At 38.7% G+C, this 144,179-nt stretch overlaps 3 protein-coding genes and 1 long non-coding RNA gene across 12 annotated transcripts in view; 3 read left to right on the forward strand and 1 right to left on the reverse strand.

Moving 5' to 3' along the window:
- The first annotated feature begins 5,195 nt into the window (after positions 1 to 5,195).
- On the forward strand, positions 5,196 to 37,140 carry MAP3K7CL (MAP3K7 C-terminal like). Of its 2 annotated transcripts, XM_030477414.1 has the most exons (6): positions 5,196 to 5,564; positions 7,680 to 7,824; positions 8,342 to 8,450; positions 17,631 to 17,689; positions 27,628 to 27,743; positions 35,982 to 37,140. In XM_030477414.1, the coding sequence occupies exons 3-6, from the start codon at positions 8,381 to 8,383 to the stop codon at positions 36,160 to 36,162; spliced, it is 426 nt and encodes a 141-aa protein (XP_030333274.1). In that variant the 5' UTR covers positions 5,196 to 5,564; positions 7,680 to 7,824; positions 8,342 to 8,380; the 3' UTR covers positions 36,163 to 37,140. The 2 variants fall into 2 exon arrangements, with proteins under 2 accessions (XP_030333274.1, XP_030333275.1); XM_030477415.1 differs by lacking the exons at positions 5,196 to 5,564; positions 7,680 to 7,824 and adding an exon at positions 8,044 to 8,087.
- Positions 37,141 to 66,654: 29,514 nt separating this feature from the next.
- Positions 66,655 to 88,775, forward strand: BACH1 (BTB domain and CNC homolog 1). 3 transcript variants are annotated; one of them, XM_030477711.1, is made up of 5 exons: positions 66,655 to 69,123; positions 77,152 to 77,449; positions 81,006 to 82,394; positions 84,101 to 84,307; positions 87,936 to 88,775. In XM_030477711.1, exons 2-5 carry the CDS (start codon positions 77,210 to 77,212, stop codon positions 88,395 to 88,397), a joined length of 2,298 nt encoding a protein of 765 aa, XP_030333571.1. In that variant the 5' UTR covers positions 66,655 to 69,123; positions 77,152 to 77,209; the 3' UTR covers positions 88,398 to 88,775. The 3 variants fall into 3 exon arrangements, with proteins under 3 accessions (XP_030333571.1, XP_030333573.1, XP_030333572.1); XM_030477713.1 differs by lacking the exon at positions 66,655 to 69,123 and adding an exon at positions 70,199 to 70,274; XM_030477712.1 differs by lacking the exon at positions 66,655 to 69,123 and adding an exon at positions 72,927 to 72,945.
- LOC115604527 lies at positions 78,184 to 80,803 on the forward strand. Its single transcript, XR_003990305.1, has 2 exons — positions 78,184 to 78,999; positions 80,765 to 80,803. It is a non-coding gene; the product is annotated as an uncharacterized LOC115604527 (long non-coding RNA).
- Positions 88,776 to 134,876: 46,101 nt separating the features above from the next.
- Positions 134,877 to 144,179, reverse strand: part of GRIK1 (glutamate ionotropic receptor kainate type subunit 1) — a 172,379-nt gene continuing 163,076 nt past the window's right edge. For 2 of the 6 annotated variants that reach the window (XR_003990306.1, XM_030477715.1), the window contains one exon: positions 134,877 to 135,366. Coding sequence is in view for 5 of the 6 variants with exons in the window: in XM_030477715.1 (XP_030333575.1) it covers positions 135,211 to 135,366 (156 nt within the window). In the remaining variant the exon portion in view is untranslated. Of the gene's footprint in view, positions 135,367 to 136,987; positions 142,347 to 143,494; positions 143,661 to 144,179 lie in introns of those variants that run through there. The other 4 variants (XM_030477718.1, XM_030477719.1, XM_030477716.1 and 1 more) reach the window with 3 other exon arrangements.

Raw genomic sequence — 144,179 nt, forward strand, 5'->3', positions numbered from 1 at the left:
CCATTCTACAAAACAAGATAAATTCATGTACACACATCCTGTCATTGTGTGATAGTCATGTGCCTGATACATCTACCGCACTGCAGAACTGTCTGCTCTGCTCTTGCAAGTTGTAATATCAACCATACATTTTCTCTTCAGGGAAGGAGAGAAGATAAGTATCTAGAGGAGGTGTGAGAACTTCATGGACAATTATAGGCTGCATTTACTAATGAAAATTTTTTGCTAATAAGCACTCTAGCATTTATTGTTTCTAAACATCTTCTCTTTGTTTGCAGCTCGTACTATTAACTAAGGCAGTTTTGGTGCTGAAACAGCAGTGAGGTTTCAAGTATGAGCAGAATACCACCTGCTCTTGGGGATTTTGCCACATTCTTCTGGATGCTGATTTCTTCCTTAGAGCATCAAAGCTTCATGAAAGAGTGTGTTGACTTGAAAGTCTTGTGCATGTATCCATGAGAGCATGATATTCTCAGCCATCATCAACAAAATTATATAATACATTTATATAATAAATGTATTATAGTATCTTTTTCAGATACATTCTTAAGGTAAGATAAGCATTCTCTTAAGGAATAGCAAGTCTAGTTGAAAGGAAGTGATTACTTTCCTTTTATGAGAGAATTATCTTTCTGTCCTAGGACAGTTGGATGTATTTTAGTGGCACAATTGGTAAGCAAAATTGAAGCATTTGTGTTTAAGTATTTGCAAGAAACTGACGGTGTTTTTAGTTAGCGAGTGCTAGCTTTGAACATTAGGCTGCTGATCTCCCAGTGAATTGCTGTACACTGTCTATCCATATTGACCTTCAGTATTCCCTGTTGAGATGACCCACCATCATTCTTCCTGTAATTAGTTTCTAAAAGTTATTTCTATCTCTATGCTGATGTGAATGAAGCATGTAAGTTTGCACCTGTTGATTTCTGACAATAGTGAGGCTTTTCCAGTAATGTTTCTAACTTCAGCTTTCATCTTATTTTCCCTGCAAGAGACATGCAAGGATTGTTGGCAGCATCATATCTCAAAGGCTTCAGTTTTCTTCCTCTCAGCAGAATTAGCTTCCCACAATTTCTGTCTAGAGTTTGCTGCGGAAGTGATGGAGCTTTTCACCAGTTGGATTTTCAAGTGATTGAAGATGTAGTTATTTCCAGATGGTCTTAAGGCAGGTGTAAAAATTGTTGAGTCAACTCCTGTAAATCCACATTATCTTGATTGAGCTGATTTTTTAATTTCTCTGCAATGGTCTTCTTCATTAGATCTGTATGATCCTATGTAAGTGAATTCAGCTATTGCATATCAATTTGCCATTAATTATAAAGTTTCTTGTGCTATTTCTTAAGTCAGTGCTTAATGTATGTTTCATGCTGGTTTTAATGACTTAATTTAATCTGATAGGGTTTGGTCATTTATGAGTATAGAGCTTTGGGGAAAGTACATTATTTTACCTGTGTTAAAGTACTACATAGGCAAGGAGACTGCAGAAAGTATCTAAGAAGAGTAATGAAGTGCTGTGTTGGCTGCTCTGCTTGTCAGGACTTGGGAAGTCAGAGTGAGGTGCAACAAGAAAAAATAATTTATGTTTGAGCTATACCTTTCCATTATCCAAAAGACAAGAAAGAAATAATCTTCTTTGTTTCTGGATTTCTGGCTGGGAAAATTGTGATTTTATTACTTCATCTTGTTCTAATGTTCTGATCTCACCTAAGATAACTGCCGCTTTAGTAAAAAACATTTCTCTACCCAGTTTCATGCAGACTTGAGGTGGTTATCCTTATGGACTGCAAGAAGAGATCACGTCAACAAAGAAATTCCATTTTTGTGGCTGGTGTGAGGGCACTTTTTCAATTACCATGGCAGCCAAATGGAATATACCATCTAGCTTTCAATATTTGGCAAATTCTGAGCTATGCAGTCCAAGTGGTATTGGAAATTCTACAGGTAATGTGGAGTTAAAGGATGTGACTCACCAACGCTTATGCTTTCAAAATCAATTCTCTATAGCATGGAACAGCTTCACCCTGATCAGCCCCGATGTCAGTAAAGGGCACCAAATCCCTCCCCCAGTGTGATTTTTAACAAAATTTGGTGCAGAGATAAGTTCATCAGAAATAATAAAAAATGGGATTCTGTTTGTACTCAGAGGAATCTGTAAAATGAAGTTTTCGCTCTGTCTTGTTTTATACAAAGCATTTGAATTATTTTTTAATTTTTTTATTTTGTTTTTAAATTTCTTCTTGGAGCATCTTCAATATGATGGAATATTTAAAATGTTAAATAGTGGCTGGCAATCTGTGAAACACCATTTTAGCATGAATGAGGTCATATGCTACTAAAATACTGCTACTAGGAAACTGAGATGAATTGAAAGCAGCACAGCTAAAAAAGGGAGGGCAACAGGTGTTTTATTAGATAGCAGATATTGGCTTTTTTTACATCTGTAGAATAACTGATACTTCATCCTAAAAATTGTTACAAATTTGCAGGTTTCTACTACTGAATATCAGTAAGTTGCACTGTTCCTAATTTAGTGTATGTTCCTTTAAGGTGTTTTTGGTTAATAAAGCATGATACCCTCTTCTAGCATATCGCCAGTTTCATAATGTGGTACAGGATTGCAAGAATTGTGCTTGCGTACCAGGTGTTTAATGACTAAGAATATGCTGGAAAAGCGAACAGGGCAGGCTGTGCTCCTGCACAAAAAACCTGGAGTTATCAGCATTCTGGAATTACAGAGATGACTGTAAGGTGTATGTGCAGCCTGTTATAAAGAAGTAATTTTTGTGTTGTAATAAATGGGAGAGTAATTTTCTTAGATACACAGATCTTAGTCACCTACTTAGTGAATAAGAGCAGTGTGATTTATCTCTACCCAAATTTAAAATGCCTTTGACTATTAATTTGAGCAAGTCTCCGAAGTGAAGCATCCTGGATGTCAATTTTCCCACTGTTTAAAATTGAGATCTTCCCTAGTTTATTGCTATAATTTAGAGAACCTTTTAAAATGTGCTGTTGAAATCCACATTGTTGGGAGTTTTAGCACCATAGACCAAATAATAAATAGATGATAAAATGGTTTCAGTAAAATCATTCAACCTGATGCTTCAAATTTAATGTTCTGTGTACAGAATGCTATAATATTCTCACATTCTAAAAATATGCTACCTTCCATAAAGTAGTAGTTTCAGATGACTAATCATTGTGTAAAGCACAGAACCGATATTTAAATGCAAATCAGGGGCCTTTAGGTTTGTGCAGTTTTGGTATCTTAGCATGATTCACAGCTTTCAGAAGCTGCACACCCCTTAGGAGTGTGCGTATTAAGCAAAGTACAGGTGATTCCACTTTCTTTTGTAAAATGTGTATAATAATATAGATTTAACTAGAAACATTGACATTTTAAAAATATGCGTGCAATGGATACAAAATATAAAATGGTTTAAATTCAGTTTGCAAATGCACATACTATTTAAACTGAGTACAACTGAAGTGTCAGTCTGGAAACGTGGAGTGTCCGAGCCATCTGGAAAACACACCCCTGGACTATTCAGACATCATTTCTGCCCAAGACCCTTGCTGTCATGGCTATTGAAGATCTTGCATGTCTTAAGATTTTATGTAGAGAGCCTTTTCTAGGTTTTACTGTAATGGCATGTAATGAAGGCACTCATGTCACCTAAATACCATCTGTCCATACAAAGTAGAAGAGGGTCTTATGATCTGGGGGACACCCTGGCTCCATGGAAACTGAAGCAGAATATTTGTAGTGACTTTACTGGAGCCAGGATTTTCTGTATCTTCAAACAAATACTTTTGCAGTAATTGGACCTGGAGCTGGAGATCAGTATCAACTGCTGATGTTATTGCGCAGTACTGGTGATGCTATTGAGCTGTAGAACATTATTTGCCAGAATGGTTGTGATCAGAGACAAATCTCTCTTCCCTCTCCTTCCAAAGAAGACATACAGGAGGAGGAGGAATCCTCAATCTTTTCAGAAACACATCAAGAGAAGAGAAAATGGTCAGTGTAGTCAGAGTTGCAGTCCTACTTTTCACTAACTCTTTGGGTGAGAGCCCATAGTCTGCTCTGAAATCACACTGCAGTTAAAAAGATGGCCTTCCCAGTTACCTAACTAATGGTGTAGCTGCCCGGGTCACTGCTGGGGCAAAGGCACTGTGGGTAGAATATCTTCACAGTTTAGTCATTTCGAAGTATGAAAAGGTCTTTTGAGGCCACAAGGGCAACTGCTGGTTTCCTGAGATTTGCTCTGATTAGATCAATCCTGGGCTAGGGCCAGAAGGTGAGAGGGCGAGGAAGGATGAAAACTTGACTTCAGACCTTCACGTCTCTATTTGTCCTGCAACCTCTTTATCTTAGCTGAGCCAACAGAATCTAGCAATGTGCCTATACAGGAGATCTGGGTTAGATAAACCTCTATTTGGAGTTTAAAAATATAAAATATACCTTAAAAACACATTTTGAAATATAAAAGGAAGAGAACCCGTTTTCAAGCACACAACAATAAAAATAAAGATATTCTGCGTAATCATTCTGTAACCCTCCAGTTTTCTCCATTTGTTTGAATGACTGTGCTAACAGTCGATCAAAGAAGTCATGTAGGCAGTACATGTGTGTGACACAGCTACAGAAAATAAAAGTTTAAGCTGAAGATATTCATCTCTCTTGTGATACTGTAAGATTTATCTACTAATTGCTTTCCTGTGGTTTAAAAAATTGCAAAAGCCATCTGAAATCACACTAGGAAATCCTCTGAGTTCAGTCAAATCTCTGATTTAGCCAGCTTCAGCTATCACTGCCATCACCAGTGCATCTATAAATACATCTGCTTTCACAGTGTACACATTCTGAAATTTGCCCATTGCCTCCTCAGAAGTGCAGGGCTATCGTTACTATTAGACAAGCCTGGCTTGACCAAAGCCAACATGAACCCAGCATAACAGGCCAAGCCCATCCCTTGTTGTTAGCTTTGATAGTTGCTGCTATCATTTGATAGTTTGCTTGTAGCCTGTCCAAGTTGGCAGTGTCAGCCCAAGCTGATTGGAGCTGCAGACATTTTTGCTGACTGGAGTCATGCTATCTTTGCCAGTTTGCTGGAATAGACACAGACACTGATTGGGTCATGCTGAAAACATTCCTGTCCTATGAAGCAAGTCTGTTTGTATTTTAGGTTTGCCAGGACTAATGAATTAAAAATCTTGGGCTTGCCACAGTTTGCTGCTTAATAATGCCTGTGACAGAAGGATTTTTTCCTCCCTGAAGCGTGACAGCATCATAATCCCTCGTCACTGGCAAAGAGAGGAAGGAAAAGCAGAATTGTGGAGAAAAGCGGAAAAGGGTGATCTTTTGGGACAGCAAAGCCTATGGGAAGTGCAGGTAGCAGCATGTTGCCCTGACAGCTGTCTCAGCTTCTCAGACCTTGTCAGTTTGTTGCTATGCAGCAGGTGCAGCCTTTTCTTTTATTGAAGCTTTACTCCATAAAGGCAACGACAAGCCAAGGCAGTGGCTGGCCCTGGATTATACAAGTGCAGACACTCCGCTAAGTGAGGTAAGGCAACAGGTGTGAAAACTGAACTAAATTGATAGAGCTGTAACAGCGCTTAATCTGAGTTCTGCTGCAGGTTTTTCATGGAGAAACAGCAGCCAGTTCTATAGGCAATTGTTGTGAAGAAGAGAGCAGCTCATTAAATCTCACTAAATTCCAGGTTGCCCACTCACCCTCATCTCTGTCTACAGAGATACTGTTCTTCATGCACGGAGAAAGCAGGTGGGGAACTGGGGGCAGTTGGTCTGTTTCCTGTATCACTTTGTCTGCACACAGGCTGTTTCCATCCCTCTCTGTTCTCTGTGGCTGCTTTTTGTGACGAAGAGCTTGAGGACTCTGCACAAAAAGGAGAGAAGGGATAAATGCAGTATAAAAAAAATGGATAGCAGGATAACTGCTGCATATAAAGATGAGATTTCTCTTTCTGGATTGGAATAAAATGAAAACACTTTTTTGTGTTATGATAGAATTCACCCTTGCTTATTGAAGGGGTATTGATTTTGCCCTCACATATTAGGTGGTTAAAAGAGGTAATTTACAGACATCAGAGACCACAGAGCATGTGACTGGGATAAAAAACCAGATTTGCTCCTGGAAATAATTTTATGGCAAATTTAAAACCTCTAGCAGAATGCATCATTTTAATTTCTCAGGTTTTGATATGAAATGTTAAGTATACTCTTATGTGGAATGCCACTTGAGATAGCAAGCAGATGTCAGGGGACTGTGTACCAACAATACAGACTGATGAACAGCCTTGTTTCAAGGATGTGCTTATCACTTTAAATATCTTATTTTCTTCTTTTTTTTTTCTTTGTATTGGGAGGTATGGAAAGGGTTTTTTATTAGTAGTTCTGCTGTTTTTGAAGAACAATGAGATGTCTCAGATGTTTCTTATAAGGTGAGGGTCTGGGGGAAAAAAGAGATCAATCAGAGGGTAAAAATTATTAGTCTAATGCAATGTATTTCAAAAGAGAATATTTCAGTTGACTCGAAGGATCTTTTCCAGAGTCCAAAAGCATACACTATGGCAGCTTAGTTGACTTTTCTTTGTCTCTGCCCAATAGATATCAGTTCAATTTTTGTGTATCTTGACTATTAGTAATGGGGAATAAAGAATGATACCTGATACCCTTCATGTATTAGTAGAAGGAGACACTCTCAGCTCCAAGTAAGATTTATTCGAAGTAATCATTCTATATTATTTGCTGTTATTTTAAGAAAGGATTATGTACTTCAAATAATAATTTATTGTGTAGCATTGCTACAGAGTAACCATATCATTCTGCTAGCTAAATATTAAGACGGACAAAGCAAATAGAAAAGAAATGCTAAAATTAATGTGCCAAGTGCAAATTTGACACTCTTCCACTGATTGCAAGGCAGTGATGCCAGGGAAGCGTTTGATTTACTTGTGCATCACTAAGGAAGATTATAATCCTGAAATATTGTTCTGTTCTATTGACTTTCTGAGACTGCCAAATAAATAAATGTAAATTAGAATGAGTTATTGGGATTTCTGTGCAATACAATAGCTACTTTACTGAAAAACTGCAAGACTATTGGCTTAGGAAACTGGCTTTTGCTTTCACTAGCTAAATGCTGAGTTGTCTACTGGCACATGGTACAATTTTTAGTAAATTAATTGTATTTTCCTGAAGAATTTGGATTCTAATTGACTGAGGAGTTTTTATCTTTATTTGAAAGTGACTCTCATAACTGTCCATATAGTTAGTATGGATGCAATGCACTCTGGATAGCATAGTCTTCAGTCCTAAAATAATTTCTTTACAGGCAGATCTTTTGCATGAATGATGTCCCACTGATTTCATGTTCTCCACACATAGAGCTAATCAGAAGATTAATATCTGTGCATTTTAGCAGCTTTGTGCTAGATATACAAGGAGATTAAGTTTGCGTTTAGCTATTTAAGAGAGTTTAACCAAAACTGTTCATTCAAAAGGTTAAATATGTATAGTAGAGCTCTGAGTACAACGTTTGAGTGCTCAGAGATGCTTTAATTATACCATTACAGATCAGTAGTGGCTAATTATTTTGTTGCTCAACAATTCTTTAGTGCCCTGCTTGAAATGAACTAGCAGTTTTCTTAATGGACAGGGTTTCATCTCAGTAAAACTACTTTTTGGGATTGGTGGTCTCAGAAGAAAGACCGAGGACTGAATAAGGTCCCGATCCAGGAGTCAAACCCATGCAGACAGACCCCTACACCTGCACAGAGTTCCACTGAAGAATCACCACCAAGGTTTGGAGACCCAGTAACTTTCTGACTATTAAGTGTGTGACTATCAGGCACAGTTTGGCTGGGGGAGCATGGGTGGAAGGTAGGAGGATGGGTGCCTCCTCATTGACACCATGTGGAGTGGTGTGCACGTTTCCAATCACATGGCAGGCTTGGGGTCATGTTACTCTCAACTCCCCACCCCTTCTTCCTTCTTCACCTTCAGAACCAGGCAGCATTGCCACGAGTCAAGGCTTGCTGAAGGGGCAATGGCGGGGAGCAAGCAGGTGAGGAGAGGGGAAGCTTCCTTTGCCATTGTTCTTTGTAATTTGTAAATAGCAAAAGAAAGGTAGTCTCTGCACTGAATTTCACTTAAATCCTTTTTAAATGGAAAAGTGGAATGGCGCACCCTTGACTTTGATTCTAAACGTTGCTTAGCTAGAAAGAGAAAGGTAGCTATGAATGCATGAAAAGCATTAAAACTCATTTGTTGGCTGGTGTAACATGCTCTGTAATAAATATATTGTTTGTATTATTACAGCTGGAACAAACAAGTAAAAGCATTGACTCAAGTGCCCACATGATCACCACCGCCAGGGTACCTGCTGATAAGCCAGTACGAATTGCCTTCAGCCTGAATGAATCCCCAGGTACAGTTTAATTTATGGTGTAAACCACAACGAAACGATGACTTTAAAATTTTACATGTTCTTACCAGTGTTTACAATATCAAATAAAGTCCAGTGTTAGGGGTGGATTTTTTTCCTGCGTGATAGCATGTGATCAGTTTTCCTGTCTGATAAATTTTCATGTTTCCGTTAACAATTTCATTAGACTAAAACCATGAGCCTGACAGTTTGTATCTTAGCTTTCCTTCAGTAGTTTGAGGAATATAATTCAGATTGTAACTAACTATTGAATTTACCTGCATGTGCAGTATGTCTGATTTTAAGGAACTTTAAAACAAGAAAAGAAAAAGGACATTTTGTACTGAGGATGATGCTAGAGCAGGAAGAGACTTTCCCTTCAGCAGGGAGGTTGGAAAGTGCCGCATGTGCCCAGCTCGACGGAAGGTTTCAGGAAACAGATGCCCCACATGGCATGTGCCCTGAGAAAGCAGCAGAAATTTCATTGATGCTTATCCTGTCGGCTAGTGCTGATTGAGTATTAATTTCCCCAAACATACCCTGTAAATACATGGATCCTTTCATCTTTGGAATAGATGTATATTATTAGTTCGCACCTTTAAGTATTATGGAAGTCTAGAGAAGCTGTTGCCAAACAGTAAAAGTTAGAATGAAATAAAGTAAATCAGAAGCTGTGAAGCATCCCTAAAAAAGTTGGCTGTGGTGTTGCTAAAGGTGGATGCTTGGGGTGGATGCTTGGAGTCAGAGTTGAGATGTGTTTATGGCATGAAATATAAGGATTTTTGATAACCACAACTGAAACTCACTGCTGATGAGAGCTTTATGGGATGGTATGCATTGTAGGATGTGTAAGGCTGCTTCCTGAGCTTTGTGTGAATAGTCTCAGTTTAAATACAGTTCTCTCATTTTAAAAGTATTTTAGAATATGCATTGTCTTTCCTAGCTAGTTGTTGTGTTATATTAATTTGCAGCTACAAGCCTGAAACAGAATCTTATTCCCTAAGCAAGACAATCTAAAACCGAACATCTTCATATATTACTGCACATCAGTTTCATCTCAGGAGTACATGTGGCTATGTGCCCATTTTTATAAATTAAAATAATGTGGTAATTACATTTTATTATAGAAAGTAATAAGGAATCATTCCTGTCTCTCAAGGCATAGTAACATGGCAAATTTCTTACACGAATTATGGCAAAAATAGGTCTTGAAGAGAGATGTAAAAAAAAGGGAGTGCTCTTGCAAATTATGAAAAAAAGAATGCTTATGTGAGATACCGAAAACAAGTCAGGGAAAGCTGAGACCATGAGAAAATCAAAGAGGGCAGAGTGGTTTGTGACAAGAGACGGCAGTAGGAAATGACAAGGTTGTGAATAGCTTGGAAGAAGATGACATGAAAGGCAGGAAGCCTAGCTTCCTTAACATTGCATCATATTTTATTTTTTACTTTTCTATCCTGCTAATAATTCCAGCCTCTCTTTTAACATTTAGAGAATTAAACTCAGTTACAGAAAGGTAAACTTTTTCTTCTACATTTTGTTAACTTTTCCATAATTTTGAGTCCTTTTTTGTCTATATACAAGTGCTCCTGCAGTATGCAATCCAGAATCTCTGTGAGTACTGATAAAACTAAACAGCAACCAGTAAAGCGAGGGCCAGCTTCTCTGCATCACATCCCCTTGGGGTCTACAAGGAGGTCTAAGACAGCATAGTGTTTTACCATGTCACTCTTGCTCTTAGTGGTAAGCCTGAACTTGGTTATTACATTTGATATATTTAAAGGAGGCAAAGTAAAAAACTTTTACCAGCTTTGAAAATTTCCAGCAAACCATCGTTGAATCAAGAGAGTACAAATAAGTATTTAACACTTTATTTTTCAAGATGAGATACAAAAACATTTTACAGATAGACCTTTAAGTATTCCATACTTGGCTTTTGTTGTTGTTGTTCTTGTTCTTGTTGTTTGGGTTTTTTTTTTTCCTCCTTATTTTTTTATATTTGATTTTTTTTTCTCCTTGACAAGGATATTTGTTTTTAGTTCAAACAGGAGTTACCTGCTGCGTGATGGTAAATCATCAATTAAGGCTTGTGTACTGCTTGGGTTTATACAAAGTGTTCTTCACTGGGGCTAAGTGGTGAGGCAATCTGTCTGATTTAAGCTTTTCCTTAAATTCTACCTCACTTGAAAGTGACAGATTTCACCAAGAAAGGCTTGCATTCTCCTTCCGGGGGCTGTACAACTGCTTACTAGGAGGAACTGGCAGCATAACTAGATATAAAAAGGGGAAATGGAATGTTTCTTCTGGGTGGTGATTATCTCACTGGCTAGGATTGTAACCAAGCACTGGGTGTGAGGAGCAGCGAAAGGAGAAACTGCTCTCAACTCATGAGAAGAGATTAATTTGTGTTAACTGACCTACGAGACTGGAGCTAGCTTATCCTGAATGTGCAAGAAATAATTGTGTTATATTATTTGCCAGCCAACACCTGATGACCGAAATCCTGGCCAACTTTGAGCAGTATTTTTAATGTGAAAGTAGGCTAACCAGTTCCTTAAAAGTCTCAGGAGCAGCCCATGAGTGGGTGCTATGTAAGAAGTTTTATTGTGTATCTCTTATTCATGTATATATAGATTTCTATGTTTGGCTCTTTTACTCAGGTTCACTGAACTGGCTTCAAACATAGGTTTCTCAAGGCGTGTCTGTACACTGTATTGCACCAGTATAACTTAAGGTACCATTCTAATTTAATGAATTTGTAACCTATTATTTCAGCCTATCTTATATCACTTGGAAACTAATGGTGTTCCAAAATTTAAATGTGTTCCCAAATTGAAAGTTCACTGCAGTTGATCAACATCAATTTAATTAAACAAATGAATTTCAAGGTGTCCTAATTTATATCACTGACTTATTTACTGAACATATTAATATACAATGATTATAAAAGGAACTTTATTAAATTTAGAGAAGTGGGTTTGTTTTGTGTAATAGTTCTAAAGGAAGGTTTATAGGTAAACATCTCTTCACTTTCCCTCCTAGAATAAAAGCTTGACTCTAGATGAAAAGTTCTGCTAGTGACATGCGGTGATAAATTTGATATTATTAGTAATAATAATAGTAAGCTAGGTTTGATATTATTAGTAATATCTTTTGTTTGAAATTAATCTACCTCTGATAGCACTCTCCAGAAAAATCACTGATAACAAAGACAAAGCATACATCTTCTAATGAAACTGCAGACAGTGGAAAATGTAATATTTTTGCAAGCATAGCAAATGACTTATTTTACTCCTCTTTATGCCTTTGTTATCCTAGTGACCATAAAGAATTTTTTGCTTTTACAGTTGATCATGCAAGATTGTTTTGCAATAGTTGCTTCTTCAATAGCAACCTTCAAATCCCTCCTTCATCCTCACTTTGGTTGTAATGACAACAGAGACTTTCCAGCAGATAAGATATTGGCTGAAAACCAGTGGGGATTGCTAAAATATATGGCTAAAATGTAAGAAGCTAATTTTCTAAAATTACACCCAGCCTATAAGTAAATGGCTTGATCTTTGAGAAATTAGAGAGGAACTCAGGTGAGAGACCCTGAAAGGGATAGTGGCTGTGCGTTCATCAGAGGATGCTTTAGGTTTAGATGAAGGTATATGTAGTAAGAGGGTTTTGCTCTTATCTCTTCTGTTATGGGCCGTTTCTATTTTGGGAAGGTCCACAACTCTTATTACTGAGCAAGCCTTCATAGCCTATTCCTGGGTCAGGCAGTGACCATTCCCCACTATTTTACAAGTGAGGTAACTGTGAGGTTGTGTAAGGTCATGTCAGGCAGGGCTGTGAATAGAAGCCTGGGAGCTTCGTGCAGCAGTGCCAAGTCGCAGTCACTTAGCCACACAGCCTTCCAGGATGAATCTGATGAGTCTATGCTTGTCTGTCAGTAACCAGGCTGGAGCTTCTGGATCTCACTGTCCTCCTAGGGCCAAGACTGGACCCCAATACACAGTTTGCCAGTGTTGTCCCACTGTGATTTGTGGTACTTGCAGTTAGTTTGGGCACTTTTGCTGTGTAAGAGCTGATCCACTTACAGGATAACAGCCTACTTATGTTACTAATTTAATTCTTTAATTTAGGAGGAAGAGATCTGAATACACTTACCCACGCATGTAGGAGAAAAAAATAGTACCTGATTGTATAATTAAAGACAGGATCATAACTCAGTTACTCAAGGAAGCAGAGCTGTCATTGGCATTTCCTAAATTTTGAGTGCTTGATTTAGCAACCTTAATATGCTTTCAACACATTTAAATTTTTATGTTCTATTTCTGTCTTTGTGAAGATCCTTGAGAAATGTAATTTGCAGATTTATACTGCAGGTAAATCAGATGTTGTTCTTAAAGTATTCATTAACTATTGCCTGTAGCCCACAGCTCAGCTAAATGGAGCAGCTATACAGGAAGAGACTGGGGTGTTACGCTTAATTGTACCAGACATTGTGTCAGCCAGCAAAGTGTGAGGGATTTTGCTCATTCGTCTATGTGATGAAGGTCTGGGCTATTGGAATCTCCAGAGGCCAGAACATGATTGAATAAGTGTAGCTTTCCAGAAAGTGTGATTCATTCTCAAATGTACAACATTAGCATATATCAGGGGACTGAATGCATCAGGACATCCCTGAGAAGTAGTAAGCCTTTTCAATGAAGACAATCAGTCTTAATACAGTTCAACCCTCTAAATCAGATGGCTTGTGTGAATCTCTGTGCCACACATTAGAAACCCACCTCTCTTTTGTATTAATAGGTACTATCAGCAGAGAGACAAGACCTCACCTGGGCAGTAGATTGCTGCTCAGAGAACACACCCAATGACCCACACAGCTCCATCCCCAGATAGAGAGGAGGCAATGAAAAGAGACAAAAGGAAGGAGTCACTTGGATGGGCAGAAGAGCCTTGTTAAGAAGTTGTGGTAGGAAAGGAATGGGCTAGTGTTGGTTGCGAAGGTGGGTAACATTGTTTTTTAGAGAGGAGGCTCAGGGAAGACCTTATCACTCTCTACAACTACCTGAAAGGAGATTGTAGCGAGAGGGGTGTCAGTCTTTTCTCCAAAGTAACAAGTGATAGGTCAAGAGGAAATGGCCTCAAGCTGTGCCAAGGGCAGGTTTAGATTGGATATTAGAAAATATGTGTTCACCAAAAGGGTTGTCAAACATTGGAAACAGCTGCCCAGGGAAGTGGTTGAGTCACCATCCCTGGAGCCATTTAAAAGATTTGTAGATGAGGAGCTTAGAGACATGGTTTAGTGGTGGACTTGGCAGTGCTGGGTTAATGGTTGGGCTTGATGATCTTAAAGGTCTTTTCCAACCTAAACCATTCTATGAATCTATGACAGTGAAAATTGAGCAGCTTAACCTTGCTGCCCTTACACAAAGCTACCCGTCATGGCATTTAAGCATGAAGGAGAGTTGGCTGGGCAGTATGCTTAGGGAGCTTGTTCTTTTGTTGTGGTGTTAGTTTGTTAGTTTTTATGCAGGAGCTGGCTCTGACATAGAAGGGTACTTTGTCTCAGCCCAGCTGACGGAAAACAAAACAAGGAAGTAATTTCCCCGGAGACCCTCCCTCAGATGCTCTCTGTTATAATGACAGATTTCAGCAACAAGCAAAGCAGATGATGAACCTGATGAAACAAACATAAAAGTCAAACTATCCCACACATATGAACCAAGTCTTTGATTAAAAAACTGTATGTGCAGAGCATCTTGTAATTGGGGTAAAGGTAATCTTTACCTTTTACCTCTATATATAAAAGTGCACTTTTATATATAGACCTTCAAAATTAGTTTCAGGATCTATGGGAAATCAGGAAGTGCTACTCATTTAGAAATTATGTAACAGATAACTTTAACTTAGGTGGCTGTAATGACGTCCCTAATCTGACTCTTTCACATCATAGGTTAGTGCTCTTAAGTTTGCTGGGATGGCCATAACATTCATGTGTACATTCTTCCTCCTTTTTTGTTTTCTTTTGACCAGAATCTTGATTCATTTTCAGGTGCAGCAAATTGTAGTCTCTGATTTTATTTTATTTTTATTTTTAAACAAAATATGTTTTCAACAACTAGCTTGAATCCTTTTTCCTTATGAGTGACAGGGAAGGGAGCAGTAAAATAGTGACCCCAGCAATGTGATGCTTTTTGTATCTGGTGAAGAATCAGCCTAGTTATTTTCAGGGTTTTGTGGTACAGAGAAGCCGCTAACTTTATTATAAAAGGAGTCTTTGATTATGTCAGTGATTCCTTATAACGATCGAAGCATTCATTAAATACTGAGGAGAAAAAGAGCGATTTCTGAATTCTGTTGTCTAGTTAAGGAGATGTAGAATAGAAAAGAACAAATACAGACAGATAAGGAGATAATTATGAGAGTGTTTTGATGTTTAGAATATTTTCTTTGGCATTTCAGAAATTTTCAGTGTTTCTGATTTTCGAAGTCATAGATTTTTAAGACTAGCAGCCAATGTGATTTTGTCTGATCTCCAGCATAACACCTGGCATTCAAGCTTGTAAGGGAAATAGTGACTTTTAGAAGAAAATGCAAGACTTTGTTTCTTTTCTCTTGACTTTCTGAAAATATCCTCAGTAAAGTTTTAGGAGGTGAATGACAGCTGTAATTTGCTTTCCTCTTGTGTGATATATAAACATGTTTAGGTTTTACCAAGTGATTTTTGCTGTTATTGTTGTGGTTGTTACTTTGACAACAGTGAAATACAGACTGACCTGATGAAGTAATTCATTTCACTGAAAGCTTTTCTTTTTGTGGAAAGCAAGATTGCAGTTAGCTGTGAGGATTTCTGTTAATTTTTGTAAACTGAATATTTCAGCTGAAAATTTCAGAGTAGCCTAAGAGAATAGGGAACTCAGAAAAATTTCAAACCACTGAAGTCCTCGACTTTTCTTGATGATGTTCTGCACATCAGACAATGATTTAAACAAGTCTTAAACTAGCATAACTAAAAAAAACCCTAGCAGCTGTTCAATGGATGCTAGGGCAGGCCTGTTATAAAATGTACTATGGTATGCCATAATGGTTAGGATACCAATACGTTCTATTTTTAGTACCATTGACTCAGTCACTTGAGTTCAAAAAATAAGCAGGGAACATCTGTTTATTGAAAGGATTTCCTCTAGTAATTTCTCTCTCCATCCCATCCTTTTAAAAGTATTTCCAAACACTTTTTTTACTGGTTCTTTTCTGAAGATAATCCAATATATTTTCTATATTCTGACACTGTATTAATTTTGTTTTCTTATTAATATCCAATGCAGTGGAAAAGTAATGTTTGGCTGATATTTCCTTCAATTCTTGGAGTTGTTTTTGCTTTGTTTTTCTTATGTTAAAAATTTTTGAGGTCCCTCCTTAAAGCTACTGTACCAAAGATTGTACTTCTGGAATTGTCAAAACAAATAGCAGATTAGCTGCTGTCCACAACTCTGGTCCAATATCTCTGTCAGAATATTTAACAGCTATTCAGCCAAATATTTGTAAAGCAGCTGTACCCCTGGTCAGACTGAGCCCTATTCCATCCTTCTTTTTAGCCTTGCCATATGATTCATCTTTCTTCTTTTAGAATATTAGTCTATTTTTAAATTTTGTACAAGAAAGCAACAGCAAATTAAAGGTAAACACTTACATATCAGTGTGTTACAATTCTATACAATTAAAGCAATTAGAGTATTTTCCAGAATGGACATGTTTGCAACATGGCATAAAAAAGGAAGTGTGTGGGGGTGGAAATGGCTTTTTGATAATACTAGCAAAACATCTATCCCATGAAAATATAGAAATTCACTTTGTTTCCTGAGGAAATTAAAGAGCTTTTGCTTTTTCCGTCTGTATCACTGTAGGTTTTTTTCTTCTCTGGGCATTCCCCCATGTTTATTCTTCATAGGATAAGGTGAATTATTTTACTTTTTCTCCCTAACCTGCTTTGCTGCATGACCACTGAGGGCGGGATAAAGGGAAAACAAATATTTGACAAATAATTAAATCCTCATCTGTATTCTCTAAGAATATTCAGAATCCTGCTTTGATACACGGTCATCTTGTTGTATGATGCGTAAGTCTGCCAGCACAGAGCAGGTTGCAGGATCTGACCTATGTTAGCAATTTTCGACCTATGTTAGCAATTTTCTCCTATGAAAGCCATCCTTATTTAATTCTGACACATTACAAATAACTGTAGTAAGCTTGCTAATAGTAACCTTCTCTTGACCTCCCGTAACCTGTAGTAGGATGCATAAACAGTCATCACAATCCAGAGCAAAACTGATAGTGTGAAAGTCACTGAGAAAGAAATATTGCAGTGGCTAGCTGTGACGCCACTGAGTATGATTCATATTTCTGATCTCAGTCCAGCTACTAGTGGGCAGGTGTCCACTTCACAACACTGACGTAACCGGCACAGTCTGTCCCACCTTTGCTGGCAGCCTGTACTAAAAATAAAGAAATAAATAAAAACACAGTTTGGCCTGTTGTCATGAATCAACTAACTGTAGCTCATAAGGATTGTTACCTACAGGTTAAAGACATTCCTTTGCAGTATGGAGAAATTTGTGGTGCCTTCCCCATTGTGATCACGTCTGTGTAGGTAACAGTCTTCTAGTTCCAGGGTTGCCAGGCTGGTTTGTGTGTTCTGTGGTTGCCTTTGGGTGGTGGGAGAAAAGTTTTCTGTTATTGTTGGGTTAGCCCTGGTAAGTCATTGTGATGGGGAAGATCTCTTTCCCTTCATTCAAGTAATGAACACTTTGGTAATAAGAATGCTGTCCCTAGAAGATTCTTTACTTTGCAGTGTAATAGAAAGCTCAGGAAGAAAGACTGTTTGTTTAGATTTTCTTATGAAGTTATCACATGTTCTACTGTGTTAACTGGCTTTGTTTGGTTTCTTAATCATGGCAATACAAAATAGGCTTTTGTCTTTCCATCATCTAAACATTTATTTATTGCCAACCCACCAGTACTTTCAAGAAGTCTATTGAGGTCTCTCAAGTGTAGAAAGATAAGCAGATGATGAGGTGTTTGCAGGATCACAATATTATTGTGAATACATGCAAAGTAGAACAGCATTAAACAGATCATTTGAAATGCCCTTTTCAGCAGACATTGACTTTTAACATCATGTTTACCTTTTAGATGATGCTTCCTCTGAAAACTTCCCTTTGACATTTCCAGAACTAGATCAGCAGCTGCAGGTAAACCTTTTCACCTACAGTTCTACTTCACATTCACTATATTTGTTATGATAAAAAGCTTCTGGTTGCTACAGTAGAGTGAAAGTGGTGCTTCTCTAATCTATTAATATTTAATAAGACTGTATATTTCCACAGAAGAAAACATTGTCTTTTCAAGATCTGCAGAAAAATTTATATAACATTTTTAATCCAATTGTAGGGAGATGACTATTTTAACCATCTCACCTGCCTTTTAAATTTTTTGTACAATTCCTGTGCAAAACACAACAGGCACTGCAGTACTGCAATGAAGAGAGTTCTTGTGGTTTTGATGGGAGAAGGAATGAGCCAGGTATTATATTCTCATGCCTACAGGCTGTGCTAAGATTGGTATGATCAGCTTTCTCTGAAGCATTCCAAGAGAGTGCAAAGGTGTATTTTATAGTGCAATCTTATCTCTAATCTTGGGTGACTAAAGCCAGTCATCAGGATTGGTAGGAACCTCCTCAAAGTTACTCTAGTTCATGTTGCATAGCCAGCAACCCTAACAGTTACCCTAGCAAGTGTCTGCAGACAGCACGGGATAAAAGTAGTGAATATTTTTGTGACCAGTCCGATTTGTCAGTGTAGCACAATGGGGCCTGGGTACACAGGAAAATCACATGGCAGTTGACGGCAACTCCATGGTTCACTAGGCACAGAGCCAGTTCTGTATCCAGGGATTATTTCCCTTTCCTCTGTGGCGGTTCTGGAGTGCTTGTTGGCTTTTGTAAACTACTTCAGATCATCTGTTTCCCAGGAGCATTTAGACTTCCTCTAATATTTCAATGTGAACACAGTTGTTTCCTGAGTGTAAATTGAGAAAGGCATTAGCAGACCATGTTGTCCAATAATGTCATCCTTCCTGTCCCCATCAACTTGTGAGACAACATTGGAGGGCTGGTGATTTAAAGGACTGACTTCTCTCCTGTTGCTCTCATCGAAAGGACGACTGAGGAAAAGATGGAGGCTGACAGAGACTCTTCTTGCTCTAACCCTCTAATGCTGAGAATAGTGGCAAGTTCCTTAGGTGTAACTAGGAAAGATTAAAGGAATAAATTCAAACCTAAGATCTGGGCTGAAAGGAACAAGGTAGTATGTTGGCCTTTTAATTCCACTGATCTTTCAGTGCAGCAAAGATGATTGATACTCTTTTTCCCTCAGAAGAATTAAATTTGAGAAAAGCAATATGTTTTGTGCCTGAATTACTGAATTGAGAGAACCTGCATTCTGTTTCCAACTCTGTCAGTGACACATTGTGTGATCCTAGAGGTGTTGCTTCATGCCTCTACTCATCTCTGAAATGAAGTTAATACTTTTTAGCTTTTTTGTTAAAGAGCATTGAGATCAGTGGGTGAAGAGCGCTCTGGAAGAGCAAAGTATCATTTCATTACTGCTATTGGTACATAAAACCAAGATTACTAGTGTTAGATGTAGGTACTTTACAGGCCAAGTGATGATTTTTTTTATTAGGACTTTTACGACCCATTTCGGCAACATATAATGTACTCTAAATGTGTAATTTCATGATAGACTGAAATTGCTCCTCTGGAAGCATTCAGGTCTGCTGGATAAATAATAGCCATTCTGTCAAAGTTTTTTAAGCATGCACTAGGGCAGTTCCACTAAGTATGCTCTCTTGGTCTGTTAAATACCTGACTTTTTTTCAAGAGAACCTTCCTTTATTCTCATGATCTCAGTATGGTATCAAATTCAATCAATCAAAGGCTTTGACTCAGGTAATGTTCTTTTTATTATCCTTCAGAAACTTTTTTTGGTAATACTGAGGTAGTTGAAAGGATAACTTATGAGAACTATCTGGCTGACCCAACCACTCAAAAGTATAAAATTAGTGGTAGTGCTTCATCTTTTAGCTTTTCAAGCTTATGTGCTTATTTAAGTTTAGATGCCTTTATGTTCAACCAGAGGCAGTTAAGTCAACACAGGGTTCTGAGCTGATGCAGATGTAACAGTGCATTTAGCTAGCAATGAAAACTTGAATTTTCTTGCTTTTGTCAATCTGGATCACAGCTTAAATTTTTCATGATTTAATGTAATTACATTATGTTTATACTGTTTTAAAATTTCAAACAAGCAATAACTGTAAACAAAGTTATAATTTTCCTAGTTACATTTTCTTTTTTTTTTTTTTTTAATTGTTATAATCCAAACTGCTAAGTGTGTGTCAGCCCTGTATAGCATATGGTTGCAATTTATGTAAACATAACCACACCAGTTTTGAAACAGGTACCTCCTGTATTACAGAAGCAAACTACAACATGGGCTTACCTTGTCATTCCACCCATGTCTTTCTCTGTCCCAAAGTTAGCTAGTACAAGGCAGCATACATGGAGTGTCATCTAAATGAACCCTTTAATCAATTGTGGCATAGCAGCCTGGAATGCTTGAATTTGTAAGAATGCTGGTACATATTTTCATAATAAAATCATGACATCTAGAGTCACAAGATTTTCATCACTGTGCCATAAATGTAGTCAAAAGCATTTGTATTTTATTTAAAGAAACAAACTGTAAATGCACGGTAGGTAGATATAATAATAGACATAAAAAGAAAAAAATATAAATTCCAGTTTTCAAACATAAAAACGAAATTTTTGAAACCTGATTTAAAAACAAAACAAAAACTAAAAGACCTATCTTCAGGTTGGGTTTTGAAAGCAGCTTGAAAGCTATGTGCATTCACTGAGTGACTTGGAAAATCAGAGCCTTAGAATTTTGTGCATGCAGGCAGCAGACCACAGCCTGAGTACCAAGCAATTTGCACCTCTGTTTTAGGCTTCAAGCCCTTGTCCTCCTATGTTAGGCCTTGGCAGACAACTTGGTTGTTTGAGCAGAATTATCTAGTGTTCCCACTTTTCCTACCACGATCCTACCATACCTACTCCCTGGGCACTGGTATCCAATGGCAGGGCAAAGTTCAGTGAAGCCTCTCCCTGACAGGGTAGTAAACCCTGCTGTCCAAGCACCAGTGCCAACTTTACAGAGGCAGAGGTAGGATTGGCCAGAGAAAAGGTATTTCTAGGAGGCTAACTGCAAATAGCTAATTCTCTGTAAGGGCTCTTACTAAAGGACAATCCTGGTTGAAAGTTACAGCTTTTTACTGAAGCATAAAAATGATCAGTCTAGTGTCCTGATCTACTAGCTAGGTTCAGACCAAAATGTTGTCTTCTCCAACTACCTTTTTAAATGTTACATTTTTCTACTACTCTGAGAGAAAAGTTCCAAGAAGCAATTTGTAAGAAAGTAATCTCAATTCTCTAACTCAAAAAATTTGCTTTTGGTGTGTTTGTTGGGGTTTTTTTGTTTGTTTTGGTTTTTTGTTTTTGTGTTATTTTGATTTTTTTTACTTAAAACAAAAATTAATGTATGGTCAACCAGACAGCTTAAGGTATTTGAGGGAAAAGGCTGGTTCTTTTGCAGCTTTATTATGAAGAAAAACCCCATGAAGTTGTTCATTATATGCTACCAGGGAAGTAATGGTCATATTAATAAACTTCTTGCTTTCAGTTCCTTTTGTTTGCAGTATTGGAAATTATTCTCTTCCCACTGACAAGCAACACTTTGAATGAGAGTAAAGCACTTGCATATTTGGGCTTCAGTGTCATTTCTCCCCATCCTTTTTTGAGCAGTGTGGTGGGTAGTGCAGGGAAGGTAGGCTTGCTACGTTTGTCAGTTTGTTATTGGGAAACCTTAACCTTTGCCTTGTGCAAAAGTTGGACTGGGCATTGGGAGGCGATTCCTGCATTAGCTGCGTAGTGGGTGGTGGCCCCTGTGACAGACACTCTACTACGGGTTATCTGCTATATTTAGACACCTACATCAGCATCTAAGGCCTCATTGTTTAGGTCACTGAATATAGAGGAAGGTATCTAGTGTTAAGCACCCGCATTACTATGCCCTGTGTGCCGTACTATTCCAGCATTTCCTTTGAATTGCTCAGTTCATATCCACCAAAGTCTTTATTCCAGCTGGGAGTTTGATCCTGAAGAGGGAAGAACACAAGTCACATATGGATGCACAGGGTGTTCTGTAATTCTTTATCATTTCTTCTTATGGAATCAAGAGATTGAGAGAGGCATTTATGTCATGTTTTGTGTTATGAATCTGTTGAGATCAATGGGGTTAGATGGCTGTAAAATTGCTGCAACAGAGGAAAGGCTCCAACCATTTATAATATCAGTTTGTTAAACCAAGGGGTAGTTTTTAATGCTTTAGTGGGAAATATCTACATGAAAGAAGCAAGGAAAAGATTATGAAAGGGCCAATTTGTTGTGTGTGATACAAGCATTTAGCAGAACCCTTGTTTACTCTAAAACTTTAATAATGGAACTGTTGCTTCTGCTGAATGCTAAGATTCTTTCTAGACGCATACAAATTATTTTAGAAAGTTTAAAAGTATATTGTGTTTTTAAAGAGTATGCTGTATTTTTTAAATATGTATTAAATTACAAGAGAATTCCCAGAGTCCTGTGGTGCTCTATAATTAGATTTGATTTCCTATGAACTTGATAAGTATCCTGTAATGCTGCAGTGATAACTGTGATCTTAAATTAGATTATGTAAGACATGAATGTTTACAAAGTAAGAGCATCACACTAAGGTTAGAAAAGAATGGAAAATGTCTCAGAAAAGTAGAGCAAAACTCTCAGTTTCTCTCATCCAGTTGACTTTCATTATTTGGAGGAAAGAGAACTGCTTACTTTCATGATAAAACTAGACTAGACTAGATATATCCTAGACTAGATACCTAAAACTGGTTAAAGAGCACAACAAAAAGTAGCTGCAATATGCAGCTATCACTTTGGCTTGGAATAATGTGGTTTCTTTCATCATGGAAAAGTATATGAGGCCATATAATGAACATAGGCCGCACGCAAAATATTGGCACTGAACTTTCTGGTTTTTCAGAATAGTCTAACTGAAAATTACCAAAACTACACAAAGTGAAACCAGTGCTAAAGACTGCCTTTGAAATGAGTCCACATGCTCCGCTGTCAAAACTGCGTGTTACACCTTTTTCTTTAAACTTCAACCTTTTCAGGAGAAAGTTTTGATTTTTTTTCCCCCACAGTACAACCAAAATGTAAATGCAAACAAATGAGGGTGAATTAAAAAAATAAACCATTTCAGAGTTTTAAAACACTTCAGTGACACTATCAACTATACAACCTCTGTGGACATGTAATGCTGATATTCATATGGCAAGGCAAAACACACTTTGTCATGGGAGTGCTGAAGCAAAAAAATTGGTGAAAACTCCTTTTCTGTCCCCCAACAAAAATTTAATTAGACCAGCTCCTTCAGCCTTTCTTAAGAAACAGGCAGAACTGCTTAGCCTCTTTCTATTTCTTCATAAACTTCCTTTGCATATCATCTTCCCACATCTTTCATACCTGGATTCCAAACAAAAATCTAAATAAACAGCGCACATGTATTGTAAAGATGTACGTAGATACGTGCAGTTACAAATAGCCTATAACAGGATCTCTTAGTGTTTACTTGCTGGATTCTGTAGAATGTTTGTTAATGTCATAGTGAGTTATTCAACAAAATACAAGGAAAAATCAGACCTTGTTGAAAATTCAGCATAGTAGGATAGACCACTAGTGTGACTGAGAGCTGTAGCTTTTTTACTAACTTTGTGAACAAAATCAGAGATGCTGTGTGCACATATTTTGCCAGCACAGGAAAATGAAGGTGGATGACAGTGAAGCCTGAAATAAGCAGGATTAAAAGTAGCAACTGTTGCCATTAAATATAACTTTCTTCGGCAGGGGTGTTTTTTGCTTATGTAGCAGGTATGCTTTTATATATACTAATTTATGGATGGACAAGATACTTCATGAAGTAACAAGCTTGGGCTGTCTTAAGGAGAAATTAAAGCATGGCTATTGGTTTCTGAGTGAAAAAAATATATACTGCAAATTGAACTTTATTAAGGATTGTTGTAATTAGTCTCCTGGATAAACTAGTGAACTCAAAAAAAAAAAAGTATACAGACTTCATGGATGAAAAATGCTTTCTGCTGTGAATTCCAGTTCTTCTCTGCCACAGGAATGCCAACAGGGTAGCATCTGCAACACTTCCCATGGTCTGGCCACAGGCATTCAAAGAAGTCATTCCAGGTGGAATAGAAGTTGCTGGAGCAGCTCCAGAGAAAGTCAATGAAGCTGGTGAAGGGTCTGGAGCGCAAGTCTTATGAGGAACAGCTGAGAACTGAGGTTGTTTAGTCTGGAGAAGAGAAGGCTGAGGGGGGACCTTATCGCTCTCTACAACTACCTGAAAGGAGATTGTAGTGAGGTGGGGGTTGGTCTCTTCTCCCAAGTAACAAGTGATAGGACAACAGGAAATGGCCTCAAGCTGCGCCAGGGGAGGTTTAGATTGGATATTAGGAAAAATTTCTTCACCAAGAGGGTGCTCAGGCATTGGAACAGGCTGCCTAGGGAAGTGGTGGAATCACCGTTGCTGGAAGCGTTCAAAAACCATGTAAATGAGGCCCCTAGTAACATGGTTGGTGGTGAGCCTGGCAGTCCTGGGGTAACAGTTGGACTTGGTGATCTTAAAGATCTTTTCCAACCTAGTTGATTCTATGATTCTATGAATGGGGAGCAGAGAAAGACTGTTTGTATAAGCTAAGGAAAATAGAAATTTCATCTAGGGTGCTGAGAGGAATGCAGCTTTGCCAAAGACATAGATCTTGGAAAGTATATGAGAACTCTTTGTAAGCACATCTCAGGGGTAAAACAGGTAGGACAAAGAACCACCATTTGAATGAAAGATAGATATTCCTGGCACAATGAAAGACTATACAAACCTATCTTGAGGAAACCCACACTGGAAATGACAAAATTGCTTCTAACCCTTGGTGAGGCTCTGGGCCAGTCTTACACCTGGGCAGGGGACTTCAGGTTTTCTGAGACAGAACTGGACAAGCCTGAGAATTGCAAGATTTGCTTCTGATAACAGGGGACTGGACTTTCTGTTTTTGCAGGCTCCTCCCATTCCCCTTTAGATGATATGGGCTAGTCCAGTAATTGTTATTCTGTTGTTGTTTTCTTTTCTGTGGAAATATGTTAACACTCTCAATGTCTGCTGGCTAGTTGGAGTTACCCCCTTTGGAACAAGCAAGTTTTGCCTCTGTTTCTGCATTTGTTCTTCAGGAGTTTGTCCTGCCATCTTCTGAAAATGCTTCTCTTGGTGGGAACAGATGTATCATTAATTCTTTGCACTCTTGTTTATGTTGAAAAAGTAGTCTGTTAGACATGGGTAAAATAATTTATCTGTGCTCTTGTGTTTGCTTGAATTTTCTGGTGAGCAGCAAAGAACTGGCCAGACTTCTATCTCTCCGTTTTTTCTTGCAATTGGAGTAGAGGTATTTGGTAAATAATGAATGTATAAGCCTGTTTCATGTCCTACTGGTCAGAAATTACTCACAGACCCTGTAGGTACTATCTCCAAAATTTTTCTTAGAAATTTCAAATTGAAAAATAGCAAACCAAATTGCCCAGTAATACAGAAACATAATCATATTCACATTTTGAAGTAAAAATACGCTCAAAATTTAAAAAAAGTTCTTGATACAGAGAATTTTATGAACAAAATATTAGTAAACTGATTGTATCTTTTCTTGTCAGTTTATTTTGAGTGATAAAATATCAATGTAAGAAAAAATGACACTGAAGAGGAAACAATGATAGGAAAGGGTTTGAAAGTCAGCAACTGGTCTAAGTGGGAATTAGATACTAAGTCTCAGCATGACTAGATAATTTTTAGCTCTCTATATATATCATTTGAGTGGGAAGCTGAAATATAGAAATTGAACGCTGCTTGAATTTTTGAACTGGTTTAAACCAGCTAGATTTGCGGAAACTAAGTTGGAAGCAAAAGCAAGATTTTTTTTTTTTTTCTTTTGAAGTATCACCATTTGGGGACTTTCCCCAGGGTTACTGTTCAAAATTGTTTTATTGTGACGCATTTGTTGTTTGCTGATCTCTGGTAGATACCAGAGATGCTACTTTGGCTCACCCTTGCATTCTTGGATTAGAGCACTGAGACTTCTATATTCTGTCTTGTTAAATTTATGCTTATTATTTGGGTGGCTATGTGAACGGTGCTATTGCTCATCCACACTGAAATGCAATTAAAAGCCCTTTCCTAAGGTCCAGATGCATCAAGTAATGAACTGCCCTTTCCCTGGGTTCTCAAATTTTCCAAGCTCAGAGGGAATGAAACAATATGCTGTGAAACAATTCTGCCACAGCATTTTTACATCTCAAACATGGAAAATGAATATTTCTGTTAAAGTTTTGGTGAGGAACCACATGCTATCTGCAAGTGCTTGCGAGGTCCATGCATTAGTTATATCTGTGCATTAGGGTACATCTGAAGCTAATTTACCCTGCCTCCTGGTTAAAAATAGTTTTAATCTTTGTCTCTGAATATGTTTAGTAAAATTGGAATTTCCAGTTTAGCTAAAAAAATGTTTACAAAATCATAAATATGAAAAGTCTGAAGACTTGTGCTTTCCCTAACAATGTCATTGAAGGAATATTACACTACAGAGAAGAGTCAAAGAGGGACAAGAAGAAATAAAAAATAATCTACTTTTATTGCGAAAGGCAATTGGATATTATTTAACTGGACAGTAAAGGAACTATTTTAAGTGCTTCCTTTTGCTTCAGACAGGTGGCTCAAGCATGCTATTTGGAGTTCATTTACAGTCAATTGATTCATGGCTAATAACTTAAAAATACTACACTTCCTGAAAGTGTTATAGCCAAAATGTGACAGTGAAGCCTGAAGCCTGAATTAAGTTCCTTTTTAAAGAACCAAAAGCACTGACATTTCACCAAACCATATTTTTAAGATCTTGGATGAAAATTATGAGAAGTCCCAGGACAGAGTGGGTTTATTTGGTATATTTATTACTCCAGTGTGCATCGGAAAAAAAAAAAATTAAAATCTTGCTGCAATAATGTTGGTATTTAGGTCAGGAGGTGCAGTGCTTTTGTCTTTGCTGTGTCTTTTTTTGTCTGTTTGGTTTTCGTTTTTTGGTTGGTTCTTTTTTTTTTTAGTTGATGTCATCCTTCTACACTGAATCTCACCTGCACTTCTCATGGAAATTTAAAACACTTCACAGATATAACTGATTTAACTCTCATGACATTTCTGCTAACTAAATATATCCCCTTCTTCTACAGGAATTAAAGATGCAGAGAAACTCAGTATGTTCTTCAGCAAACTACTTACAGCTTGAGGCATTACTGGGATAGAACCCATCATGAAATCTTGGCTGCACTGGAGTCAGCAGTGTAACTCCTGCTGAGTCCAGCAGAATCAGCCCCAGTCTCCCAGTTCACAGTCCTGTCCCATTTAGTAATATACTGGAGTAAGCATTGCATCTATGGAAAAAAAGAGTGTCAATAGCTTTCTATGTCTTTTCTTGCCATCTTGCAGAATTGGAGAACAAGAGCTTGTTTGCACTCAAATTACCCTTCTACTCAGTGCTGCAGTTTCTGCAGTGAAAACACACATTTTTTTTATGAGTCTGATCAGTGCATCAACTTTAGCATTCTTATATCACTGTAGCTGAAAAAGTAAGGGAGAAATCTTTCTTTGAACAACCTTTTGGGATACTTTGCAAAGTTGACAAGGGAAGTTCTGAAAATCCTTACAAGGTTTGAAGGTTTATATGCATATTTTTATTCAGGGAAGTGTTTTTTTCCCCTCTATGAAAGGCAATCACTAGGAATATTTGTCTGTATCCTGCAGTTGGAGGGGGGGGAATTCTCTAAATATTCTCACAGGAATTAAGACAAATATTGGATCTTTCAAAGTGTATGATTTTTCCTAAAATTTCATTCAAAAGCTCTATTTTTTTTCTTCTTCTGTTCTTAAAGCCACTGCCTCCTTGTCATGATTCTAAAGAATCTATGCAGGTGTACAAACAGCACTGCAAAATAGCAGAAGAGTACCATGAGGTCAAGAAAGAAATTGCTCTGCTGGAAGAAAGAAAGTGAGTAACTTTCCAAAAGTATTTACTGTTGTATATTCTCTTTGTAAAATCCTGTTTTAAACATGGAGGTTTCATGTGATATTTTCTGACCTTACACCTCTGCCTGAGAGTCGCCGTACAGCACAACAGTTAGGCCGTTGTTCCATAGAATCAACTGAGGCCACTAAGGACACAGAGCTATCATAGTTCTGGGCCCTCAGTTATACAGATGTCCCTTGAAACCTCCATTGACAGCCTACAAGTCACATAACAACCTAGTTCAGCTGGTGTGAGCCCTCTTTTTAGTTTTAGGGAAATTTTCTTCAATTTAGCTTTACACATTTTAATGAAGAATAGTTAAGTGGAGAGTGCTTGACAATATTAGTAAACATTTTTATGTTTACTAACAGGTGCATCGTCTCTGTGTACATTAAAATTTTAGGTGTTCATATCCGAAATGCAGAAGCTGGAGACTTTTTATCTTGTCTATGGCCTATACTTATACCCCTGTCATCTTTGCATGACTGTTAAATGGCAAAATGCACTCTGTGACTTTCAGTCTCTTTCCACAAGAAACCTGAAAAATAAATTTAGAGAGAGGAAAGAAGATGAGTAGTGAAAGTTTTTAATAGACTACAAACCCCAAGTAATAACAGTTATTGCTAAGTAAACTTTCTCTTTCAAATGCTTTTTTATTTTCACATTCACAGTGAAGGTGACTCAAGAAGTGTTGCCTTTCTCAGTGTTGCCTCAGTGCAGATCTCAGGCTTCTTGTGAAAATGAAGACCACATCATCATTCTTTCAAATGCTGCTTGAACAGAAACATTTGTAATACAGCAACAGGGGTCAAAAGAACTCTGTTGCAGAGTGGGCTTTTGGACCACTGTATCTGTTTCATAGCAATCTTTGCACAATGCAGTACAGCCAAGTTTGCATCTGTGGGAGTATTGAGCTGCAGAAGCAAGCTGATGGGAGGGAAACTCATGAAATCCTGTAATCTATCAAGTAAGATAGCCAAAGATGACCTTGAATCCAAACTATGAAGGGTAAGAAAGTGAGACTTGTCTTTATCAGGGTCGATGGCTACAGGCACAACATAGTTGGTTGCCTAGTGTGTCAGAACTAGTTGAGGTTTCCCTCTACAAATCCCCTTCCACTGTAGGACCTGCATGATGCTCAGTTGTTGATAAACTGGCACAAAAGTTAGAAAAGAAGGAAAAATAACCACAAGAGATTACACTACATTGTCCCAGTATTTGCATTTGATTCATTATTAATTAAACTTGGCCAATCAGAAGTAATTGGTGTTTTTAAAAAGACGTAGAGAAGATAATTTAAATAATTTTACAATGATTTGTCAAATTTGGTTGTCTAATATCAGCAGTGTACATGTGAATTTAGCAACCACATGAATTCAGTGGAAACCATGTGTATTTGTCTTCTCCGAAAATCCAAATGGAATATAAAATATTAAATGGCATTAAAGTGCTTAACTTTTGATGTATAAACACAAAAGGTGGCCTTAGAGCATTTGGTTTTTAAAATCTACTAAACAGAAATGCATTGTTATTACTGACACATCCCTGAGCCAGTTATGCACATTTATGAAGTAAGCTTGGAGTCCTTGAAAACTAGACTCACATATATATTTTTGCATTTAAAAGAATTAAAAAAAAAAAAATAAAGGCTATTTGAATGCATTTTTGTTTATCTATGGAGTCTGTGTTACTTGCTGAATTAGAAATATTTTGCTCGTTGGGAATGGCAGACACATGCTCAAAATTGTTTACCTGAGCTCAAAATTACCCTAATCAACCTCTGAGCCCAGAAGTCAGCAGTGCTTATCCTGAATGAACTTAGGGGCTTCAGGCTGGCATTTTCCTTCATTCCACCAGTGGATATCAAAAGCAGAACAATGTGAGGGAGCTTCCACCACTGCTACCTTTGCGGAACCTGTTCCGTGGATACAGGATTTCGTGCCCCAGTAAACATTTGTTAAACAAGGTTGGCTGAATAAGGCAGCAAATTAGAATTTATTTTAAAAAAATTATATTATTGTGATTCTTATGTGCCGTCTAATTAGATATCTCTGGCCTAGATGTTCACATGCTGTGTAGCTGTGAAATGCCTAAACATGACCAATAACTATGCAGCACCTTTCAGCACCTTCCAAATCTCTTAATTTGAAGAAGTGGTCCTTCAGGCATCGGGAAGCTTTTTTCCTCCAGATGTAAACTATTTATGACTCCTCCCTCCAGGTAGATTCTCCATGTTGTAGTATTTTGAAGGAGGTATCTTGAAGGTCTCATGATATTGCATTTCCCCTTTGGGATGTCTTTTCTTTCTGTAGCAGTCTGTTTTTATGAAACCTTCCAGAAAGTAACTGGGACCTCTTCACTGCATGAAGTTTAGCTGAAGTGGGAAGGTGGATTAAAAAGTTATTGGGGCACATGCACCTTTACACACATGTAGGTATACACAACCTGAACACATCGGCCTGGATTTTTATATAAAACTAGATAGAAAGGAGGTATAAGTGGAGGTGAAGGAGTAAGCAAGAAGTAGAAGAGGGTTTTGGTCTAGTGATCACTGATTTACATCTAAAAATGTTCTCAACAGTTACAGTTTGAAAGTTAAAGGAAGTTTATGGGGTATCTTATACTGAATGAAGTGGAGAAGAATGGATGTCGTGTTGTGTGTTGACTATTATATTCTCATAATCAAAGGATGCTTTGATGCTTTTTCTAAAAAGTCTGATGAGATGCTTTTAGCCTCAAATGCAGTCATAATCAGATTGAAAAGATGAAGTTTGCAGCTTTCTGAAATTTGCTCCTGTTGGCAGGTGTCTTTATCTTCTACATTTGAATTTGAATGTATGTAAGTTAAGATTCATAATTGCCTAATACACCTGCTATCTATTCTCTGTTTCTTTTAAATATTATTTTGATACAATGGACAAAGATAGTGGTTCATCCCTTGTAGTGGGAACACACTTTGTGCACTGTTCTTCAGTATACATTCTTACCAAAAAGGCCACCAGCAGTGCTGTTGGATGGCACCCCTGCCAGCGCTCTGAACTTCCTCTCCAGAGATCAACTCACCTGTGGAATTAAAATGTCAAGTCCCAGCAGGCAGTGACTGCATCTGGAGTGCCTACTGATACTACATTGTGCACACAGAATACTGAAGGCAAGGATTGTCAGGAGAAGAGCAGAAAATGGATTGAGCAAATATTTTTGATTTGTTAGCTAGGGTGAAGAAATAATGTTAAGTTAACATGACATAAATGTCCATACAGGAACTGGAGCTTTTTAGTAAAACAAAAAATGGAATTCTATTAATTGCATTTAGAACAATTTTTATTCCAACCTCCAAAGTTCAGTGGAACCTTTTATCAGGAAATAATACATGCAGGTATATTTCTAAAGGAGGCACCTTTAAGAAATAGAAAGTTGAGTAACATTGTTTACTCTTTTGCAACTTTTCAAAGGCTTTTAATTCTGCTTAGCTTGACTTGGCTCTCACTGTAGTGTGAGGATCAAGTATTAGCTGAAGTATAGAAAGGCAGTGATGTGAAATGACAAGCATTGCTTTTCATCAAGCCAAGAACAGAGCTTATTTGCCCCTTTCTTTTGCACGTAATATAGATGGCCAGAGAATGTACTAGGCTGGGAGTGGGAGAGAAGACAACAACTATTTCATAGGAAAATGGGAAATTTGAAAGAGAAAGGGTGGTTGCAGGTTCAAAAAAGAGAAAATCAAAGGACAAAGCAAATAAGGGGAAAGAAGTTACTCAGGAAAAAGGCAAGCAAAGGAAGCAAGAATTGAAAGAATTTAAAAGAACACTGGGTACTTTTTTTTTTTTTTTTGCTAATACAAATAATTGTAGCTTTGTTTGCTGTCTTCCCTCAAACTCTTCCCATTTATGCCAGAAATATGTAGTTCAAGGGACAAAATCACTCTGGTATGGAAGACATGATCAAAAAGAAAGAAAAGGGTGTGGAAGAGAGAACACCACATTTAGGTCATAGAATGTAATTTAATTTATGTTCCAGAAACACACATGTATTTCCATAACAGATGTTTTTGGGTATCTAAGTTTGGGTGAAAGGGATGGGATGGCTGGTTATTTTGAGCACTTGTTATATTGCTATTACTAGATAATGACCCTGGATTATGTAGTTAAATATTAGAGTTGCCATGGTTGCTAGCTATATCTTATATTCTTAGCACTGGCTGGTTTGCTCTTTTTCCTCCCCCAGACAATTCTAATATAACTCTCCAGAAAATATCATTTGATCACCACCTGGTTTAGGATCACTCCTTTTCTTTGCCATGGATATGATTTCTTTTCCTTCTTTTACATACGTTACAGTGGACATGCGGTGGAGATGTCTGCTTAATTTTGTGGCATCCTTCCATATGCTTTAGCATGCTCTCATGACCATAGGACTGATTCTAAGGTCTCAAGTCCAGATGGTTTCTCCAGGTACACTGTTTCTGGAGGGTCTTTTGGAACACTATTGAGATGAGTAGTCTTCAGACTTTCAGGTACTGCAAAAAGATTGGTATAAACCAGAACAGCAATTTTTTTATCTTAATGATTTTCCCATTCTAGACCTGATTTTTCATCATCTTGCCAAGTAGTGGAAATTACAACTTTATTTATAGAAAGAGAAACCTCAACTCACCCTAGTGCAGTGATGAATACTTCAGGACCTTTTATGTGCTGGCATCTGAGACGTGTTTTCATCTACATTAGAATAGGCTGTCTCATTGTTTTAAAAATTGATTAGTAGAATTTGAACACACAAGAGCAGTCTTCTTAGACAGCAGTTACCTTACAGGGTGTCATGATTCCTCCTGATGTGAAAGCCCTGTCAAATGTGGGAAGAGTAAATGATCTTATGGCCACCAGAACACACAGACGCTTGTTAGCTGGGAAGAAATGTGTAGTGCCAGAGATGCATGGTCCTGAATATGTAGTTCAAATGGAAGAAAGACAAGTGTGCCTCTTTGCACTGTGGTAGCAGTTTTCCTGGATCAGTCCATGTCCAAATACGCTTGTCTTCAGATGATAGATTTATCTGCTTCGTCTGCCACTTTTCTTGATGTTTATTCATTGTGAATAGTTGTGTAAGGGAACTCTGTTCTCTGCATGGTCAGTCATTAAGGCCAGGACAAGAGAAATGATTTCCCAAAGACCATGCTGGGTTTTAATTCTGCTCTGGTATGGCTTGTGGTTTATTGGTTTATGATGCAAATCACACTTGTCTTCCCTTCCCACGCAAACCACTCCCTGAGAAAGAACACTTAAACTGCACATTACAGATTGTCCCGAAGCTTCGAGTACCTCAGCACCATTTTAGAAAATACCTTATGAATGTTGTTAATATTTAAACTCACGATAACCATTAACAGGAAACATAGATTACACAGTGCTAGATCTATTTATTAAGCATCCATAACAAAGACTAGATGGTGCAAGAGCTTAGTATGGTGTTCTTTAACCTCTGGAAGCTAAGTTCAAATTCTGGATTAGATCAGAAGCAAATGTTAGTTACTGTCTTCATCCTTTTGTGAGCTTCGTAAACCATACCATTCATAACATTTAGCAATTCCTTGGTACTCTAATTTTAGATCTCTGTGGCAGGCTGACAGTATTTGCCTGAAACATCACCCTACCCTGTAAACAGGTGTTGATCCTGATGGGAAGGGAATAAGTAGGTTCTGCTGACTCAGAAGTGGGCAATTTTACTCCCTCAGTGCAAGGAAACTGTTTTCTGTGAGGGAAGTCCTAGACTGTGGACTACAGCAATGGGTATATTTTGATCTTAATGCGTTTACATTTTAATACAAAAGCTAAATCCCAGGGGAAAAAATGTTACCTGTGCTGCTTGAGTATTACTAGAGAGCAGTACAAAAGCCATGCCTACACATAGCCTCATCATATCAAATCAGGACTGACAATCATTAATAGAGCTGTCTGTGTTTGCATGTCTGTGCCACTCCTGGCTCAAGTCCAAATAGAGTAGTTAGTACCTTTCTTTTACTTCTTTACTAAAAGTCCCTGTGGAAAAGGTTTACCTGCTTTTAAGATGCTGATTACTTATTCATATTTTTACTGCATCTCCCTTTAAGAACCTCGTAAATGTAAGAAAATGAAGAGTGATTCTGAATTAATTTGTTTGGACACTTGTGAGTCAACAGTCTGTAATTTGGAAGAGCTTAATTTAATCCTTCAGTCCAGCATTGCACCAGTAGAGTAATTCCAAAGAAATATTGCTAAGCTCTCTTTTGCTCCCAAGTGGCAGAAATCTTCTAGAGGAAGCCCTAAGAGACTGAAGTGATTAAAGATGCTGGGCTTGTAAAATATTATTGTCCCTAAATGCATTTCTCACTCTCTAAAGCATACACGCAATTAGTCCTTTGTGGCCTATAGTCCCATTAATAGGAGCTGCCTAGCAAGATAAGTTCATTTTAGCCGATTTGAAAAATTGGTTGATCTTGCATGGCCCAAGTGAAGAGGAATGAATCTGTTAATGGCTTGCTGCTTTTAAAAGTTTTACAGCTAATGTACCAAATGTTAATAGAATTCTGCTGAACAAAAATATGCTCTTGATATTTTCTCTTAAGAGCCTGGTGAAAGGAAAGAGAAGAGGTTTTGCTGCAGCATAGCTGCTATGCAGTAAATCAGTGGTATAAAACAAAGGCAACATACTTAGCTACAGGAGGGTTTCTACACACTGCAGCTTTTGGATGACTTAAAATTGCTATAATGGCTACTAACTTTTTCTTTCTTTTTTCTTTTTTTTTTTTTTAATTTTTTTTATGTTTTTTTAATGGGAGACACAGTTGGGAGAAATGAGTATGCCCAGGCTCTCTGCTAACTTGACTCCTTGAACTGCAATAACTTTGTAAACAGTCAGCTAAAGTATGGGAAAACTGTGCAATCACTTAAAGCTGTAGTAAAGACAGAGGAAGATCAAATTGAGAAGATCAAACCGATTCTAAAAGGCCAAATAGAAATGTTTTTCAAAACCTGGGTGCTTATAGTTTTGCAATTGTAACTGGTAGTTTTGCAGCTGTAAGTAATGTAAGTGATCAGCAAATACTAAAATGTTACCACTTCAGGAATACTCTGACCTGTAGTGATAGAATTGCTAATCTGTAGGAATTTCCTGTCTTAAATTACCGATCTAGCCTGATAAGAGGGCTCCTTTAAAGACTGTGGCAAAAGCTATCCACTTTGAAGGCATTACATCTTCCCACTGATGATCTATAAGTATTGTTTTGACATGACTGACACATAAAGTCAGAGGGCTATGAACAGTTAAAGATTAACTAATCTCTGAGATAGAATGATCAAAAGAACTGAGAACCTTTTAGGAGAGACTTCCTGTAGCAAGGGTGAATAAATGATTTGACTTTCAGGGGAAAGAAAGCAGAGGCCAGGCTAGCCTGCTGGGTAACTAAGTGGAGAGAGATTAGATACCCTGTGAGTTACTCATGCCTTCAGTGTGTTTTGTTTTAAGACCTCTTTTATCTTAACTTGTGCTGAGGTAATTTCAGTTGATACTATACAGGAGACTCCAGCTCCTGCCCAGCTCTTGGGAATACAGGGCACTGTGTGACTCCATCCAGAAAGCAACAGCTTGAATCCTGTGCCTGCTCTTAGAAAGACCAGGAGGGGTCAGGTTTGCAGCTCTACCACTCTTCCTGAGCAGCAGGGCTAAGGTCTGAGCATAAACACATTACAGAAACAATATATGTAGTTCAGATTCATGTGCCTACTATTTACTAGAGTAATTTTTCTTGTAGCAGAGAGCAGGAAACCAGGCATACTTCACAGAATTTACTGACAAATCTAACCAACAGAACAAAAAAACCTCCTTGCTTTCTTTCAATTATGTTTGGTATTGAGAGAAAAATTGCCTGTTATTCTTCAGGCAAAATATTAGCATGAGGTTTCCAAGAACTTGATTCTCCCCCCATGAACTGCATGTTCAACTCTTACTGAAGTTAGAGGTACTTGAAGGTCCTCAGCATCTAGCAGGTTTGGTCAGTGAAGAGCAAACCTGTCAGAGATTTTGGCAGCTTCATCTTTTAAAGAGAAAGGTAGGACTTTTAACAAACTAATTTTATAGGTCTTTGTTCACAGAAACTCAAATACCATGTTAACAATCTGTAGTCCAGCTTTAACCTAACACACGATGCCAAATATTTGCAAACTGACTTTTTTTTTTCTTAATCCTCAGAAAGGAGCTGATTGCCAGGCTGGAACAAGTAGAAAAAGAAAGCATGGATGCTGCTCAGCTGGCAAAGGAGTATGCAGAACTGACAGAGGAGAATCGAACACTGAAGCTGGCCCAGACACAGTGTGTAGAGCAACTGGAAAAGCTCAGAATACAGTACCAAAAAAGACAGGGTTCCTCATAACTCTCAACTAGCTTACGTGAGGCAGTTAATACAGGATTGGTCCTGTGCTGGAAAGAGATTTTAAAATAAAGGTCTGTTTAATATGTTATAATACTTTACTACAGATACAGAGTATGTAGAAGTCTATATTTGATTTAATGCTTGCCATCCAGTAGCTTAATATAATGGATATTTCATCCATTATATAATGGATATTTTATTTCAAGTAACATAATTGAAGTTAATCTATTCCAATTATATGTTCTAGTAGATCAGGTTTCTTTTCTAAACATATTTCTTCCAATTTAAGATGATATGGACACACTAGAAAATGATATAAATAGTCTCTGTGTTGGAAATTTGGACCATACTAAGGCATACAGCAGGGACAATGTTAATATATGGAATACATGTACGTTAATTTTAGTTTGGTGAAGATTTTTTCAATTATTTTCCTCATGCCTAAAGTGTTTGGAAGTTATATTAAAACAGGTCTCCTCACTGGTAAAAACTATACTTCATTATCCCATGTCAACTTTACATTGTTGTATAAAATGTGAGAAATTGCACATTAAAAATTGAAGTAATGTTATTATTTTTATCAAATGAGTGTACTGCCAGTAATAATTTGCAAGTAATGAAATTAAAAGGAAACTAATGAGGTCAAAAATTCTTTCCTTGAGCATGAAGATAGCTTGAGAGTATTTTTATTGTACTTTTGGGCATGCAAGAAATGAAAAATTAACATAAGAATACTACCATGATAGCTTCAAGTGAGAATATGTCAGTAAAAGTACTGTGAGGATGTTTTGTTCTTATTTCATAGACTGTTTTGAAACATAAATGGCTGTAAGTAGGGACAGGAGTTCTGTCATATAGAAATAACCTGGAAGTAAAACATTAGTTTTATTTGCTCTATTTATCCCTGTATTTTCCTAGATCAACTGAAAATTCTTTGTTATACTTCCATTTCTATTCATACAGTATTTTTTTCATTAAAAGTGGATATAGAAAAGCCATTTTATGTTCTGAATATTATTAAATCACCCTGTATTTTTAACTCTGCGTGACAGATGCAGTTTGTTACATCTTCATGAGGCTGGAATTGAACTTGATGTGTCATTAGTACTGAAATGTGTCTTAGTAATTGAAAACTATGAACTTAAGATTTCTGCCAGAACTTTAGCTTTGATTATTATCACTAATCTAGTATAAAAGTGGCATTTTATGTTAATCAGAACAATTCCTGGGATAGTCTTTGGACACCAAAATGTTCCCCAGTAATTCTGGCAGCAAAGGGGACAATAAGAAATATAAGCTGACATTTATTTCTCTGTGCTGACTACACACAGTTTTCCCTGCAGCACAGGCATGAGAACAGGCTCTACGTTACTAACAGCACCCGACATTGAAGTAGGAGAGTATGAGAAGCAGAGGGAGAGGATAGCCCTGTCTCCACTTCTCCTGAGCCAGTGGGGCAGGGGCATGTAGGTGCCCCTCATTGATTCTACCTTACCCTGGCCACTGCCGAGACATGAAGTGAAATCCTTAATCTGAGGCATATGCTTTCTGCTGGGATGCTCTGCAGGCACTGTACCACTGTATTTATTCCTCTTTCATTGGTCCAGTTTTCACTATATCTTGTGAAAGTTGAAGAGAAAAAATATGTAATGAATAAAATGCACTTGGGTTGTCAAGCCTGGGAATGCTGGAAAAGCCTTGTCTGAGTTTTGCACTGATGGGAAACACTCTGTACAGACTTCAGGGCTTTGCTTTGAGCACAGGTCACTGCAGAATTTAGGATGTGTTAGTTTTGTCTGTATTTATGTTTTTCGAACAAGAAGATTCTAATTTTCAAAACTAATTTGTCATTTTAGTTAGAGATTTTTTCATCTAGCTTTGAAAATGTCAGCCAGTCTGGTGATTTCAGTGAATTCATTGAAAACTGTGCAAATTACATGAAATTATTTCATTAACAGACTGGCTTTGGAGGGAGATGGATCAGACAGCAGAATGTTACTTACAAATAACTGTGTTCACTTTGAAATTTTCTATTTAAGTGCAGCCATTATGCTTTAGATGTGAGAATAATAACCAATCATACTCTCAGAGAAAAACATGAGGGTTTTCTTTCTTCACAGTCATGTGGAGAAGGAAAGCTGGGCCTTGTTTGTGACACGGGGCGATTTGAGAGTAGCCAGGGAATATGGTTTTCCTAACTGATAGATACTGACCAGTATGGAAGCCTTCAGGAAATGTTTTCATGGGTGTACAGACACCGACTTCATGGTGTTGTCCAGCTACCAGCCTGGATAAATATGGAACTCTTAAAACATCCCAAACTGATTGATTTGTATTTAATCTGGACTGTGGCTATTTGCATCAAATTTTCCCCCTACTTTTAGTTCTGGTGAAAGAAAAAATAACTGCTTTGTATCAATATATTTGCCTGCCAGCATGGATGCTCATGTGCCTGAGAATAGTGACTCATAGAAACTGCATCACAGTCCAAATGAGTAAAACTGATATAGAACTACCAAGGAAGAGAAAGTATCTCATGAAAACAAATTTTTAAAGAAAAAATAGCAGGGGAAATGGGATTCAAAGACAGGAGTGTAGACAAATGGAATTTTCCAAAAATACTCATAGGCAAGTGAAATCAAAATGCAGAAAACTCAATATAAGCTAGACAATGATTCAAGTGTTGCAAAGAATAAAAATGGCTATAACAGCCTTCTGAGAGGTAACTGCTATATCTATCATCCACCTCTTGATTTTTTTATCAAGAGCATAATAATGATAAACATTTCATATTCAATAAATCTCCAATTTTGACATGCTGAACTTTTCCTCTATATATTACTTCAAATTGTGTAGCTCTGCTGACTCAATAGCTGAAATTAAGTTTTTAAAGAAAACATTTGTCATATTTATGCTGTAATTTCCAAATAGACAATATGATGTATATCCTTCTGGTACCTAAGGAGAGATCTTAAATTGGTCTGCAAATAGGTCCATTGTAAGCATAGCATTGTAAAAAAGAGTTCTATACAACTATTTCAAAGATGTTTTTACACCATATTTCACCCAAGGACTTAGAAGGTGGTTTCAGCTTTTGAGTTCAGCCAGCAAAAGGTTCGATTTTATAACTTCTGACTCCAGCCTGTGACAACTGCAGTTGTATTCAGGAAAACAGCAGTGCAGTCTGAGGCTCTTCCTGGCAATTCACCAGTGGTCAGAAGGCAAGGAAAGACATGTGAAAGGCTCAGATGACAAAAGAAGTTGTGAAATGCATGCAGCTACATAGATAAAGTCTGATACACAGATAAAGTGTATTTCTTGCTATTATCCAGGTTATTCAGGTTAGCAAAAGTAAGCATACCACTATGATGACCAATGTGTTTGCTTCGGACCCCTTAAGAAAAGAGTGAAGTACAAGGGTTTGAAAAAACAAGACCTGTGTTTTCCATTTCCTATTATTACTAACTTCCTTCCATCGTAACAAATGCTGAACAAGCTCAATTTAAGTATTCCAGTTAGGACGGATATGACTCATGCAGTCTTGAAACAGCTAGAGACCAGTGCAATTTTACACTTGAAAAGCCTGGAAGATAAGGACCAGCAGGTTTGGGTTTGGCGGCTTTTTTTAATGTTTCCCTTTCCAGGATTAACTTTATACTGGCCGGTTTTGTGAGTTAATGATCTTTCAAAGTGTGCCACTTTCCCCCAGAGGCTTTATTGCCATCTAGGCTTAGTGAGCATTACACATTGTTCATAGCTGGTACAAATATGCAAGGGTACGACACAGAGGTGTTCTCCGCCTGCCTCTGGGCTGTGTGCTTGAGGAGCTTTGGCACGTGCTGCTCGAACTCCAGTCACAAACCACCTTGCAGAAATAAGCTGGTTGCAGTCTTAGTCATGGGGTCACTGTTTTTTCCTCCATAAAATTCTTTCCTTGTTCAATGCACAAGATGGAAGTGTCTAGACGAGCAGGGGAGACTGTTGTCTGGAGGAGCCTTGCCTCTTTTCTTGTGGAGGGTGCACGATGTGCAATGATCAAAGAGGGTTGCAGGGAAAGGAACTCAGGAAGTTTGGTCTAGGTAGGGATGTAGCAGGAGGGGCACTGGCTCTGGTGAGCAGGATTGCAGGGAGAGTTGACAAAACCTGAGGTCTGGCGTGACCGGACATTGTGACTGCATGACTGTACTATAGTGCACATTAAGGAGGGAGCAAAGGTAGCAAGGCAGACTTGGATGGGCAGCCTCAACCTTATCTTCTCCTCCACTGCGTCCCTTGGTTTTGCAATGTTAAACTGGGAATTACTGAGATGGTCCTTCAGATATGCACCAAAACTGTGCAGCTGACACTTTAAATTCAAAGAAGTTGGAGTTTTTTAATAAGAATGAAAAAAAATCTACCTTGCGTAAGACAGTGCCAGTCATCTCTGTGTTCTTCAGTTCTTCATGACAAGGAATGTAATGTGTTACTCATACCTGTATGAATGAAAGATGACCATCATTCACAAATTACTGTTAACCTCAACCCAGGCTTTCTAGACTGCAGTTTGGTGGTTTGCACTGTAGAAAGCACAAGATTTAGAGTATGAGTCACTCAGCTTTTCCACACACCAAGCATCAGTTCCCCCTTCCAAACCTCAGTTCCTTTAATCAACCCCAACCACAAGCCATGGATCTGTACCCCCTACTAAGTTACCAGCATCAGTCTAGAGCTCAGATCCGGTTGACTTGTGATCTCATGACGTGGTCTGATGATCACCATGTGCTTGAGATGGTTTCCAAATGTTACAGTCTCACAATGTGTTGTGATTGGGTGCTTGTGTATGGCAGCAAGGTACTCTGCCAACCTGCAGGTGCTGGCTATCAGATATGCTTGCTTTCTTTGAACTTGTTAGGAAAATATGAGAGCAGGTGGTCTGTGGATTTAGTTATTTGTCTGAATTTTATATTAAATTTTAATACAGAAATTAGGGAAATGAAATGAGGATCTGTGTGATGATGTAACAAATGTGTGGCCAGATGCCAGACTGTGCCTTGGGTGCTCAGAATGAGTAAAGTGATATGAGAACTGTAAGTGATGGAAAGGAAGTAGTTACAGCTGGGAAGAGGAACTGGTGAGTGAGCTGTGTGCCTTAACTCCTTACTTTCTTGTTTTTTATGGCTTGCACCAGTGGGATGTATAGGATGTTGTCTTTAACATTAAGAAGCTTTTGTTTGGATGTTTCCCAAAGCTTTTTGCAAGCCTAGCCTACACAAACACTTTATACTGGAATATTTACTTCATTTAGGTTATGTTTTTGTCTAATATGTCTAGTACCAACAGCTATACTGTGATAAAGATGTTCACAGCATTGCAAATGGTTCTTCTATAGAAAGAGGAATAACCGGTATTAGTATATGACTCTATTCTGTTAATTATAGAACCATAGAATATCTCTAGTTGGAAGGGACCCATAAGTATCATTGAGCCCAATACCATGCGAAGTGCTGTGTTTTCATCAAAGATAAATAAATTACAGCCTTGATAAATAGCCTATGTATAGTAAAAACTACACTGAAGGCAGGGCACGTTAGTACTGAAATAAATGCATCCCCACTAACGGGCTTTTGCTGCTTTCGCTGCACAATTAGACTTTGGTGCTTTTATTAACTAGATCCCCAGTTACCCACATGAAAGGATAGTGATGTGATGTTCTGTGATGAAAAAAACATCCACCTCTGTCTTGTGACTTTCTTATAAGTGTATGAAATATCTCCGCACACAGCCCAGATTGCCCTGTGCCTACAGACTTTCTCCACAGCCGTTTCATCTCAGTGCTCTCCCCAGCTTGTCCCCAGCCTGTCACATTCCTCTGTTGTGCTTGGATAGCTGAAATAAACCAACCATTCTGTATTTTTAAGAGTAGTTAGAAGCAAATGCATAATTTAAAAACATTGCCTGCCAAAAATCTTAATTGTCTTGCAGTCAGACCCTTTTGTATTCGTGTTCTGCAAGTATATCAGTATATATGTTTACTGATTAGATGTCTGCACAAGAAAAAATACAAGGCAAGTGTTAATATTCATGGAAGACCAAGGCACATTCAAACGTACTCCTATAAATACTGTTCTAAATATTAGGCTTATTCATGGACCTCACTCGCTGGTTTTTTGTTTAATCAGAAAAAAAGCCCACTACTTACATATGAAACACCACCTCCTTATGAAGTTACCTGCACCGAGAAGAATGTGAACACTTATTTTTGAAATATTTTCACAAAAGAGTGTTCTTTCAAGGAAAACCAAACCAAAACAAAAACATTACAGTTACAAGCTAATATTAATTACTTCCAGCTATGCGCTAACTGCTAAAAAAGTGCTTAAACCTATTTATAACTCTTTAAATAGTTCTCATTAGTTTACGCCAATAAAAGATACCCTTACATTTGACTGTATGAGCTCCCTCTGGTGGGCAATGTGACATCTACCACTAGTATTACGAAGCAAATGGAAATGCCTCAGTAAATGTTTTGGGTATACAATTATGTTTGTCCAAGTGGTTTACATTTATTTCAGTGTTTATAGCTACTAATTGTTTATATATCTAGATATAGGACAGCATACTAATTTCTTACCATCTGATCACATCTGAAACTACCAAAAGTGTGATATCCAATAATTTTAAGATAGTACAGATGCTTGCACAAACGCGTAGTTTTCAGCAACACACTGGGAAACAGCTAACAGGAGCACCCAAGTTAAACGAGTTCTGGCATCCTGGAGAAGCTGAAATAGTACATAATACTTAGAAATTATACAGTAATACCTTTATTTGTCCGAAGTACTTCTGTTGAGTTCAGATGAATTTATGTGTCTAGAAATTTCGCCTAAAGCGCTTTAGTTTTTCAAAGTACTAGAGAGTACTAACTGGTTGCAGACACTTTATGTAAAAAGCACTTACTTAATGGTACAAAAACTAAGAACCAAATATTCGTTAAATAACACAGTATAGAACAACTGACTGATGTACCTATTTTTTTTTTTGCGGGCAAGTTTTAATATGCCTTAAACCTCATACCGCCTGGCATTCATGAGTTATGCTTTTCTAAAAGAAAACCTAAGTGCTATCTTCCTATTTTTCTCTTTGTATTTAGGTTAAGTAATCTGAACATGGGAAGTGTTAGTCTTCAGAAGTGTCCTAATGGATGGGCAATGTTCCAGCCACAGTTCAAGTTTCAACAACCTAAAGCGGTTGTGCGGGAATATTAGGATTGTTTAACCAGCAATGAATTTGGTGGCTCTTGCGCACCCCACAGTTTATTTGAACAACCATGTTTTTGGAAAATTTGGGTTCTTAGAATGTTTTGGAAAGAAAAAGAGAAGAAAAAAGCATGCTGATAAGTTTGCTTTTCTACTGTAACTGTTTCAGAATTCCCCTTTGAGAGGTTTATGTTTTGTCACTTGGCTAAAACCTGGCAAGAGATGAAATTCTAGTTGCACTGTATTTAAAGGTGAGGACAAAACAAAACAGGAGGATTTTACCAAAGGCAGTGGGTGACATTTTTACTTGCAGTTTTTGATAGCTGTGTATGTCCTGAGTATGACTGTATGTGCAGTGTTTTCATGTGTTTATGATACTCTCCTAATCCTGTAATTTCTATTCAAGAGACTTCTAATTCACAGTTTGGCTGCCAGAGTGCTCTGATGTAAATCTACCACTGCATTACTGTCCAAAAAGGAATCATAGCTGAATTTTTGTCTTGAGAAAGTGGCATTTAAAAGTGCTTAACATTGCTTCTGAAATGAGGGTGTCCACATCTAAGCAAACAAGGCTCTCTCATAGGTAATCAGCAACGCCAAAAAGGCACCACATGGTAAACTGGATTTAGGCCCTGGTTCAAAACAGCACTTACCGTGGGGCACTGTGGCCACATCAAACAAATCTCTTGAACACATACCTAACTATAAGCGATGAGTAGTTCCCACTGATCCTCCAATAGACTGAACAATCTGACTGTTCACAATAGTAAAGTTTTATTCATGCACTGAAGTGTTTTGCTGGATTAAGGCCAGAGAGACAAGCACCTCAGCTTGAAACTTGACTGCTAAAAGTTCATTGGAATTTAATTATGTGCTTGGAGAGTTTAAACACTGTGCTGCATCGGGACCTTTCTGTTGAGCTGTCTGTCAATGAGCTAAACAGGTCCTCACAGCACCTGATATCAGGCAGGACCTTCATGCCGTTAGGTGCGTACAGAACTCGGGCATCTTGCTCAAGCACCTTGGGCTGGGTGTAGGTCCAGTTGCAGCTGCTGAACAAGCCAGATGCTGGCATAAGATGTCAAAAGTAATGAAGAAAACATTCTCTTTTGTCATTGCTGGTAAACACATTTATTCCCACCCGCACAACCGCAGCCATGCCAGCCCTTATGAAGTGGCTCTGTAGGGTCATTATATGGAACTATACAAGTTGAAAAAAAAAAGGTGAGCAAACACAGAAGAAATGTCAAATATTTGCAAAGCACTACAAAACACATCTAGAAATGGCTCTTAACTAGAAGAGTAACAGCATAATACTGTTAGAGAATTTTAGAAATACTCCTCTTTGGAAAAATTTACCAGAAATACTGGACTGGGATGAAAATACCATCAGATAGGTCCCATTCCTCCTTTCCTCTCCCTTCACGTACCCCTCCCTGTTCTTCCAGTAAGAGGAGATCTCAGCTGCTTGAAAGATGAGATAGAGAAATAAAGTGTTTCTCAGAGATGTAGTTGCAGCACCCTTTTCTTGGATAAACTCCCCTCTGCTTTTGATGTAGGAACTGGGCAGAGGAGGAGTGCTTGGGTTAAAAGTGTGTTCTCTACCCTCCACGTGAATGCCTGCTCAAATTTAGATGTGTAATAAGCACTTGAAATTTTCAGTTTGTATGTAGTAAGAAGAGACTTAAAGCTAAAGTATTTCCTAGCTGAACCTACTCTGTAACCCAAGAGCTTCAGTACATTGGAGGCAGTTCAGCACACAGATTGCTCGCCCCTGCAAATGCATTCTTCAGACAGGCATACATGACCACAGACAATTTTGCTTGTGACGTCATCTCGCAATTTGATACTCCCATGTAGTCAATACCCTTCCTTCGGTCATTGTAAACTGTGAGAAGGAAGATTTCATGTTCAAACACAAAATGATCCAACACTTGGACCCGGGAAAGAAGAATATTCTGCCTTTAAATTTGGATAGAATCCATTGCTACTTTTCTGATTTGCTTTATTATTACTAATCACTACTAATCAAAGTCAAAGCTTTCCCTTCTTTGTCTTTCTTTCTCCCTGCCTTTCCCTTTCCCTTTCTTTTTTATTTTCCTTTTTCTTTTCTTTTGTCCTTTTTTTTTTTTTTTTTTTAACTGGTCAGGAGTATTAAAATATAGACTTAAAAAAGATAAGGATCTTAGAGTGCCTTTATAAGATAGATAGTCAATGAGCTCAGACCTATCATGATATGTACAGCTGAACAAACAAGATGACTATTTCAGTATGAACTTAAGCATTTGGAGCTTTTTGTCTGATTACACACTTTCCTATTTCAAGAGTAGGAGTTACTTAATATCTGTCTGAAGCAAGCAGGGGATTTATGAAACACATAATCTTCAGCTAGTTTCAGCCTTACTGGAGCATTACTGAGGACTTTTATTTCAAAATAAATAAATAAATAAATATTAATAAATTTCTAAATACTGTTTTGGTTGCAAGAGTCCATGACAGTTAAAGGATAAGGTTAGAAGAAGAGGAGGAGTCCATAGTGGGCTTACATTGCTCACTATATAATTTAAGTCAAGTTTTCAAAGCAAAGTAGCGTTTGGGGAAGCAGCGTGCACTAGTCTTTCAGGGCTTCATTCTCAGGGACTGGGTAATAGGGCTTTCTGAATATCTTGGTTTTGAAAGAAATCAAACCTGACACATCACAGCAAGTAAGATTTTACTTTTGAAAATTTGGACTGTATGAAGATCTTCTCAGACATCTGACAGGGACTTGGACAACACAGACAGTGCCCCGTTCAAAAAAGATGTAAGCAATTCAGATTGTGTGTTATCTGGGGCTAATTCTATTCTGGGAACAGAGTCCATAGTAGGAATTAAGCATTTGTTCAGACTGTGCATGCCTCCTGTAGAGGTCTTTTACTTTTCCACTGACTGTATATGGACCTTGAGGTCCAGCCACCCACCATCTGGGTCTCCATGGGCTTCTTCCTTACTGCATCTTGCATCTGTATAAAGAAGCCATTCATTCACTTAAAACTTGGCTCTCTGCACTTAAGTATTAGCCTTCTGAGAATGCTGTTAAGACTGAGACTCCTGGTACTTTGAGTCATGCTATGCGGACATAAAAAGCACCTAAAATTCAGATTCTGGGTAGTGTCAACAACAAATTGTTCTGTCTTCACTTGAAAAACCCCTCTCAGAAACAAAACACATATCAACAAACTATTCTGCCAACCACACAAAGGTGGGTATGGCATAGGTACAAACTGCGCACACATGAAAGTGAACTTGAAATTCTTATGGGATGTCTGCTCAGCTACAGTCATTGCTCTCTTGAGTTTAAGGGTCTGGCATAAAGCCTACCTGTGTGCCATGCATAGTGCAGCATATACATGTGACTTCCTCTCCTTACGGAGCCACCTCCAACTTTTGCAGGTGAAAGTGGAGCAAAAGGGACTGCTCCACACCTTGCTCTGCTGATTCTGCCTATTGCCCTCCATGTGAGTGGCAAAAGGCAGAGAGGTCTTCAGAGGACAGAAAATGTGGCCATTTGTCACCAGGGCTCCAGAGGCACCGTCAGGTGGCGAAAAAGAAGCCAAGAAGACTTCAAACCTGCAGAGCAAATGCTCCCACAGCTTCATAGAGGTTCTAGAGCACTCGACAATGAGACAAGATAGATACAAAAGAAAATGAGATGAAAATATGATGGAAACATTCCTGTTAAAAAACAGTTTTAAAAGTTATCAAATATTACCGTGGTGCTGCAATGAAGATGCATGAGATGTACACATGCACAGTTGTCTGTACTATACAGACATCTATATTTGAGAAGAACTTGGTCTTTTTCAGAGTTTAGCCTGAAGCTTCTTCAAAATGGGACAAGATCATTTGGTACTTACGTAGCCTGTTAAAGGAAAACATAAAAGAAACCCAAACCAAAGAAGTGTCATCTCTGTACTGCTTCTGGTCTGAAGCCTGATAAAAGAAAATCTTGGAGACAGACAGCTGACTAGTGGTAGGACACTGCATTTTCATATGTTGAAAGAAGAAATTGCTTGGTGATCTGAGCTAAGAAATAGGAGAAATAAACATGTTTGCTCATCAGCACTCTTTGACCTTCAGAGGGTTTTGATGATGTCTCAGCTAAAGAATAGACTTTCTACTCTATCTGAGCAGAGTAACAAAGATCTGGAAAGAATATAGATATGCACTGTAAGCCTTATGACAGTGTACGTGGGTCTTTTGAGGCTTCCTTGGAAAACTGTTTTGGACTGTTCCCTTCATGTGCGGAGGATGCGGAGAAAAGCACATGGTGATTTCTTACCACCCTCCTCCCCAGAGTCGGTCTGTGGGACCTAAAAACCCAGGACAGATCTGCTGACTCACCCCCGCTGCTGCAGGAGCTCCTGGGGACTCCAAGCAGGAGCACAGTGGAGAGGAAAGGAGGACAGAGCCTGGGCTCCCTGGCACCCTTTGCCGTATCCCCATCTGCAGCCCACTTTGTGCATTCACTCTGAACAGCTGACAAGCTGATCTGGATTGCTATTTTTTTCAGTTGCTATTCCAGGTGATTCCTTCCTAGATCTTGTTACTAATTTTCTTTAAAGCTGGGCTACGCACTCTGTGAAGTCAGCTCCAATTTCATCCTTCCTCCTGCCTAATTGTTTCTGGAAAATCTATGTGCAGTATATACATGCATCATTGGTATGGTCCAACAGTCCATTTTCATAAAGTAGAAATGTTTGCTTTTTAATCCTGTTTATGAGTAGTTTCAGGACTGAACTTTCCTGTTCTGCTAGAACTTTCATTATTCATTTCCTTTTGGGAATTGAACCATTTCATTTAGTTTTTCACTAGAACTGCTCCAACCTGCTGTCAGATGGCTGCCTCTATAGAAAAATTACTTTAATACCCACACCAAAATTTTCTTAAAAAAATTGGAATTTATTGGTAGCAACATAATAACTGTCTTATTAACAGTCAATTAACTTTCTTGATGGCTTTTTCCCTGATTTCAAGAGTCCCTAGCAAAAAACTACTTGTTTTATAATTATTCTGCTTTCCAGCCTTGTACTGACCAGTTGATTTATTTTTCCTCAGAGCTCTTTTGAGATCCTTTTTTACCTTTTTGGAGTTGTTTTTAACCAACAGCAACAACTTTTCTTCCCAGTATGAGCTTTTTTCTTTTTCACCACCTGTAGGTAGGGAGAGGACTCTATCTCTACTATGTCTGCTTTGGCACTGATAGTCTGGAGGCACCTTTCGTACTTGGAACCCATTTTCCTAGAAGTTTGTTTCCTGCCTTTATCTGCTAATGCAAACATATTTTGTACTTCAATGGTTTCTATAAGCAGGGTGAGTTTATATTCAACAGACAACAATACAACTTTTCTCAGCACTTCAAATTTGTTTCCCAGAGGAGGTTTTGGTTAACTAATTCTACTTCATTCCATCAGTGGTTAAATTTTATGCTTTCACTGTAAGGATTTTCCGGGGCATTATCAACCTAAATACCACTTTTTTTCCATTTGGATGAAGCTTAATTTTTAATATATGTAACACATAATACTTGCTCAACTATGGTGGCCATCTAGCCAATAATCAAGTACATCTTGAATCTGTCTGGCAATATGGTGTATTTTGCTGTTTGAAACCTTGACAGCATCTGAACAAGCTCAGTTTAAGCCAAGCTAATTTTCACATATTTAATGGCCTGCTGTCTATTTTTATAACGCATCAATTACATGCTTAAAATAATGCACATGGATTAAAATAAAATCCTTGTGATGTGTTCAGGAGAGTAGCTGTTTGATCAACAGAAACAGGCTTATGTCTGAAGAGCTAATGAACAGAAGGAGATGAGAAGCACTAATGAAAACTGGCGATGGCATTTTTGTTATCTGTGACTTTCTAGTAATTTCTACCAAAATCATTCAAAAATGCTCAGAGGAAAGAAATGGAAAGCCTTGTCAGCTTTGAATAGAGTCCCCCCATCACTAGAAAACGGGTGAAATAGTTCAAAGCACACGTGGAGAATGAACACTCACCCTCTCACGTTGCAAGTGGGTCCTTGTGCAGCAGATTTTGTAAAATCTGTGAGTGAGGGGAGAGCAAACAAGAAACAGGACCCTAACTTTTGGGTACGGGGGCTCCCCACCCAAATTTTATGCTTATATTTATTGATATTATTCATAGCCCCAAGGTGAGGGCCTGAGTGCTTTCTGTTTCTAGCTAGGTGCCCCCATCAAAAGGCAAACTACTCCGTTTTGTTCCATTTTGTGGGAAGCCGGGCTTTGCCTGTGCCCATTGGATATCATATGCACTCTACTCACAGACTGTGGACACTGGAAATGCCACTCAGCACTCCTGCACCCTGAAACTCAAGCAGAGCACTTAAGCATGGACGAGGCACCAGCTTTCTTGGGCCATGGCTGGCCTGTGCATACTGAGAAGCACAACCAGAGGCACCAGGAGGATACTCAAATCAATCAGGGAAGGACGGAATAAACTGAGACATGTTCAGGAGGGGAAGCAAGGAACTTATTGCTTGGTTTAACATTCTACATGTAAGTGGACCTCAGGTTTAGATAACCAGGTACATTTGTATCCCTAGACATACCTACGTATATTTCCAAACTCCTCCCACATTCCAGTATTTGCAGTTGTGCTACTCTATCACCGGCTCACAACTGCTGTTTTAACTGCTGTACCAAATGCAGTATGTTTAAAACACGCTAGCTGTTTGATTTGTGAAGCTGCCTCCCTGCCCTTTTTCACCAGTTAATAATTCACATCTTCTAGCTCCCCAGAAGAACCACTGAAGGGCTTGCAAATAAAATGTTGTTCTTTAAATTTTCAGCGCAAGCTTTTGTTAATGTTTTTGCTAATTATTTTGGCATAATCTAGATGTCCTACCTAAACTTGGGGTAGAAGTGCAGATGGGTGCATAGACCCCAGATAACACAGTGAGCCTTCCAAGAACACACAGCAAGCACAGCAGGTCCCCTCAAGTGTGGGCTGCGCAAACCACTAGAAAGTTCCTGGGCTGTGAGTCTGCTCAGCTCTCCACAGGGGCACTTGCTTTCAGATCATGGCTAAGGGCCTGTAAGAGTGGGCTTTACCTGCCAGAGGGCCTCATCAAATGCCTCATCTGGAGAAAATGCTGCCTGTCTTGATTGATTCATCTTTATTATCGTTCATTGGGGTATACTGATTTATAGTACCTGTGGAGTTGTGTCACCTTGCACCAGTGCACATTACTTCACACCCTTCTGGTTGTTTCCCTGTTCTAGTAAATCACACCTATCTGCAGCAGCACATGGCTGCTCTACAATATGCAATATTATTCTTTACATAATTGTTAGAATACAATGTCATTTAAGGAATGTCAAGACAAATAAGATGAGACATTTAACATCATTTTATATTTGATATTGAAAATAACAAGACATGACTTAAGAGGTAGCTTCTAAGATAGATTTCTCTATTCTTACCAGCATCAGCAGTGTAAAAACTTGGCAGAAGTTGAATTTAAACAACTGCATGACTTGAGATAATCGACAGTGTTCTTTCAAAACCAGAAAATACCTAGAAAATACAACTGACTCTTCAGTCAGCAGTTTTTTGTGCTGCATGATTTCCACTGCAATTGGCACATAACAAAAAAACAAGTAAACTGTTTATGTCCTGACAGAAACAAGGCTTCCTTGGCACTGTACAACCAAAAAGTTTTAAAACCAAATTTATATTTCAATGTGCATTTGAGAAATTTCTACTATTTTCTAAGAGGTATCTAAGGTATTTCTTGCTTTATGCAACAGGAAGTATTGGTATCAATGACAGCCATCTTTGTATTAATAGAAACATATGAAGCTTAGTCATCACGCCTTTACAAATACAACTGCAAACAACATGAAAGCAGTTACAACTTTCTTGTTGGTAGAAGAACAGCCACTAATCCAAATAAACATGACTGTGCTGACACATGACCTCTCTCAGTCAAAGGGACAAGATTTGCACAATGAGAGACAGAACTGGTATAACCTCAAACTGTGTTTTGTTTATATATCAGTTTACAGTTTTAGCTGATCTGAATGAACTTTGACAGAGGTTTAGAAGCCTCAGTAGGAACCAGTTGGGAAAAAAGATAATTTTCCAAAGGCAGTAATTGCTTATTATACAAGAGCATTTTCTCAAAACTGTTTTTATACAAACTACCTGTTATTCCTTATTTTTTAAGAATGGTGTTTGGAAGTTTCCTTCCCATTCTGCTACATTATTTCTTCTAAATTATATTGTGCCACCAATGAAATTGCCAAGTTGTATTAAAAAAATACAAATCAAAATGATGGAGAAAAAAAGGTCTCTGATATATCCCGATGTGCAACAGAATAGGATATGTTTTGAATAGATTTTTAAAGGGTTGCTCATTCAGATCTTAGTGGGATTAGTCCTCTGTTTATTGACATGTACTCTGCTAAATGTCCTAGCAGATAAGGGACTCAGAATATACTATATTCCACTTTATTCTCTCTGAAGCATTTATCTTACAACCCTACAGTTGTGTAATTTTGTATAAACATTACTTACATAGGCTATAAATGCCAATCCCAAAGCCTACGTTCCCAGATGCAGTGGCAGCTCATTTGCGTTCCTGAATGTTTCTATTTCATCTAGTGCTTTGTTCCAGAAACATTGTTAAAAATGCCCCTGGATTGCTCCTCCTTTCCTACACCTTACAATCTATTAATAAGGCAACAGTCACGACTGTGTATCTACATGCAATTTCTGCATGTATTTATTAAGTTCATAGAGAAAAGTATCTAATTCTTGTTTTGCTCTCTGCATGCAAAAAATTGCACATCTTTGTTACTTAAACTGTCATTTTAAGATTTCTTCTCCTAGCACTGTGTCAGCTGTGCAGCTTCTGCTAAGTTTCTCTTCCTGAAAGGAATGTGCAGTATAATACACCTCCTGGTGTCATGCAATAACTATACAGACTGTCACTAGCTGCCTTGGTTCAGTTCATTCTCCCCATTTTCCATATGCGAAATGTGACAGGTGGTGTCATTTTTTACCGAGTAGTGATTCATAAGCATTTAACTAGAACATTGGTATTTAATTCTTTATTAGAAAGACTTCATGTGAGATAATTACCACAATTCCTGATTTACAGCATTTGTTAGAAAGTACAAGGCATTTGCATTTTCTTAGGCAGCAACTCGCTTTCACATTGCGGGACAGCATGCACACAAGCACTCAGAGCTGAAGGCTTGTATCTTATCAGGACTAAACATGTCTGCGCTCAGCCATGGCTGCACACGGATATGTAAACTGTTTGACCGTGACTTGCAAAACTCCACCTGAACCCCGGAACCCCAAATTTTACAAGTCGTTCTGAAGTGGAGGGATGTGAAGTAGGTAATATATACAGGTACAACACATCCCAGAAAACATTGCTCCCGTGAGCAACTCACAAACACTGAACTGACTCTGGGTGTTTTGAGAGCTTAGTCAACAGGAGACCACTCTGCTGAGAGCACCCTCTTGAAGCCCCAGTAGTAGCAGCATGCTTGGCGAGAGCAGGTGGAGAAGATACTGCTCTGGAGATCCTATAAATGGTTACATCCCTTAGAAAGGCTGTAAGGGTCTTGACCTCTTATGGACTACACCCAACCACAGGCAACGGTCTTGCATAAAATCTTAGCACAATAATCTATGTACTGGGATAGTCTCTGAGCCAATATAGCCTGAATTTGCTAGATAGATAAAAAGTTGAATGTTTTGTACAGGAAAAAGGAGATCATAGTGACATCTGAAATAATATGAGAAAATTAATCTCCTAAGCTAAACAACTGTTGGAAAACACCTTACAGGGATTTCAAGGTCATGTTTGTGATTATCCTTATCATGAAATAAGTCTGTGTGAAAAGAAGTACCCACAAGAATTTGCTTCTCTCCCGCCCTTCTGATAGAGTGGCAGCCCCTCACTCCCTCTGCCCTCCCTTCTCATCATCACCCCTCCGAATACTTGTTGAGAGGTAAAGCAGCCAACATGTAACCCAGCTGGTCTCTTCTGGGGACTGAAGACCCTATGTGACCTCTGCAAACAAGAGAAAGGGGCTCATTTCACGACAGATACAAAATATGAAGCAGGAGCTATAACCAACATATGGGCTGCTTTTCATACCTATGCTCAAGTCTAAGATACTTTTGTCCAATTTGCATATTAAATCTGTCAAAAGGCATAAGGTAATAGTACCCTGCTGCATGGTCCACATGTCTAAATAAGTCTTAACTGACTTTTTCAGGTGTTTCTGCAGAGTGTTTTGAATAGCTTCCTGGCTAGGTAAATTCTGGCTGGAACACATCTGGGCTCCAAGACCTGCACTGTCATTAAGTACAACATTTACACCTTTTACTGACAAAAAAGCAAGTCTCAAAAAGTGTTTTGACAATCATTTGACAGTAGCAAGAACAGCATCAGAGGTTTTTGCTGAATAGATATGTCAGCACAGTCCCTGATGAGGCAGATTGGCCTGTTTCAGCCCCCCTTTGGTACTTCATCTCTGTTAAGGGAAGGCTGAGGGGGGAATCTCATCCACGGGTACAAATATCTGAAGGGAGGGTATAAAGTTGAGGGAGACAGGCTCTTTTCAGTGGTATCCAGTGACAGGCAATGGACACAAACTGAAACACAGGAGGGTCCATCTGAACATCAGGATACACTTTTCCTCTGTGAGGGTGACTGAGCACTGGCACAGGTTGCGCAGAGAGGTTATGGAGTCTCCATCCCTGGAGATACTCAAAAGCTGTCTGAACACGGTTGTGGGCAACCAGCTCTGGGTGGGCCTGCTTGAGCAGGGGGATTGGACCAGATGCCCTTCAGAGCTGCCTTCCAACTTCAACCAGTCTGTGATCCTGCGAAGCGAAAGGGGAAAAGAAACTGCGTTCCTGAGATATCTGTGAAAGGGGTTTCAAGAAGCTCTCACCTTGCATCATGAGAAAACAAACTCCGAAACATTTCTAAAAAATCTTGTGAGTCTCCTCCAGTTCTGGCAGAACCAGTCTCCACAGGTGTGGATCATCAGCTGTGAAGAAGGGAGAAGAAAAGCAGGAACAGTCGGAAACTGTCTGACTATTGTGTCCGAGGCAATACCTCATAAGACAAAAAATTAACAAAGAACCAAGTTATCAGGAAATGACACTATATAATTAGTTCCAGCCTTTCTATAACAAGTTCCAGATTTTCAAGTAAACTTTCCAATTGTCAACTTGCTGTTTTCAGCAACTTTTATCCTCTGACAAGAGATGACCACTAGTTTGTGCATCATCTAATGCTGTGTTGAAAGGACACTCCACCACAGTAAGACCCAGTGCAGAGAATTGCAGGTATATTTATCTTTTTTTTTTTTTTTTTTGCATGTTAATGGTGATACCTTCTTCTGTGTCTTATTTGCACTAGGTTACCTTTTGCTGTGTGTAGCAATTTGGGCTTACTGTGACCTTCACAGAACTAAGCTAGAGATAAAATCAAAAGTAGGGTTAAAATTGGCCTCATTTTCCTTTCGGTATGAGTTGTGCACTTAAACCATGACTCACCATGGCTTGCAGTCACACCCAAGTGCACGATGAGCTGACTGGCCAGCCGCTTGAGAACAGGAGGAAATCCAGATAGACACGGCAGATGGGTGAAGATTGGCTCCCTCCTCTTACTGGATCACCGCAGTGACAAACAAACTAGTAATCACTCTGGTTTCTCAATTGAGACTCCAACTTGATAATGAGTCCCAGAAACTGAACTGCTTCTGTTGTGGGGCATTTAACATGCAGCTTTAAACAGAAGCAGGCACTGAATCGATTTTTCCTCTTATGACAAATGGGAAAATGTACAAACTCAGAAAAATAAATACCCTTTCTAGAAAGCTTCAACAGTAGAGTCAATATGTCGAACAGTCAAACTGTCTTCCTGGTAAGTCATTGTGTGATCAATACAGAAGTAGTAGGTAACAGTAAGAGTATGCTGTAAAATTAGAACCTACGCAAGTATTTGAATGTATGGCATTTTTTCCTAATTTTGGTATGCTTTCCAGTCTTAGCCAGGTCTTCAAATACACCATTCACTTTTGCATTCACTGTTGCAAAAGCAAGTTGGGTGATCATAAAGAAGAACTTATTTAAGCGTAAGAGTAGTTTAATCATGTACTTTAAAAAATTATGTTATACCATGTTGCAAAAAAACCCCAAACCAAACAACTTATTTCTTCTTTATGCCACTGCTAGACATCTCCAAAAGCAAATGCAATTCCATTGTTCACCATTCTGGTCTTGGTATATTTACAGTAGCCTTCAGGCAGCCTAAGTGTAAAACCTTCAGAAGCTTTCTACCAAAACATTTTAAAATTAATCCTTCTCCAAGCATTAGACTTAAAAGGCAAATATACTTAGATATACTGGGATGACAATTCATTTCCATATTTTCTTTCAGAACACTTGAAATGTTTTTGTCTAATGCCAGAAAGCCTAGCCTTTTGAATCATTTAACCAGTGTTTTCGTTGTTCATCAGTCTGTCTTGGTTGCGTCTGACCTCTGGGATGATTGTAATAGAAAAAACATTCAGCTTTTCTTTCCTTTCTTTGCTATGACTCAACATCCTTCTCCTCTCCGGGGTATGACTACAGTTCTCAGGGAATCGGTCCAAAGTTTCAATGTTTCAAGTATTACAGAGATTTATGAATCTGCATGTGTGTGAGAGAGAAGCCACTTCTTTCCTACTTTCAAGGGTCTCACCCACAAATACTTTTGTCATGTAAGAAAACTCAGTGTACCTCCTTCCATGGGTATAATGAATGTTCTCCGAGTTTTCATCTGGGGCGGGGTGGGGAGGGTTTGCATTTTACTATAACAGCAACAAACCAGTTCTCCAGACAGCCCTGATAATGTAGAATTAATGAGCAGGCTCCTCAGTTAGAGCAGTTTAGAGTGAAAGGAAGAGAAGAGCCCCAAACCAGACACACATGAGAATAATGCACTTCCAGCTCACTATCAGCTCTTAGCTCTCCTAAACTAAGGGGGGGCGAGAGGGGGAAGCGGGGAAAGTGAGCATCCTAAGTTGCTAATTCAGTAGACTGTCAATAGGCTCTATTATAAATTAAACAGATGGACTCCTCTTTCTCTAGTACCACAAAGGCTATTGTCTAAAGAGACGACTCTCTTCCCCAGCATGACCCTTTCACAGGGGAAGGGCACATGGAAATGTTGGGGTCTGCTATGCATTTAGCTTGTGGTCCTGTGAATGCACATCCTCAGCCCCCCAAGCATGACGTGTTTCACCAGGTCACCCTCCATCTTCCCCAAACCTCGATGCTTCCATGAATCTATGTGAAGATCTGCATCTGGCTGAAAACTAAGCTTCTGCTGTTTTCAGGCTTAGTGGTTTTCTGCTGCAGGGAGCTAATTCGTCTAAAGCCTGCACAGCTGTGATCCCACAGCATTACTTGAGACTGCAAACACTCATTGAGCCCCAGATGACATAGACTGGCTTTCCCACATACACCGAGGTCTCCTCCCAGGCTTCAGAAGAGTCACTGTGTGATAACGCCTGGTCTGGACAGTCTGCAGGAATTTCACCTCACCTCCTGAACACCTCTTGTTTTTATTGTGACCCCTCAGATCAGCCATTGCCATCTGACAAGATTTCAGCCCTTACCAGCTTTACGCCAGGGTTCCAGGAAAGCAAATCCATTTTTCATTAATAAATCGTTTTCCTCTTTCAAGCTAAGTACCCAGATGACGCTCTTTTATCTGTCTTGTTGCAGTTCTCATTCTTTGGTCTTCTCATACACCTCCCTGAGCCTATCTAAGCAGGCCTCTTCTTTTCTAGACACTTTTAAATCTGTTTCCCACCCTTTTGCCATTGTTTACACATGGTTTACAGCCCTTCTTACAAAAAAAAAAAAAAAAAAAATCTCATTCTTTTAAAGGAAAAAGACTCTATTTTTTCCCCATTGAAATAATACAATTTAAGGTTGCTGCTTTTAAAAATAATATCTGGGGAAAAAAAAAAGTTTTAACTGAGAGGCCAATTTTCATTTTAAGAAGCTCTGATGAGAATTTGGACCAAATTAGGTTTAGATTTAAGATATTTTCACAATTGCATTTTAAAAGACATTTTACTAGAATAGGATTTTCTTCTAGATGAAATATGGTTTTTCCTCTTTTTTTTATAAACAGCGAATTTAAAAATCTTTTCCTGTGATTAACAGTATGCTTTCCTAGAATGAACAAAAGACTTTTGTAAGCAAGAAACCATTAAAAATAAACACGTGTGTTCCTAAGAATTAGAACTGTACCACATACATACAGCAAAAGACAGTATGGAAATAAATTCTTAAAGAATGTATTTAAAGACTTCAAAAACCATTTTGAAATAAGAGTCAGATTTTCAGCTTGTAAATATTGACATAGCCCTGAGGTTTCAGACACTTAGATACATACCATAGTAGCTCCTTGATAGCTCAATTTACAGTCAGAAAATGTTATCTAAGTGTAGATTAAAAAAACAGCTTTAGTGTTTGCAAGTTCACAGGAGGGACTGGTTAGGTTTTAATTTACAGGAGTGTAAATGGACTAGCCTTCTGTATGATGCCTACAGAAATAATATTGGATGCGGATGTGCATACAACAGGGTCTTCAGCCTCTGCCCCATGAAGCCAGGGTGGCAGGTTCCACCGGCTGACTCCTGATGCAGCTCATGGTGTACAGAAGTACACGAAAAGCAGACCATGAGCTCAACTGATTGTTCCAGAGAGACCAGACCAGTCCCAGTCGGGATCTTTCCTCACATGTCTTGCAGATGTACAACACAGCTGCTGTATATACGAATGGAAAATCTGCAGCTCCAGGGAAATACTGGAATTGCTGCACATGCATGAATGTAATGTACTGCTTACAACACTATGGCCGATGCTTCCAGGAAAGCAATGACGTACTCCATGTATGCAGTGCATTCCATCTATGTGTGTAAACCTGGTGCATCTAGGCCAACGGCCTACCTATTACACCTGATTTACTGCAGTGATCTGTCTGCTCATTTGGCTTACACTGGAAATGCTGGATTCATTACATATGTCAGTCTGGTATACTGTAGGTAAAAGAACCAAAGACAGAAATCTTCTTCTGAGGTAAGTGTCCTGCTCATCCAGAAAAAAACCTGGACATTTTGTGATGAAAGGAAGATAGGCCTGTAGCACGTATTTTTCTCAATGATTCCACAACACATTTGCTATAGAGGATTCTGATCCCAGCATCCTGCAGAAGTAAGGGGCATGGGTTCGGTTAATATGTAGTCCTCTTGAGAGTTATGCTTCTAGTCTAACCCGCTTATTCACATTCCCATCACAGACAAGGTGTGAGACAGGCATCTCCAAAAGGAGTTTCATCATACCTGTCTTAGATACCTACCATAGGAAGGCAGGAATTACCCCTGGAGATGCCTATCTAGTTCCATTAGCTACATGGGAGCCTAGATAAATAGCTTAGACTAGACAGCTAAATTTTAGATGGATAAAGAGAGGTGAGATGAATCTCACATTTAGCATTGGGATATGTTGAAATTTACCTCTGGAGAATTTATTAGCCAAGTTTCTATGGTATGAAACCAGCTTCGGTACAGGAGAGGACAAGGGCAGAAAAGATCACACACAATATTAAAGATGGCCTAAATGTTCCCTATTTTAGTCTGTAACCAGCAGTCAACACAACTAACCTCCACAGATTAGACCACTTTCTTCTCTCTGGGCCATTACCCATTCATAGACTAGCCAGAACTCAGTGAAACTGAACCTCAAACAAGTGCTAGTTGAGGCTGGTGCATCTAGTGGATGAGAAGCAGCAAACAACACTAGCAAGGAGACAGCTATAGCCAAGCTTCATAGGGAAATAACAGCATTTGATATAATAGGACTTAAAATCTCATCAATGTTGTCAATGTATCTGAAGAAAAATATTTAGAAAAAGGGATATTTTCCTTTTTCTAATTATTTTGTTATTATTTCTTATCATGCTTACTAATTCTCTGAGCATTTATCATCTCAGTTTTTATCTTGTTTTATCTTTAAAACATTCATTATTCATCTGCAGGAAGACATACTTCCTTGTTTTTCAGCTTAGCTCCCAGATCTCCTTTTTACTGGTTTTACTTCTCCTTTTTAGGCAAAAAATTGACTAATTCTTTTTTATTTTTTCCACTCTCCAGTTGTGTCTAATTTCAATGAGGAAAGTACTTCTTAAATTTTGCAGTTTGACTATGAGTGAGAAGCAAGCTATTACGCCATAACTTTATTCCCTATTGTGTGGGAAGTCAGCATTGCATCATCCCTAGGATTAAGCACAAGAGATGAAGATCGCTGCTTGGTGGGTGCGGTCCAAAATTTCGTAGCCAATCCTCAAGCCGAAGTAAGAGCTCCTTTTGTTTTGATTTCTTTCTTTTTGTTTTGATTTCCCTCTTCTGTTGCCTTCTTTTCCCCACAAAAATCTCAAGTGTAAAACCAGAAACAAATCTCCAAGATTTTTAGTCTGTTGGTATTTTAAGTTTTCTGCATATGCTTAAACACTGAGAATATCCCGTATTTCTGCAACTCAATTTTTACCATCTAAACAGTTGTCTTAAAGCTGCTTTCTTCTCATCTAAGTACTAGGGGATTGGGAATTAGCAACATGTGTAAGAGCATGAGAACTACAACTCACAGAAAATATAAAGAGCAACTATAAAAACTTGGGTTCTGAATACATGAAGAACTGGCAGTACCCAAACCTCAAGCAAAAGGGCACTATTCAGGTATCATTTTCAAATAGCTGAGCTTAAATTTATTTGCCAACAAGTTGCTTTTGTTTCATTACAAAATACCATTACAAAATGATGAAGGTGAAAGACAGTTATCACACAGTCATTGAAGGAAAATCTGTATTAGCCTCTGCCAAAACTCCAAGCCTCAGAATTTTGTTCAAGCCACTCTTCATACGAATGTCAGAGAGAACCACACCCTCCCTCCACCATGTGTGATTTTGCTAAATCCTGTGTGAGACTAAAACCATCTCAGATGCTCATTTTATAATATAGCTGTATTTAGCAAATTAGGGCCACCAGTAATTTCTCACTTAATCAAAATACAGGAGTTGTATAAATAAAGGAGTAACAGTTGTGTTACATACAAAGAAAACAGTCTGAGGGGTCATTCTGATTTATGAAGTACTGGGTATAACTTGTTCCTTTAGCAGAAATACATGCAAATAGATTCACCAGAGAATTACAAAGGAAAGGGGGAGTGGAGAGGAACTCCCTCATATCAGGGGATTCTTCTCACCTCAAAGGCATCATACCTCCTTCAGAGAACGCTCACAAGAGCAGTGTGTAAAATGAACACATAAACACCACAAGTTTATGCATTTTTACATTAGCTACTGAATATCCAGATTTGCTCTTAATTCAGCAGATTTTTTTCCACTCCTGGCCTAGTCCCGTCCTTTACACTTCTGTTGTTCTTCATACTGTTTCAGTGCCTCTTTAATAGCCTCTTTGCTTCACCAGCTCCAGCACGGCGTATGTGCAACATTTTTGTCTCAGCTGTAAGCGTGGATGATCATATGGGTATACAAACCCACTTGTTGCAGGTCTTTCCGAGAAAGCATTGCTTGACTAACCTCAAGTACAGCCAACACAGTAGATTGTTTACTTTATTGATGTTGCTTTTATTTGTTTTGTATTATTGTCAGTTACAAAAAACTCAGCTGTATTTGCCCACAATAAAGACTTTAAGAATCCAGGTGCATGTAAAACTAAAGCAAAAGGTGTGTGGCTTTGGAAGATGGCTACAGTTGATGTGTCAGGTTTACCGCAGGTCTAACAAAAAGACAGACTTTCACCTGGTGCATATCCAGACAAGGCATTAACATCTATCTATCTTTAATGTTGCTGATGGAGGAAACGACAGCTTTTATTTTTCAAGTACTATGAATTCTCAAAGCCCAGAACAACTGGGAACCCTCATGTAAGTAATCTGGAACTGCTACTTGGGTTATAGTTCCACATCTGCTTTTACAGCACTTAGGTTGTCAATTTAATTCTCAGTGCTAACAAAGATACCTGATGAAAGAAATGGAGACAAAGAAATAGTAACAAAATGTACCTTACAAAACTAAGCCTAAAAGACTTAGAAATGATCCAAGGAAAAGTGAAGCCTGCCTGTGAAATGCAGCCACTCCCCACTTAAAAAAAAAACAAACTCTAATTCAGAAATGCCTTTTCAGTTAGCAAACATATTAATAAAAGGGCAGAGACTTCCTGTCAGTTTTAATCCAGATCAGTTTTAATCTGGTATAATGACTTTTGAAGAAAGCTACCAAAAATTTCCTTTCTAGCTTCCTGTGAAAGCGAAACTGTTTGGTTCACTGGGTGGGGGTGGAATCAGTTATAGATCCCTCAAACCTCCTACCTCCGTGATTTCTAACCGGCTTGCCACTGAAAGTAAATAAACCAAGAATTTCATTAGCATTACCACTGGAATGGTAGTAACTCTGTAGAAGAGAGTATTAATACATGTAGGAGTAAAGTAACATATAAAATACATTTCTAAGAATGACACTCCATGCTTTTCAAACATAGGCATTATTCCCCATGGTTTCACCTGTTTCTGAATTATGCAAGGTCAGTCATTACACCCAAACATGAGGTGAACTCCCTCTCCTTTTATACACACCTATCATTACTAAATATTACCAGTAACATCTTTGCTCACACCTTCCCCAAAAATTCTTAGGAAGGCTAAAATGAAGTTTAGCATGTCTACTGTAAAAACAGCTCGAGTTAGTTACATGATACTTAAATACAGTGTAAGACTGATTTTCTATTTCTTATCTGCTTTATTTTATGAGGCACAAATGCAATCTTATAATTCAAATGTAAAGAAAATTGTTAAACTTTGTTAAAATTTCATAACAATGTAATTCCCATTAGTATTCTTGTCAGTGCATCTTTTGCCATCATTAATATTTTACTCAGGATATGCAGCTTCTGGAAGGAGGTTGCCATCAGTGGTGTTCTTGAATCAAAAGGTATCTGGAGTTTATCCCCTTTGACCTGGCCAACAGAGAATTTTTTCCCTTTTAAAGTTTTAAAAAAGGAGAGGTTTTTTCCATCTTCCAATCAGTTTTCCCTTTCCCTTCAAGATGATACTGGGGAGAACAAGCTGCCCTCTGGCTGTTTTCAGCAGACCTTACTGATACTCCGAGTTGCTTTGGAGGAGAACCACCAGAGCCTAAAAGTACTGAAAATTCTCTAGTCCTGGGCAGGGGAACACACAGCAACAGTTGCTAAGACATTCTCTTAGTTATCTCTCTGAATTTGTACATGCAGATGGCATCATACAAAATACTTGTCAGGACAGTATGAAAACAGTATGCGAGCTCCATACACGTAGCACTGGACATCCCAGTCTGCCTTTCAATAGGGATACTAGCTCAACAGTAACACCACACCATTCTCAGTTCTAGCACTTCTGTGTCTGTCTGTTGCTAGCTGAAGGTTATCTCCTCACCACAACTTGCTCTGCAGTGTTTTTTGACATCTTATCTCTTCTTACACAGCACAGTGCAGAGCTCGATAGCTGGTTGAAAAATCAGATCCAACATGAGGATGAGGCCTGTCAACAGGGCACATCCAGCAAACCACCCTCACATCAGCACAGCCTGAGCTTCCAGAAAGCATTCTAGATCACACAACATAAGCTCAGCAAGTCGGTAAGTTATACCAGCAAAAACTCTCTTTTAAGAATGGGCTTAAATAGGATGGCACCTTTACAGAATGGTTAGATACCATTCCCTGGCACAGAAGTGTCACTCATTGCAACGAAGCTGGTGAAGGGTCTGGAGCACAAGCCTAATGAGGTGGTTTTGTCTGGAGAAGAGTAGGCTCAGGGGGGACCTTATCGCTCTCTACAACTACCTGAAAGGAGGTTGTAGTGAGGTAGGGGTCAGTCTCTTCTCCCAAGTAACAAGTGACAGGACAAGAAGAAATGGCCGCAAGCTGCACCGGGGGAGGTTTAGATTGGACGTTAGGAAAAAATTCTTCACGAAGACTGTGCTCGGGCATTGGAACAGGCTGTGCAGGGAAGTGGTGGAACCACCGTCCCTGGAGGTGTTCACAAACCGCGCAGATGAGGTGCTCGAGGGACATGGTTTAGTGGTGGACTTGGGAGTCCTGGGGTAATGGCTGGACTTGATATTAAAAGTCTTTTCCAAACTAGTTAATTCTATGACCGCACTACTGGTCACGCCTACTGACAGGGGGCACTTCCCAGCACAAGCCTACCGCCACATTTCCACACCCGCAAGAGACAGACACACACAAGGCCTGCACCGCCCCATCACGTCCTGTCCCGGACACACGAGGCGACGGCTGCGGGGCCGAGTCGGGCTCCGCGACCAGCACGTCCCACCCGGACAGCGACTGTCCCTTGGGGGCACCTAAGCCTCCCCGCCCGCCACCCGCTTCTTCCCCTCAGAGGGGTGACAAACAGCCCACCGGATCCCCGCGGCCCCCCATCCGCGCCGGCGGGCGGGGCGGCGGGCGGCAGGGCCCGGCGGCGGCGCGGGGAGCGGCTGCGCACTGCGCTGCGGTGTGGGCGGCTGCGCGTCGGCGGGGAGCGCCGCTTCCAATCAGCGGGCGGGGTGTGTGCGCGGGGGGCAGGCGGGTAATGTTGTTGGGAGTCACCTGACTGCTCGCGCCGCAGTCGGGCCGCAGCCTGTGTCAGCGGCGGCCGAGCCCGGGAGAGCGAGAGGAGGAGGGGAGGGGAAGAAGAAGAAGAAGAAGAAGAAGAAGGGGGCGAGCCGGGGACGGCGGCGCTGCCCTCCGGCCGGCCGGCCGACCGACAGACCGACCCGTGGGTGAGCGGCGGCGGCGGCGGCGGCAGCAACAGCAGCAACAGCAGCAACAGCAGCAACAGCAGCAGGCACTGAGGTGAGCCGAACCGGCCGCCGTCGATGCCCGCTGGGCTGAAGGGGGGGGGTGGTGGTGGTGGTGGTGGTGGTGGTGGTGGTGCGAGGCGAGGCGAGGGCAGCACCAATCGGGACGTGGGAGGGAGGTGCATGTAGAGGAGGCTGAAGTGCGTTCGCAAAGGCGGTGCTGTCAGCCGGCCCGTCCTTCCCCCCTCGCCACTCTGCGGCCGGTGTAGTGGCCCGTCCCGAGCGAGGGCGGAGGGGTCCCGGGAAGGGGGTGGATGCGGAGCTGCCGCGCTCGCCGGGGCGGGGGCGCACGAACGGCGGCGGGCACCGGTCGGCACCCGGCTCTCCCTCCGCGGTGCTTCAGGTGTTGCCCCCTTCACCTTCCCCCGAGGCCTGTACCCAGCGCCGCCGCGGGGCCGGGCAGTCAGTCATTAGTCGGCGCCTCGTCGCCGGTTTTCGCGGCTGCCCATGTGCCCGTAGGCTCCGGTGACACAGGCGTGGGCCTCCCAAGGCGCAGTGCCTGGCCCTGCGCGAAAGGGGCAGATGAGCCCTGCTGGAAGTCCGGCGGTAACCCCGCTTTCTCCGGGTGAAACGTGCAACTGGTGTGTGTAGGGTTTGTTACCCTTTGTGGGAGCTTGGGAAGATTTATTTTAGACCGTAAACAGCGAGGTACAAATCTTGTCTGTCTTGTTCTATACAGTGAGGTACTTGGCATGCTCTGGGTTATGCTGAAAATGTAGTAATTATAAAAGAATAATCGCCTGCTTTTCTGTCCAGCTATGCTTACGTTCTCCATTTTGGTATGGCAGTATAACAGTAATCCCAAACTCGTATACAGCTGGGCCCTCTAAATGTTTGTTTTATTGAAATAACGAAGAGCAAACATTCTCACAGTATAGGTAAAGTGAAGGTAACTGAATGTACAGTTTCATTATGTGGTGACTTTTGACAGACACATTAATTTGAGGCACTTCAGGAAGGCACTTTCATTGTGTGAAAAACACTTGACTGTAGTAATGGAGTAATTGCAGTCCGGAAACACTGTAAATTAAGTTTATGAAGAGCTCTGAATACACTAGTATAGTCAGTTCTTTAATCTTAAATATCATGGCACACTGAAGAGAAAACAAAAGAGTGTATTCCTGTCAGACACAGTGGTTTCAAATTAAAGCAGCTAAGATACTGCAAATTTTATTCTCTGGTTTATGTGTTTAACTTTAAAATTGGCTTAAATGGCATAATTACTCTTGTGTGCCCTAACACATATAAATCTGTGTGTATGTTAGCAAGTAGTGAGGCCTGAAAGTCGCAGATTTGCAGAGAGAAACTGTTGTTGCAGAAAACTGAATATCCACATCAGAAGCTTTTCGGAAGGGTTTCCTTTGAGCTAGCTCTGCTGAATCCCTTGGTGTTTGGACTTCTGAAGAAATATGTTCTTCTTTAGAACTGGGAAACTTCTAAAGTATGTTTCCCAGTTTTATTTTGGTCTAAAAAGAACCTACTCTTGTTGTCCAGGTCCATCTTATGAAGTGAACGAAAGCACAGTAAGTGGGATGTTTGGGAAGTTTGCTTCAGTAGCACACCTCTGATTCATACCAAAATGCTGAAGTGGACGTTTAACTTCCATCCGCTGTATTTCTGAGTGGTTTATACTCAAATGTGCAAGATCTTGATGTGCTAAATATTTATTTTCTTTTAATAGGTTCTAAAATGTTATGCTAAGGATATTTTTAACAGTAATAAATTTATGTTAATATAAGAATTGTGTAGTCTCTGCACTGGGCACACTGATGTGAGGGGGAGGAGTGGTAGGTTAGTCAAAGAATTCATCTTTGTGTCCAAGTGCTGGCATTCTAGTTGTACCTTAGAATTTGACTACTGAAAGTTTCAGAGGGGAGGTTTTAGGGGTAGAAAAAAGCCTTTGGTATTTATAGCATAAGTCCTGTTTATATGCAGTCCTTAGTTAAACTATAGGTAATGTGTTGTTGCTAATGTGGGTAGGAACAAAAACCTTAAGTGAGCAAAAAATAACTGCTGAAACAACCATTAGGTTGTATGAATTCGGCCTAGTATGACCACAGTGGGGATAATGCATGAGGACCCACCTGCAGCTTTCCCTGCCCCCACCTTCAGTTCAGAGGTTAGTGGTGTGGGGAGTTACTTTGCTGTAACAAATCATGTTACTAAAGTAACTTCATCTCCAGCAATGTGCTGTATTTTTTTTTTTTTTTTTTTTTCTTTTTTCCAGTTGAGGCCCTTTTCAGAGTGAAAGGAAGTTTTGTTCTTTTTAAATAATACAAAGGGAAACCTTAGTATTTGGTGTAAGTGTGAATTAGCAGGTCAGAGTAAAGCTCAACTGACCGGTCAACTACTGAAGCTTTAAAGGAGCATGGGGGAAGTGTGCTATGAAGGGTAAATTGACTTTAGAAACATTGGTGAAATACAAATAAATTGAGTTGAATCATTAGACATACATTGGAGAGCGAAAGAGGTAGGCACTCAAAATGCCTTTAAATGACAGCATGCGTCTTAAAGAATATTCAATTAATCTTTAGAATCATGTTGAGAAAACTTACTTGTGAATGATTTAATTTCAGATGTCATGATAATGTTTGTAGGTGTTCATTTGGATTCCAGTGTTAATCTATTGCCCAATACTTTGAGAATTGAATAGATAGCTTTTGCTGCCCTGGTTTACACTTCTTTTAATATCAGTATTTTATATGGTACCATTCCAAAACTGCTTATTTACAGCTTAGCTAAGAAGGTCGTGTCTTCTAACATCATATGTCGGATAGAAAATGATCTACAGTTTCCTGATTGGGAAAACTGAAACACAGTTTTATGTGATTTGGTGGAAGTCTTTACTAGAATTACTATTTTAAGTCTGGTCTTCTGCATCTTTTTTTTCTTTTTTTTATTCCTTACTGAATAAATATTGCCAGTTCTGATTAAACTATGCTTTTTCTGTTTTCACAGAAATGTTTCTGAAGTTCTTAGTGATTTATGTTTAAAATATTAGCGGAATTTTACTTCACTTTCATGTACTGTGAAGAACTGTTGTGGAAACAAATCAGAGTTAAAAAGTTAATACCAGAAACAAGGTTGAATATCACTTTCAAAAAGTATTTACTTTGACTTGCCAATATGTTTGCTTTCTCAATTCTTTCAGGTTGTTTCTTGTGTCCTTCTAAGTTAGAGTAAGATACATTAGAATGACAGGTGGTTAATTTAGTATTAATTATAAATATTTTGACACACATACTTGTGAATGGATTCTAACAATCATTAAAATAATTCATGTGTTTTGTTTATCTGTGGTAAAGAGTAGAATATGTAGCTATAAATGCAAAACTATTTGTCCTTTAAGTAGAGGCAAGAGTTGACCAGGAATGTTAGCTGTGCATGGTTTATGTGAGTTTACCCCCTTGTCCTAAGAGAATGTTTTGTCTAACCAAGTTCTTCTTTAAAGAACTATAAAATAATCTTCTACTACTATTTTTTGGTTGTGTTTGTGGGGGTTTTCTGTTGTTAGATGTTTTGGGGCTTTTTTAGGTGAACCATGCCTTTAGGAAGTCTTTGCATTGTTGTTACCTTCTCAGCGTACTCTATTTGAGTACCAGCAGAATTGAAGGATGTAAGTGATGGGATTTTGCTGCAAAGGAGTCTCCGAAATCCCTTCAGTCCTATTTCATTTTTTAGCAGTGAAACAAACCAAATCGCTCAATGTGATTGTTATGTGTGATCCAAAAATTAAAGTGTTGTGTAAAATAACGGTAAAAAACTGCAAAGTAGTAATTTTTTTTTTTTGTTTTGTTTGTTTTCTGGCTTTGATATGGACTGCTTTATATCATCTTTTGAGGGAAACTATTCAAACCTCCAATGTGTGGGAAAATTTCTATGATTACATGGTATAAATTTTTTTTTTTTTTTTTTTTTTTTAAATCCCAGCTTCTGGAGTCTAGGAATCTCAAGTTCCACACACCACCCCCCAAGGCACCCCAAGTTCTCACAGAACTTGCAAATATTAAAAAAGTGAATATTCAGGCTTAAACCTGGAAAACAAACTAAGACTCTCAGCACAGACTTAAAACTTGCCAGACTTCCCGTGATTCTTTTTAATTCTCGCTTGTGACTTGACAAGAGTCCAAATGCTGTGGTGAGAATTATGTTGCAGAAATACAGCCTAATAATTTTTAAAAAGCTCATTTATGTAATTAAGGTGTGAACAGCATCATCCAGGTGTTTAAACTAATAAAGAATACAGTTTAGAATTTTAATTAGGAATGTGCTAATCATCTGAAGAGGAGACCTACTTTCTTCTAGAGGAGAATGCATTGGTCTTGTGAAGCAAAGCTTCCTTTTTGCATTTTTAACCACTTTTTTGTTTTAAAGTCTTTTTGAACTAAAGATTGAGAAACAATAAACAGGAATACTAAAATGCTTGTTCATTCCTTGTCAGCATAACGTGATTCAGCAGCTATTAACCACTGTAGGCATTCATCTGTAACATAACTTTATTTCCTTATAAGGAGAGGTAGCTGGGGGCAAGGACATAGATTAAAAGCTTCAGAAAAAAGCCTTTGCAGTGTTTTGAATAAACTGTCTCTTGTTCAAACTGTTTCATTTTAGCAGTAGTACATGGTAGTTGTCCCTTTGTGCTTTACATCTGTGGATGACAGATTTTTGTACAAGGTAAAGTAAATGTCCACCCTAAGGGAACTGACAGAGATAACTGACCTGCTGGCAGTTGCTCAAGAGATCAGTGTAGGAGTCAGGAATAGTACCCAGAGTTTTTTTCTCTAAGCTATTTTTTGGGGGTCTACAATGCCTTTTTTTCCGAATTGTGCAGGAATTTAAAGTGTTCTGAGAGTACAGATATGTTACAAGCATGGTGATAGCTGAGCAGACCTTTATTGTCTGCTAGGCGATAAATTAATCTTGCTAGTTTTATGGTGATGGTGACCATAACTGAATTTGCGTCTGGATGTCCAAGTTCAACCAGCTCAGACAGCAGTGACAGTAAAGGTGTCCCAGTAGAGGGACAGTAGAGGGTTCTGTAGCTACTGAAGGGGAGCTTCACTCTGCTCTCTCATATTTCAAGAACTTTACCCGCATACAAGTGAGAGTTACTGTAATTAGTACAGAGGACTGATATCTAGTATGGTATTAGTGAATGGTTATTCACTAAGTAAAGACTAAGGAACAGAGTTTTCTTTACTTTTTTAGTAAATTGGGTAACTTTTGGGCTGGATCATTTACAGGAAATTTATGGTAGCTGAAGGTCAGAAAAAAAATAAATCACACGTGTAGACTGAGTTGATTGTGGTGATAGAGATGCATAATAGATAGCTGAGTCTAGGAATAAAAGGTTAGTTCTTTTTAGGAATATCTAAAATAGATCTATTGACTGACAGAAAATAAATAAGAGGCTGTTGCTCTTGAAAAGAAAGCCTTCACTTGGTAGGATGCAACTCCTGTAGCACATGTATTTTTGCTTGGCTCTTGCTAGTACCGTTGCTGTCTTAGTAGCCCTTGAAGGAGAACCACAGGTTAATTTGTGCTAGTTTATTGCCCCACTTGCTATTGAGCGTGTTACAGCTGATGATAACAAAATACAGTCCTGTGTTTTATTTGACAGTGGGTATTTTGCAGACACTTACTAGGTTTGGATGTTACGTGTTGAATCCAAATGTGTATGGGTTCCCGCTGTGTCTTGGTGACCATTAGATACTGGATTTTCTTTTACAGGTCCTTAGATTTACTGCTGAATGTTTAGATTGTAAGTTTGGCAAATCAACTATGTTTTTCCTGAAAGTGCAAACCTTCTAAGTAGCAAAGGCATGACCGTTATTGATTTCCATGGATTTCTGTGCTCTAATGTAAGTGGTTTTAAGGACACTTGGAACATTCAAATTCAGATGTTCAATAAGTATTTTGGTAAATATGTACATAAATTAACACGTGTATCATAATGTAAATAGAAGCAGAAATGACAGTGATTTGCACTCTCAAGTCTGTATCTCGGTTTTAAGGGCCATTTTAATATTCTGTGGCTGTTTGCCTTCAAGAGTCTTGGAGCCTATGGAGCTCATTTCTGTGACTCATTCATTCTTTCTAGTTGTGAATTTTCTTCTAACGCCATCAGCGGATCTTTCCAGCATCAGCTGGTCTGATGTTCAAAACGCTGTCTTTAGCCGTAAAGCATAACCCTTTGTATGTTGAAATCTCGCCCTTTTCAACTTTTGTGGTGTTTGAGTATAAACTAAAGGACACTGAATTTGCCACATAGCTGTCTTACTGTTCTAAGTTACTCTGTGGTAAAGTTCCTGGCAGCTGTCATAGGCAGGCAGAGGCACCTCCAGCTGTTATTTTTGTCTTCTTTGTTCAGAAAGAATGATGCAAGTGTACAATAAACCAGCTATAAGCATACAAAATTTGTGTTACCTGCCTGTTTTTCAAAGTTACTGTAAAATGTAGTTGTAAACTATGTGGCATGTTGAAGGATTTTCTAACATTGATGCAAAATGCAACACACTTTGTTTAAATTTTCGTTTAAAGTCTAAAGAAGTTCTTACTATTCACTGAATTGAATAATAGTATTTTATTTATTTAGTCAATTTGGTTGATTTTTATGGTCCTGTATGTTTATTAATATTTTGGGCAGAGCATTCATGGTTTAGAAATTATCTGTAAAAAAGATGTAATTCTTCAGTAGTTGTCCAGTGGACATCTGGATAAGTGGCAATGATTTGGAATAATTGCTGCTGATTTTAATACTTGCAGTGAGCTGATGGGTGGTATAGTTGCTAAGGTTTTGAATGTTGTCTTGTCATCTGCATCTTATTACTATTGCTTCTGGTTACTTGAATAACTTTCACCTTTAAATGGGATTTCTGTTTATCAGCTTTTTTCAACCACAGAGCACTTAATCATTGTGGCAAATTGTGAAGTTGGGGCTCAACAGTACAAAAAAAGGCAGATAATGTTACTGAGTGCTCTGTGTCATCCTGTGCACACTGTGTTTTGCTGCCTTTTGTATAATGGGGAAAATTATTCCTTGGGATTAAATACTTGAGAAAGCAGTACTAAGTCAAATCCTGACTTTTATGAGTTTGCTAGGAAGACCTATTGCAAAAGGCATTTACTGGGTTTATTATTATTATTATTTTAATATGTTAAAAAAAAAGTATCGAATGTTATTTCTATATTTACATATATTATTTAAAAAAATATATTTTTTTTTTTTTTGTGAAACACAATACAAAACTCTTTCCAGAACTGTGTAATTGTCAGAGTTTTCAGAAACATACTTAAACATCAAGCAGTTCTTTTGCCCTATCATAAACGTATGGAGGTAAGCTGGTTTTTGTGCATGCATTTGTCAGCTTCAATGACAGCTTGATGCTTCAAAGCTTCCTTCACCTCTCGTGTAACACTTCGCTTGTTGACCACATGATGCCAAGTACAGGCTTTTACATCTTGTGATGGTGTTGCTGAGCATGAAAGTTAATCTGCCTTGTTCCAGATTTATATGCATGTGGATGAGAAATATATCACATTATTATGAGTTTTATCCTGGTAATAGGTTCCTACTCTTATGCTATCTGTTCCAAAGTAATATTATCTATTATTATTTTCCTTCTGTTACTTAGCAACAACAGTTCCTTACAGCTTTATCTACTCTCAGACATAATGATTATAATCTTTGAAAAATATACTTTCTTTTAAGTAGCAAATGGGCTTACCTCAAGATCTGCACCAAGTGACTCGTTAAAGCAGAGATTGTGGGAGAAGGAATTAGATCACTTAACTAAGTTCTTTAATTCTGCAGTCAGCTAGGAGTTAAAGAGCAGTAATTGCTACTGACTGTAAGCAATCAAATGAGCAAACTTGCAGTCTTTTTCACAGTTTTACAGTACCTTATGCTTATTATATTTTGCAATTACCTCCATGTTAATAATATAAGCTAATGAATAAGTTTAAATGCATGAGAAAAATGAGCCTTGAATGAGATCTGTATTCACCATGAGTCTTGATAGTCATCTTGCTCTGATCTCCACACTATGTACTTAAACAGATATATATTCCTTTCCTAAATGTTGTTGCAGTGCTAATTTTCATTGCATGTGCTTTGGAAATAAATAGGTACGTATCTGGTCAGTTGAAAGTAGAGAGGTCTAAATTTACTGAAGATATGATAACAGGTAACTGTTAGGCATAGTTTTCCCATTGAATTGTGTGCTAGTAGGGAAAAAAAAATTGAGTTAATTCACTTTGATAAAGCAGAATAAGGTTTTATAGCTGGTATTTAGGAGAAAATATTTTTGCCGTTAGGCAAATTATTTTTTATCTCAAAATCACTGTCTGATAAAGAATGAGAACTTCATCGTAGCATGCTTGGTTGTGTTTTCAAAGCAGAATTTGATTCATTCAGCTGCAGGTGTTCCTTTATGTATTTTTTATACTACCATGTGTATTTGTGTGCTATTTTTTTTTTCTTTTTTCCCTTCCTGACAAGACTATGAGGTTTTCAGGTGTGCAGAGTTTCAGGTGAGAGGAATTTTAGGAATGCTCTTGTGCTGACAGTACTAGTTTCTTCCACTAACCAATGATTTGTGGCTAATGAGCTTTCATGTTGTTTCTTCTATGATTCTGTGAAATTGGTTTTAAGAATTTGAGTCCTCTGGGAGAAGAGTTAAAGTAGAAATAAAATTAAACAATTTCCAGAAGAGGTGTACTTTCTTTGTTACAACAGTAAATCTTGTTGTTCTGGATATGTATATAACATCTATTTATGGACAAGTGTATTTCGTACTCGCACCACTGTGGAAAATCTAGTTGGTTGTCATAGAATCATAGAATGGTTTGGGTTGAAAAGGACTATAAGATCATCTAGTTCCAATCCCCCTGCCATAGGCAGGGGTGTCTCACACTAGACCATGTTGTCCAAGGCTCTGTCCAACCTGGCCTTGAACACTGCCAGGGAGGGAGCATTCACCACTTCTTTGGGCAACCTGTTCCAGTGCCTCACCACCCTCATAGTGAAGAACTTCCGTATATCTAACCTGAACTTCCCCTGTTTAAGTTTAAACCCATTCCTCCTTGTCCTGTCACTACAGTCCCTAATAAAGAGTCCCCCTCCGGCATCCTTGTAGGCCCCCTTCAGATCCTGGAAGGCTGCTATGAGGTCTCCACGCAGCCTTCTCTTCTCCAGGCTGAACAGCCCCAACTTTCCCAGCCTGTCTTCATACGGGAGATGCTCTAGCCCCCTTATCATCCTCGTGGCCCTCCTCTGGGCCCTCCAACAGCTCCATGCCCTTTTTATGTTAGGGACACCAGAACTGCACACAGTACTTCAGGTGGGGTCTCATGAGAGCAGAGTAGAGAGGCAGGATCACCTCCTTTGACCTGCTGGTCACACTGCTTTCGATGCATGACAAATGCTGTCATAAATCTGGTATATCATGCCTTTATTACATAACTGGAAAGCAGAATTAAGACATCCACAAGTTTGACCTCTGTTAGCACTTCTCTGAAGTGTTACAGCTTTTCACAGTGGTTACGTTTTCCCTTTCCTGTTTGATGCTTTTTGTTTTCACCAGCATTTTCAGTCTTTTAGTTCTTTTCCTTTTGATTTCTTTCTTTACCATGTATGTCAGCAGTTAGATTTTACAAAGAAGACTAAGAGAAATTCAGTGTTTGTGGTGCGTGTGGTGGTTTTTTTGTTTGTTTTGTTTGGTTTTGGTGTGGTGTGGGTTGTTTGGGGTTTTTTTTTTTTTTTTTCAGTTTTCTGTTGTTTTGTTTTTTTAAAGGTTCTTTTAAATTTCAAAATGCTTAATGAAATTCTACATTTTATATTTTGGATACCTCAAAAATACTTGCATCCTGTTTAAATATAGTGGGGACATAATTTGGCTAATGAAATCTTCACATTGGGAAGTACAATGTTCTGTCAGAGTACAGTGTTAAACTGAGTTATGTTCAAGTTAAATGTTAATTTTCACTTCTCAAGAACTAGAAGGTGGTGTTTCAGTGTTGAAAGCTTTTTTTTTTTTTTTTTTTTGTTTTGGCAGCAGTAACATTGGGAGCTCACTATCAGTGCTTCAAGTAGGCTGCACACTGTTTTGAAGGCATGTTGTGTGCCTTGCAGAGATCAAGTGAAAAGGAGGGTTGACCATCCTCTGCGTGTATTTATCTATGTGCATATATGTATATGTATAAAAAAGTATAAACAAACTACTGTTCTTTTTAGCCTTCCATGCGAAATGCTATAAAAGTGTAACGAGCTGAATTGGATGTTGGAAGTGATTATTTTATAAGGGAAAAACCCAAAGGCAGCATATATGATTGGTTCTCTATCTAAGGTTTAGGAGGACTTGGGACTTTAAAAGAAGAAAGAAAAAAGAATCTTTAAAGGCCTGTCTTAACTATAGTCACCCTTGCGAGTTTTGCTCAAGTATTCACCCCAATATATGTCCTTATCTTTAATGCTTCCCTGTTCTCCCCACCAGCCTGGAGTTAGTCTTGCATTTTGTCCTTCGTTCCTTTTTGATGATTTTTCTTTCTCTCTCTCTCTCTCTTTTTTTTTTTTTTTTTTTTTTTTTTAGGACCTTTTGGTAACAAATACAGAGTCATACTTTGTTAAACTGCATGTGCTGTAATATCTGAGGAATATGATACATGAAGGATATAGAGTACACAAATTAAGGATACATGATTTACATTGCACTGCTTACTACTTTTAAGCTATTCTAAGAATAGAATTTCATTAATAACTCACAGGAAATTACTTCAGAATTCCAATATAAAATTATTAGAAATAAATATTTCCTATATAAACAACTCTCTGTAGTCTTGTCGTTGGGTATATGAGAACATTTAAACTGTTTTTTGTTTCCAAAAATAAGCCCTTTAGGGTTAACAGTGCGTGGGTATAGTTATTGCTTAGTGGGGAAAACCCTGATTTGTGTACTTTTTTTTTTTTTTAATAGAAGTTCTGAGGGGAATAAAAGGAAAAAAAAAATCTTGTTTATTTAAGCAAATGTCCTGAAGCAGACTTGCTTTCTTTGTCTTTGCCAAGTTATGATCTGTATGTTGGCAAAGGTGACTGTGAGGTTGAGTGTACAGTGTTCTATGAGGGAGTGGGAATGGCAAATAGTGCTGATGCTCTGCATTGTACCAGAGTCCAGACTGGTACCATGCTACTGCTTCACTGGAAATGTGGGTCTTTGTCTTCTCTCTTTCTGTGCAAAAGATGACTAAAAATGCCTGTGTGCCATGAATATAACTTCAGTGAGCAACGAGGAGTATAGCTGGCAGAGTGGTTGTTTTTTCCCCCCGCTGTGTTTTAAAATGGCCATGCCCTCCTCCCTCATCATGTTGTGAAAGTTTCCCATATTTGAAAACTGAAGATTTGCATTGGCTGAGGTTTTATTGTTGTTGGGAGCTGGCGTATCATAACAACCACTGTTGAGCAATATAATGATTGGATAGTCCTGTGTCAGCTGAAGTGGGTGTCAGCAACTGTCTTCAGTTACAGTAACTCCTGGGTAGAATAGTCCATTGTAATCTAAATGCTTGGTTTAAGGTAACATTTTTCGTAGTAATATAATTTTCCTTTCAGGACAGTTCCAAACCTGATTATGTGGTTTCTTCATTGAACTTTGGATGTGAGGACACTTCTTATTAGGCTTTTTTCTTTTTCTTTTAACTGGAAGAAAGGCTTAATCCAAAGAAAATAGGAATTTAGAAGTACAGTGTAAAAATAAGACTTGGAAATGCTGTTAAACTTTACACTCTTTAGGAGGGCTGATTTCTCCCTATGTTTGCTGCCTTTTTTTTTTTTTTTTTTTTTTTCCCCCTTCAAATACTAAGAGTTCAGGAATAGCTTCAGGACAGTTATATATGAGCTTATTTCAAGGTTATTAATATCATATATAAGTTTTACTTTTGTTTATTATCCAATAAATGCTGTTATTTCAGTACTTTGATGCTCTATCACAAAAGGGATTCCACTGCCAGATGATCTGAATCATAGTGATCCATTAGGAAAGCAAACTTCTAACAATCACAACAGGTAAATAGCGATGAGCAGGAGAGGAGGGGAAAAAAAGGCTGCGTTAGAGAATTGAGGCAGGTGGAAAATAGGAGAACTAATCTGCTTTAAAACCAAAACAAAACGCCAACCTGCTAGAGAGAAAATGAGTATTTTACTAATGCCTGGTTGGTTTAGCAGGCAAACTGCTTTTGAAAGAAGATTGAACACAAATATATTGGTCTGTACTAGGTGAATCACTAAACAGAAGTAGCTTACATAGTATTTTGGTGAATTTTGGCTTAATGGATCTGTGTTTTATTTCTCTTTATGTTTTCATAGTGTTGAAGTCAATATCCTGATAACTAAATTAAAGCTTAAATAATTTTTACATCTTACAGTAAAGTTAGAACTCTTAATCACTTGCTGAGGAAAAATCTGTTCCTTGTCACTGAAGTCACATGAAGTATTGTTCCCTTTATTGGTCTATGAGACTACTAAAGCAGTATTTATAAGATGTACTTATTAAGGTTTGGGTACTTCAAATGCTCATAAGCATGTATTTATTTATTAACATGTAGGAAATTGAGTATTAATCTTAGTTTTAAAAATAATAAGAACAAGCAGTGCATGTTTGACAGTTTGCTTATTGTGTTTTAGTATCAGTAGGTTCCTGTTGGATGTGACTTTCATGTATATAAATTCTTTTTTTTCCCCTCCAGATTTGAAGGACAGAAGCATGCTTTCCACTGAGACTCACACTACCATTTGTGATACAGAATGTCTCTAAGTGAGAAGAATAGTGTGGTTTTTGCATATGAATCTTCAGTACACAGTACCAATGTACTTCTCAGTCTTGATGATCAGCGAAAGCAAGATATTCTTTGTGATGTTACTATTTTAGTGGAAGATCAGCGATTTCGGGCTCACAAAGCAGTGCTTGCAGCTTGCAGCAGTTATTTCCTTTCAAGAATTGTGGGCCAGGTGGATGCCGATCTTATCATCACTTTACCGGAAGAGGTGAGTGTCACTCCCTTCTCTATTTTACCTGCCAGTGCTTCTAATCTGTTTTGTTCAGTTCTGTTTTACAATAGGCTGGTGCTCAACTAAAAAGTTAAGGCAAGGGATTTAAGAACTGAAGGGAATGAATTTCTAAGTTGTAAAGCTGCCATTGGCTGAGGTAAAGACTAGAGAGATCAGAATGTATATCACAGACTGAAGATAAGTGAGTAAGTGAAGTCTTGGGGAATGTATAGGGAAGACATTTTCGATTAAGTATCTGTTACTTTTAAAATTGTGCACCTGTTTCAAAGCACGTAAGTTTGTCAAAAACAAAGCATTAAATGGTAAAGAGATATTGCAGAACTAGTCCTATATGAAAAGAGAATACTTTTGGAGTAATAAATAAATTAAAGCTTATGATAGTAATACCTTTAAATCAGTATCGTTAAGATTTGGTTTTGTATGTTTAAGTAATACAACATATATTCCTTGCTCACTGTTGTTAACAGTTTTATTTTGCTCAGTTCCCCATCCTTTTTACACACTGATCATTAGCAGCTTGATTTTTTTTTTTTACTCTTTTATTACTTTTAAGACTGAGAAAATGTATTGCAATTACTTGCTTTCTTTTTTTAATGCTTAAAATACTTAAATCAGATTGGATTTACAGGCATTCATTGGGAATGAGCCAGAACCTGACATCTGTAGGAAAGAAAATTTATTATATATCTGGAGCATCCAAGACATTTAAAGATTCCATTTGGCATTTAGTTAAGGTATAAGAGGCATGAGGCAAGCAAGTGACTGGATTTTTACATGAAATGCTATGCATGTAGATGGAAAGTGAAGAGCCTCCAAGTGTTCTAATTATTGCTACCATCGGGCACAATCCAAGGAGTCAAATGTTAAATAATCAATGGCTTTCTGGGAGGTAGTTTATGGTAATTAGCTTTGGGGGTGAGAAATATCATACAAATTGTTGGCAACTCAACTAGAATCATTAAAGTTGGAGAAAAGGTGCACATCAATTTTTATTGACACTGGAGATTACATTATACACTTGCTAATGAGCAAGACTGAGTTGACTGCTAATGCAGAGATGATGTGTCCAGAAAGCCTGTACTTCAGTCAAGTAGCTACCTCACTGTAGCATACTGAAATAAGCACAAGGATTCTCTGTTACCAGAATCTTTCTGATTTTAGGGAAAACTGAAAACTAAAAGGGATTAAGTGGTCTTTTTGAAGAACTTCAGTGGTCTTTGCAATTCTCTATTGATCAATGAATGTTACAAAATTATATTACAACATAGTACAATTATGTCACTTTTTTTACTCATATGCTTAATATGTCGATAGCCCAAATGTGTCTCAGATTAAAAGAAAAGTAATGATGAGAGCTGATGTGGAAGGGAAGTAGGATGCTGGGGGACACAAAGACATGATTTGAAGTAGAAGAGGGGAACTAGTGGCGTGTAAAACTAATGATGTTGAAGAGAACTTTACTTTGGGATGATGGAAAAAAAGGTATATTAGAAGAATAAGGAACATCAAAGTTGCAGAGGAGAGAAGTAGCGCAAAGCAATAGTGTTACAATGAACCCATGACATAAGCCTGAATTAGAAGGGACCAGAGTTTGAACAGAAAATGGAAGAACATAATCAACCTCATATTTACTACAGTGTAGACTTAAGAGGAGTCTTGATGTAACTTATTACTGAGGCAAGAACTGAATCTACTGAAGCAACAGGCAAAACTACTAACAGTGAATCTCATCTTTTAATCACTTGATCTGCTCACTTACTTGGTAAAAGCATTTTAAGACTCAGCAACTTGAGCTTCTCTTCTGGGAACTGCTAAATATTTTGAAATGAGTCAGTTTCATAAACTGCATATTTAAGAGAAGCAAACACTGATCACATGGTTTGACGTGATTTTTTTTTTTTTTTTAAGCTTTTTAGTCACCTGAAGTATTTTCTAGGTCACTCAGACCAAGAGTCTTTCTAGTGTTCTATCTGGTTTGAGGATAGCCAGCTAGAAATGTGTAAGAGAGAGTGAAAGAAGTACAGAATGTGTTTTGTTGGTTCCCCCCCGCCTCAATCCTTCCAGTTTTTAGCAGTAAGTGTGTCTACTTTATATAGAAAGAATGTACAGTTTTGAAATATCATTGCATATTTTTTTTGTTCAGTTTCATGTATGACTGTCACTTGTTTGTAAACCCACTTTCAAGGTTTGTTGACTATACTAAGTTTGAAGACTTCTTGCCTGCTTCTGGGTAAACTGTCTTTTACACTTCCCCATATTATTAAGGATGAATTAGTGTGGTGGTGTAATCAGTAGTCTTCTCTCCAGAGCATATTTCAAATGCTATTTTAAGGATTCTTTAGATAAGTCATAGGAGTTTACAACCAGTTTTGCTGAACTGTCTCTGTGCTGATCTCTTCAACTTCCTTTCACGTGTTATGTGTTCTTAAACAAAAAACCCCCCCCCAAAAAAAACCCCAAAACCAAAAACAAACAAACAAAAAACAACCAAAAAAACCCAAAAAACAGAAAACACCAAAAAAACCCCAAACAAACCAAAACCAAACAACTACTAAAAACCCAAACAAAACAAACCCTCAACTGATTTCTGAATTAAATTGCATGTATAGTTAATTATCTTGCTGGCAGAAGGACTCAGTATAACTAATGCATTAATATAGCCCTTCATTCAGCATAAAGTTCTGTTCATTTTAATGAAGGAGGGCAGCAGAATGTGTGCTCGAGTTTGAGTAGTAATAACAGACATATTGTTTTTCCTTCACTTGCAGAAAAAGACTAAAGGAAGTGTCATGTAATTTGTAATATGGTGATCCGTTCACAGCTTTCTGCCTGATTCTTTAATAATCTTTTCATGCATAAATGATCTTGTTTAGTTTGTAGTGATACAGTTTTTATCTCTGGGTTCCCTGTTAGGCAACTGTTCTGTAGATGGAAGTGTTGAATTAAAACTACCGACTCCAAAGAGGATTTAAATGAAGTTTAGTTAGGTTTGGTGTACAGTTCTGGGTACAATTCTTTTCATCTATGGGAGGAAGAAGGGAGTAGGTAGCTATAGTAATAAATAATCATGTGTGGTCAAATTCCATTTTTTCAAATTTTTTTATATCAGTGGTGCATAAGACTGAGCAAATAACAGTAATTTCTCTTTAAAGGAACAAGTTAATACCAGTAGCATCTTGATCTTATTCTAGGGTAATTCATGTACAGCTTGAGTTTGAAAGATATCTTTGTTAAGTTATTGGTTTTCAGTGTACAGTGTAATATTTTCAATTGTTAATATGGTAGTTTCAGAACATTTTAATAAGAGATTGATCACAGTGAAGAAAAGTGCCACAAAATGTACAGGATAATATTGTATTAGAATATTTGTTTCCGAATGAGCATGGCCAGGTTTTCTCTGTGGAAGACAAATCTGTTGTTTTTTGTCTTGTACTGTCATGCTCACGCATTTTGCTCGCAGGTAAATCTGGGTTCTCTGTGTTTATTTAAACTCATATTGGCCATACTAATTTTTTTTTTTTTTTTTTAATAGGTAACACTTAAAGGATTTAGTCCTTTGCTTCAGTTTGCATACACAGCTAAACTTATTTTAAATAAAGACAATGTGTCTGAAGTTTGCAAGTGTGCTGAATTTTTGGGCATACACAACATTGAAGAGTCTTGCTTTCAGTTTCTCAAATTCAAATTTTTGGACTTCAAGTTGGATCAGCCGGAATATCCTAGGAAGAAGTGTTGTACACAGCGTTGTCGGAAAACAAATCCTAAGATTGGCAATGTGGACGATGGAGACCTAGAAATAGATGATGAAGCAGAAGAACTTTTAGAAAAGGAATATTTTCAAACTCCTGACACAAAATTCTGTAAAGATGATGAAAATCCTAAATCATCACCTGCTCTCCAAGATAATGCCAATCAAACATGTGATCCTGTACAGTTAGAAAGGGGTAGTGTTTCTAGCTCATCTTCCCAGTGCCCAAAATATAGGAAATTCCAGAAAGCTTTTGGAAATGACAAAGTTCATGCTTCAGAGTCCAATTCCAGTATTAAAGACATTCAGATGCCACCAATTGCAACTTTTCTTGAGAAGGAAATATCTGATAATGATGGCATACAAAAAGCTCAGGAGTGTGCACCTGTGCAGCTGGTCTCCAAATGTGAAGAGACTCAGGTAAAAATGGAGGAAGGAGAGGAAGGCATTGAGAAAAAGGAAGAGTCAAAGAGAGATTCTGGGACTCAGATTGTGTCATGTCCTGTGGAGAAAATGGATGTTGCTGCTCTCCCCCAAAACTCTGCTGCACCTCATGGACTCAATTCTGCGTCTTTTTTACATACTTGTGAGCAATATGGTAACTTGAATTTCAGTGGTATGCAAAACACAGTCTTAGCTGAAAAAACTGTATCAGGTACTAGAGTTGGGAATGACAAAATTGAAAATCAAGATGACACACCTGCAAAGGTTGATTTGTGCACTAGGGGAGCCACTAACATTACATCAGCTGGTGATCGTAGCAGTGTGGAGAGAGAGGTAGCAGAACATCTAGCAAAAGGATTCTGGAGTGATATTTATAGCACAGAAGCCTGTCAAATACATTTACCACCTGCGGCTCCACAAGAGAGCTTGGAGCCAGTATATTCAGGGAAAAAACCAGAGTGTCCATGGCTAGGTATCAGGATCAGTGAAAGCCCTGAACCTTGCTCTCAACGAACTTTTACAACATTGAATTCTGTCAACTGCCCCTTTATAAGCAACCTTAGTACTGAAGGGTGCTCCAACAGCTCTGAAATAAGCAGTGCAGATTGTGTTCAGGGACAGCAACAAGAACAGTGTCCCTACAATTATGTGATAAGTTTGGGAGAGGATTCGGAAACTGACACTGAGGGAGACAGTGAATCCTGTTCGGCTAGAGAACAAGAGTGTGAGGTAAGAACATCCCGGTGTGTATCCTTGGCTTCCCTGTCTCTAAGGCCCTATTCAAAAACCTAATTTTGAGCCTCATGTATTGTTGTTTGTTTTGGTGGTTGGTTGTTTTAAAAATCTGGGAAATGAAACTTTAACCATCCAAAGGTTTTTATGAAAGATCACTGTTCATTCAGGGAGATTTATGAAGTATTTTTTGGTAGGATATTGAAGTGATAGATGCTTAGTGTTAGATCTGTTCAGATATTTCTCTGGAACAACTTTATCACAAAAGGTTGCGAGTCTTAAACCAAGGCATGGGGTTCTTTATTAGATTTTTTTTTTTTTTTTTTTTGGTCTACTTCGGTTAAACTGTAAATTTCTTGAAACCTTTGTTTTATAGAATCTTAACAGTTTTCTTGGGTTTATCCTAAGTTGTGGGGAGAAGTTGGGAGAGAAATGATACTTCATATCTACTGTGAAATGAAAAGGAAGTTTTTAAGCTGGATTCAGTAGCTGAGTGCTTTATAATAGTATCACTTTCTCTAAAACTGAGGTTATATTTGTTCCTCCAGCTGCAGAAATTATTTAATACTTTCCTTTATATCATTGCTTTGGTAATGTTTTAGACAGATGCCATATGTATGTAAAAAGATCTTACTATATACCTAGAATTACTTCTGTCACAGTTCTTGAAATTGTAGAATTGCAGTGTGATTCTATGTGTGGTGGATCATGAAAATTCAATTGTTTGTAAAGCACTAGTTTTTTTTCTTTTCAAGATGCTTGGCCTTAAACAGAAGGCCAGAATTTATTAAATGCATTCCTTGTCTTTACATTACAAAGAAGTAGATGTCATTGTTGCTGAGAGCAATACTGTCATTTTTTTGCCTGTTAATTGCCAGGGGCAGCCAAACACAGAAAGGGTTTCTCTGCTTTCTAAACTAAATTCAGATCTTTGACTGCAGCAAGGTAATATATACTGCTACTTAGTATACTCAAATGTAAGGATTAAAATAAGTAGCTTTAGTTGGATACTTCATAACATATGGCAATTTTTTTGTAAAGGTAAAGATGTTTTTCAGTATTAATTAGGACCTCATGATCTATGTCTGTTTCAGAAGCTCCTGCTTCTGTTGATCAGGTGTACAGACAGTGGCAAAAGCCTGGTTCTCTCTCTTCTTCAGCATAAGAATACAAGACAAATATTGTAACTTCTGTATTTTAAGTAAATGCCTGTTTCAGGTGAACTTTTCCTACACAAAAAGTAGAGGTATATGCCCTGGGCTCACCTGGAACAGTGGTATTTTGATTCCAGGAAATGCATGTAGGATGCAGTATTGATAACAGCTTAGGGGAAACTCTAGACTTTACTAGTGGTTCCTCACACCTATTTTGTGCACCACCTAACCATAACTTATTTTCCTAGAGTCTATCACCTAATCACGTGGTGCACATATGGGTAGATTTCATCCTACTTGGAATATGCTTTGAGGATCTAGTGTAACTGTGCAAAGTACTCTGTTTCACCTATGCTTGAACTCATCCAGTTGAAGTCCCTGGGTTTTATCCACCTCACCTGATGTCTACATTAGCTTGCTCTTGTCTCTGAAATTTAGGAATTTAGGTTTGTGTAGTAAAGAATTCTTAAAATGAAAACTTGAATTGGCCTGTTGGTGTTCGTGTATATCAGTTTCACCTTTGATTTACAACTGCATCTTGCATTTCAGGTAAAATTGCCATTTAATGCACAAAGGATTATCTCACTTTCCAGAAATGACTTTCAGTCATTTCTGAAAATGCATAAATTAACTCCTGAACAATTGGACTGTATTCATGATATCCGAAGACGAAGTAAAAATAGAATTGCAGCACAGCGATGTCGTAAAAGAAAACTGGACTGCATACAAAATCTCGAATCTGAAATTGAAAAACTGGTATGTATAAATGTTCATTGCTGTTGACTTGAGTCTTTCTCTAAAGATCTTGGCTGGATATCTGGCAGTAGTTTGAAAGCGAGGTTGTTTACTACATTTTCCACTCAAGTTTAGAAGACTTTGTCAGTCTTAAATGATAGCAGACAATAACGTCTTGATAGCAGTTCTAGACTTTCTATGCTTTACTCTAAAATACACGTTTTTCCTTCTGTGGACTTGTTCCATTCAACTAAAAGTGCATCACAGCACAATTTTTGGTGAATGGTGTTTCTGAAGGCCATCAGCATTGAGCTTAATTGTACAGAATCATTCCCAAACCATCATCCCATCATCCCTCTCTATTTTGTTTTCTACCTCTTTCCTCTTCGTTGCTTTGTCCTTCAGCTCATGATACTGCTCATGATCAAGTTTACAGTTATGTAATTGTTAGTTGTGTAAGTATTGTTCTTGTAGCATATCAACATGGGCTGGTGAACTGTTTCCTGAGTCATGAATCTTAAAAATGAGACCCTTGCAGAAAGATGGAAGATATAGCAGAACTCAGTAAGCCACTTGCCTTTTTAGCTGTTGTATTAAGATTGTAGCTGAGGAATTAATGCATCCAGATTTCTCTGCAACCATCTGTTAATATAATTTCTTGATCTTAAAAGGCAGTAAAAAGATAAGTATGTAAGACTGAATCTTTTGCTGGTTTGATTCCTCCCAGTGCCAGAAGTACCTTGGCAAACTGGAGCAAGGTTAGGAGAAAGCCACCAGGGTGGTTGAGTTTGGAGTACTCCTATGATGAGAGGCAGAGGAAACGGGGCTTCTGCCTGGAGAAGAGATGATTGTGGGGAGACCTAATAGCTAGCTGCCCATACCTATGGGGAATTCCTCTAGATCATTTAGCCATAGAGAGTGTAAGATCTTTGGCTTCCCAGGGGTAGTACTTCACAGCAGGAGAACAAGATGCATTGTCATAAATTAAAATGGGACGTTTCGACTGGATATAAGCAAGCACTTTTTTCCAGTGGGGACAAGCAGGTGATTGAGGAGGTTACCCAGACAGGTTGTGCATGCTCTGTCCTTGAAGGTTTTACTGACATGACTGAGCAAAGCCCTGAGCAGCCTGATCTTGCCCAGAGCAGACTTTGTTTTCAGAAGGATGTTGGACTATAGACCTCCTAGATGTTGGACTATAGGTACCTCCCCACCCAAGTGATTCTGTAAAATTGAAAGTCTTATGTTAAGCTCTACTGATATTGAAGGGGAATGCTGTTTGGTACTGAATCTAACTGTTATCTAGGAGAATTAAGTTTGGTCATTTCTCTTGATCTCTGTACTGATAATGTAATTTTTGACCCCCTTATAGTCTTGTTCACTAATGTTCCATATTCAAGAATACATCTGGGCCACTCAAGGAGATGTATGCTTGTTAGTAACAGCTCTTTCAGAGCACCTGTGTATATTCACATTCCTTGTACTTTTTCACTTCAGAGCTTTAAAATAAGGGTACTTGTGAGGGGGGGCAGGGTAAAGGACAGCTGGGCTCAAGAAGCACTACTTCCCTGAAGATTCTGTAGCTCAGGAGGAGGATGTGTCAGTAAATGACACACAATAAGTTGTGATCCAAGAAATGTGATTGAGATCTTGTTATATATAGTGTAACAGGGAGAGGAAGTGTGTGAACTAAATACATTCTTAACCAGAAGAGTTAAAAAAGCGCTCAGTTTCATGATTATTAGTTCCTCAAAACTAGCTGGTATTACTTTGCAATGTTAGTATAATGCTGATAAAGTAAAACAATATCATTTTAATGTATTAATCTGTCAAAAACTTCAGATGGGGACAGGGGATTGTAATAAATACAGTGTAAATGCTGTAATAACTATTTCTGGATGTTGAAGCTTGCGTTAAACAGCAGTGCAGATAATTTCATCTATCTGTAATACATGGCTGAGTGCCTCTACATACCCAAAATGTACATAAAGTGATTTCAGATTAGATGTGGCAACAGCTGTTCCCAGTATGCTGACAAGTTGGAAGTTTATTAGCAAAGCACTCTTTCTAATAATTTTAGGCAAAAAGGACTGGCAACAACTGCTTCTCTTGCAACATGCCACTTAAACTTCATCAGTTCTTTCAAAAAAGTTGTAGAGATTGCAGTATGAGTTTCTCCTGCAAAGGGAGACATGAGGAGGTTTAAAAATAATGAAACTTTCTAAGAGTGAATTGACATGGCAATAGTGGTAACACACAGTCTGGTTTATGTAGTTTTTAAGAAATCTAAGCTTTGTATGGCTTCAGAACTCTGCCTCCTCTTTTAATTAATCAACTATAGGATGTGTGTGTCATGGCACAGTTTTGTGTTCTTTTGTGAAGAACACAGTTTGTGTTCTTTTCTTGCAGCTGCTTCATTATGGTCTTGCTTGTTTCCTGTCCTCCCTTGCCATTTCCTTATTTTCCTTTTTTCCTTTATTCCAGATGTTGCTTATTTCCATTGTCAGGCCTCTCAGTTATTAATGTCCTTTCATCTTCAGCCATTTGTGTTGGAAGTCTCAGAAAAACTCATGACAGTGAAGTAAAGGGAAAAAGAAAAACCAAACCAACAAACCAACAACAACAAAACCAAAAAACCCAACAACAAAACATGAAAACACCCCCCCCCCAAAAACCAACACAAAAAACCCCAAAACACACAAAAAACCAACAACACCTTCCCCATCCCCAATCCCCCCCCGCCCAACAAGCTAATTTTTAATGAATGCTACCTTTTCTACTCGATACCCATTAGTGTTGTAGCTAGAGTGTAAGCTCTTCAGAGCTAGGCCAGTCTTATGTCATGTCTGAGAGGTATCTGCCACTCCTAAGCACGTTAGCTTTGTAAATAAAGCTCAAGCATTTAGCTGGTATTCTCCTGTTGCAGTAGTGTGTTACCCGCCTAGTGACACCTCTGTTCTTGTCTCTTGAGTTTGCTGATCTGTCACTCCTGTGTCACTCTACTTTAAATTCTTTAATTTCCAGCGTTCTCGTTGGTGCTTTGAAACAAACTGAATTTCTGCTTTTCCAGAGAAGATATTTTGTTTACAATTTTAGCGTGTTCTATTCCTTTCACTTTCCTATATTTTTTTATTTACTTTAGAAACTTTTCTTAACTCCATTGTTTGTTCTACAGTGGACATGGCACTTCTTGAATTTATTTTCATCTAGCAGAGTTGTACCAATAGTGAAAATGTGATGTCTTTCTAATATTTAACTTTCAAAATATAAGTATATATGAAGACTGCTCTGCTTAATGTTTTGTAGATCCAGTGGTAATGGTTTAAATGTGTTACCCTCTCGAATTAGTGTTTCAGGAATATTTATAGTAATTGAAGCTGGGTTTCATTTTATTCAATAATTACAAATTACTCTTATGCCTGCCAGCATGAATTTTGAAAAAATTGTGTGTCTGAAAAACCGCTTCAAATAGCTGAGTTGATTATGCTTCAAGAGAAGTTAGGATTGTCCTTTTGATAGTCATTTGTGTTGCTGTTTACCTTCTTATTGCTAAATTACTTCTGTTTCAGCAGACCAGATTATTTAGTCTTGTTTTATCTTTGATAGGAAGATAAACCTAAAGACTAAAAGGCTGTTTTTCTTTCTGCAGCAAAATGAGAAGGAGAACCTGCTGAAGGAAAGAAACCTCATTTTGTCAACTCTGGGTGAGACAAAGCAGAATCTGACTGGACTTTGCCAGCAGGTGTGTAAGGAAGCGGCCTTGAGTCATGAGCAAATACTGATACTTGCAAAATATTCATCTTCAGATTGTCCACTTTCATTTTTATTCCCGGAGAGAGAACGAACAGCTCCATCTGATAGTGAGCTTGCAATGCCAGCATGTATAGAATTAGCAGATGGTCTTTCAGGTGTTACACCTACAAATGAGCAGAGTTCTTGTTATCAGATTGTGAAAAGCGTGTGTGATGCAACATACGATCAAGTACAAGAACTGCATCCAGTTTCTGTAAGAACAGTGGAGAAAGCTTCACTTGTGGAACAGTGTGGACAGAGTGGTGGTATCACAGACTTCTGTCAGCAAATGACTGACAAATGCACTACAGATGAGTGAATATATTCTCTTCTTACTGCCAGCCTCTCAACATTGCAACTAAAAGTGAGATTGAGCATTATAGCAAAGTAACTTACTAAGTGAACGAAAAGATGAAACTTTATCTTTTGAAACTACATTGATGCTTACATGGTCATTATATTACTTGGCAAGCTTTGGGTTTGGTCTGTATAATTTAGAGTGTAATTTGTATGTGTCAGCCTTGGAGCTTTTTCTGTGTAGTGATGCCAAGGAGAGTTCAGGAAAGCCATTGGAAAGTATAAACTGTTCACAGATGTTTTATTTGTGAGGAAGTTTTCAGGTATAGAGCAGCCTTCACTCTGATTTATGTCACAGTACCTAATGCCACTCTGCATCTCAAGAAAAGCCTCCTGTTCATGCACAATGACTTCTGTGCCTGAAATTCTTATCTCTAAGATGTTCTGTTTTTGTTTCTCCCCCCACCCCCCCCCCCCCCCCCCCCCCCCCCCCCCGGGTAGACAAACCTTACAAAGCATACATAGCTCTGCAAATGTTTATTTTGTAGATGGGTTAGGATAACATGACAGTATGAGGAGATTCTGGCAAGTGTGCTCTGGAACAGCTCATCGCTTCCTGCTGTTCCCATCCCAGTACCAGAGCCAGCTTTTATTGAATATAGGCTTTTGTCTGAGCTCTCAAGTACGTAGTTAAGACAACTGGAACAGCGGAGGTTCTGCAGCATTCTGCTCTCTCCTCTAAACATTATGGGAGGAATAACAACATACTGCGAAAGGCAGAAGTTTTAAACTAATGCAATTCTTTGATTAGTGTGCATTAGATCCTCTGGCATCTGAATCCCATATGCTTGTTCAAATTCATTGCTGTATTGTGACTTACTGTCCTAGCACTTTCAAGCTCGCTGCTGTTTGTGATAAGTTGGAATCAAAGTATTACGAAAGTTTAAGGACAGATTATATATACATATTTTAAGGTATTCAGGCACTAAATTCTTTGATTTCAGTGCCTAATTGCCTAAAGTAAGTTATAAATATATTTCTTCTGATCACTGGGACCAGTAAGATATGTTTCAGAATTTTAGTCTTCAGGATACTTTTATGGCTAAACCTGTAGTATGTTTTCAATGGCTTGTGCTGTGAGTATAGACATATAGGAAAGGAGAATAAGGAAATGAGCTGAAGAGATTTCCTTTATAACTTTGCAAAGGAGAAATTTGGCCACTAAAAATAATCCTGATTTTTTTAGGTTTTTACATGGCAGTTGATGCATATTGTATACTGATGATGCTTTGTTATTTAGATGTTATTCTCGCATCAGAAATAAGTATTGAACCTCACCACAGAAAACTTTGGTTTTGCTGGTTTACAAAACATGAAGAATCTTGTACAAGCCAGTGGAATTCTTTATTTCCTACCTCAGAATGTATACTAGCTTTTTGTCTTTGTGTGCATGTACAGTAGGCAGCAACTAAACAAAGGACTGTTGTAAATACTGCTTTGCAGCTTTATCTTGCAGTGAGACAGAACTTGTTCTTGGCAAGGCTCTTCTCCCCGCCTCCCCATAGCTAATATAGCATTAATAAATATATTAAGACTATTAAGCCACTTATTTAAAGCAAAAATTAAAAATTTGACAAATTTCAGCAGTACTTCTCATAACCAGCATGTAATACAAGTGACTACACTACCTCACCTATGGGTTTGAAAGTTGATTCAAATCTCTAGTGATATCCTGGGATTTTCATCATATATCATTACTTTTTTAAGGGGAAATTTTACGTTAATGGAGCATAGCTTGTATAAATCACAGTGCTTGCAGCAACTGAAATTCAGAAATAAATACTCTATGGCAGATATCATGAGAGTTCTACTGCTTTGGATATATTTTCAGATAATTGAATTGAAATTCTTTTAAATGGCTATCACTGATATATGTTGATCCTGTATATGTATTACTCATGAAGTGCTCTGGATTTTTTCTCCAGCATCTGTGTATGTCTGGTTAATTTAATCCTGCCTCCCTCTGTGCTGCCACCCTGGACAGGGTTTTGTTCCTAAGTCTCCATTTTATTTAAAAAGCAAACCAAGAAGAAACAATAAAAACCAAAACATCCCCAAACCTCTCTACTGCCCATACATAATATCACTTCTAAAGCTGGTGATACCCTGAAGTGACGTGGATGATGACATTAAAGCATTGTCCTAATAGTATGCATACTTGGAAATGGAATTACTTGGGTTAAATGTTTGTTACAAAGGGGTGGAGCATACATGTAGAGAATGACTGGCTGGGAACTTAGATGTATCCAGTGGCCCAAACCCCTGACACACTTGGCTATGGATATTGGAAAACAAAGTCAGTGATTACTAAATTCAAAGGCCAGAATATCCGCTAAAGAGTTGTGCTCCACTGCTCCAGTCTGGTGATCAGCCAGGGTCTGAATTCCACCCCGCAAACAGTGCAGGACTTCCAGTGCAGAAATGATGGCTGTCATTGATGTGATAAAATTCATGTCATGTTTTTAAACCTATGAAGAACCTGGTGAATTTTGAGGGTAGGTTTTTGCCTAACCAGCTGCACCTAAATAATTTAAAAAATATTTATTTAATACAGTAGACCTACAAGTTGCATGTTGACATCTATAGCCTATATCATCAACTTGCAAAAGTTAAGAATGAATGACAATTTTATGATACAGAATTCTCAGGTAAATGTTTTAGAGGGTTTTTTTTTTTTCTTTCAGTAAAGAAATACTCAATTTTGAAATTGTAAAATACTTTGTTAAAGCATGTTTTAAATACTTTGAACAGACTATCTTAAAGCCATAAGAGTATGATGGCATAGAGATTGTAAAATAAACAGATAATTACAACAGTTGATTTTGTATCTTTCATAATTCGTATTTTCTAAGACTGCAATAAAAACCACTATCCTTTCTACAAAGGCTTTTCTTTTTTGTACAAATCTTTTCCAGTGAGACTGGTGCATTATTCACTTACGTAGTACTACTAAAACATTTCTGAAAAGTAGTTTATATAGTTTGTAAGTACCTGAGTAATACACACCATAGCAGATATTACTGAGTTGGAATAAATTTCCTGTTAGCTTATTTGTTGGTTTTTTGGTTTTGGGGTTTTTTTGTGTCCTGTTGTTTGAGTGGGTTTTCTGGGGAGCTTTGATATTTATTTAATATTTTTTTTAATTTTTATAATTGAGAGAAAAGGTAAGTGGCTCATTAATGGCATATTGATATTTGTTGCATCTAGAAAAAACTTGGAGGTAATGATTATGTGCATGATACAGGTCAGTGCATGAGAATGAGGTTTATCATAGGGGGAGATGCAATGTTACATGTGTTTATTAAACTTCCCAAGAAGTATCTTTGTAATTGTACATCTGTTGTGTCCTAAATAATCCAGAGGATTGCAGAAAAATTACCCTTTGAGAAACTGGATTTATCCTAATCTCCCTCTGTACCTCCTAAACAGTAGACTGTAATATTGGATCTAACCTTTCAGTGTTGCATTTTACCTTGCTCAGAAAGCTTTTTGTTGGAATTCTTTCTTCAGTTAAAGTTTTTGTAACCTGTGCATTTGACACTTTCAAGTCTGAATTACTCAATCCTATCAGCAAACCCTTCATTAAAAGTTAAAACAGTCTTTTTTGGGGAAAATGCTGGAAAGCAAGGTTCTTGATTGTGAACTTCAACTTGCTGCTTGTAATTGATAAGGTGATAAAAGCTGTCTCTCTTTCTCCAGGGCAGTTTTGTCCTTGGAATTTGTAGTCACTTGGATTTAGCTAATGTGTTGTGTGTTTCTTGACTTTAAGAACCAAGACATTAGCTTACACAAGAATGTTAGTGTGGTTCCTCTTTGAGGAAACTTAAAATCTTGATGCAGGAGTCTGTGATATGTTTAAAACCCTTCTTAATATTCAGCAAGAAACAATGGCACTGAAAGCTAAAGGTACATATGCCAGAGATCGGTACTGTACAATTAGTTCTGCCTCTGGGTCTTTTTGGGGAAGTGAGAAATGAGGAACTGCTGGTAATTGGTACCCTTTATGTGAGCTCTGTAATTTTATCTGAGCATGACTGAGCTAAATGAGATTTGTTTAAAATAGCAAAATTTCTCCAAAAGCTGAAAAGAATGTGAAAACGTACTATAACTGAAGCAGGTTTGGAAGAAATTCCTTTAATACTCTTCTGCCAAAGGTTTTAATATAAAGAAAATAATTGATCTTTACAGAGTAAAATGAACGTTGTCCCTTTTTAGCACTGAAATGGAAGCTGGACAAGCTGGACCCTTTTAACTGTTTGATATTGTTTGCATATTGATTTTTTTCTTTGTTTTATTTTTGTTCCTCAAAAGAAGTGAGCCTCAAAAGCACACAGCTGCAGTTCACTAGCATGTATAAAAGAGAATTTTAGTATTTAGTATAGATTAGGACTTAGTACTGGCTGAATTTTTGTGGACAGAACTACAGGACAAAAGGGAAAATGAGCTGATTTGGGTTTGAATAGGCATCAAAAGAGTCAAATATTGTAAAAGCCTATTTATGCATGTGATGTGCTGTCCAGGCCTCTTAAATTTGTATGCACTGCACTTAAGCTCTTTTTATTATTTTTAATCTTTTTGAATTGCAAATATTAACGTGGCAGGTTGTGGACACCAGCAGTTATTTTTTTCCCCCACCTTTAGGGAATGGATGGGGCAGGGAAAGCAATGTTCACCTCAGAGATTGAAGCTTTACAAACGAACAAGATGCTTAAACATTTCTGCTGAAAATAAGGCAGTGTAGGAAGGTCCAGGTAACGGCATTTGTTGCTGGGGAATGTTTTGCCATGTCATAGGTTTAAAAATAAAGAAGGAAAAGTGCTCATTTTCCTATTGAGCCAGGAAAGATTCAGAGTAGAACTCTTCAGAAGGACATGCAAGGACCCCCTTCCCCCCCCCCCTTTTTTTTTCTCTAATTTAGAGAAGTGGAAGAAATAATATTTATAATAATGCTCATTGTATGCTCATGAGAATATAGTGTAGCTTTCTAAGGATGCTATTAAAATAAAAAAGGCGTTATATATGCTAGGTATTGTAGGCAGACATTCAAATAGACCCTATTCCAGAGAGAGTTTGAGTAAGGGATGTGAGATATCCCAGTAACAGGATTAGTGAAGTACAGGATAAACCATAATCTCATTTTAGTTTTAGGACACCATTTTGACTTGCTACCTACAAAACACTTCATTAGATAAGCATTCTGGGCTGTGAGGAGGGATAGTATGATTGCAGGAGGGTAAAACCAGCTTTAGACTACAACTGAACTTAAACCTGATTGGTGGTGGATTATACTGTCTCAAATTTAGGTTTACTTATTCTATAATATATTGCCAATATTGCCTCACACTTAAAAGATGTTATTACTAGCTATTGTGCTGAGCAATAAATGTACATATATAGAAAGAAAAATAACTTCCTGAACTCATTAAAAATGCTAGTATCTGCGAGACAGTTTGATTGTCCACATCATGGAGTATCTGGCCATGTCACATAGGAGTTAGCACATATGTCGTTTCTCTGGCTGCATTAGGATCTGGTTTTGAGAGGAAGCTGAGGAGCAGGCAGCTGATACAACACTTCATTCTGGCAACATCAACCAGAGAAAACCAGGTTGCATGGTCAATATTCACTAGGAAGTCTTGAGGTTATGTTTATAAAGTTCACTAGAAGCTGAATATTTGCTTGTAAATAGTCTTGAACTGAATTGTCAGATAAAAGTATTGTTTGCAGATAGTGGTTTCTTTTCCCTGTCAGCTGGTGAGAAGCTTTTTCTAAGTGCTCCAGCCAGTAAAGAGCTTCCAGCTTTCTATATATCTCTAGATGTATTAAAAAAAAGTTAGGATGCAGTTGAAAACTATCAATAAAATTTTGTAGGTTCTAGTAGTAATTTAAGACTTGTTATAACTTGTGCAGTCTTTGCTAATGAAAACCTGACTTTCAAGTGATTTCATAATGTCCCAAAATTAGAAAGTCAAAGTGAATGTATTTGTAATGCCTCTAGAGGATATCAGAAAAGTGTCATCTGCTTTTGGGATTTCAGTCAGAACCAAATTAAATGAGGAACTTCTTTCTTTGTTCTCTCTCTTTTAGTAAAATAAATAATAATTTAAAAAAACACAAACCATCACCAAGGAAAGAAAACCAGGAAGTGTCAGATTCTGGAAGGCAGAAATCGGTAATTTACAGGATTTCCACATTAAAAAAAAAAAAAAAAAAAATCCATTATTAGCAGGAAAAGAGGTTTCTAGTTTTGTTTTCACATAAATTTGTCACAATTTTCACTTTTTCAAAACCTAGATTTCTGCAGAAGTCTATAATTTCATGAAGAGCCCTTTTGAGAACAGGAGAACCTAGATGCCTGAATAATTTGGGATGTGAAGATTTTGCTTCTATAACTTTTCTTCTTCCAAGCTGCTAATACCTGCCTTGAAATTAAGGGCTAGTAAAGGTCTTAACATGTGTAATATAGATTGTCAAATCTCTCTCATACAGTTAAATAAAAATTTGATTTTCAAGAGTACTGATGTGAACAGATCATCACAAAAGTCCTTTGATTTGGGGTGGGGATGGTGGGGAGAAGGGCAGCTAGCTAGGATTGAGTCCAACCTAGGACTCCTTATGGAGGCCTTGCTGATGTTTTAAACAAGGCCCCAAGTCTTGCTCGCTCACCAGAGTGTGAGCACGCAAATGCATTTGCATCTCAAACACTCATCTTTTTTGAAGCTGGGATGATTTTTGTTGTACAAATGCTACCTGTGCAGTGGCATCTTTTGCAATTTGAAGTGTGCAGTCTATTTTCTTCTTCAAACTATAGATGGCAGCATGACACCGCGTACTGCATGCATTACTGCTGCTCAGTGAGAACAGCTACATAGACGTTTGTTTAAAAACCCCGAATAGTGAATTTAATATTTTTTTTTTTTAATTAGAAGATCAATATCTAGCTTTTTAATCGGCAAATAAGGTTTAGCACTCACCTTGTTAATTTCAACAGATTAGTGATGCAAATGCAGCATACTGATTACTGATGATGTTATATTGAATTCAGGCCTGAGTTCCAAAAGTGTACATTCTGCCTGTAACTTTTCATTCTTGAAGTATGTCATATCTAATAGACTTGAATTCAAGACAGAAATGAGAACAACAGTAAAAATATTATTTCCCAAGTTTTTCTGCATTCTGAATATACTGAAGTTGGAGAGTACATTGAAGTTTCCCTTGAGGCCTGGCCTCTAAGAGCATTGAAGCACCTTTCTAATATTAAATGTGCTATTAATTCAAGGAGCTTTCATATTTTCTGCAAGAGAATAGGTTTTTAATTCTGTGCCAGCTTTGGGCTTTTAAAATATAAATAGGGACAGAAATAGATCACAGTTTAAAAATCAAGCTACTGTTTTCTAAATCATATGACTACTTTAGGAGACTCACTAGCATCCCTGATTTGTTGTCAAGAAATTACGATCTTGACAGTTGCAAAACTGGAATTCTTGCATACTGCACAGCACTGTACTGGGAGGTAATTCCCACAAACGAATATGAGGATGCTTCTGTTCCCTCTTCCCCCCTTCTTGGTGGCCTCTCTTCTACCTGGTTGCTGCTCTGAAGAAGAAGAATGTTGTTTTCAAACAAGCCAAATGGTACATGGTAATATCAAGTGTTTGGTGTAAACAAACAGAACAAACCAAGCTTTGGAAGATGATCCTATGACAAAAGGTCAAAAGTTGGGGCTGTTCAGCCTGGAGAAGAGAAGGCTCCAGAGAGGCCTTATAGCAGCCCTCCGGTACCTAAAGGGGGCCTAAAGAAAGCTGGAGAGGGACTTCAAGACCAGGTCAGATGGGGTTTGGAGCAACCTGGTCTAGTAGAAGGGAGGTGGAGGGAGGTGGAACTGGATGAACTTTAAGGTCTCTTCCAACCAAAACCAGTCTCTGATTGGAAGAAAATATTTGCTTTTACCCATTTTACATAGCAACTGCAGCTCTCAGTTGCTGCCATGTAATACTGCCCCCAAAGAAAACAGGAACAAGAAAGAATTAGCTGAGAATAAAATAGGTGCCTATGCTTAATTATTTTGCTGAGAAACTATGGTAGTATCATTCATGTTGATGTTGGTGTGCCAGATTAAGCCTAAGAGTGTATATTAAAGAAAGAAGAAAATACAAGCTGGTGTGTTAGTTGTAGGTTGAAGCTTTGTGCAGTTCTTAATTGCTTATATAGATAAAATACCTGAAAACTCAGTGATACACACATGCTAATGGTGCCTTCTCCCATACTCTTTTTCCCCACATTAGCTTAAAAAAATACCCCAGACGTGTTAGTTCATGCATATTTGGCAAAGTTTTCTGCCATAATATTACCAAAATATAATTATCCTTTTATATAACTCTTTGTATAGACACAGTAATAAAAGTGCTTTTAGGGATATTAATTTGCTTGTAAAATAACAAGCTAAACTGGAAAACAGCTTTTTTGTTTGAACAATACATAAAAAAGTCTTTGTTCTTGATGTATTAAAATGCAGATGTTAAAAGCAAGAATGTACAGATGTCATAAAAAGAAAACCCTTATTTCAAAGCTGATTATTACTTTACAATTATGAGAAATTTCCAAGAATTTCAAATGCTTTTTCTTAGTAATGGAAAATGACCTGTGTATAATTTCCATCTCAAAAATAGTTTAAAAAAAATCCTTTATTTGAGATGTCAAAAATTATTTCTGCCCCATCTTAAAATCAAATGGTTATGCTTCACCCCGGGGAGTATATTTAACATTGGACTATAAAACTCTGAAAATACAGCCTGAAACATTGATGAAACCAAGCAATAAAATAAGGCGGCATATTAATTCTTCTGTACTCTGTTCCTGTTATGTTGATCTGAAGATCTAGTACTGATCCCAGAAATAGGTTTGTTGACTGGGTTACCTTGTGAAGCTCTTGATGGGGAAAAATAAACTGAGAGGAGGAAGGCTCGATGCTGCAACTGAGGCATTTGCCATGCAGTCGTTCCAATACTTTTGGACATATTCTTCTCTCTGAGATTTTACTTGCAGGCTCACAAATTTAAGAAATATATAAATCAAAAACCTCTGTTTTGCTGAAAACCCAGCTGCTGTGCATTGCTGAGAGTTTGGGTTTGTTTCTCCAAGGAGCTGCGATTTGAAGCTGAGGCTCAAACAGCTGCTGTTGGGGTTGACATTTTGGTGTAACAACTTTTTGATGTTGTTCCCTGGCAAATTCTCCCAGGGAAAATACCTCAAGGAGAAACACGATCTCACATACCGTTGCAGGAGGCATCACACTGTCAAAATTGTTTATTCATAGCCATCTTCTACAGGTGGCATATCACTTCAAAATAGTCACGTTAGTGCTGTATGCATTGTAGCTGTGTTAAGTTCGTATCTGAAGAAAATAATTCTTGTATTGTGTTCTCCCATTAGAAAATGAGTTGCAACAGCTGGAGACAGAGTGGCTCCAGCTGATGCATTTATGAATGCTTGCAAAACTACTTTAAAAGTCAAATTATTCATAAGCAATAGTGGGTTTAATTTTCCCTTTGGATCTCAAGTCAGACTGAGCAAAGCTGATGAATAAGTTTGATGTTTCTCAGCACTGCAACATCCTGATGGGATACTGACAGAAGTCAGCTAGATCACAGACCTCCTTCAATGTTGTTAGCTAGCTAATGAAGGGAAAAAACAAACAAACAAGCAAACAAGCACAAGCTTCGTGGTTTTGTAATGTCCTTTTTGCCTTTCTCTTCTTCTCAGTTTGCCACTATTCGTAAAGACGACTGTGTGCTGCAGGACTATCAGCCTGTAGCATCACCAGTCAAGCCCATGAATTAGTAGGATCCAGGACTATATTCTCCTCCCTGTTCACTGGAATGTGATTTATGATTTATTCTTTTATAAACCAAAAAAATATTGCACAAGCGTGCTTTTGCCAATACGCTTCCGCTATTTTTATCCCCTTTAAAACCTATTTTGTGCTATTCAGATAGGAAGTAAAACACATGAAACAGTGATGTAATATTAGACACGACTTCTCCCACACAGTTTTTAAAATGGTGGCTTAATAATTTTAGGTTTTTACAACTGTAACCCTAAACTGTATATTAGACTAAGTATGGTATATCTTTATCTTTTACTAAATAGTGGTTATCAAAATAAGTGCTCTTTTGTTGTATGTTCTGTTATTCCCACTGTCTTCAATGTTAGCACTGAGCAGTGAGGGATCTAAATGGATAAACTGCTGTGGCAGGGAAAATTACATGTGTAGCTCAAGAACTACAGCTTCGGCACCCCCAGCTGTTATCTCCTTCACAGATAATCTGAAGCAGGGAAGCCTGCAGTCATCACTGTGGCCAAAATTCATGGGCTACTTTGAAATCCCTCTGCATGTCAAGGCCCCATCTGCTCTGTAATTGCATGGAGTTCTTGTCACCTCTCATCTGCATGTGATACGTGGATTTCAGTTCTCTTCTGGAGAAGGTTGCTAACATGGAAATCATCAAGTCTGTTTCTTCAGCTCTGCTCTGAGGCTTTAACTGTCTCATGGCAAATAGTGTAACATGGCTACAATGTTAGTGGATCTGGCAGGAGGGCACAGAAATGTAGGTTATAACAAGGCTTTGTAACAAAATTGCAATATCAATATTAAGAAAAATTGAAGCTAAGTGGCAAGGATCCTGTTGTTGACATATGCTGAATGAACAAAGACAAGCTTGAAAAGCTCAGTGAATATACTTTCAAATTCTGTGTTCTTCCAGGGCTGAAGAAACTTAGAGGAATGGGACTCACTGCAGGAACAGTAATTGCAATAAGTACTTTGGTTGCTGCACAGAAATATGCCTATCTGACTAGATGCCTAGTAAACTCCAAGGTAAAGTACCTGTGATTGTGATTAATTTTGCTACTGCCATCAGTGATGTTGGCAGAGGGATTTGGTTACCTAAAGATAGGTGTTCAGTACCATTTCAGGGATGTGATTCTCCTATATGTCTTATCTCTTAGGTTCATGTCATGTCTTATATACCTGATGGCACTTACTACTATACTTGAAGTATAATATACTTAATTGAAAGAAGAGTTGTTATAGCACTGGACATCAAAGTACTCTTTAGACATTGCAGTGGAAAGCCACCAGTCAACCTAGCAAAATTGGGAAAGGTAACTTTAAATGATGGTACAGAAAGCTTTGGCAGTTCTCCAGCTTCACTCAGAGACGTTTGAAAGTGGATGTAGGTAGTACAGTTTAAGGGCTCACTGGTGGTTTTTCTCAGAAGACTTCTCATTCCAGGAATCAGATTAATTTGGGAAATGGGAACTTCAGATTAAAAGAAGACATTTTAAAGCTCTGGACAACAAAGCACCCTTTATGTATTAAAATAAAGCCAACAGCTAACCAAGCAAAATTGGGAATTATCATACTGTTGAAACAAATATGCAGGAAACCATATTGTAGTCAGTAAATAAATCATAAGAATCAAAACAAGTTTGTGAGGGGAAGCCAGAATTCTTAATTCAGGAAAAATGAATCAGGACATAAGGTTGAAATTAGGGGAAACTACAAACTGCTAAAAGGAAGTGGTTGTTCTTGTATTGTATAATTTGACATGGATGATTTTAGTGTTCCATTTTTAAAGCTATTTTAAGACTAGCTTTGAAACCAGACTTTTTGCCTATCCAGACAGTGAGCTTGGAAGCAGGCCTCAGTAGCTACTCAGTAGTGCCTTCTGCAGTGCTTTCATCAAAAGCTACATTTACAGGTCAGACAAGTTAGTACACCCTTTTTCAGCATCAAGGTGAGCGGAATTGGTGGGCACATCCAGACAGCGCATAGACATCTGTGTTAGTTGAATGAGGTAAGAGGATCAGGAGCCTGCTGAGCTTCTAGTCACCTTGAGATTGTTCATCAAGAGTCTTCTCGGCATAGTTAGAAAGACCAAAAGAAAATCTGAAAAATCAGGTATTTTGTTTAGTTAAAGCTTTATTCATTATAGTAACTGTGGGCATCAAATACTACGAGGGTGTTAGACAATGGAATAAAACCTGTTATGAACAGCAGATTAAGTCTTCTGTTTTCATATCGCTCTGATATTCTTCAAACAAATCTACATTGAATTGAGCACTTCAAATATGAACTTGTTCTGGTTAGAGATTCTGGATAGCAGGATAATGTTACTAGTTGTATGCATTTCAAATGTTAGCGAATGGATTTTAACAAGTGTTGGCAGAACCAGTAAACATTAGCCCCATTGTATGTATTTGTAAACTAAGCCTATAAACTAGCTAATTTAGTACTTGAGGCTGCCCTAGTGTCCCAACAGTGCTTGTGTATCCAATATACCTTAAAGATTGTTACCTGGGCATAGAAGCTGTGTTGAAACTCTTAAGTTTGACCCTTGCTACCCTTATCTGCAAGACACGTGGCTGAATCTGAGCATAGCAAGACCACGGGAAGCAATTCTGTAATTCAGTTCTTGTCTTTCTCCTCCACCTCTCTGTTGGCCGTGCACAGCATTATGTCTAGAACAAGAAACAAAAATATGAAAAAATATTACTATAATTTGATCTATTTAAATGTAGGCTTTCAGATAAGAAACATATAGAGAAGGAAAGCTCACATAGTCATTTGAATTGTATGAGTCCAATCCTTCAATCTAACTGTAAATATCACTGAAAGCCTAATTCAAAGAACTATTTAGTTTGAAGTTAAAAGGCAATAGAACATATATATATTTTCTCACTCTTTCCTCCCTCCTCTTTGCAAAGAAGCCTACTTAATAAAGTAAGCTTCCCAAGAAAGAGAGACAGTGGTAATATGAATATGTAGATGACAGCCATGCCAGGAAGAACCACTCAGTATTGAACATGTTTGTAATAGCAGAACTTGATTCAAGAAAATGTCTTGTTTCAGAAGTTGAAGCTGAAAGATCCCTGCCAAATCCTCTGACTGAGAAGAAGAGGGTGACTGCTGTTAGGCTGGTTTCTTGGAGCACTGGCACCTTCTTTTCTTTCTTTATCAAGTTGCAGATGACTGGTCTGTTTTGCTTGAGCACACTGCAGAAATTGCATGTGTTTCCGTCAATTTGTGTATGTGCAGCCACTGTTTTGGGGGTTTTTTAATATTGTATTTTGTGTGAGGATAATGATACTGAGAAAAGTTACTAAAAATTTGGCATGACAAGCTATCATTTTCATCCGAATTAAGAAAAAAAAGCAGAAGAACAATAGCAGCATCCAAACAACTAATAAATACAAAACTTTTAATACCAGCTGTTGTTTAGTCCTACATGGGACTGCCTGGTTGCATGATGAATTACTGAGTTCACTGATAATGCTTCCAGAAATCATAAGAAGGATGTGGGAACACTTCCGAATATTTACAGAACACTTCAACTTCTTCACTTCTCACACAAACAGCAGTTGTAACTTCCAACAAGACTAACAACCAACTTCTGTTTTGCTGAATTCTTTTTCCATTCCAACATTAAACATGAGGATTAAAGATCTTGTTATTCATACCAATTTTTCTTTTCCTTTAAAGGAACAAGAGCTGTGATAGGTGACAGGAGCCACTGAAAAAAAAAAACCCAACAACCCAAAAGAAAAACAAAAAAACTTATAATTTTGGTGACAGTAATAGGCCTCTCGCTATATATGGAGATTATTAAGTGGAGCTGTATATGCTTTTATTAGGGAAGGTGGTGGAGAAAGATCCTACCTGTGTTGGTCAGGGTTGTTTCTACGTTTCTTAATCCTGAGGTACCTTCCTCAAGGGAGGAAGGAAGATCTCATCTTACTACCTTGGATTCTGTGAATAACGTTTATGCTTACAAATGCGCTGCATAAAAATCATGATGTCGAAGCCATACTGCAAATGTACTTTTTATTCACTGAGTAATTTTTTCCTGTATTTATTTGCTGGTCTATATAGAAAATGTCTTTTCCTTTTGACCTTTCCTGTCTCTTCTAAATAAAACCCCAGATATTTTTTGCTATTCTATCCAGCCATATGTGCTCTTTAAGGAAACAATCCAGATTAAGAAAAGTTTAATTCTAACTCACTGGCATCAAACTAAGTTGAAAATAGTTCAGAACTCTTACTGAACTTCAGGAAATGACTTTTCCACAGACTTTGCCTCTATTTAGGTAATTTGAATAATTTGGGAACAGATAAACCAGGATAATCATCACTAAAAATTATGTAAAATAAAGCATTTCCAGGACTGTGCTGGACTGAGCGAGGAATTTAAAATGAGTTGTGAAATCAAGATTGTTCTTCTCCTAATGCAGCTGATTAAGATTTTTGTGACATTAAATGACATCAGCTCAGCTACGTGCAGTGAAAATCAACAACTGTTTTGCCAGGCAACTCAGACACACGGAGATTTTTATACAAGACAGGGAACTGAACGTAGGGGAAATAAATGAAGTTCACAAAATAAGAAAGGTTACTTTCCCTTTTATTCCTGATCTGTCTTGAAATTAACAGTGCCTGGTATGCGTTTGCTTTTAGACTAATTAAATCACCAATACCATAATGATCCTTCTCCTTGTGCCAAGTCTAACACAAAACCCTGGAGAAAGGCTATCTTGCTGTGGCAAAGTAAGATTAATTACTAGATTGGTCACAGGGAAGAGCAGCCTAGTGGCCTGGGAAGCCCCCAGCCCAGTGTCCCATGGAACTGGGTCCAGGGTCTTTACTCTCCCTCTTCAAACACTTTGACATTGGAGGTTGCATGGGTGATCCAGATGGCTAGAAACATCCGGGAAGAGGGAAGGAGATGTTACTGGACCGTATGATGCCTCGCATGTCTGCTGAAGTGCTGGTTAAAAGTCCTCTGTTAGCTCCCGTTAGTCCCCACCATGAGATCCCTGCAGATGGGGCAATCTAAAGTGCTTTGACTTAATGCCACCATGTTCTCCTTCAAATACTAAAAAAGAGTTTCTTGGTATATAAGAACATCTAACCATCTTAACGGAGCTGCTCTATGCTTTTCTCATTTAAAAAAAAGCTGTCCCTGCCACAAAGAATGTGCAGTAAACACAGACATGTTTGGTAGAATTGTCCTCACAGCTTTATTTTTTATCAGTAAAGACAATTCCTAGCTTGGTACAAACCATTTTGTTGACTCACCCTTATCTTGCATATTGTGTATTATTAAACCTGAGCAGCCACTGAAGTCTGTAGAAGTCTCAGATGTTCTAGGGGCAAAGGAAATCTGAATGTAGCTCTCTCTCTTCAATGAGGAATCTGGCCAAAACAGAATTATTTTCCCATCCCATTAACAATGTTTTAAAATAAACACACGCAGAGGCTCTGATGGATTTTAATACTTCACTGAAGAGAAACAAGGGTTCCAATTCTTCTCTGTCAGAGAATATTTATGTATTTTCCCTTTCTCCTAAGACCTTTCTACAGGTTTGAAATGACTCTCACTAGTTACTACTGTGAGAAGGAGAAGGAAAAGGGGAAGCAAACAGCTGTCTACCAGAGGCAGGTCAGGGTCCTCTAATCTTCCATTTTATACATACAAGATTAAAGATCTGCTTTGAGTTTTGATTAAGAATTCAAAGTAAAAGATTAAATACCAGCAAGCCAAATTAAAGAGGTTTAAGTCAAATCTCGGAACTCATCAAAGTACCAAATTTTTAAGCTGTCTTTACAACACAGGATTAGTGCAAAGCTTTCCTGAACCCTGATTTGATGTCCTTCAGTCAACAATGTTATTCCCCCTGCAGTTTTGTGCTCTCAGCATAAAACCAGCTATTGTCTTTTATATAGAGCTCATCTCACCTAGATCCTTCTTTGACCTTTTTTTATATCCATGCCTCAGTTAATCTAGAAGCCCTACAATTTTTTGTGACCTGCAGTTTAAACTCCAGCAGCAATGTATTGCCCTATATTATGCACTGTCACGAAATGCACTAAAGCTTAGTAAATGTAGCTGGTTTAGAAAAAAGGTCATAGTCACTTGGATAATTATAGACTATTCCTGTGAGTCCAAAGAAGTAAATATGTCCCACTCCTTTTGTACATTTTAGCTGATTGATTCCAAAGATTCAGGAAGAAGGAAAATGAGTAACTAGAATGAGATGAGGCTAATGTGGTTGTCACTATCATGTATCTGAAAATGAGTTTTAAAAGTCGATAATTGATGTTCACATCTTTTTGGAACTGTGAATCATTTCACGTTTTCGCTATTTCAATGAAAATAGTAAAAACCTGGAACAGGGAGCGCGGAAATCTGGAGAGTGATTATATCCAGGAATCTGCTAATGTAAACAACTGCTTTGGTAATAAATTTTACAACTGTCATAAATATTATTTAAAGCTCATGCTATAATGCATTGAAGTAAATCTTCCCCTGGTCTTTAGTGTAATAAATTGGGTCCTTTCCATTTTTTATTTATAGAATTTGGGATGTCTCTGGACATTAAGGTTATGCATTCCAGGATTGTAACCACAAAAGTTAACTTAATAATGTTTCTAAATGCTGTGCTAATTACAGCTTTAGTTTGAAGTATTCCCCCTTGTAAGATAGTGTGCCAAGTGATCTATTTCAAAATTTTCATCTTAAGATTTGCAATTTTTTGTAAGAGATAAGAACAACAGTGCAGCTTTTTGAACCCATATTTTAACTTTCCTATATATGCTGTGAAGACTATCTTACCCAAAACATCAAACTTTCATGCTAGATTACATCTTTTTTTCTTTTTCTTTTTTTTTTTTTTTTTTTTTTTGAAAAAGGCAAATAAAATTTCTGTTCTTTATTGAAACATAATATCTTCATTTGTATATTAATAAAGACCCTTTCCTGTCTGGTCTCTATTATGTGACCTTTCCTAAGGCTGTTGCCTTTATTAAGGGACATTGAAAAGTGCTGCTATACAAGTTATATGAAAATACTATACTGTTGTCAGTACTTAGTATATTTCAGAAATAGTCTTCAAGAGGGTGCAAGATAAGGGATAAATTTCTGGGCTTTGAAAACAGTTACTTTTTTTTTTGTAATAGTTTTCCACCATCTTTTTGGAAACTGACTACTGATCTCATTTGTTTTGGGCACACTGCATACAACCTGCAATGCTTTCATTCAGTACATAAAATTCAAATTAGCTAGGTTTTCCAAAATATGTGCGTTTTGTGTAAAAATGGGGGAAAATGAATGCAGAAGAACAAGGAGAAGAATCATGAAGAGGGGAAAAAACTGTTGCTTGCACATTTCTTGGCATCCTGCTCCAAAAGACTTGAAGTTATTTTATATCTGAACTTCTATTGTTCATGGTTTCACTTATCACTTACTGGTAGTCAAGTTGCAGACAGACATGGAAATGGGAGAATGTGATTTCCAACCCACAGCAATCATGGCAGGTAAGGTATTTACAACTCCATTTCCTGAAAACAGTATTGGCAAATTCATCTCAGGAGTAAGCATATAAAGATTGGGCAGAATTTGGGTAAATTGATTTGTGTGTTGGTATATCTGGGATGCAGCTGACTCCTTCCATTTGTGTTCACATTTTTTGTCTCTCTTCACTTTACCTCCTAAATTCTCCTGTATATCTATTTTCAGATATGGCGATCAGAACTGCATGCCTTGTTTAAGATGTGTATTTATATATTGGTAAAGAATGCTTTCTGTTTTATTCTCTACTCTTGACCTTCTCTAACCTTGTGCTCATTGTTTGACCACCACTGAGCACAGATCTGTTTCCAAAAACCTATTCAATATGGATCTGGATTTTCTTTTTCCTTAGCGATACACAGCTAGTTTAGAGCTCATTAGTGTGTATGGTTAATTAAGGTTGGTTTTCCCTATATGCTTCACAGTGCTCTAACAACATTGAATTTAATCTACATCTTTCACAATCCAGCTGCTCAGTCTCCTTCTGCAACTCTTTATAGCCCATTTTATCTTTTTACTGTGCTGAATTATTATCATCAGCAATCCTTATCCTATGATTCACTTTCTTTTCCAGATAATTTATGAACATGTTGAACACAGAGGTGGCTCCTCTCTCATCTTTAAAGGGACCCATGTAGTAACTTCCTTTATGGTGAAGGTGAATAATTTATTCTTGCATTTTATTTCCCATCTCTTAACCTGATATTAATCAGTAAGAGGACCTCTTTCTTACAAAGACCTTTGTTCAGGTAGTGTCACGCAAGACCATTTTGGAAAACCAAGTGTGTTTCACTCACAGCCACATGCTTGTCAACCCCTTTGAGGAACTCTGAAAGGTTTTTTAACTTCTCTTCTCTAGTCATATTGCCCCTTCTTATCATATCATTAAAGTTTCTTCTAGTTCTTCCCCTGTTATATTCTCAACCAATCTGATCTCTGCAGGCAGCAGAATTACTAAACTGCAGCTCCCTACATTTTTCCATAGCTCTATTCAGAGGCTGTCATCACTTTCCTTTTCTCTGCTGCTCACATGGTAGGAAACTCACCGCACTTAATTACTTCAAGAATTAATAGAGATCCTTAAGACATCCTTAAGATCTGATCAAAAACTGTCTTTTTGTCATGAATTGTTACTATTTGTTTTATCCATTTATCTTACAGCTCTTCTATTGACTCTTCTATTTAGCAAAACTTCTAAGGCTAGAAGCTGAAGCAGGCAACTTCACTCTGCCCTGTGGTGAAAATAGATGTAAAGAATTGATCTAGCATTTTCCTTTGGCTTTAACTTCCTAATTGGTTAAACTACTTCTGGCAAGATCTGGATCACACCGTTATTTGGAATAGGTTCTGCCTGCTCAGAGCAACCTGTGTTCACGCTGTCATGGTGAGTGCTGAAGAAATACCTGTGTGCCTTGCTCACAGAGCAACAGCTGGACTCCTGGCACATTGGCCTGCTGAAAGGACCATTGCCTTCTAAAAAGGATGTTCACAGATTGGGGTAGTTTTTTGGCTGTAATTTTCTGTTTATGCTTCAGGTAGATGTTGGAAGGCACTGCTAAAGTTGCAGGATTTATGCCATGGCATCAATGAAACCAGTGTTACCACGGTCTTACTGAGAGGCTGTAGTAATGCCAGAATTTGCTATGGTTTCTGAAAAGGATGTAGGACACTGGCTGTTTCTTTGCACCTTTTCTTCTTTTGTATGCATGGAAAATTCAGTGATTAGTAATGAAAATAGGAAGTTGAATAATCTATGGAAAGTGATCTGACTGTACCTTGCTATCCACCCTTACTCAGCTGAAGAATCATGATTCAGAACAAGCAAGACATTCTGAGATGATTTCTGTATTTCTGATGTAAAATCTTTACTGTATCGGTGAATAGAGACTGAAGAATCCTGCAGTTTCTTCAGAGAACAGAGTCACTGTATGTCTCTGCTTACCTGTATTGGTTGTCCTTGAACAATCGATGTCACTGCTGTAACATGGCCTGCCTAGTTCCAGCTTCACTCCAACCCCACTTCTAGGATCTCTTTGGCTCACCCTAACCCTAATTCTAACCCTAACTGCAGCCCTGACCCTAACCCTACTTCCTGGCTCAGGCTAGGACTAAGACGCACCTGTGGTCCACACCACAAATGTCCGTTCAGCACCACTGTGACAAGGACAATCAATTTATCATTTGACAATTAAAGTAAATCGTTGAGGGGCACCAGAGAAAATAAGCTACAATTCAAAGCTAATTGAGAAAGAAGAGCACAAATTGACTGGTTAACCCTGAGCCTCACAAAGGTGAGGATCAAAAGTGGAAATGGCTCTAGCACGAGCAACGGGCAAGGAGGCCCCGTTGTGATGTTGCAGAGGTCCTATAGGATCATGACTAGCATGGGGATGTCAGAGACTGTTCAAGATCTTTTCTATGGGATATCAAATGAAGCTAGCAGGGGCCAAGATCCAAACAAACAAGAGGTGGGTCATCACTTAATGGATGGCTTGGTCTTGCTCAAATGATATGTATAGGTGCTAAAATGTTATACAGGCTGAAAGAGAGCATGGACAAGCGCTTCAAGAAGTAACTCTATGGAAGTACAGTGTACAACCACATCTAGATTAGGAAGTTTCCTAGCTCCAAGTAGTGGGAGGGAATTTATTGAAAGAGCATTAGGCGAAGAGCCACGTATATTTGTGCACTCTCCTCCCCTGGTACTTGCTTATGGCCGCTGTTGGAGACAGTATATTATATGGACTCTTGGTCTGACCCTGTGTAGCTGCTTTTATGTTCTTACTATTTCTGGTGTAGATATGTGTGTAGGAACTTTATCATGATATTACTTTCTCATAAATAACAATGCTGCTTTGTCTGTTTGTTTCAAATGTTGCTAAGGTTAAGGCCAAGGCATAACCCTGAATGGTGCCTTAAGGTGGTTTCAATGCTCAGCTCTGAGGGGTAGCTGGAGGCTCAGTTTCCTCCTCAGTATTCCTAAGGAGAAAAAGTGCTGCACTATGGTCCATGGGCTTCTGTGTGTTTGAACTTAAGACTACATTAAATTAATTTTTTATTTTTTTTTAAAGTAGGATCATAGTTAGCATGTTTATTCAGAGACTTACTATAATTTATATAGCTCTCCTCATTCATACATCTTGATGCTTCTGATAGTAATTGGAATGTTGTTTTGAAATCCATACATGTGAGCATTATGTGCTACTTTGGGTTGTCCCAAAACTTCATCCACAATATGGACTATGAAGACACAAATATTACAGCTTACATTTCTGCAGAATAAACTTGGCCAATGGATGTCAGAGTCAAATACTCTCTGCCCAGGTTCTTTTAGATATTTCACACAAAGTGTTTGATATCAAATCTACTTATTATCAGATTTCATTTATTACCAAATTTAGTTAGTATCAAATTACTTATTATATTGTCCATGCTCTCTTTCAGCCTGTGTAACATTTTAGCACCTGTACATAGCATTTAAGCAAGACCAAGCCATTCATTAAGCGATGACCAAGAAACACCAATAGATGGGGGTTTAGTTTAGAAAAGTGATACAGAAATTTACTGAAATCACAACAGAAGAATAATATAGCAATTGCAATATACAGTTGAATCACAATACAAACATGATCCCCATTACGAGCCCCCACTGTCACCACACTGGGTGTCCCCAGACACTAGGAAGGAATATATGAGTTGAAGCCAACTCAAATCGTTTCTCTCTTGAAAATTTGCTTTATTACTTGCTTGGTTTTTATGCTTTATGTTGCGCTGAGCCATGTACACACTCTGTCCCTCTCTGGACTGGCTAGCTGAGGAAGTCATTGCTCTTAAGAGTCCCTGCTTTGTCTCAGGGAGTCTAATGACTCACTGGTGCAGTTGTCCTATCTAAAACCAAGGTTGCCCTCTCATATCCCTGGTGTTGAGGTAAATGTAGCCTTCTTTATGATGCATTATTCCCTGAGCTCACTGTTAGATTTTGAGGTGAATTTTTTTGTTTGTTTTGGTTTTCTTTTCGCCTTCTCCTCTGAGCTCTCTTCCACTGTGGGGTCAGTCACAGCAGGCCAGCTGAATGATGAAAGAAAAGACTTTTGAGTTCTTTTTTCTAAGAACAGCTTACAGGCGTAGTTTTTATTACTATATTTTTAATGTTAGAAAAAATATTAGAATTAAGCTTTTTATTATATTGAATTATTTTAATAATTGCACAATACATACAATTCAGCTGTAGCATTGTTCTAGTTCTTTCAACCTCATTAGAGCCCTCAATCTTGTTGCGCAATAGAGGTCTCTTATTAACTCCTTTTCAAAAGACTACCAGTTGATTTGTATTCTGAATACAGCACCCATCACGTTGCACTTGCTTGCTACTTTATTATGAGAGGTACATCAGGTACCACGGACCACAAAATACTAGCATGAATTAACAGTGCTAGTTATTGAATATTTTTCTTTCCTGTACAAGCAGTAGCACAGCTTCATTAGGAGGAACAAAGCATAAAAATCTTTTACTTTTCTTAGGAAGAAAAAAGAAATATACAGGACTATGCAGCTTTTTGATATTTATTATGTCTTTGGGAAGAGGAGTCTTCCTTAACTGGAAGCAGAGTACTGAGCATTTGAGCCTGCACAGACACTTTTAGGTAACTGAGTACATAACTACTAATTGAAGAAGTTATATATAAAAGCATATATTTTATATATTTTGTCTTATAAATATGACTCCATTTAATTTTTGCTTATGAGAGATCTAGGAAGTTCGAAATATGGCAGTACAAAGGAGAAATACACACTTGCAAGAAATTCTTGAGCATTTTGAGTTATATGCTATGACTCTTATGAGGCACTTGACATTTTCCTTCTGCCCAGCAACAGTTTGTTACAGCCTTTACCACAGAAAGACTGTCAGTAGTAGGTTATCAGATGCTAGAAGTGCTATTGCTGGAAGATGTCATGTGCAGATACTGCTTACATTTCTTCCCTTTATCTATGTTTTTCTCTTCTGCTCACCCTAGGGGAAGATAGAAAATGGATTAAAACTGATTGAGCTAATGAGTTTTGGAAAAAGTGCTGAAATATACCTTTCCCATAAACCCACAAATGAAATGCATGCTGGCTACAGTCTAACAGGGAACTCTGAAGGTAGAAATGCTCAGATGCAATATTTTTCTTTAATTATCACAGGAGAATTATCTTGCATTTCATCTATGGCACCTTTCATTTTGAAATCTAAGAACTTCTTACAACTATTAACGACTGAAGCAGCAAAGTTTAAATGGTCACTTCAGAGTGACTATTCATCTTTTCTGGAGGGAGTGTGTGAGGCACCCAAAACTCACAACCCTTGCTTCCATGCAGGGAGCATTTGGTAAGGGTAGGATTATGATCTAGGTCCCTTGTCACCCTGAGCTACCATCCTCGGTTCTCAGTTAATGTTTTCAGTCTTTAAAGCTTGGACTGATTCACTGGACATCTGTGCTGAAAAGCTCCTTAAGTCTGGTGCCCAGCAGCACCCCAGCACAACTCCAGAGTGCTACCTTCATCCTTGCAGAAGATTCCAAGATCCAATTGAGCAAAGCCCTGAGAAACCTTGTGTGATCCCAGAACTGGCCTTGCTTTGGTTGGGAAGTAGGACCTGGGTCCTTCCAGATTTTTCCTGCCCCCCAAATCAGCCGTGATGCTCCAAGAGCTTTGCTGAGCTCCAGAGCTGGCAATGGAGGCCATCACTCTGCCTGCCAGCGGTGGGTGCAGAGCTGCCTGGGTGCCATGGGCACAAGGTGTCAGTCTCTGCTTTCCCTTCTGCTGCTCTCCTCTCTGTCTGATTTGGAAGCAAAGTCAAAAAAAAAGAGATGAGGTGACTGCTGAGGCTTCTTTTCCCAGGTACAGTTGTCCTACAATGCATAGGCATAGTCCAGGGCAGGGCAACCTGGGCTGATATTTCAGCACAGGACTACATTTACCATCTGTTCCTATTTATTGGTGTATAAAAGGCTGAAAAAATTATGCTTGCTTACTTTAGGAATGAGTTATTATGAAATTGCTATATCATGAGTCTTTAATATGTTATTTAAAAAGAAGGGCAGAGATGAGCTCAGAATAAATGCAGAATAGGAGTATTTTTTCCATCCCAGAAATATTTGTGTTTCTGGCTGCTATTACACTCCTATATCAGACCTGGCTGAAGCTGAAAAAAGAGAGCTACCTGCCTCAGCATCCCCCAGGCCAGGGGCTTGGATCTCTCATGGTGCCATCTCAAATCCTGCTGGGAAGGAACCCCTGTAGGAAGGTCAGTGCTGAAGGCTGAAGCCATTGGACCACAGGTTTATGCCACCCATATACCCCATCAGTGCAGGGGCTCCAGGCTGGGGGCCATCCACAGATGGGTGCTGAACCCCCCCAGAAACGAGACCTTGCTGTCTATATGCCAGGAGAGCTGCAAGCTGAGCAGGAGTCCCAGGCAGCAGCCACCTCCTTACCAGTACCTGGGAATGAGTTTGAACATGAATTTAAATCCCACACTCCTGGGCGATGCTGAGCACTGCATCTCCCTCTTCAGGTAGAAATGGCATGTTGGACAAGGAAGCCCACCCTGCAGCATTTGGAAGAAAAAGAAATGGGAGAAATTCAGTGGAAAGACCAATATTGGTTAGATACATCCATTTTATCTTCTCTTAAAATTACAGATGTTACAAATCTCTGTCTGGTACCACTGTTGACTGATCAATTAGCTGAGGCTGTGCCCTGGAATGCTGACATTGTTTGCTATTTGTAGTACTTAGAACACTAACTTCAGAGGTTTGTATTTTTGATTCACTGAGTTTGTAGCTGCATTACAAGTCTTTTCACGTTTTTACAGTTAAACTAAATGACTATTATTTCCTCCTCCTCTTCCCTTCCGCACCTGACTGTTGTTGTTAATTAACGATAATGTGCTGCTCTTCAGTGGGTGTTTGTTTATAGCTACATAAATGTCAGTAACATGCTGTAGTGTCAAGTCCTTTAGCTGGGATTAGTCAGGTTCTCCTAACTGCTGCTACATTTGTAAATAAGAAAAGCTACCTTAAAAATCTATTTTTTAATGACTTTTCTTAAATTTTTAATTATTATTTTAAAAGAAATGTGCAGTTCAAATTGGAAGTGAAACTTTAATCCCAAACTGAAACCAAATGTGATGGGAAAAGAAGATTATGTGAATTTTTTATGATATTTTATCAAGAGGTTTAGTTCCCTAAAAATTCAGATCACATCTGCATTTCTCAGCTTTTTGTTTTCTGTCTTTTCCTCTCTTCTTAAGCCTCTGAGAAAACATAAGCAAAATAAGTTCATGACCAGCAAAATACAAGGAACACAGCTGTAGAGTTATCACTTTGATTTCTGATGCCTGTGTTCAGTTCCTTCAAGATATGTGTAATATCTTGAATAACAAAGACTTAACTTGACAAAAGTGCCACTGGAGTGCATTTAAAGTTGGTCTCTAAATGTTTTGTAATCATTTCTCCAAAATAAATCTTGATTTTAATATAATTTCTTGTAAGAAATTTCAATTTGCATATGTGGAATGGATAGTTAATAGATAGTTGGGGTACAAGATATCCTAATATCTGCCCTTTCTCGGTCAGGAGAAGTACAATGGACAGGTTTGCAATTTCCTCCCCTTCCTAAATTGTACAGACATGGGACACAAATCCTGGGGGTACAGCTCAGTTCGGTGCCTAGAATAAAGATACTCCTGCTTAAAGAGGGGAAAAAAAAAATTGCAGAAAGAAAGAAGAAAAAGAAAAGGAAAAAAAAGAATAAAAAAAGAGTGAGAGTCAGAGAGGAAGCCTAAAAACCTCTGCAAAGACAGAATGGGATTATAACGGTCTAGGACACTGCGCTATGTTTTCCCCAACAGTAAATCAATAGACTTTCCTTTTCAGGCTGCCCAAAGTGCTGCTGGCAGTCTTGTCGGATCACACATGCTAATCCTGCCTCCTGTGGGCCCCAACGACTGCTCATGGCCAGGCTGAAAGTACAGTCCTAGCCTGAAAATACCTCCGGACACAGTGCATTTGTCAGTGTAAATCCAAAGCTACATCAGCTTATGTGCAATAGCAGCAGTGCATTTCTGCCGGGCTGGGCAGTTAGGATCAGTCCTGGTGTGAGCACCAGTGGATGGAAGCTGGCTTCGACAAGGATGTGGCCCTGCAGAGGTGCTGGCTAGGAGGTGTCTGCCTGAGCCTGGCAGTGGGGCTGCCCTCCACCTTGGGCGTGCATACCAGGGCATTGCCAAGACAGGAATGGAGCTGGAAACATCTCGGATCCTGTGATGTATCGGTGGCGCTAGTAGTTAGGACAAGTCATGGATGAAGCATATCCAAGTATAGGGCATTGACATGCTACTTTTTTGTTAACTTCTTAAAATCCTGAATTTTCAAGGGTGGGTTTGTTCCTTTTAGGAACAAAGGCGATAGCTATGTCTGGTTATAAGCTTGCAGTCTGTTTCACTGTTGTTTTCTTCTATCCGACTTGACTTGGCAGGGCTGAAGAGCTGAGGAATATGGGCACCAAAATAAATTTGTCTGAATAAGACATTTCTAATTGTGCTGTAATGCTTATCCAGACATCCTATGTCATGAAAGGGCATTTCCACCTTGCTGAATGGCCAACCTGTAGCTGTCACAGTGCTGTGGGACCAGGCTGCCTGGGAATTAGCACAGGGACCTGCCTGTGCTGTACTAAATTACAGTCTAAAACAGCTTCTGCATTCCTAAAGGACTGTTAAATTTTGTGGATATTTTGTACTTTACTTAAACATACCACTGTTCTGCTAGCTGTAAACTAAATCTGGAAAATGTATTGCCTGCGCTGTCTTACTTGGGACCCTATGCTGAGACTGGATAAGTATGCCTTTTTTGGGTTGAAGGCTCCCAGTCCCAATTTTACCACCAGAAGCCATAGACACTCACCACAGGGGAGAAATTCCTTTTGTTAAAAACATAAAATTTAGATGGGGGCAAAGCTTAGAGAACATCAAAACCAGAAGATCACTGCAATCAGATGTCACAGGAAGAACTGATGACTTGTCCAGTGTCACTTGGAAAGCATGTGGTAGATCTTGCTGTTGAAGCCAAACCTATCATGTGTTTTTCGCAACATACTTTTTTTTTGTTAGTTTATTTATTTTTCTTACTTGGTGGCAATCTGCGTGTTTCGAACCTGGAGAGGAACAGTGTATTTGCAATTTATCTTCTAACAGTAGAGAGCCTGTGTGTTTATTTCTATCGTTTGTGAAAAGTTTAGCTTGTTTTACATTATCTTTCCACTTACAATAGTTGCTGAGAAAGATCACAGACCTAAAACTGTGTGAAAGGTAGGAGGGCGAGCCATACAGATATATAGGTATACAACACACAAGGATTCCTACTGGGAGATCAGCTATGCTACTGCTTATTTCTTTTGAAGCAAACTATCTCAGTCCAGGAAGTGTTGGTTTTCCTGCACCACCATTTGTGTTATTACATGAAAAAGCTCTTTTGAGAGAAACAAAGTATCAGCTCTAGCCATCAAGATGTTTGTACCATGAGTATGCATACACATAGGCATGTGCATGATCAGCGCACGTGTGCATGATGCATCTTCATTCAAGAACTCCCTCTCCAAAGTCAGGCTGTTTTTTCATCAGCATGCATGCAGACCCCTCTGAACAATATGGAGCACAACCCGGCTGTGCAGCAGCGTGTCAATGCTGGCCCTTCCCAGGTACATTGACTTGGTGATATGCCCATCACCCTGGATGTCCACATGCGCTTCATGATAGGGAAATCCTGATGTGCATCTCTGAGGGTGTCCAGGGGCTACCTCTGCACCCATCCTGGAGCAAGGGTGGTAGATGGGAGGTGTGTAAGCAGCTGCCCAGTGCTGCTTCCAGCAGAGCCCTCCTGCTGCTGCTGCTGCCCCAGGGCGCAGGAGCTGCAGGTGTTGCTGGAAGCTTTGTCACCAGCATTACCTAGCATTGGGATGCTTTTCTTAATGACAGAATAGTAGGACAGTGCATAATAATTTCCTCAAGTAACATATATTGGTATGACATTTAATTTGGCAGCTCTGTATGTGACTTTCACAAGCTCTCCTACTTGTCTCCACTGTGGGTTTTCATGCATTTTTCTTTCTCTAAGACCCAACTTCTTAAGATTTGTGGTCAGATACCAAAACTTAGCAAGCATTTAAAATTTATTTTTCCCCAGGATTTTAGAATGTCTTCTCGTAAGGCCAGATCCTGAGCTCCCTACAAGTTTTGTTACTTTTAGGAAGATTATTCTTTTGGTAGCTACCAGCAGAGCAGGGGCTGATGAATCTTTAGATTGTGTCATATACCATATGTGCAATTTTCTCTTAAAAAGAACTCTCCACATTTTATGAGATGAAATGCTACTCCTATACGTGTTACTGTTCGCAGACATAAAGCCACAAGGGAGATGAGGAAGAGAAGGGATGCTGAAAACATGGAGGAAACCCAGTTCAAGGGAAGTAATACATTTTCTGTAGTCCTGAGATCCCTGCAAAAATGTCAAATCAAATGTTAAGATTGTCAGCTGGAGTCTTCCCTCTTTTAAAAGGAAAGTGGGGAGTAATCCATTAAAGGGACTCAGATGGTAGGGTGAGAACTGTCATATGAGTAATGTTGACAGATGGGTCTTAAAGAGACACCAGCTTTTAATATTTGAAGAAGAGCTTCAGTCTCTGAGTAACATGATTAAATCTGTCTTTTCCCAGCATCTTTGTACCCATAAACAGGAGATATCCCCCAAATGGTGAAGTGTTCTCTTAAGTGCTGCTCAATTTTGACATAAAGGACTCCCTATTAATATTCTGGGCAGAGAAGAGGAGAGTTGCTGTTGTTCTGGCTATCATATGCTAAGAACATTAGCCAGGCAGGGCTTGAGAACAGAGATAATGTCTTTTATTAAGACAAACTGTTATAGCTGGGAAAAGTAAAAATGTTTTCTGACACCCACTCTGTCCTTTGCTGAAATGAGAACAGCCAGTTTCAAAGTGAAATAATACAAACTAGGAACAATTGCTCTGAGTTTAACTCAGTGTTGATGGTTAGGCTGTTTGACAGACAAGGTAAGTAAGGAGTAAGGGAGGATTTTAGTCCAGGAAAGGTAGCTAAGGAAAGAGAAGGAGGAAGAGGAAGAAGTTATCACTTGTAGAGCATGGAGGGGCTAAGGATTGATTGTACTGAGCTGTAATATTTTCTGAAATCACAGGGAGAGAGCTGCCTCTGAAAGAATTAGATTTTTTTGTCTTGCAAGAAGCTACTGAGTTTCATAATTATTTAGTTTATTTTTTAAAACAGGCTTAGATTTCTTTTTCTTCAGTTTTTGGCCTTCCCTCATCTTTCTCTTCTCCTCTGACATACCTTTCAGCTACAACCAGATGAATGATGCCTACACATTCTCCCCAGTTTTCAGAAAAGTTCTCTTCTTCTCCTATTGCCTCCTTACCTGCATCTCAAAAAATTCTCGATCCTCAAAAAAGGTTTTGGCACAAAGGATAAGCTTGGAAGAAAGAAAGAACCTTTTAAAATGAAATTTCTTTGAAAATTATTCTTTTTAACAACTGGAAAAATGTTTAATTCGAAAAGCTGGTTTAAAGAGCTAAGTTAATGCTGCTACTATAGCAGCAGCATAGGAGTAGGGAGCAAAAGAGAAGCACATGCATGTTTAGAGCTATGTATATGCATAATGACCATGCATCCCACAGCTGGAATGAGATTGCCATATTCCAGCATAATCATGCACATTTGGGGGTAGTATCTTAACTCACCTTTCTTCTGGGCACTGTTCTTTTATTAGTTGGTGAAATAACAACTACATTATGTAAAATGCATGTGGAATTTACCCCTCAAACTAGCTAGTCTGTTCAAATGTCAGTAGTCTCCCCTAGTCCCTCATTGCGGCAGAGCTGGTTCTGGCAGGTGGGAGCCGCAGGCTGCCCATGCCAGGGATCAAAGCCCCATGCTGGGACGATGGCAGCACCAGGAGGGGCCATGTCTTCGTGTCATGTGAACACACATACTCATAGAATCATAGAATCTGTATGTACACATGCATGCTGCCATCGCTCATCTTCCTTCTTGGCAGGGGAAGTGGATTCATGTATCAGATGCATCACTGCAAGCATCCTCCTCTGGTTTTGTGTATAGAGTCTGTCTTGTTGAATGAGTACTGTATAATTTTAAGTAAGGAGGTCTGCTAACTGGTATGGTGTTCTTTAGGAAGGATTCATGTACTCCATCACTCTTGAAGACGAGAGTACTGCTTAGTGTCGATAAAAGTGACAATATACTTTTTTTCAGACTTGTGCTGCTCATCTTATTGTTCATAGAAGCATCCACCTAAATTAGAAGACTTCACTGATGGATGCAGCATAACCATGCCTGTCAATACGATATAAAGCCCATACCATGTAGACTTTAGCATGTATCTGTTATTTTTGGGCATGTTAGTTATGCTTTTGTGCTTGTTATTTAAGAATTTAAACGAGGAGAAGACAAATGAGTTCAGAAAATCCTATGAGACTTTGCTATTCTGAACTTTGGTTCCTGGCTCTGCTGCAGATGTCTTGTGTGACCTTGATCAAATTGCTTAACACCTTGGAAATGGGTTACTCTGTGTAAATCAGTGGTAATAAATTACTCTCTGCTTTAACTTGCAGTTTTTATTTTAAGCGCATGGGAAGTGTCATCTGCTTACTTTGGTTCTTTATTTTACTCATGAGTGGTGCATAGCATAATGTAACCCGACTCCAGCTGAAGTGTTTGGTAGTCTTATACTATTATCAAGACTGGGGACTGGGCACTTCAGTAGTAATGATTTAGTAAATGATGAGTGCTTCAAAGCCTGATATGAGTGACAACTGCATTTTAATTCTCTTTGAGAAAGGGTTTTTTTAAATGCATACCTATCTTACTAAAAAATTGTAAATTCATGCTTCTACCTAACTGAAGAAGTCTGCAGGGTCAAAGTGCCAAATTTCTAGTAGGCTGTTATCAATCTCAGTTTTTCTGATCTAGCCAAAATAAGATAGAAAATCTCAGGAGGAATCTCACTTCTATGAAATTTGTAGATCAGTTTTTCAGACTCTGTGAGTTTATGGGAAACCGCATGCCTATCAGTAATTATTACCTCTGGGACTTTTATGTAACTGTAGAAGTCCACAGTGTCCATTGGTTATTTTAGGGTCCTTCTTGGGTCATTTGTTGAGTTGAGAAATAAAATATTGTCTTACCTGTTTATACAAGTGGATAAAGCTTCTTTGAAAGCTCCACTTTTGTTTCTGCATGATAGCATTGCAGAGTTTGATTTCCTCAGTTGCTCTACAGCACAGATCTCAAAAATCAATTGGTATGTGGAGCTAGGGATAGCATGGGCAGGATTTGAGTAAAGGTGAAAAATTCCTGGCTTGTAAGAGTTCAAAAACCATCTGGCCTTGAAGCTGCAATGTATTTTGCAATCAAAATTAAGGCTGAAATGTCTTCTTTAGTAAAGTGAAGATAGGTGCTTCCATATATTGTTTTTCATAAACAGATTGAGGTTGATGTTATCTTCCACTGTTTCCATGGACCTTCCTTATTTTACAGGATTAGATTTCTGACCCAGACACCTTATTTCTTCTCCTTCACCTGCTGTTGATCTAATCAACAACAACAAAAACCTCACAATTTCTTTCTTGGTTTTATATCCTAAGGAAATCTCTTAGGAAACCACAAATATTCCTATTTCTCCCCCAGAAGGGGATCACCCTGAGACTTTTAGAATTGTCTTTAATTGGGGGAATTAAAGGCCAATATCTATCAGGAACGCATGAATAGCTGCAGTTCTTTCTTGGTGCAGGAGAACTAAGTGACCTCTCAAGACACCTTCCAGTTCAATTTTCTGGTTTCCTATACATAACATTGCAATATCTCTAGAAAGAGAAAAAAAAAATCCTGCATACATATATATATACTATTTTTGTGCTCTTTTCAAAAACACTAGAAGGTCAGATTTTAAGGGAAAATACCGATGCAACCTTCAACTACCATGTTGCTGTTGATACATTAATCTCCTACATTTTTTTAAAGATTATAACAAAGCAAAAAGCAGCAGAATAAAAGCAGGTGTATAGCAGTTGCATGAGGAAACTTGGACAGATGTTGCACCAAAAGCATAAATTTGAACTCTTGCACAGCAGAGAGAGAAACAGAACCTTACTGAGCAGAAATGCTTCTTACACAGGAGATGTGTATTTCTGCTTGGGATCACTTGAAGTGCATGGAACCACTGAAGTAGGTGTAACAGGCTTGAGTCAATAGGCACAAAACCAAACATGAAGAAGAAAAAATGCATACAGATTCTTGTATGCATACAAAGCAAATGTTTCTCTCCTTTCCACCAGTGCTATATGTTATAATATTTCTTCAGATGGTACAGCTGGGAGTCAGTCTGCCAGGTGTTTCAGAGAAGATTGTCCCCATCTGCTTTTTCATCTCAAGGGCTAAAGCTAACCTCAGAAACCCTCATGTCTTTTTTTCTAGTTTCAAAGGAAAAATGATATTTGACATTAACTGTCATGGCAAGGTGCTACCTGCAGAGGCGATGGATTTCTTAAATGAATGTAGAAGTTCAGTCATTTATTTTAAAAAAACCCAAACAACCAAACCAGAAAACAAAACAAACACTCCCCTCGCTCTAGTCTGGCTAAACTGAATAAACATTGATCATCTATTAATATTAAGAATGACATGTCTTGCTGCTGCTTTGGCACTGGATCAGCATCATCATTTATTAAAATTTTGAAATAGCACTGAGGATGATGCTCAAATCTGTACCTGAAAAAGCCACCAAAACCTTCCTGCAGAGAACTTCAGAGGTGAGGAAAGCAGAAGCAGAAAGGATATGTAGTTATCAGTCAAGACTTATGCAGTAAGTTCAGCACCTCATTTTACTCACTTTATATGCATTTTATATAAATCAAAGGTCACATTTTAAGTCTATGTTAAATCATCAAATAGCTCTTTTTAAAATGTCAGCAATTCATTGCACAAACAGTCTGCCAAATAATAGTTAATCAATTGTAAATGGCATGCAGATTCTTACGTAACCTTCAGGGAAACTGTTAACCTCAGCTAAATGTAGATAATATTTTTCATGGAAAGTCACTTCATACACTTGCCTTAGATGATTTAGATTGAGCAAAGTTCTGATATAAATAATTTCAGAAATGTGGCTTACACTGAAAAGTCATATTTGATCTTATTAGCATAACTGTAGTCTTAATAGCTCTAGCTTCATAGTTCCCTACTGCATAAAATCAGCCTCTTTGCAGATCCACTTCACTGATTTAGAGAATACATTGGGTCAAATCTTGAAAAATAAAATATTTGTGTAATTACTAAAAACTGGAATTTTCCCAGGTTTTTTTAGGATGGAGAATAGCATGTAAGGAATTGTGTGGGTTCTCTGGTTCTGTCACAATAAGCTCTTACCAATATCATCTCTCCTTTCATTTGCACTGAGACTAGAGGTTTTGTGAACTGCTCCTCTTTCCTTCTTCCATTTCTCATTCTGGCATGTCAGCTCCCTTCTCCTTCGTTTTCCCACCTTATTAGCTTTGTCTAGCCTGCTTCCTTTTCATTCAGAGTCAATTTTTCTTCACAGCCCATTCCTCTCATGCAGGCATAGTATTTTCCCTTCCCCCCTAGCTCCTTCCCTCCCTTATTTTCTCCTCTACTGTTTCTCCTGTTGAAGTTGCATCTCACTCACCCTCCTTTTAAATGTCTTTGCCTTTTCATGCAGATCCTCATTCCGGACTGCAGCTTCTTTGTAGGCAATTTCCCTCTTTCCCTGCATCTTTTAGGCAGCCTAGGTCACTGCTCCATGGCTCTTCCACTGGCATGGCACTATTGCCTGGCTCCAGGAGCAGCCCTGCTCGTGAAGGCTTCATGGGGGGCTCTGGAGCTGCTGCTTCCAGATGCTCTCCTAGGGGGCCTAAGCAGCAACAAACCTCAGGAATCAGAGACAGAGATTTCAGCCCAGGGACAGGGAGAAATGAAAAGGGAAACCCAGCCATTGGCCACCACAGGGGAGGGGGGCGAAGGTCGTGTAAGAAGTACAGTGTTAAGCCATCTTTATCCAAAGGACCTCATCCCATTTATTTTCCCATTACTGCACTTTTCTGAGGGAGAAAACAAACTTTGGAGTATGCTCATAGTTGACTTATAATTGGGAACACACTTTCTGGTATGACGGAAGTACAGCATGGCATCCCCCTGACACACTCATTCCCTCTTGTCTGACATTTTCTGCTCAGCCATCCTCACTCTCCTTTACAGCTCTGTCCAGTGCTTTGCATCTCCCCTTCTCAATGGCAACCTTAGTTCTGACCATGTTGACGAAAACTCCCTTGCGCTCTGAAGGGTGTTGGAGTCGTAATATCTTTCCAGTTCATTTTTCCTGCCACCCTCGTGCCCCACTGCTGCACTCTGAAACTCTGCTGTGCTTTAGACTTGCCGCTTCTTAGCTCTAATTTATGGTCATCAGTTAGTCATCAGTAGGAACCACTTTTATTTCAGCCCATTACTCTGTGATATAAGTAGCTGGGATCAAAGTATTTGCTGACGTATATTGTACATGCTTTCTAACACTTAAGATCATCTCTTCCTGTCAATTATGGGAATTTATAGCATACTACAAGCATTGCACTAATGCATACAACTAAATAAATCAAGTACACTCTGGCTCAGCTCTGGCTGGTTGTGTTATGCGCCCCTTCCCTCTTCCTGGTTCACTCTGCCCTTGGATCAGGCCCCATTCTTCTCTGTAGAGCTATAGGAAGGGACATGTTGTGGGGCTGGAGGTCACTCAGGCCCTTCAGGTGCCAGGAGGCACAGTGCCCAGCTGGGGATATTCAGGTGACTGTATTTGAGATGTATACCTTGCAGAGGGGATCACTTCACTTCTACAATGGTATTTTGGAGTGGCAGACATTACCAAAAGTAGAAGTGCAGGATGTTGCTGTATGGTGATGCTCCTGCAGGATTGCATGCCATCCATCCAGTCTGTCCATCATGAGACAGACACAAAATTTGTCTTAGCTGTATGCCAGGCAGTGCTGTCAACTCAGAAAACCTGTGTTATAACAATGGTGTGTTTAGAGCCTTCCCCAAGGCAGGTTCACATTGACTAAGGCAATCCTGAGGGTTCTCCCCTGTTCAGCTTCAGGCTTTCATATCTCCTCCAGGCAACCTGATCCAGTGTCTCTGTGTCATTAATGTCCTCCTTCTTGCTAAAGTCTGAATCTGCTCCTTCTTGCCCCTGTGCTACAGTCAGGGAATAGTATTTCCTCCCTGGAAGAACCTTTTGTATATTTGAAACCATCATGTTTCCCCTCAGCCGTTGCTGAACTAAACAAGCTCAGTTCTTTCACCTGCCCATAGAGGGGATGCTTTTGGACCTCTGACTGTTGTCGGTACTCTCCTCCAACTTCTACCCCCTTTAATCTCAAAATATAGCACCCAGACCCGGGCACAGTACTCCAGCTGGACTCTTGCCAGCTAGAGAACACAAGTTGGAGAGGTGTCAGTGTGTTCCTTGTATGTGCACAGCCATATATCCAGCCTGGCATGTTTGCTTTCTCACACAGCAATATGAATAGTCATTTATAATCCTTTGATCCTCTTCTGAAGGACTGCTGCACACTCATTTGCTCTCTGTCTTGCACGCAGGCATCTGGTTATTCGTATACCATGGTGGTGCTTTACATTTGCCCTTCCTGAATTGCATCCTACCTGTGTCAGAGGAGCTTTCTGTTCTGGCAAGATCGCTTTGCCCTCCAGATCACTGCCCTCCAGAGCGTTTGTGGATACTTTAATGTTGGGATACTCTGTAAATAAGTGTGTTTTTCCCTACCATTCAAAGTAATTATGGAAACGGTAAATTGCTACTGAAGTGCTGAACATCTGTTTTGCCATTTTGTTCAGTGTGATATATTTCCAATTAATAGTTCCTTGGGATTGTAAAGGTGATGCAAACAGTATTGTATTAGACATATAAACTCTTAGGTGTATGACTGAGTTGGTTCTTCCGTAACTAAAAATAATTTGTCCACAAGCTTTTTACTTACTGTGGCATTTTGGCCTTAAATAGTGGTTCAGTAATGCCTGTCATCTCACCAGGATGGTGCTGAAGAACTTAAAAATTAATTTCTTGATGTAAGCTTACCATCTTTCTTACAGTCACTGCTTGTCATTATGCAAAATTTTGGATCTGATATCAACTACTTCATCTTCAAACTTTTTCATAGAAAAGTTGGATATGTCCCGTCCAGACAGTGTGCACAATGTAGAAACAATTTGTATTTCACTTTTCAGACTTAACCATTCCCCTGCCTGAAATCTACTACATTTAAATCCTATGGATGAATTTCAAGTAATTAAAGTTGCTTAAGCCTTCATAGAAATTGGTACTAGTCATATGTCTATCCTGTAAAATAGAGTCAAATGCAGAAACAAACAAATTAAGCCAATGCCTTTGCATAATGCAGCACAGCTTAGATATGTTATATCAGGAACTGCCTCCAGTTGTGGTGCTAGTATGTTCTCCAGTGGCATGGGCATCCTTGTCCAGTGCTCCTGCTGGACACTGTAAGCTTGCCTTAGTGGGTCCATACCTCCACAGCAAAGCCCAAGAGCAAAAGCCCGTCCAGCCTCACTACCTTCAACTTGGTGGTAGGGAAGTACACTAAACTGCTGTTATGAATATTTCCTTACACCATGGCATTTGCTACAGAGTTAGACCGCTGTGGGCATGTTTTCCCAGCTTTTAATTTTTTTCTGACGTTGTGTATGTGAGGTAGATATATTGGTGATACACTGGTAACTACCTGCAGAGATAAAGCTTAAAATAGTATAAATAATTAATATATTCCTCCTGTTGAATGTCTCTACTTGGCATTAGGTCTCATTAAAATCAATAGAAGGAATACAGAAAAAAAAAGACATTTTACATTTATCCCTTAGATAATTAAGTGTCAAATTGGTCATGCTAGTTAAGAATTAATTTAACATAATTTTATTTTGGTAATGCCAGCTGTCACTAAGTGCCGCTGTCAGAGGTTGTCTTCCAGTTCACTTTTCTTCATAGATCAGCAAGACTCGACCCTTAAAATACCAGCGCGTGAGCTCTGGGCTGTACAGCCAAGCTCTGTGCTGGTTCATGGAGATGTGGGTACTTTGCACGTTAACAACAGAAACTGGGAAAGATAATTTGGCCATCAATAGTTGGACAAGTTTGCTGTTTTTAATTAAACAGTCAGATAAAGCTTTGTCTCTGACTTTGTATCACTTCACTGAGGGCCTTTGAAATGATATGCAGCTCTAGATATACACTGAAATGAGTACATAACTTAGACATCTAGCGGATAGCAAAGATTATCCTTTAGGGTTCAGACTGTGACTGGGTAACATTTCTGTATGAAGAAACATAGATGATAATTTGGCAAAAGTAGGGACAGTGACAACATGCTGGGAAAGCTTTTCTCAAGCCTCAAAACATTCCCTGGAGATACTCAGGCTGATTTAATCATCACAGAAAGATTATTAAATCTATCATGAACCTGGGCTATAATTTTTTTAAGATGAGTAATTTTCTATGTATTTTGAAAGGGAAGCTGGGAAATCAGAAAACAAGTGTGTCTGTAAAGAAAGCTGTCATTTCTGGGGGCTTAATGTGCTGACATCTTTTTGACAAGACAAGCATCTGTCAAATGCAAGTGAAACTTGATCCTTGTGCATTCTCTTTCCTCTCAAAAGAAGTAGAACCACTTAATTTTGTTGTTCTGGAAGAGATGCAGATTCACAGGTGTGCACAATGTTTGTTAAAAATATATGGCAGCCTACTCAACACCTCAGAGTGTGAAATCCTCTGGAAGGATTGCAGGATGTGGATGTTCTCCCCATCCCTCTGCCCTGACCTGTGGGGGACTGAAACCCAGCCTTTGCCTTCTGAGCAGGCCATTAATCTGACATGCAATCTGATTGAATGAAAAAGGGTAAATCCCTGCTGGATAACAAAATGCTAGATTAGCAGTTAGGAAACCTTGTGATTAGAAAGCTTAACTGCTAAAGACATCATTCTTTCAGATGTAAAGCCTTCAGTTTCATTTAGAGCTGGTAGTCCGTGAAAAACTACTGCACTAGCAATTAGGAAAGCATAAATGTGCTGACCTGCAGAAGGCTGATTGAATCTTAAGATAACTTTGGTAGCAGTATTTCTTAGCATAGAATGGTTTGGGTTGGAAGGGACCTTAAGGATCCTCTAGTTCCAACCCCCCTGCCATGGGCAGGAACACCTTCCACTAGACGAGGTTGTTCCAAGCCCCATCTGGCCTGGCCTTGAACACTGCCAGGGATCGGGCAGTCACAGCTTCTCTGGGCAACCTGTGCCAGCGCCTCACCACCCTCATAGTGAAGATTTTTTTCCAAATATCTAAATCTCCCTTCTTCCAGTTTAAAGCCATTCCCCCTTGTCCTGTCACTACAGTCCCTTGCAAAAAGTCCCTCTCCAGCTTTCTTGTAGGCCCCCTTTAGGTATTGGAAGGCTGCTATAAGGTCTCCCTGAAGACCTTATAAAGATCTTGCTTCTTCGTTTGTTAGGCAACTAATTTTTCTTTCTCTGGACATTTAAGGCTTTATCTTCTCAAAAGATGCTGTTTTCCTTGAAGAAAAGAGGATTTGGTGCTGGCTACAACAAGGAGCAAAAGTCCCTCTCGTTTGCTTCATAATTTCATTAGGTATGGGACAAGAGCTTTTAAAGAAGGATGTGGCTGTAAAGATCAGAGTTCCCCATTATTTTCTGAGCCACCTGCTCGAAATCTACCACTGGATGTTAAAGGTTACAGTAGTCTCCTCTAGTGGCACTTGCAAAAGCTATAATTTAAAAAATAATTGTTAAAATATGATACATGCTTTAATAGGCACCGTTAAATTAGTTGGCTAGTTTAATTCAGTATAGACATGATATTTGGGTTTTGCTTCAAGATGACAAGCAGGAGCTTTAGAAAAGACACTATAAACGTACTATTTTTGCAAACACTTCTGCATCTCTTTCTAAGTGCCAGGTGAGAGTTCAGCAAGCTACTGCTGTAAGCACATGTGCATAAAACCTGAAAATGTGGTAACTGCTAAATGAAAGGAAAATATTAATATTTTTTAGAAACCTGAACTGAAAACTTTTGAGGATACCCATGTTTATATTAAGTTTCATTTTTCTACAGAATAAAGATGATTAAAAAACAAAAACAGGGAACGCAGAACAGGAAAAAGACCTTCATAGAGGATGTATTAGGGATACTTTTAACAAGCAATATTAAATATGATCTCTCATGTTTCTGCCTTTCAAGAGACATGATAGGTAAGTTAATTAGAGTTAAGTCAAGTCACACTCAGAGGTATCATTTGGGGGTAAAACCTACAGCCTTGTTTTAAGCAACTGCTTTTGAATATTCTGCTAGGACCTAACTGTATCTTTGGGCTTCTAAATTCTTTAAACAACACAACTCGTACTTGATTTAACAGAGACTTTCACTAGACAGGCTTCTGTGGCTCACTCCCACTGAAACCAAGGCATCTTTTCCCCTTCACAGACAGGAAGAGTTAAGGGTTCATGTGGTGTGACTAAAGCACTCTGGACACAACTCAGAGCAGTTTCTCCAGTCAGTATTTTCAGCAGCATGGTGCTGTGTGCATGAGTAAAAGTCTGTGGGGAGAAGTTTCATTTTCATCTGTGGATAATTCATTAAAAATGTTCCACTGTCGCTGCCTGGGAACTAAGGCGCTCACAATCAGCTTGCCAGAGCAAACCTTTACAAGTCTTTATCATCTCCACTGCTATCCTGAAACAAAGAGGAACAAGTCTCCCTGTACATGGATTTTTTTCCCCCTAGTCATGCTAGTTCTGCTACATATCTTCACATGGTTAAAACATCATCCCCAGTGTTCTCATCTAGCCCTGCCTCACTGTATTTTGAGAACAGAATATTCCCTTATTGTTGTTGTTACCAGGAAGAGATGGTAGGCAATTCTAGAATGGAAATCTGTATTTGTTCTTAGGATATCATCAGAAATCACTTGAAAACATCTTAACACTTCTGCAGTCGTCATGGTTTAACCCCAACTAGCAACTCAGTACCATGCAGCTGCTCACTCACCCTCCTCAAACATGCACACAGAGGTGGGATGGGGAGGAGAATCAGGAAAAAAAAATTAAATCAGTGGGTTGAAATACTGGAAATAAGTAATTTAAATAATTAATAAGTGTATTGATAATAAGTGTAATAATGGAAATAAAATAAAATAATATAATAGTAATGAAAAGGGAGACAACAAAAAGAGAGAGGAATAAATCTCAAGAAACACATGTGATGCACAGTACAATTGCTCATCATCCATTGACTGATGCTCAGCCAATCTCTGAGCAGCAATTGGCATCCCCTAGCCAACTCCCCCCAGTTTCTATACCGAGCATGATGTGCTATGGTATGGAATACCCCTTTGGCTAGTTTGGGTCAGGTGTCCTGTCTCTGCTTCCTCCCAGCTTCTTGTGCCCCTCTTCACTGGCAGAACATGAGAGACTGAACAGTCCTTGATCAGGCTAAGCACTACTTAACAACAACTAAAACATTGGTGTGGTATCAGCATTGTTCTCATACTAAATCCAAAACTACATCACTGTGTCAGCTACTAGGAAGAAAATTAACTATTCCAGCTGAAACTGGGAAACAGCAGGGTTGTTTTTACCTCACAATTTTCAGAAACCATGGAATACTTTTGCTGCTGGAATGTACTTTTCAGCAGAAAACTAAGCACCAAAACCACCAGAAAACCCATATGTGGCAGCTTTGCAAGCTATTGCTTTGTAGAAAACCCAAAGGTGGGGGAGGAAAAAAAAAAATCTAGGCCTCTTAAAATGTCTCCTTTACTGTACATTTTGTAACTAGTGGAGTCTGATGTCAGTTGTGGGCAGAATCCAAAGGAGATAAAATGGGTCAACGGATGAGTATTTTGGTTATTTGAACCAATTACTACTCTGAATGATGACTCATCAGGCTAGAGCTCATTTGGAATTTGGGGATAGTGCAGACCCAGTAACCTTGTAAGTGTTCCTCACCCTATCCCTCTGCAAAACTCAGTAACATCACAGCTATTAACACTTTACCCATCCCTGTGCTTCTCCTTGCAGTTTTCAAGGTGAAGAGTGCTCCCTGCTGTAAGAGTTCTGGGGCTATTATGAACAAAATCCCAATTTCTACCTAGCAGCTTCTGAACAGAACCATATCTGATCCCAGTGGGGAGTTGAAAAGTGTTACTGGCTGCTGCACGCTTTTATACATTTCAGAGCAGATGCGCACAGAGTTATCTGGTTCAGGTGTTTCTGTAATTGTGATTCATTAGGATAACCACCGCATTGGGTGGCTAGCACCTGTGTGCTCCTGCTGAGCTGATGTCAGTGCTCTCAGCACTGATAGGAAACATATGGCTGTACTGGCTGGTTCCAGATTTTTTCCTTCTTTTGTAGTCTCTTTATGATGTATTTGTTGACCTCTGCAGCGCTGAAGGTGCTGTTGCAAGCAGCCTATAAATGACTCAGGGGCATGGTCAGTATGATGAGTTTTATCCATCCTCCCTGAGCAGGATTGCTCACATGCTTCTGGCGGTACATGGCTGCCACATGGACCCATACAACCACAGGCTGTGCTGACAGACCCTGTCTTACCCAGGGAAATATTTCTCCTCCACTGAGAGGCAAGGGGAGGACTAAGGATATTTAGTCTTTACTGAAGATATCTTATTTTCACCTTATTCAGTCAGGCTGGAAATCTGGCCTCCACCCAGATGTCAGCTAGTCAGAGGCTGCTCTGTGCCTCTGGCTCTTAACCTGCACATGGGTCTGGGCCATTTGTACAAACCATAAGTGGGTTTCCCGAGTGTGGGTCTCATCTCCAGAGCTGTGTGACTGCTTTTAAAAAGGGACAGCTTCACATCTTAACTGACTATTGTTATGTAACATTTGCACTAACGATAACAGAGTTTGGATTTGAAAGAGATGATGAGAGGCAAACAGGAGAGTGGCTTGAATCAGAATTCATCAGCAGGCAAGAAATATGCATCTTTATCAACCAAAGGGGCTAAAATAAAATTGTGCTTATTTGACAGCTGTATGTGATGTATCTGAATGGCTGTTCTGATCACTGAGAAATCCTAACTCCTGCAAGCTCGACAGAGAGTAATTAAGGGACAGGATCAGCAGTCAATAAATGCCCCATGGGATTACAGGTTCACAGCAGACTCATGAGATACAGTCCTCTGAAGAAAGGCCCTGAAAGGTAGCAAGATGATCCTCATTTGTTCTGCAGTAGCTTATCAATAATGTTCTTGGGCGGGACCCTGAGCATACAGCTTAAACAGTCGCTTATATATATTCCTTGTTTTCCATTGACCCCATCTTCCCACTTTCTCAGGAAAGCTAAGGGATGTTAAACAATCCTTACTAAGCCCACAGACTGGTGGTGGCTGGCTGTATGTGAAAGATCACCTGACACTAAAAGAAGCCATTTCTGGAATGAAACACATTAAAGCCATTCAACATCATCCATCAATATTGTATTTCTCTTTTATAAACAATGAGGATGCATGCCTGCTGTTAGAAGATAGAGATCTAATGAGGACATTGGTTTTCCTGATGGGTAATCTCTAATCAGGCTTCTCTTTTACTGCATGCTGCCACACAGGAAAAAAGGCAGAAAAATAATATTTATTGGGATACAGGGAGAAGGTCACAGTAATCATATCTGCTACTCCATCAGTGTGTAAGATTGCCCTGTGCTTGTCCCTCCTCCCTCAAGACAAAGTAGCTTTCTCACTCATGGAGTGAATTTACGAGTAGCGTCTGAAGTGGACAAAAACGTTTCTAGTGACACAGCTTGCTTTGCAGGAGGAAAGGTGCTTTAGGAAAGGATTTGATTTTGCTTTAAACACATCTACATACAGAAAATAAGAAAAGTAGCATGACTACCATGTGAATACAGCAGACACCGTGGACTGTACGTGCACATATGTGTGGAGCTGGCACCTGTTCGAGTGGCGTATAAGCAGCCTAGCTGGTGAGCTAAACACATTTGGAGAAAGGTAGAAAAAGTCACTGCTCTGAATCAGGACAGCACTTGGCTGAATCCTTAAACACCAGTGGGATTTAGATGCATCCCTAAGTGTTCTCCTTTGCTACAATTTTAGCTAGCTGAAATATATAATATTCTGTTGAATCAAGGTAAGAGACACAGTGGCCTTAAGCTCCCCGCAGGTCTCTAGGTGCTCTGAGCCGTGCTCATAGCCAAGGTCAGGGGGGCATGGGGACACCTGAGGAGCCTGGGAAATGCTCCTCATGGGCAGCGGGTCACCACTGTCCTGAGGCGGGAGCAAGCATGGGGAAAAAGGGCCATTTGAACTCCTTCATGGTCCCACCTTAATCCTTTCTATAGTTTCTTAAAGGAAGGCCAATTAGCATGAGAGCCGCAGGCTACCAAAGTGGTGCTGTACTGCTGATATTATATACATACATATATATATACACACATCGTCACTGACAAAGAAAACCTTGCCTGGGGGGGACAGGTCAGACTGGTAGGATCTCTGGATCACTAAAAATGTAAAGGGAAAAAGCAGAGCAATGCGTTAGGTTAGGGATCTGTGGCTGCTTGGAGGTTTTAGGGAGCCCACATTTCATGGGGCAGTTCAGTCCCCAAATCCACCCAGATTTTACAGCTATTTACCAAGCTGAATTATTAGAGCTGGAAGGGAAGGCAAAGCCACACATCATGATGTGCCGATGTGCTGCTACATGAAATCATACCGGGTTAGTTAGCTCCTTTGCAGGAGGTATAGTTCATTAAGCTGCAACCCGAGTTTAACACAGAAACTTCTTGATATGCCGTGACTCACTTCCTACTAAAGAGGAAAAAAAGGAAATCAAAGAAGAACCAAATATGCTTTATTTATTGTTTTCCCAATGTCACATATTTCTTCCCAGATGGCAAAGAGAGAGAGAGCTTCATTTTTTTCCCAGCACCTTTTTATAAGTGGTAGACCACTAATAGTGATGGAAGTTGAAATGTAAAAAGTTACCAGACAAAGTAAGTGTCTTACTTTCTTAGGTTCAGGAAAACACTAGTAGATTTTTAAAAAATTGACCTTGGAATTCTTTAACCTCAAGGTCTAAACCACAGAAGAGTATTCCTTGAAAAAAAAAGGCCTGATCATAAATCTTTTATCACTTTGAACTTACTAATTTAAAACTATCTTAGCTGAAGGCTGTGGATGGCAGAGCAATAGAGTTACACACAGTGAAAAATAATAACCCGCTTCCCAAGCATGGTGTTAGAATGATGCTGGGGGTCTAAATGGCCTGTTTGTAACCTGATGATAAATAAAACTACCTCTGGAAGTATGAAAGCACCTCTATGAGTTCTCACGGCCAGGGGCTGATTTTCTTGTTGTTTATCAGCCCAATGTGTCACTGCAGCATATAAGCAGACCAAAAGCAAGCATTGATTTTAGAGCTTCCTAGTGTAGTCGTTTTGAAAGAGATCCTTCTTGTTTCTTCATTCCCCAGAGGTGGACTGCTTCAAACCTCCTGAGAGAAACTCCTGGAGGATATACACAGTCCAGAAGAAATGCTGGAAAACAACAATAATAATTCCTGTCTTCAAAGGAAGGAAAAGCAGAACCCAGGGAGTTTTGGGCTGGCCAGTTTAACTTCATTTGCCTGGCAAACACTTGCATGAAATAACTATTTTGAAAGTAATTGGTAGGAAATGAGCAAGAGTTAATATGAATCTGTCAAAACCAGGTCTTGTTAATCTGATTAATTTCCTTCTTTAACAGCTTAATGGGCCCTGTGGGTGAGGGAAGGGGTCCTTAATAAGCCTTTGATCCCTTCTTTATGACCTTTTCATAAACAAGTAGGGCAATAGGCCAGATGACATATACTGTATGGTAGCCAAAAGTTCTACTAGCTGTCCTATTAACTCTCACAGCTTCACTGTCAAAACTGGGGGATCTGCAGGGGTCTGTCCACCACCTGGGTCTCCTTTATGGATGGTTTTTAGTGAGTAAGTATGCTAAATGTGCAGGTACCACCAAGCTTGTTCAGGCAGTCAGCGTGGCTGGCAACAAGCTGATCTTGACAAACTGGAGAAAAAGGTTGGTAAAAAAGAAGAAAAAAAGCCACAAAAATGTGCAATTCCATATGGCGATGACCCTCAACTCAGACTAAAATTATCATTGCCTGTGCAAGGAGGTAACCCACCCTACCCAATTCAGACAAGCAGATCTCCTCACAAAGTATGTGAGAAGCAGTATGGCCTTTGAGACACAAGAAGATGATTTTCTCCTCAATTTACCATGGGTGGAAAAGCAGACCTAGTTTTGGGCATTGTGTTTTGAGAAAGATATAGAGTAATTACAGAGAGCCTTGGGGAAAGCAGTGGTAATGGCAAGAGGTTTAGAAAACTTGACCCCCATGGAAAGGCTAAATGAACAGAGGTGTCTTCTAATCTACAGTAATATTGAAATGTATCACTTTGTAAGCAGGGCTTTTGTAAGCAATACCATGCATTGCAGATTGACCTTGCCATGCATTGTGGTGTAAAAGCCCAGAGGGGGCTGCAGGGAGCTATAGCTAAGGTGAGGGTGGAAAGAGATTTCTCCACTCGAAGGCTTTCACATTACTTTCTCTTTTTGCAAAGGAAAAGGCCACGGGATGCAAAGGAAAGGTAATCAATGGCAAACACTAAGTTCCCTTGGGGAATATAAGAAGGACAATAAAACTTAACACCTCGTTGAAGCTCTTGGGTAATGAACATTGCCACAAAGTGAAGCAAATGCTGTTGATATAACTCAGGCTTTCCCAGCTCCATATGCTGTATAGAAAAGCATCAGTGGCTCCAGTCGTCTGGTTCCCTTTTTACAGACTTGCCTTAGGATTAGAGGTGGTCATGGTGGGATAGCTCTGGACAGACCAGGTCTATATATAAATATATAACCTGGCATGTAAGAAGGCAGGGGTACATTTCCCCACCACTGGGCGAAAGGGGCACCCATCTCCTACATTCACCCTTGTCCCTTGAAGTATGGATGTACCTGCATTTCACCTGATTTCTTTCACAGGCATCCTCAGAGCTAAACAGCTGGCACCAATAAAAGTCCCAGGAACAACAGAATTAATCACAGAGACAACATCGCAATAAATATAAATGTGCTTCACCTTGCTGAAATATGAAGGTACAGTTTTTTGGAGGATGGATGGAGGGGTGGAATCTGCTGCTGTAATGCATCGCTGTTCTGCAGACAGTTTTCTTCACAAAAAGGACTTAATTTGTCCTTTACTGTTAAAATATTTTGTTGGTGTCCCCAGCAGCTGCAAGAAAAGGTTGCAATTCCCAAGCATTTTCTGCATTCCTGTCAGTTGTTCTTATATTTCTGGTCAAGATTTGTTATAAATTGAATATGTTTGGCTCTAAATTCTAAGGGATTTTCATTTTGAAGTCAAGAATTGTTTTACTGGTACCAGGAGCTGGAGGATACAGCATGTGATGACGTCAGTGCTGGCTTCCCCGTTCACTGATCGTTACTTGTGTGGTTTTTCTTTTTGAACATCTAGAATCTGGAGCCACAGCATTATCTAATAATCATATTTTTAAATAAATTAAAAAGAGAAAAGATACAGAAAGCCAAGTTTCTCATGGAAAAGAACCCAAAGAGTATTCCTTACAGTACCAGAGAAAATAAGAGTAACTCATTGTTGGGTGACTTTGCATTTAGTACCTTTTTGTAGTCATTATTATTTAATTGTACGAATTTTTACTTTGGTTGTCTGGGTCCTGGTTTCTAACCAACTGTGCTCAGCAGAACGGCAATCTTTTCTTCAAAAGGAAAAAAAAATTCCACTCCCAGATTATTGGAAAAAAGAACCCTGTCTCTTGTTTATTTATTTATTTAGAAAGCCATACAGCAATGCATGGGGAGGGGAAGAGAGATGCAAAATAGGTGAGCATACAAATCCATTTCGAAAGAAATAGTGAGACACTTCCCAGGTGATTACTAGTACATCAGTCTATGTGAGCATTTAAACTGTTGTACCTCTAGATTAAAAAAAGAAACCACAGAGAATTTCTGAAGAACAAGGTAAATGTCTATATTTCAGAAATCCCACCACAATCAACTCGTAGGCAGCAACGTTTTTGTTTTGATTTTTCTTCCTGATATTTCCTCAAAGGGGTCTCTCTTGCTCACGCTATGGTTTCTTTCCTCAGTGTCCGCCTCTGGTGACAAGTAAGGATACTTGTGAATGACGATTTCCCCTTAGTTCTCGACCTTTTCTTTAACTTCTTTTGATGCTTGAGTGAAATTCCAAGCTCCTCCATTATCGCGTTGAAAGAAAGACACTGGTGGAAGACATAAATGGCATTAGACACTTCTCACTGAAGGCAGAGTTCGACCATGCCCTTTACACAAATGCTGGTTTTTAGAAGCAAGGGCCTCAGCTCTTACTGGCAGGCTCAGAAAGCTGCTTAGCTGAGTTCTGCCAGCTTTGAATAAGCCCATAAGGCATAATAGGTGAGTCTGTATCAAAGCCATGTTTTTTGCCTAACTTGACTTCCACTGAATTTAATTTAACTTTGACTTAACTAAAGCCGATTGTGAATGTTTCTGAAATTCTACACAAATGCATTTTCAATGTTTTGGTAGTTTCATATCATAAAACTTACCCTTTTTCAGTAGGTAAATTTCCTCCTGACCTTAAAAGAAAAATTATCTTTTTTAAATTACATGTATCTTAGCCACAAAAAAATGGGTATACTAGAGAAAACAAAGAACACAAAATTTGAAGATTTCTTTGTGGTTTAGTCATTTTTCCTCATGAAATTATCAGACATTCTAAAATATAGCACAGTCCTCAATCCTCTTCATTCTTCAGAAAGAATCTTTTTAAAATATTGTGTGTTGAAGAAAGGAGAAAATTACCACAAGAATAAGGTAGCTGAATGATTTAGAAAGAAAGCAGAAATCTTTTTGCTTCCCACCATCACAACATTAACAAAGACATCCTCTAAAATCTACAGCTGGAATAATTACATGTAATGCAAAAAAAAAAAAAAAAACCATGAAGAGGTGGAAGTATCTAGCAATGCAAAATGTGTTCCATGCAAATATATATAAATAGATTATTTATACATAAAATGAAGTAATGGTACCAGTACGAAACAAAGCTTTAACCTTCTTACCTTCATCAAGTTGAATAAATCCTTCCTACCAAACCATTTCTACAACTGCAGAACTGATCAGCTTTAAAACAACTGGTTAAAACTACAGCTCTTGTAAAATGACAGCGACAGCACAAAGGCATGGTTCTCTGTATCAAAAACGAATTTTCTTCTAGAGTGATACCAATGCAAGGTAAGTGATGCTCAGTTCTCAACCAGTAATAATCCAATAATGACCTCAGGTATACAAGGCTAAAAAAAAGTAAAACCAGATTTCTGATTTAAAAAGGAAAAAACCCAAGCTTTTCTAGTAGCCAGCTATTCTAGAGGAATATTTTCAAATGCAAAAGAGTATGAGGGTAACCTGCATCAATCATTCATTTAAGGTAGCAAAGGAATACCAGAGAAGCGAATTCCACACACTGTGCTTCTTCCTCTCCAGGATAAATGCTCCTTATAACATATGTAACCCTCATTCTGCAAATGAGCTCAGGGCATCACTGCATCAGTGTGCATGTGTATATTTTAAAAGTGTATGATCTTGCATATGTCATCATGTCTGTTTGTGGGAGTGGCTGCACACAGACTAAGACCCCATAGTATGTTAAATCTGTAGTTTAATATGCTCTTCCTCTGAGATGCTCAATTTTTGTTAATCTAAAATTCTTAAGTATACATAATTAAACAACCACTAAATCATGACATCCCCAAAATGTAATAGACATAGGCCAGGGCAGTGTACTGGGTTTTTTTTTTTTTTGGTGTTTTTTGGGGGGAGAGGGGGATGTTGGGGCTTTTTTGGTTTGGTTTGGTTTCTTCTTGTTGGGTTTTGCTTTTTTTTTTTTTTTTAATTCAAATTACTCTCTGGTAATAGCCAGGAATTTGCTGGTGCATTTATCATTTAAATATCCCTTTTGACAATGTAATAAAGGAATACCAGCACTACTGGAGTTAAAGGTATCTGCTGCAGGCCCATGCCCTCTGGAAGCAGCAGGTGAAGCAGGTATCATCCTAACACAGGCGCTATTCCCATGTAGGTTCAGGCTTTTTTAGAGAGTAGCACCACTTATTCACAAACTAATAAAACTGTGTGCTCTAAGTGGCTGACTTAGCTTGGATAATTTCTCTCTACTATCTTAGTTTTATTTGAGCTTTCAAAATCTAGATTAAAAAGTGATTCCAGAGCTATATGGCAAATAAGGGAAACCATTTGTAGGATTGATAGGTTTATTTTTATTTTCTTTCCCTGTTGTTCTTACCAACCTATATGTTGTGTATTTAATATTAGTCATCAGCCTCTGCAATGTGCATACAGGGATGATATTTTCAGATGAAATAATACATTTTACTGCCTTGTAATAAGCTGGTATTTTAATTTTCCAAACCGATTCATATTATTCAGACTATGCAGTTATCACAATGCCTTTCAATTTCATATAAACAAAATAGTCCCATGAAGATAATTCTGCATCTACAGATAGATATTTAAAACACATTGCTGACATTAAATATGTGAGGTATCTAATATCTGACTACATGATTTGTGAAGTGCCCATTAGTTTCACTTCCAACTCTGTTTTGAACTTTAAAATAAATATTATCAGAAAGACTTCAAGCTATTCTTAAGAATGGCTTCATGCCTAGGTCTTGCCTAAGAATTAAACTTTTGTCTAATTGTTCATCAATAGCAGTTACATCTAAAACTGAATATAAAAACATTACTGTTCTGGATGAACTTTTCTGTAAACTGATCATGTTTATCCACCCAATAAAGTATGGAAGTAGGACATTCAAAATCTGAAAAGGCTCTGTCTTATCGAGACTCTCTCCTATCCCACCCTGGCAGTGCAAGGCCCCAGTAGGTTGACCACCCAGGAGAGAGTTCGAAACACACACACTCAGCATACACTCCCAGCATGGGAGTGGGCTCAGCCATCCTACAGAGACAGTGGGTTGAGAGAGGGACATTAGGAAGGTCTACAGTGATAGCTGCTTGGGTCTTACACCTTGCAGCTCCTGCTCTGGGCTTTGTAAAAGCACAAAAGCAGTTTTCAAGTTACATTGTGCTTAGTTTCAAGGTACTTAAAGCAACTTTGGCATGAGTATTGTCGACCTGAAGCAATGAATTAAACGTAGATTTAAGACCCTGAACTGATCCTTCAAAGATCTTCCAATGGCTGTGGCCATAACTACGACTCTGATCAATTTTGTGCATGTTCCTGTGTCTGAGATCCTACCACCTTTGAGAAAACCAGTTGGAGGTGGTAAAAAGCATTTAAAAATCTGGAAGGCACAGGGCTTTCTCTGCCCCTCTGCCTTCACACAGAGCTTCAAAAGATCAAAAATAGCAATCTGAGATGAAACTTTAAACTTTCAGGGATTTGGTTAATTGTTCAGAAGGACAGTTAGAGGTGAACTTTCTTTTGAGCCCCAGCAGCACATCTCAAAATCCTATTTATCTCCATGTTTGTGTGTGCAATCAGGAAACTGAACAGATGTTTAAAAACTGGAATTGCCCTGAACTTTTCAAGCAGTAGAAAACCGTGGTAAAGAGTGAATATAAACTCAGCCAGAATGCTATAGGATTTACAGGAAAATCACAGACAAGGAAGACATTCAGCGGGGACTCCCAAGACACTCTCTGAACAGCTCCATGTCTGCAGTATAATTACAGTACCATTTACAAAGGGAATGGTGACATTAAAATTCAGTTTAGAAGGGTAATATATTGTCCTTTTAGTCTCATATTCAGATCGCCAGACTGAAAGGGTTTCTTTAAAAAGCTATATTTTTTTACAAGCTGTTAAGTCCACTTTTGAGGTCTCATGCAGAATGAGAACAGAGCAGGCATTGAGCAATATATTTAACAATAGAGTAATAAGTTTAACATTTTGCTTTTAGTCAGCTTAACTTTCTCATTCTAGCAGTGTCAAAATGCTGCAGGACATGGCATGTGAGTCTCAAAGGAAATGTCATCCTTTAAAAACAGAATAGATTTAGCTCTCCTTGTGATGTAAGACTCTTTGTCTTTGCCCTATGGTCTCTTCAGCAGGCTACAGAAGCTTGGTCATGAAGCTCCCAAATCCTTCCTTACATTCCCATACAGAAGATTGTGTTAAACGTTATGATAATTATAAATTCAAAATTTAAAAAATAACATAAGATAGATAGAAACAAGTCTGACAAAAGAATCTGTAGTCAGGCTTTATCGATCTGCTGCTTTTGCTGTTGGGCTACCACTGCAATCAAGAATTTTCAATTGCATTTTATTAACACCTCTCAAAAACAAACAAATTACAAAAACAAAACAAAACAAACCCAAACCAAAACCAAACGCAAAATCCCCACAAAACCCACACAACAAAAAAACCAAAAAACAAAAAACAAACAAAAAAACCCCACCAAAAAACCCCCCCACCAAAAACCAAATCACAACACCAAAACAAAAAACAACTCACCAAAACAAAAACAAACCCAGTGCACTGTGTTGGGGAACTGAGAACTATGAAAATCAAAGGACATGGGCCAGATTTTATTCTCAAGGAACATGTGACTGGCCCAGGCACAGAGGAAGAGGTACAGAAGTCAGGATTTCTCTTTGGCAGTGCCCTCAGAAGGACCCATAGCTGGGAGGGACACGGACATATGTCTTCTGCTGAAAGAAAAGTGATTTGTTTGTATCTAGTGCACTGAAGGAAAAATATACAAAATAGTTTCTCCTAGTGAGCAAAGTGCTGTTGAAGCATATTAAGAATCTGTTTGAGTATTCCATCATGGGTGGCTAATTGCATGAGGAGATCACTAAGTTAAGTCTTTTAAACTGTCAGAGTATATTGAACAGTGATTGTCAAAACAGTATGACAATAATCCATGGATTATTTTAACTCTTCCTCAGATATATAAACTGTTCCTCAGTTTCCTGTTTACCAGAAAAAAAATAAAACAAAACCAAAACCAACAGTAAAGCTACTTGCTCGTCTCCCAAACCATCTAAACCCAAATGGTAATGTTAAGTAAAGGCACAGATGGCCACAGTCATGTTTGGAGGTGGGATTATGGCCTGAAAGTGAAGGGGCTCAGGGGCTCCAGCTGATGTTCATTAAACAGGAGAAATTTGCAGACCTGACAACTTCACAAGAAACTGTGTTTTACAAGAACCTCAGTGAGACAGCGGATTTCTTCCTTCTCCCCTTTTTCCTTCTCCTTTGTGTCCAAAGAGCTAAAGATATGAATCTTCAAGGCTTTAATCCGACAGAGAGGGCACAAGCACATGATACTGTGGCAGTACTTTGAGGAAATATCAATCTAGTTGTGGGAGGCATTATTGCTGTGCTTGGTCTAGTTCTGTGGTGCAGGTGTGTTGTTAATCCACCCGCCTCCTTGGTCTCTGAAATGGTGATCGTAGTGCCTTTGCTACTCTCATTCTTCTCGTTTCATCCTTTCTCCCTCATTCCCCCGGCACCTTTGCCTAATTGGTTTGCAGACTGTTTAATGAGGGCAAGAACTGCCCTAAGTAAAGGTAGGCACACTGACCACAGCCAAACCAACCTGTCAATGGCTTGGCACTAGTTTATTCACAGCCCCTTTGCTTTCAATGGTAGGTGGCTTCTGTGTGTCACATCATATGCCATTTTTTGCAAACACTTATTAATTTGATTATTTTGGGAGTTCTGAGTAAAATGCAGGACCAGCAAAACAAAAAAATAATATAAAAGGACATAAGTGTATGTTTATAGCCACATTTCTCCCCAAATAGCAATGGCTATGCTTTACTGGCACCACAGCACTAGGGCTAATTGAGTCTGTTGTGGCTCATCCATCACAGGCAGAGTTGTTGTCTCTGTGCTGATTGCACAGCAAGGTCCCCACGTTGACACACACTTGAGAAAGGATCTGGATTTATTACTGGGTCCTGGATGCAGTTGCAAGGCTGCAAGTTAGGAAGATGCAATGGTGACCATCTGTATTTGTGAACAGAGTTTTTTTGTGGCCAAAATTCAAAATATAGTGGTCATAGAAGCTTAGAGTGTTGACAAGAGGAAAATCTTTGAATGCTTTAACACTTCTTCCTGAAGCTTGTTACGTCTATGCAGGAGTCCTCCCAGGTGCCATGCACTTCATGGGAGATGCTATGGGCTGTGCTTTCCTCAAGCCTTGCTGTTAACCTGAAGGCACCTGCCTTTTCCTGGAACCACAGCAAATCTTGCAAGAAATGCCTTTAGAAGCATAGATTTGTTAGCACTCTGGTGTCATCCTGCTCAGCTGCTGGCATAGCTGCTATGGAGCAAGTAAGACTTTTTACTAACTCTTTTGTAGCTAGACATGAAGCTCTGATAGGGAAAAGAGGAGCTGCTTTGTAATTCCCACAGGCAAGACAAAGTCTGTGGGGAGCTAGTCAAGGGGAAGCAATGACTGTTACTAACAATGTGACTGTTTCCTTGACAGATATGAAGATGTTTACCCAAAAAGTGACAGAAAAATTCTGGATTCTGCATTCATCTAAAAAGCAGTTAGAAAACTTGTCGAAGCTACAACCCAGAGGATTTCTTGCATAGAGCATGATGGAGGTAAACACGTTAGGAATTTTCTTTCTCCTCTGGGAGTTGAGAGAAGCTGAATTTAATTAGTTTTAAGTCTTCTACTGGGAAACTGCAAACAAAAGTGCTTTCTTAAATCAGATATACTGCAAGATGTAATTCAGGTCTTTGCTGGTAAGAAGGCTCATTTTATGAAGAACCAAAGCTTTCAAGGCCCTATTCAAACAAGTTAAAATGCCATTTTGAGCAAGACAATTTCCTGCAGTGTCTGGAGTGGAGCATAAACACTCATGTACACAAATGAGCACCGGCAGAGAAGAAGTGGTACAGCATAGTTCTGAGCAATACATCTTTGACACGAAGAATACTTAAGCCGGCTGCCAGCATAAATAGTGCTGACCAAAATTGTGACATGGATAGAAGGAAAACACATGTCACTGTATGCTCTGGCTTTTCTCAGGAGCCAGGTATAAAAGAAACGATTCCAGAGGGGAGCGGAGCTTCACCACAGCACTTCGGCGATTGAGTGTGACGGCATCCACTTGAACAAGTTTTCTAATTGCAGTAGAGCGCAGAAATAGCCCCTCAATAGAACAGATCATTAACTTGTTTGATGAGGAGGAACTGCATTGGGCAAAAAAACATAAAGTAGGTGTGAGGAGTGGGAAATGAATTAGCGAAACTGGTGGTAAGCTGGGATATAATAAGTGATACAGATAAAAGGCAATAAGGTTTTGAAAACATGGTTTGCCACGGTTCACGACACCCTACAAGCTGGCATTTATATACATTTTGTGTATCTCAAATTGTCATGTGGTTTTTGGTGGCAACAACATATTGTCTCCTGCCTTGGCAGTCCCTAGGCTAGCTGAGGACTAGAGGAAATCAAATTGTTATCTTTCAAGGGTATAAAAAGCATTCAGTACCAACTTCCTACACAAAAGTTTCCTACTGTGTTTCAATATGCAAAGCAATGCCAACGCTTTCCTATTTGATATAAATTGATATCCTGATTTTGCCTCAAAGGAGATTTCTAAGTTACAAATCCTTACAATAGTGAACATCGTCCTGTAAAAGGTATATACTGTGGGTGCCTGAGGGTGCTTTTGTTGAATATGTTCTTAAATGTTAATGGTTACATGGCATAAAATTTAACTGGTGGATAGGATTTTATGCTGTGATAGTTACTTGGAGGCTTTGGCTAATGAATTTTAAATGGATAAATTAAACTTCATTAAATATTGACACTGGGAATAAGATATGCCAGCTAAGAATCTCTGGCTGCTTATAATAGGGGTTCAGAAAGTTAATGGAGCCCTGCAGGTTGTTTTCTGAGGTTTATAAAGAACTGGCTGGCCCTCTTGCTGAATGCTTTGGCAGAAAGCAAGCAAAATATTTCTCCATGCTTTTAGTAATGTGATTGCCATGGGTTTACTTAGGTTTGGTACGAGATGAAAGGGAGGTAAATAATTTTTCTTACCTGAAAAAGGTGATTTACTCCATGAAATGACACGATGATAATTGTACATAGAGACTGTGATAATTCTTAAAATCTACACACTCTATTGTGTTCGCTTTTTGCTGTAGGTGTAATTATTTTCTGTGATATGCATTTAAACTGCCCAAATTTCCAAGACTTTGACAATTTGTGTTAGATAAACTTATCTCCTGCTGAAGCAAGAGGCACTTTGAAGTCATTAACTATGTGTTGGTGAGTACAACCTTTGCCATTATGTGTACTGTTTAAGTTTAATGTTTTCCATCAGACACACCTTTTCTCTTTCCTGACTATACAGTGTGAATTGAGGGCTGTGTTCGAATCCCTCGCTCCTCTCGGATTAACTTGCCACAGTCTAACTCCGTAGATAAGGTGGTGCCAGATGTGGAGTTGGACGGATGGGTTTGCTTACACTGTAGTCCATAAAAGAAACAAAAGGCCTTGCATGCAAAAAAAGAAAAATGGAGAAAATAAATAAATGAAAGAAGTAAAATTAAAAACAAACATGAGAATGAGATTCAAAGTCTATTTAAATCAAAAGGGATTCTATTTGTGGAAATAGAAAAGTCATAGATTGCACTTGACTTATGCTTTGGATTAGCTTAGTGATAATATACACTATATAGCATTTTCCATCTAAGCTTCTTATTTCACCAAAATAAAAATAAAATGAACTGAGAGAAATCAGAAAGTAACGCTGGAATCTCTGGTTTTCTACTTTCTGTAAAATTACTTTTGGAAAAGAAGTACGATGTTGTCACATTAGCTCACTTAAAGATTTTAATTATTAAGAGGCTGCCTATATATAATAAGCAATACATTGCTGTGAAACAAACAGTACTAGTTTCTGAAATGGTGTGTGTATGTATGTATGTATGTATCCCTGAATACTATGTTATTCACCCAACATATTGCTAAGTAAATCAATGTTCTCTCATGATATAAAGCTTTAGGTCTAC

Source organism: Strigops habroptila, chromosome 2 (genome assembly GCF_004027225.2).
Source record: "Strigops habroptila isolate Jane chromosome 2, bStrHab1.2.pri, whole genome shotgun sequence".
In the NCBI taxonomy this organism is placed as follows: domain Eukaryota; kingdom Metazoa; phylum Chordata; class Aves; order Psittaciformes; family Psittacidae; genus Strigops; species Strigops habroptila.

Coding starts and splice junctions, on each gene's coding strand:
- MAP3K7CL (XM_030477415.1), top strand. Junction 17,690..27,627: donor AACTAGATCAGCAGCTGCAG/GTAAACCTTTTC, acceptor CTGTTCTTAAAG/CCACTGCCTCCTTGTCATGA. Junction 27,744..35,981: donor GCTCTGCTGGAAGAAAGAAA/GTGAGTAACTTT, acceptor CTTAATCCTCAG/AAAGGAGCTGATTGCCAGGC.
- BACH1 (XM_030477711.1), top strand. CDS start 77,210: ATGTCTCTAAGTGAGAAGAATAGTGTGGTTTTTGCATATGAATCTTCA. Junction 77,450..81,005: donor TCATCACTTTACCGGAAGAG/GTGAGTGTCACT, acceptor TTTTTTTAATAG/GTAACACTTAAAGGATTTAG. Junction 82,395..84,100: donor CTAGAGAACAAGAGTGTGAG/GTAAGAACATCC, acceptor CTTGCATTTCAG/GTAAAATTGCCATTTAATGC.